At 45.0% G+C, this 144,179-nt stretch overlaps 1 protein-coding gene across 1 annotated transcript; it reads left to right on the top strand.

Moving 5' to 3' along the window:
* Positions 1 to 41,192: 41,192 nt before the first annotated feature.
* On the top strand, positions 41,193 to 135,667 carry CAVIN1 (caveolae associated protein 1). The gene is made up of 2 exons (XM_069751816.1): positions 41,193 to 41,959; positions 131,215 to 135,667. The coding sequence occupies exons 1-2, from the start codon at positions 41,534 to 41,536 to the stop codon at positions 131,881 to 131,883; spliced, it is 1,095 nt and encodes a 364-aa protein (XP_069607917.1). The 5' UTR covers positions 41,193 to 41,533; the 3' UTR covers positions 131,884 to 135,667.
* The last annotated feature ends 8,512 nt before the right edge of the window (positions 135,668 to 144,179 follow it).

Genomic DNA, 144,179 nt, shown 5'->3' with positions numbered 1-144,179 from the left:
ATTCAAAGCACGCTGTGAGTAAAAATCGGCAGCACTCAAAATGCCCGAGTGCTGTGCTATTTTTCTTGCCCCCATTGGCTTGCATTGGCCAGTCTCAGTCGAGTCTCGGTGACAATGGCAGCATGATGTGAGTTTACGCGCATGCAGAATACAGCTGAGAAAATAAATGGTGATGTGAGCTGCCCCATAGATTAACACTGAGCCGAATGCTATGCGATGTTTTCTCGCATAGCACTTGGATGTGTTCTACGGTAGTGTAACTCCGGCCTTAACGTTAATGTTGACCATTTAGTTACATTTTTTAACTAAATAAGCTCAGAATTTGATGATCTGTAGTGTCAAGGGTTCTGTTTTCCTGATAAAGAAGTCCAAATACACTGAATTGACCACGTCCTAGCTGGTCTCTACCTCTTAATCTTGACACTAGAAATTGATGGAAATGCCCACTCAGCCAATAAATGACTGAAGTAGGTGATCATTGTAGCCAGCTGACTGGCAGATAGGGCATTCTGCCGAAACAGAAGCTGAATGGATTGGGAAATTAATAAATACTTTTTTTAAAATTATTCTGATCCCTAAATTTATTTTTTTTATTCATTGACTACTCTTTTAAACAATAGAACAGTATGCAATACGCTCCAAAATTCCCTATGGCAGTGTCAGAATGGTAGGTATTATTGTACTGTATGTACTCAGGAATGCCTCTAGGAATTTCGGGGCACCATACTGGCAAATTTTTTGCACCCCATTAAGACTCCGCCCAGGCTCCACCCCAGCTCTGCCTCCACCCTTTGAACTGTCCACAGTCCCACTACCCACTCTTGGAATAGCTCCACTTCTGCACCACATCCTCACCAATGACACATTAACAGTTCCCATTACCAGATAACATACACAGCAGCTTTTGTTTTGGCCAAAAGATTTTTTTAATCCACCACCACAACAAGGTAAAGTCTGTCCCGGCCCTACTTTATTGTAACTTATTAAACATTTGCTAAAATATCCAAAACTCTTTAGATATATTTTTATTTATTTTTAAATTTTTAAAATGACCAATATTATCACATACAAGGAAAAAAAACCACCACACCATGACCGGATCACATATTACCACCACATAGCGACCGAATAATACCACCTACAGAGAACAAATACCGCCACACCTTGGCCAGACCACAAATTACCACCATAGTGACCGAATACTACAATACTGAACATTAATAGAAAAACACAATACTGATATCACTGTAAGTGACATTATACACGGAAGATCTGCACCTAGTATACACTGTCAGTGTACAGGTCATATAGTGATAACCACTGACATTATACACATGAGCTCTGTATATAGTGTACAGGTAATACCGTGATCACCACTGACATTATACACAGGAGCTATGTATATAGTATATAGTGTACAGGTAATACCGTGACCACCAGTGACATTACACAAAGGAGCTCTGTGCACAGTGTACAGGTAATACAGCGATCACTGGTGACATTATACATAGAAGCTCTGTATATAGTGTATGGTGTCAGTGTACAGGTAATGTAGTGATCACCAGTAACAATATACATAGGAGCTCTGTACATAGTGTCAGTGTACAATACAGTGATCACCAGTGATATTACACATAGGAGCTCTGTATGCAATATACAGAGTATAGCATGCGTGTACATGTAATACACTGACTCATCAGTGACGTCGCTAGGTGAAGTCCTTCATCTTTGATTTTTATCTTCATCCAGCACAGACCACCATCATTTCTTGTTAAACAACCACTGTCCCTATTATACAGCTGGCACTTCCCAACACCACGTAATTGTCCTTTTACGTGGCACATACTTGTTATGGTCTCACTGCTTGTATGCTTAGGCAACTAAGGTGTAATACACCAGATGTATGTGTGGCATTGCTCTGTACTACACTGCAATATATGCTTTCAGCGAGTTGTATTTTGTGGCATCCCACTTCTTGTTTAGGTGCTTGTGCACTATGGCACTGGATATGTTCTCCATAAATAAAGCCTTATTTTAACCATATTCTGGATCTCTTCATTGTTTCGGCTGTCTGTTATGTCAGTCCGATGGTATTGAGTACACCATCATTTCTTCCAGCCAGGACTCGTCTCTGCAGGAAATAACAGTTATCTAGAGCACCGCTCGCAGAGCACATTACTTAATCTTCTCCCAACTTCTACACTGCACCAGATGAAGAAAAAAATGTGACATATTGTCACTTTGCACAGTAACAGGACCCCCCATTGAAAACGGAATCCTTAAAACATAAAATACATCACTGCAGTAATAATATCCCTTAACTAGACCCTACAGTAATAATATTCCCCATCCTAGCCCCCTTGTGTCTCATTCCTAGCTCCAGCCCTATGTTCTCCCATCCTGGCCCCATATGTTCTCCCATCCTGCCCTCATGAATATCCATTCTGCCCCCATGTGATGTCCCATCCTGCGCCATATGCTCTCCCATCCTGCCCCATATGATCTCCCCATCCTACCCCATCTGTCTCCATTCTTTCCTATCTGTCTCCATCGTGCCCCATGATCCTGCCCCATCTGTCTCCATCCTGCCCCTATCTGTCTCCATCCTGCCCCATCTGTCCCATGATCCTGTCCCATCTATCTGCATCTTTTCCCATCTGTCTCCATTGTGCCCCATGATCCTGCACCATGTGACTCATTCCTGCCCCATCTGTCTCCATCCTGCCCCATGATCCTGCCCCATTTGTCTCCATTCTGTGCCATCTGTCTCCATTGTGCTCCATGTGTCTCCATCTTGCTGTCAAAACTTATTGGGGTTTGCCACTTTCTTTTTTTTTTCCAAACTGTTTTTATTAAACATTTTCAATTAAACATTTTCAACATTAGTATATTAACATGCAAACATAGGTACAAGGAATTACCTCCCTCTTTCCGGTATTACAGAAGCCCATTATTAAAGACGGTAACTATTTTAGCGTTCCAATTTGCAAATTAAGGCAAAGTACCTCTCAATCAAGATAAACATAAGGCTAAAAACATAGAATTCAACATGGAAATACAATATGAGTGGACTACCACTCTGTAACTAGATAACCCCAAATGATGAGAGAGGGGAAGTTATAGCTAGAGAAAAAATGAAAAACAAAAAAGAGGGGGGAGGGGTCAACAAACAGACTAGGGAAAGTCGAAGGGAGGGAAGGGGGGGGGTGGGACACACGGCTCCGCACTTCGCCCAATGTGTTATTTAGGAGACAACTCCGCTCACAAGGGTGTTCGGCCCGCTACCGCCTGTTCCAGAAACCATGTAGTTGTACAGAAGCATTGTTTGAGCCTCTGTTGTATATGCGTTGGAAGGATGGGTATAAGTGGCTGCCATAGTTCAAAAAAATTTTGGGTTTTTAGTTCCTTCTGAAGGGATGCTTCCACCCAATCCATCCTAAATAGGAAGGAGAGTTTGTCCAGGAAGAACCTCAGGGTGGGCACATTAGGTGCCAGCCAGGTTTGTAAAATCGTTTTCCGGGCCGAGGCCGAAATCATGTACAAGAATTTTCTACCATGAGTGGGGATCACAGCCCCTTCATTAGTAATGTACCCGAAAAGAGCCCAGGCTGGGGTGAGAGCTACTCTATATGGTGTATGCGTATGAGTAAATACAAGTATGCGTTGCCAAAATTGTTGGATTTGTGAGCAAGCCCATAAACAGTGGAACATGTCTGCCTCGGCCTCTCCACACCTGGAACAGATCGGACTCGGTATATTACCCATAAGAAAGTTGCGCCTTGGCGAGATATAGGATCTATGCATAATTTTCAACGCCATTTCCCAATAAGATATAAACGGTGTAAATTTAAGTGTGTTCCTCAACATTTGTAAAATCAGAGTAGGTGTCAATGACGGGTCACGGAGCTGCCACTTCATTATTCCTGTGGAATGTTCTTCCCTCTTGGTCTCAGTTCTTAGGAATGTATAGTAGTCTGACACAAGCCGTTTCGTCAGCTTGCATGTGGTAAGTTTGGTTATCAGCTTATCCTGCCAATCATTATCACTGAAGCCACAAGTAACACTCGTCACATAGCTCTGTAGTTGCATGAAGTGGAAAGGGTGTGTATTGATGAAATCAAATAAAAGTGTCGCCTGGTTGAAAGTAAGGACCTTTTTGGAATGTACATCCACTATGTCTCCCACCCTGCCCAGGCCTAGTGTTTGCCAACCATGAAAAATGTGGTGTGCCTTCCCTGCCTGAAACCTAGAATTAGTACAAAACGTCTGTGCCAGTGACACCCGTGGCGATAGCCCCAACCCACGGCGTATGACAACCCAAGACCGCCAAATTGTTGTAAACAGAGGATTGGCTCTCAGCTCCTGGGGCATCAATGTATAAGGCTCATGTAATACGGTTTGCCGCTTTCAATAAAAAAACAAAACACTTTCTCCTTACCTGGCAGCGGTCCAGCGTCGTCGTCCCCTCCAGTCATTTCAAGTGTGGACTCGCCGGCTGTTACGCTCACGCCCTGACTGGGTGGCGCGAGGGAGGGGATTGTGGCACCCTGTGCCACAATCCAGATTACCTTGGAAGGGGTGTAACTAAGCAGCTACCTGGTTGTTCACTAGAGCCTCTGAGGGTGGGGTCAGGCTTGTGAGGCAGGTAGCTGCCAGGTACCACTCCAGGGCAGTGTCTGGCTGTGGCAGCTGATCCCACTGAGGGACTGAACATGAATAACAAGTGTAGGCAAGTTCAGATGAGCACGATTGGTACTCTGGCAGGCACGGCTGACTCTCTTGGCAGGCAGGCGGGCTTGGCTGGCACTCTAGGCAGGCAGGCGTGCATGGCTGGCACTCTAGGCAGGCAGGCGGGCACGGCTGGCACTCTAGGCAGGCAGGCGGGCATGGCTATCGGGACTGGAACTGGTTCGTATGAGTGGGAAAAGGGAACAGGTAGGTACCAGTTCAAACTGGAGGGACAGGAACCGGTAGGTGCCAGTATAGACTAAAGGGCAGGATCCACAGGGAGCGGAGCAAGAGCAGACCAGAACCGCAGGATGCAGAGCAAAGCAGACTCGCTGGATGCGGGAGGGTGCAGAACCGCAGGATGCGGTGCAGAGCAGAACCGCAGGATGCGGTGATGAGCAGAACCGCAGAGTGCGGAGTGGGGAGCAGAGCAAAGCTGCAGAGTGCGGAGCAGAGGGCAGAGCAGAGCTGCAGGTTGTGCGGCAGGGAGCAGAGCAGAGCCGCAGGTTGCGGAGCAGAGAGCAGAGCAGAGCTGCAGGTTGTAGAGCAGAGAGCAGAGCAGAGCCGTAGGTTGCGGAGCAAATAGCAGAGCAATGCCGCAGGTTGTGGAGCAGAGAGCAGAGCAGAGCCGCAGGGTGCGGAACAGAGTGCAGAGCAGAGCCATAGAGTGCGGAGCAGAGCAGCAGGATGCTGAGCAAGGAGCAGAGCCGCAGGATGTGAAGAAAAGAGCAGAGCCGCAGGATGCGGAGCAAAGAGCAGATCTGCAGGATGCGGAGCAAAAAGCAGAGCCGCAGGATGTGGAACAAACAGCAGAGCCGCAGAGTGCGGAGCAGAGAGCAGAGCCGCTGAGGCTAAGAGAGAGCCGCAGGATGCGGAGCAAGGAGCAGAGCTGCAGAATGAGGAGCAAAGAGCTGAGCCGCAGGTGGAGAGACGGGAACGAACACAAGGAAACACAGCGGATAGGGAAGGCTACAGACGGATACAAACGGACACAGGTATAGGACTTAGTTCAGACAGGGTCAGGTACGGAACAAGGCACAGAAACAAGGATTCAGACCAGGGTATGCAGACCTCCTGGGAGGCAGAAACATGAGACACAGGTACAGGCCAGGGTATGAAGCCCCCTGGGTGGCAGACACGAGAGATCACATAAGACAGGACCTGGCAACTCAGCAGCAAGACACTAACTGAGAAAGTACGTTCCCCTAGGGGTGGGGAAGCCTTAAGTACCTGAGGCCTCTTGGCAATAGGTTTGGGATACCTTAGGAAGGTGCACACAGTCACTATAAGAAACAGGAAAGGCCGGGGACGCCGCCCTAAGCATACGGCCCGGAGTGGTGAGTAAGAGGGGAGATGGGAAGCCATGCAGTGATGCCAGCAGGGATATTAAGAAGATTTTCCCGGATTTGTTTTTTTCATTTTGACTCTCATTGTTGTGGTCTACCTATGATGTCAATTACAGGCCTCTCTTATCTTTTTAAGTGGGAGAACTTACACAATTGGTGGCTGACTAAATACTTTTTTCCCCCACTGTATATGCACTATTGTTTTAACTTATTTACTGACAGCAGGGTATATATTAATTTTGTTTCTGTCTTAGGGTACCGTCACACTATAACATTTCGATCGCTACGACGGTACGATTCGTGACGTTCCAGCGATATCGTTACGATATCGCTGTGTCTGACACGCAGCAGCGATCAGGGATCCTGCTGAGAATCGTACGTCGTAGCAGATCGTTTAGAACTTTCTTTCATCGCTGGATCTCCCGCTGTCATCGCTAGATCGGTGTGTGTGACACCGATCTAGCGATCTAGCGATGCGATCCAGCGATGCGTTCGCTTGTAACCAGGGTAAATATCGGGTAACTAAGCGCAGGACCGCGCTTAGTTACCCGATGTTTACCCTGGTTACAAGCGTTAAACTAAAAAAAAACAAACAGCACATACTTACATTCTGGTGTCCGTCAGGTCCCTTGCCGTCTGCTTCCCGCACTGTGACTGCCGGCCGTAAAGTGAAAGCAGAGCACAGCGGCTGTGCTTTCACTTTCACTTTACGGCCGGCAGTCACTGAGTGCAGGAACCAGACTGCAAGGGACCTGACGGACACCAGAATGTAAGTATGTGCTGTTTGTTTTTTTTTAGTTTAACGCTTGTAACCAGGGTAAACATCGGGTAACTAAGCGCGGTCCTGCGCTTAGTTACCCGATGTTTACCCTGGTTACCCAGGGACCTCGGCATCATTGGTCGCTGGAGAGCTGTCTGTGTGACAGCTCCCCAGCGACCACACTACGATTTACCTACGATCACGGCCAGGTCATATCGCTGGTCGTGATCGTAGCTAAATCGTATAGTGTGACGGTACCCTTAGGTCTTGCCTATGTGTATGAGAGTGCAGGCGGCCTGCCTAAGTCTTGAGATCCTGAGAGTATAGGCTTACAAGCAGTCTGACCACTTTTTGAGAGTATAGGCAGCTTGCCCATGTCTTGAGAGTATAGGTGTACAGCCAGCTTTCCCATGTCTTGAGAGTGTAAGCGTATAGGCAGCCTGCCAGTTTCCTAAGAGTATAGTCATACAGTCAGCTTGCCCATTTTCTGAGCGTATAGGCATACAGGTATCTGGCCTATGTCCAGAGACTATAGGTGTACAGTCAGCCTGCCCACTTCCTGAGAGTATAGCGGTACAAGCAGCCTGCCCATTTCCTGAGAGTATAAGCGTACAGGGAGCTGGCCTATGTCCTGAGAGTATAGGCATACAGGCCGCCTGCCCATTTCCTGAGAGTATAGGCATACAGGCAGACTGCCCATGTCCCGAGAGCATAAGCATACAGGCAGCCAGCCTTTGTCCAGAGAGTATAGGCATACTCTCCCCATGTCCTGAGAGTATAGGTGCACAGGCAGCTCATCTTTGTCATACTGGCAAGTTTCTTAAGTGACCAGCAAGAAGACATCTCAGATGTTTTTCTGATGTTGCGCTGTACACGTCATCTGACCATAGCAGCCAATCACAGGCCGCAATGGTCCTGCTGGTGTTAGCTTATTTTTTAGAGATCTGAGCTAATAGGAAACTATATAGATGAGACATTGGCAGTAGGCGCTTCCACTCCAGATTATTAACTTTAGCTCAGAGTATTATTTTAATACGATGCTGACGAATAACAAACCAGGTTCAGCCTCGAATAAAAAACTGGACGAATAAGAAACCAATTTCAGCATCGTCACTTTAACTAACATGTTAAAGGTGAACAAAAGTTCATGTCTATAGTACAGTTAGGGTGGAAATACCGCACACCAATCTACTCTACATAAACTTGAAGGGATTTCTGCATGGATCCCATTACTCTCAAGCCTAAGTTGAACTTATCGTTAGGTCCCAACTTGCTGTAATGTTTATATCAAATCATTGACGTTCTTCACAATTTACCTCCTGCAAAAATTCCTCTGAATCTTCATTTATCTTAGTTAATTTACTGACAAAAGCTCTGTATGAAGCCCTCCTCCAACTTCTCTGAGCTGAACTTTGGCATTGATCTGGAGGAGTGCAATTCACAGCTATGTCCGGAATGTGGCTGATCATTGGCTATCACCCATCTTGCCCTTACATAACTGGCACCTTCTTTGTCAGGTACCTGGAGAGTGTTGAGCAGGACAAGAGCGTCAGAAATTCCGTTCCCTCCCAGCATTCCAAGCAAGCTCAGTCACCATGGAAATCTCCCTAAATCTGCCTGGGAGAGGCTGCTTGGGTCAGAACACCAGGGGTTCCGCAAACTTTACACTGTCTTGTGAAGAGGAGGGAGATCAAGTACCAAGCAGCAAACCCAGATTCCTGTTACTGGGCAGGGCATATGCAGGCCTTCCAACATAGAAGCATCCAAATAGGGCAGAGAAGCAGCCTTATCTTTTGGACAACTAATAAAACTGTTGCAATGCATCCTTTAACCTCATCTTCTCTAAGACTTAATGCATATTTTCATTTATAAACAGCATTTTAAAATGCATTTATAGAACTGGAAGAGTTTTGCACTCAATGTTTATTAAGACATATCTGGACTTTATCATGCAGAGACCCACTGCAAGAGCGTGCCCCCTACATGGTTAGTCATTTAATAGACATTACTATTTATTACATACTAGATGGTTGCCCGATTCTAACGCATCGGGTATTCTAGAATATGTATGTCCACGTAGTATATTGTCCAGCCACGTAGTAGATTGCCCAGTTACCAAACCGCTGCATGACCATCTCTACCCTCACCTACTGTATTCTCACCCATCCCTTGTAGATTGTGAGCCTTCGCGGGCAGGGTCCTCATCCCTCCTGTACCAGTTATGACTTGTATTGTTTAAGATTATTGTACTTGTTTTTATTATGTATACCCCTCCTCACATGTAAAGCGCCATGGAATAAATGGCGCTATAAAAAAAAAAAAAAAAAAAATAATAATAATATTGCCCAGTGACGTAGTATATTGCCCAGTTACATTGTATATTGCCCAGTGACATAGTATACAGCAGAGCCACATAGTATATTGCCCAGTTACGTAGTATATTGCCCAGCCACGTAGAATATTGCCCAGTGACGTAGTATACAGCACAGAGCCACATAGTATTTTGCCCAGTGACGTAGTATATTGCCCAGTGATGTAGTATACAGCACAGAGCCACGTAGCATATTGCACAGCCCATGTAGTATATTGCCCAGCTATGTAGTATATTTCCCAGTCACGTATGACACAGGTTACAAAAATAAAAAATAAACATATACTCACCTTCCGCAGGCGCGTTGTAGCACTGTCGGCTGTGTGGGGTGCAGGCGGCATCTTCCGGTCCCAGGGTGTGCTGACGTCGCGGTCATGTGACCTTGTCGCGGTCACGTGACCTTGTCGCGGTCACATGACCGTGACGTCACGACAGGTCCTTGTCGTGCAGGACCTGTCATGACGTCGCGGTCACATGACCGTGTAGCGGTCACATGACCGTGACGTCACGGCAGGTCCTTTCCGCGCAGGCGTGCAGGACTTGTGATGACATCGCGGTCACATGACCATGACGTCATATATAGTTACATAGTTATTAAGGTTGAAGGAAGACTATAAGTCCATCTAGTTCAACTCATAGCCTAACCTAACATGCCCTAACATGTTGATCCAGAGGAAGGCAAAAAAAACCCATGTGGCAAAGAGTAAGCTCCACATTGGGGAAACAAATTCCTTCCCAACTCCACATACGGCAATCAGACTAGTTCCTTGGATCAACGCCCTATCAAGGAATCTAGTGTATATACCCTGTAACATTATACTTTTCCAGAAATGTATCCAGTCCTCTCTTAAATTTAAGTAATGAATCACTCATTACAACATCATACGGCAGAGAGTTCCATAGTCTCACTGCTCTAACAGTAAGAGACTTATACTCTTATTATGCTTAAACCTTTTTTCTTCCAAACATAGAGGATGCCCCCTTGTCCCGGTTTCAGGTCTATGATTAAAAAGATCATCAGAAAGGTCTTTGTACTGTGCCCTCATATATTTATACATTAAAATAAGATCACCCCTTAGTCTTCGTTTTTCCAAACTAAATAGCCCCAAGTGTAATAACCTATCTTGGTATTGCAGACCCCCCAGTCCTCTAATAACCTCGGTCGCTCTTCTCTGCACTCGCTCTAGTTCAGCTATGTCTTTCTTATACACCAGAGACCAGAACTGTGCACAGTATTCTAAGTGTGGTCGAACTAGTGACTTGTATAGAGGTAAAATTATGTCCTTCTGCCAGACCATCCGTGCGACCGGAACGTGCCAGTTGCATCGTGAGGAGCGGGAAAGGCGGCGTAGGTGAGTATATAATCATTTTTTATTTAACATTCAATGTTTTTACTATTGGCGCTGCATAGGCTGCGTCAATAGTAAAAAACTTGGTCACACAGGGTTAATAGCAGCATTAACGGACTGCATTACACCGCGGCATAACGCGGTCCGTTACCGCTGCCATTAACCCTGTGTGAGGGCAGACTGGAGGGGTGTATGGGGGCGCCGGGCAGTGAGTGCGGGGAGTAAGGAGCGGCCATTTTCTTCCGGACTGTGTGCGTCGCTGATTGGTCGCGGCAGCCATGACAGGCAGCTGCCGAGACCAATCAGCGAACGAATAACCATTACAGACAGACAGAAGGACAGACGGAAGTACCCCTTAGACAATTATATAGTAGATATTCATTTTAACACAAGCAACCTTTTACTGCAGGGGCACTATGCTGATAAAAGAAGCTTACTCAAGGGTGGCAACATTTAAAGGAGTGTTGTTGCTATTTGTCTTCAGGAGCGGACTGTTCTCATGCCCTTGTCTTCAGGAGCACACTGCTCTTATGCCCTTGTCTTCAGGAGCTCGCTGTTCCCATGCCCTTGTCTTCAGGAGTACACTACTTCCATGCCGATGTCTTCAGGACTGCACTGCTCCCACGCTGTTGTCTTCAGGACTGCGCTGCTCCCACGCTGTTGTCATCAGGACTGCGCTGCTTCCATACTGTTGTCTTCAGGAGCGCACTGCTCCCATGCCATTGTTTTCAGGAGCTCACTGCTCCCATGCCACTATCTTCAGGAGCGCACTGCTCCCACCCTTGCTGCCCAGCTTTCAGCTTAGGCTACTTTCACACATCAGGTTTTTTTGTTTCAGGCGCAATCCGTCAAGTTTTGAAAAAAACGGATCCGTTTTTTTTACGCCGGATCCGTTTTTTTCTCATAGAGTTGTATTAGCGCCAGATTGTGCCTGATGGCCAGACGTTTCATCCATTTTTTACCGGATCCGTCCAGATAGTCGTTTCCGGCGGACGGAGAAAACATCCAGAGGAACGTTTTTGTCCAGCGAAAAAAAATGCACAGTGACGGAACCGGCTAAAAACGCATCAAACGGAGATGTGAAACAATGAATCCGGCCTCCGGATCCGTTTTTCAAAGCATTTTCCATTAAAATCATTCTCCCTCTCCCTCTCTCTCTCCTTTTCCAGTAAGTCACTGTAAACTCCATGTTAAAAATAAAAAAACGGATCCGGCAGAAAAACGGATCCGTTGCATCGGATTTTTCACTATTTGCAACGGATTCGTTTTTTGAAACATTAGCCGGAGTCTGCCTGAAACAAAAAACCTGATGTGTGAAAGTAGCCTTGGGAGTGGGCATTCCTGACGCTTCACAGTTAAAACCAACCCCATGGTCAAGCCACTGGTATGAACTATTCACTCTCCCACACTGCTAGCAGAGGTAACTTTGCCTCTTTATCCTGGGAAAAGTGCTAATACACTGAAACACGCCAGATGCAGCAATCCAAATGGCTTCAGAGTGCTGCTTCCAAGCTGTATAGCAAACAGCTTTCCAACGCTTCTTGCCTAGGAGACTGGCCACTCTGAGGTAGCTGGAAACTTAAGCAATGAGCAGTAAACTGTAGAACTAAATATCCTTCTTGACAATGAAAAGGATTTTTAATAAGTCAATTGCAAAGTTGCATGTTTTTACAAGCACTTTGCAATTTGAACCATTAATGAACATTGAATTAATGAAGTGTTGTCCAGCAGTCCCTTATGATTGAAATAGGTGCAGCAGCTGAAACCTCCAATGTTCAGTTGTTATTGTTGCTAACTACTAAAGCATAACCAGGAGAGATTACAATTCGTTTGAAGCATGCACCAGTAAATGCTCCTGCTGCCATGTATGCTGATTGTATGCAAAGGATATAATGGACCACATATATGCTGAAGGGGTGTCTATGCAGGAGCCTCCCATTCTGCCTAATCAAAATCACCAATACATTTTACAGTTCAGCAGTATGCTGGAGGCCGCTTGAGCTGTTCTGCAGCTTTCATTCTGTATTTGCACCACTGTAAGGCCATGTTCACACAGTGCGTTTTTTACTGCGGAACCGAAGCGTTTTTGCCGCTGCGGGTCCGCAGCTGTTTTCCATGCAGGGTACAGTACAATGTACCCTATGGAAAACAGGAACCGCTGTGCACATGATCCTGAAATTCACAAAAAAAGCCGCGTTGAATAGCTGCGGTAAAAAAGAAGGACCATGTCACTTCTTTGTGCGGAACTGCAGCGGTTCTGCACCCATAGACCTCCATTGTGAGGTCAAACCCGCAGTAAAACCTGCAGATCAAAAATATATCTGCGGGTTTTATAGCGGTTTGTGGTGCAGAACCGCTGCAGCAGGAAGTGCGTGGGCGGAGTGTGGCTGCCCTCCCGTGCTCCAATCCCACCCCCCCATGCTCCGATGCCACCCACCCCGTGCTCCGACGCCCCCCCCCCCGTGCCCTCATCTCCCCCCTTATACTTACCGGGCCTCCCGGTGTCCGTCCGGCCGTCTTCTCCCTGGGCGCCGCCATCTTCCAAAATGGCGGGTGCATGCGCAGTGCGCCCGCCGAATCTGCCGGCCGGCAGATTCGTTCCAAAGTGCATTTTGATCACTGAGATATAATCTATCTCAGTGATCAAAATAAAAAAAATAGTAAATGACCCCCCCCCCCCTTTGTCACCCCCATAGGTAGGAACAATAAAAAAATAAAGAATTTTTTTTCCCCCCACTACAGTTAGAACTAGGGTTAGGGGTAGGGTTAGGGGTAGGGTTAGGGTTAGGGGTAGGGTTAGGGTTAGGAGAAAACTGCATAAAAAAACGCACTAAAAACCGCATAAAAAAGCGCACCAAAAAAGCACCAAAAAACGCACCTGCGTTTTCTGCCAAGAGCTGCGGTTTTTAGTGCAGAAAAAACAGCAGGGAAATCAGGAACGTGTGAACATGGCCTTAGCTGTTCTTACAAAACCATTCACTGCATTGTGACTGTCTATATGATTTGTGAGTCAAATGGCACCTGCTGTTAAAAGTCTCACTGTACTGAGTGCCAGCTATGACCAACTCACAGAAGAGATTCTTCCGCGTAACCGTCACACAGATGTTACATCTGTCAGAGGGCAAGGGTTCAAAAAGGCTTCTTTGGACAGACTTGGCACAAGCCACACCCACGTCTGGCAGATTCCAGAGAAACCCTGATCTCTACCCTTAAAAGGAGTTTTCCCATGAACAAAGTACATTTTAATTAAAAGTATTTAGAATAAAAATAAGTTCCACAATTGGATGTTAAAAAATATGTTCCTGCTGTGAGGCAGTGAGGGGGATCATATACGAGGGTCGATATGTGTCCCCCAGGATGGGGACGGAGTCATATTAAACCAGCTGGAGCGCCTTGTGCTGACAGCAGAATGCCTGTGAATCACAAGGGAAAATAAAAGGGAGTGTGGAATGGGTCCAAGTAGTTGACCCAGTCAGATTTTTTAGGAAAATGTTGTGAATTCTGTGGCAGAGTTCACTCCTGTGGTCACAAGTGGTACTTCGGCTGATTCTCTCTGGGATCTTCCGTTTGTGGAGGAAAGTGGTACTGCAGCTTCTGAGTTTCCTCCCTCAGATGATCTGGTGAGCTCGTTAGCTTCTTCTCTACTTAACTCCACCTGATGCTTTGATCCATGCTTCCTGTCAATGTTCCAGTGTAGGACTTGTTTTTTCCCTGGATCATTCCTGTGGCCTGCTGCTCTGCAAAGCTAAGTTTTGCTTATGTTTTTTTGTTGCTATTTTTCTGTCCAGCTTGCTTTATTGGTTTTTCTCGCCTGCTGGAAGCTCTGAGACGCAGAGGGACCACCTCCGTACCGTTAGTCGGTGCGGAGGGTCTTTTTGTCCCCTCTGCGTGGTTATTTATAGGTTTTTGTGCTGACCGCAAAGTTATCTTCCCTATCCTCGTTCTGTTCAGCTAGTCGGGCCTCACTTTGCTAAATCTGTTTCATCTCTATGTTTGTGTTTTCATCTTACTCACAGTCATTATATGTGGGGTGCTGCCTTTTCCTTTGGGGAATTTCTCTGAGGCAAGGTAGGCTTATTTTTCTATCTTCAGGACTAGCTAGTTTCTCAGGCTGTGACGAGGCGCCTAGGTTCTGGTCAGGAGCGCTCCACGGCTACCTTTAGTGTGGTTTGATAGGATTAGGGATTGCGGTCTGCAGAGTTCCCACGTCTCAGAGCTCGTTCTATTATTTTGGGTTATTGTCAGATCACTGTATGTGCTCTGACCTCCATGTCCATTGTGATTCTGAATTGCCTTTCATAACAGGAAAACTTGACAAGGGCTTTAGAGGGATTTGCAGGTTTGGTAGTGGGGCGAATCCCTCTCTCCACTTCAAGTTTTGGTAGTGGCCCTATGGCCACAATTCCATTTAATCTCACAGTTTGGCCTTGGGTGTGTCTGCAACCCAGGCCTGTGTGAAGCCAACACAGAGCCAGGAACTTCACAACGGCTGACGCACCCAGGAGTTACAGTGGGTTGGAACAAGAACTGTTTGTGGAAACCCGGCTGAGAACCGGAGGATATAGCTTCTATTTACACGAGTCTGAAAATAAAGACACTTTTATGTTGAACTTTCTGTAGTCGCTGCCTATCTGTCGCAGTGTATCAACTCCGCTGCACTACATATGGCTGGAGAATGTGGGCAGTGTGAACTGAGGCATATCCAAAGCAAGTTGCATGTTGGTAATTAAGCCTGCAATGCTACAGCTCAAGCCTGCTGGTAAAATAGAGGAAATACTCAAGCAGTTGACCCTCACTCAGCAGCAGCAGCTGCAGTTTCAGCGGCAACAGCAAGAGCAACATCAGCAGCACAATTTTTATCAGCAGCTGCTGTAGCAGCAGAAGACTAATCACCTCATTCTGCAACTAATTGCGGCTCTGCGAGAGGCGCCCCACCAGCGACCCCGATCCATTGTGAGGCCCGGGACAAAGTCCAGTCAGTCTTGAGGAAGATGAGTCCTGAGGACGACATGGAAGCTTTCCTCACCGTGTTTCAGCACACAACAGAGTGGGAGAGCTTGCTGTTTTCCTAGTGGGTTGAAGTAGTGGCCGCCTTCCTGATGGAAGATGCCCAGAAGGCCTACTTTGACTTCATTTTGGATGATGCCCTGGACCATGAGAAACTGAAAGGTGAGATCCTTGCCCGGCTGGGGGTTAACACGTATATATGGGCACAATGGATGTTTCAATGGTCCTTTATGGAGGCCCTACCCACCAGGTCTCAGGCATATGACTTGCTGCAGCTAGTAAAAAAATGGCCTGAGACCTTAACCCTTTCCCAGATGGTAGAGAGGGTGGTGATCAATCGGCTGGTGAGAACTCTGCCAGACTCTATTCAGTGTTGGGTGGGCCAAGGGGATCCAAGCACCCAAGACCAGGTGGTCAGCCTGATTGAGCGGTATATGGCCACCCAGGCCTTCATATGGGACTCTGCCCCACTACGGCTATCATGCCGGGCCCCACCCTGGGAGAGGGACACGACCCTCTGTTAGGGTTAGTCAGGACCAAGCCCGTACTGAGGGGGTACCCCAGAGTGAGAGTGACAGGGGACCAGTTCCCCTAAACCGGTCTTGCGGTCCAGTCATGCTGCAGCTATTAGGTGTTGGTGGTGCCAAGGGCCAGGACATGTAGCTGTCAACTGCCCCCTGACAACCAAACCCATGGACTGCGGGTTTACTCGCTGTATGTCGATGTACGCCCAGGCCATCTACATCGCGGATCAGTTCATCCCAGCGGGTGAACCACATCTGTGCAAGGTGCGCGTAAAAGATCACCAGGCCGAGGCCCTCCTAGACTCAAGGAGCCTAGTGACACTTGTGCATGGGTCATTGATCTCAGGCTTAGAACCCACTGGGAGAAAAGTGGGTGTCATTTGTATTCATGGGGAACTCTGTAAGTATCCGACAGTTAAGGTTGCATTTTTTACTTCATGCGGAGAGGTTAAACATGTGGTGGGGGTAGTGAAGACCCTTCTGTATGGGACTAACCTGGGAAAGGACTTGTCCCTGTTCTGGTCCCTGTGGAAAAAATAAAATTAAACCCCCCCCCCGTGCAAATATTTTTTCTGGCGCAGAGCCCGAAGATCCCGACACAGGGATTCCTGCTATAGGGGTCATCCCCTTAGGGAAAGAGTATGAACCTGATAGGTTTCCCCTAGAGGTGATGGCAGTAGAGGTCGCGGAAACCCCAAGAATTCCAGAGCTGGAAAGAACTTTTGGGACAGCCCAGCTACAGGATCCCACTCTGACAATGGCAACTGGGTGCGGAGACGGTGTTCCCACTAATGGCGGTCAACCATAAGTTACTTTACAGGGTTGATAAAATCTGGAACAAAGTAGTAGAACAGCTGGTAGTGTCCCAATCCTACCGTAGGGCGGTGCTCGAAATGGCTCACACCCACATGTTGGGGGGGACACTTAGGGGTTAAAAAAACACAGGAACGTATTTTACAACTTTTTTTGGTCTAGGGTCTACGCCGAGGTACAGAGGTTTTGTGAGTTGTGTCCTGAGTGTCATCTGACCTCACCCACTGCCAACTTCCGGAGTCCATTAGTACCTCTACTCATTATAGAGGTACCTTTTGATCGGATTGCTATGGATCTGGTGGGGTCAATAGTAAAATCCGCCTGTGGCCACCAACATATATTAGTGGTAGTAGAGTATGCTACTCGGTACCCGGAGGCAATACCGCTGCGTCACACCTCAGCTAAACTTATCGCCCGGGAGCTGTTTGCTATGTTCTGTCTCCTTGGGCTACCTAAGGAGATTTTTACTGATCAAGGGACTCCTTTTATATCCAGGTTGGCGAAGGAACTGTGCAAGCTTCTCCAAATAAAACATTTGCGCACGTCAGTGTAGCACCTTCAGATCGACAAGTTAGTCGAACAGTTCAACAAAACCCTCAGGCGGAGGAAGCATACCAATCTATGAAGTTGGTGTTGTGGGGACAGCCCGTCAAGAAAGACTTCATCGTGTAAATGGATGTCTATGCCGTCGACCTAGGAGCCGTGCTGTCACATGAGGTGAACGGAGAAGAACATCCAGTCACCTACCTGAGTAGGAAACTTACCCAGGCAGAGAAAAATTATAGCGTAGTGGAGAAGGAGTGCTTGGCCATTAAGTGGGCATTGGAGTCCCTACACTATTATTTGTTCAGGCGAAAGTTTCGCTTGGTGACAGATCATTCACCCTTGCTCTGGATGAGAAATGCCAAGAAAAGGAATGGTTGGGTCACCAGATGGTTCTTGTCACTGCAAAACTTTAGTTTCATGGTGGAACATCGTGCAGGGAAGGAGCAAGGAAATGTGGATGCCCTGTCATGGGCACCCTGTATGGTGAGAAGTGGTTAACCCCACAAAGGGATCAGATACAAGGGTCGAAATGTGTCCCCCAGGATGTGGATGGAGTCGTATTAAACCTGCTGGGGCACTTGGTGTTTACATCAAAACGCCTGTGAATCACAAGGCAAAATAAAAGAGAGTGTGGATTGGGTTCAAGTAGTTGATCCAGCTTATGTGAGTCTGAAAATAAAGACACTTTTATGTTTAACTTTCTGTGGTCCCTGCCTATCTGTTGCACTGTACCAACTCTGCTGCACTACATACACTGTACTGAGGTCAGGTACGGACTGGGGCTGAAATTCACAGGCCCATATTGTCCCCGTCCCCAAGAACCAGATGATATATATTATTAATATTACTCTGGATAGAGGAAAGGAAGATATTCTACAATACCAATATTTCTAATGATACCTGTGGCCTGCTGGGGTAAGTGACTTAGTCAGTGACTTTGTGCTTCATTACAACTCTTAACAGTATGGGTGTCTTGGAACACCCATTCTGTTAACAATGTAGCAGACAAAGCAGCCCATGACCACAAAGGCCATTCTGGCATTTGCCAGAATTGCCAGATGGCCAGTCCGGCCCTGGCTGAGGTAATCTGCCCCTTAATGTGTGTTGTGTAATGGCCTTCCCTGACCATGTAAGAACATGGTCTGATCATACCACATGTCCTGGACAGGGGAGGAAGGAAAATATACAGAAATTTTGTTCTTCAGTTGGTCAAGAGCAGGGCCGGACTGGCCATCGGGCAGCTCTGGCAAATGCCAGAAGTGGAAGTGCCGGTAGCAATAGTAGGCAGCTCAAGTGTGTCGCTGTCAGCACACTCCCCCCGCTGTCAGCACACTCCTCGCCCCGCCCCGTCTATGACGCCGGAACAGTTGAATGCAATGATGGAGAGAGCGTCTGCTGTCGCTCCCTCTCCCATCATTCCCCGCTCTGCCTCTGACACTGTGGGTGCGCAGACTGCAGCCGCTGAGACCGGAGCCGGGAGCAGTGCGGGGCACAAGGAGAGGTGAGGAGAGTGTTATTTTTTTTTAAATATATCAATGAGTGATAACTGGATTGTGGGGCTATTGGGGGCGGCTGTATTGCATTCTATGGGGCTGTGATGCATTACATTCTATGGGGAATGGCTGTATTACATTCTATGGGGGCTGTGCTGTATTACATTCTATGGGGGCTGGCTGCATTACATTCTATGGGTGTTGGCTGCATTACTGTTGTGAATTCTGTGGCTGAGTTCACTTCTGTGGTCACAAGTGGTATTGCAGTCTCTGGGCTTCCTCCCTCAGGTGTTTTGGTGAGCTCGTTGGCTGCCTTGCTATTTAGCTCCACCTGAGTCTGTCTTCCTTGCTCCTTGTCAATGTTCCAGTGTTGGATCTGAGCTACTGCATCTTTCCTTGGGCCTGCTGCTCTGCTACATAAGTGCTTCTAGTTTGTTTTCTGTTTTTTCTGTCCAGCTTGCTATTGTCTTTTGCTGGAAGCTCTGAGAAGCAGAGGGGTGCACCGCCGTGCTGTTAGTTCGGCACGGTGGGTCTTTTTGCCCCTTTGCGTGGTTTTCGTTTTAGGGTTTTTTGTAGACTGCATAGTTCTCTTTGCTATCCTCGCTCTGTCTAGAATATCGGGCCTCACTTTGCTGAATCTGTTTCATTCCTACGTTTGTCTTTTCATCTTGCTAACAGTCATTATATGTGGGGGGCTGCCTATTCCTTTGGGGTATTTCTCTGAGGTAAGTCAGGCTTGTATTTCTATCTTCAGGCTAGTCAGCTCCTCAGGCAGTGCCGAGTTGCATAGGTAGTTGTTAGGCGCAATCCACTGCTGCTTATAGTTGTGTGAGGATAGATTAGGTACTGCAGTCTACAGAGATTCCACGTCTCAGAGCTCGTCTTATTGTTTTTGGTTATTGCCAGATCTCTGTATGTGCGCTGATTACTGCATGCTGTGTTGCCTGATTGCCAGCCATAACACATTACATTCTATGGGGGCTGTGCTGTATTACATTCTATGGGGGCTGGCTGCATTACATTCTATGGGGCCTGTACTGTATTACATTCTATGGGGGCTGTGCTGTATTACATTCTATGGGGGCTGTGCTGTATTACATTCTATGGGGGCTGGCTGCATTACATTCTATGGGTGCTGGCTGCATTACATTCTATGGGGGCTGTGCTGTATTACAGATTCGAACTCGGCTTCAGGAAAATGGCCGCCGCGATGTCCATCTGCGCACGCGCGGCATCCCGTGGCCATTTTCCTGAAGCCCCGGGAAGCAGGAGACTCCATCTGTGCACGTGCGGCCTCAGGAAGATGGCCGCGCCCACCGAGAAACCGCTGAATAGCGGCGAGCGCGCTCTTTTTCTACAGCTGTGCAGTGCATTCGGCACTTGCGCATGCGAGAAGCACTACGCCACCAACGGGAACATAAGCAAGATGTGGGGGAGAAACAGCGCTGTGACCACGCCCATCCGACCTGACCAGCCTGATTGACAGGCGAAAAAGGCCACTTTTGTAAGGTATTTCGGCAGCATAGGTAGGGAATCAGGGGACAAAAAATACCCTATTGTAAAGCACAGCTCAGGCCCTATTTAACGGTATTTTTATCTCCTACTGAAAAAAACGGGGTGACAGGTTCCCTTTTTTTTTGTTTCAATAGTTTTTATTTAAAGAATGACATCATAATCTCCCAACATAGGAATTTTGAAACTACAAAAAAAGAACAACTGCACTTATATCAACAGAGACATGGTATAGCATATGGGGGACTTTTACGTACATTCGTTTGAGACAAGACCAAGACAAGACAGATACAAAAGGGAAAGTGTATTAGGATATGAGCACTACAAATCCACTTTGCAGTATTATTTCTCACAGTACTACGCATCAGGCCAATACCAACATAGATTAGTTTTTGGGTCATCAACTCACATGGTGTGGAGAGAAAAGAAAAAGAAAAAAAAAATTAATATCTGCCGCCATTTATACCATCTAGGAGCCACCAATTTGTACCTCACGGAGAGCGAGTTAGCGCTAGCGTCATTTGATCCCCGGGGTTCAAGTCCAGCCACTGGGTCCAGACTTGGAAAAAAGAGCTCCAGTTGTCAGTTCTTGTTGCCTGAATACGTTCGTACAGCATAATAGTGTTTATTCTTTCCTTGACTTGGGATATCGAGAGCGACGAAGTCCTCCATTTTGACGCTATGTGTATTTTAGTCGCCATTCCCAACAAGATCACCAGTCTAAATAGGTTTTTGGAGACTCCCGGCAGTTTTAGTCCGAGCAGGAATGTCAGTGGGTCTAGTGTTATCTCCCTTCCATACATCCTATCAATCAAAAGTTTCACTTCCTGCCACAGACCAGCAACCACAGGGCATGTCCACCAAATGTGTCTCATGTCTCCAGGCGCATCGCAGCCTCTAAAACATTTATCTGATATCTGAGGGTAAATGGCGTGCAGTTTCGTGGGTACCTGATATGTTCTGTGGAGAACTTTGAGGGAAGATTCAACCATAGATACCTGGTGGGAACCCTTTGATAGAGCGTCACAACAGCGCTGTCATTCCTCTAGAGAAATTTCGCACTCCAAATCCTCCTCCCATTGACGCATAAATCTAAGTTTTTCCTCCTCTCGCATTGAGGCAAAAGAAGAGTACAGCAAGGAGATCACTCCCTTTCCCAAGGGATCGCTTGAACACTTCTGCTCGAATCCCGTTAGTCTAAAGGAATCTCTACCTGGTACACATCTCCTAACAAAATCAAAGATCTGATTCATTCGAAACGCTTCTCTAACTGGGGGTTCGTGTTTTTGGATAAACTCTTGCCTAGATAAGGCGACATTAAACGGGAAGCAGAGGTGTTTTATTGTAGTTAGACCTTTCAGGATCCACCAAGAAAAGGGCTGGGGGTCAAGACCTGGAGGAAACATTGGGTTATTGAATAGCGAATTTAACGGTGTACCTTTTGGCCTGTAGCTTATTCTTGAACCTCTCCTTTCTCCATAAGAGCAGGGACTGTGCTGTGAAGGGTGCTATAATAGAGATTTGTTGTGGAAGTTTTGCCTCGGCCCATAATAGACCTGCGAGAGAGTAAGGTTTAAGTAAAAATGACTCTAATTGGACCCATCTAGGCCTATCTATTGTTGAGCAGACTCTGGTCAGCTGGGCAATCTGGGCAGATTTGAAATAGTTAATAAAGTTAGGTAAAGAAAATCCTCCTTTTTTTCTGTGCATGAACATAATTTGTTGTTTAATCCTTGGCTTTCTCCCTTGCCAAATAAATTTGGAGACCATAGAGTGTATGTCACGTAAAGCTCCAGAGGGTACTGATATGGGAAGGGAACGGAATAGGTATAGAAACCTTGGGAGAGTGACCATTTTTATAGCATTTATTCTGCCTAGCCAAGACAGTGTTAGCAACGACCATTTGGACAGGTCTCTTTGGAGATTCTTTATCAGAGGAGCATAATTCCATTTATATAGAGTCGATCTGTTAGTCGTAAGATTAATTCCTAGATAGGTTAAGTAGTGCTCCTTTTTTTCAAAGCCAAATTGTGACACTAAGTGTGACTGTACCTTCTCCGGCGTATTTAAGAATAGGGCTTCCGATTTTTCAATGTTTATTTTAAGCCCTGATATTAATTCAAAGTCATGAAGTAGTGAAAATAAATTAGGGAGGGTGGTGTGGGGATTAGTGAGGGACAAAAGCAAGTCGTCAGCAAATAAATTGACTTTGTATTGTTCTCCCAAATTGGTTGGTCCTAATATATCGGGGGCGCTTCTTATGGCTTCTGCCAGAGGCTCCATCGCTAGTGCAAATAGAGCTGGTGAAAGCGGACACCCTTGTCTAGTTCCTCTCATTATATTTATCGGAGTGGGATGTAATGATGGGAGTTTAAGGTATGCAGTTGGTTTATCGTATAATAAGGACAAGCAGTTAATTAGTTTATGGGGTAGGTCTAACACTGATAATATCTCGAAGAGATATGGCCAGGAGACTGAATCAAAGGCTTTTTCTATGTCTAAAGCTAGAAGCATAGTGGGCTGTTGGGAGTTGGTTGCTGTGTGTATTATATTTAGGTTTCGCCTTATATTATCTGGCCCCTGTCTTCTTGGTATAAAACCTACTTGGTCTCTGTGTATAAGAGAAGGGAGTACCCTATTGACTCTGTCTGTAATGATGGATGTGAATATTTTGAGGTCAACATTGAGTAACGAAATAGGTCTGTAATTTTTGGTTAACTGGTGGTCTTTTTTTGGTTTGGGGATCACTGCAATATGTGCTACATAAAACTCTGAGGGCATTTGAGACCCGTTTAATAATGCGTTACAAAATTTTGTAATGTGCGGTATAAGTATGTCTTTAAACTTTTTATAATATGGCGCTGTAAGACCATCGGGCCCAGGAGCTTTGACCTTTTTCAATTTTTGAATTATCAACCCCACTTCTTCATCTGATATCGCAGTTTGTAGTAATTGGGAGGAGGATTCAGTAACTCTAGGGAGCGAGAGATGTTGCAGGAAAGAGTGCAAAAGATGTGGTGGTGGAGAGTCCGGGGGTGAGTACAACTTTTGGTAAAAGCTATGAAACTCTTTGTAAATAGCCTCAGGATGAGCTGAGGTTCGGCCATTGCTGCCTTTGATTGAATAGATAGTATTCAAAGATTCTTTTTGACGTAATTGACGCGCGAGTAGTTTACTTGGTTTGTTCGCCTGTCAGTAAAAGGAGGCCTTTGTCCAGGCCAGAGCACGCTCTGTTTTATTAGTAAGGACGGCGTCTAACTGAAGTTTGACATTTTGTATCTGTTTAGTCAGATATCGCAAAGGGAGCTGTTGATTAGCCTGTTCTAAGTTTTGTAATTTATTTTCTAGCTTAGATTGTAGCTCCGTTCTGCTCTTTTTTTTATTAGAAGCTAATTTGATTAGGGTGCCAGTGATATATTTTTTATGTGCTTGCCAAATGTTTCCCGGGGATGATTCCTCATTTACGTTAGTTTGAAAATAGAACTTAAGATCGTTACTGACTTTAGCAACAATCTCTGGGTCTGTCAGTAGTGATTCATTCAGACGCCATCTAAATAGTCTAGATGAGTTTGTATTGAACTTAAACACTGAGAGGACCGCGTCGTGGTCCGACCAGGAGGATGGAATGTGGCGGGAGAACAATACTCCCGGCAATGTGTTGGCCGTGGTCATCTGCATATCTATTCTCGAGTACGTTTTATGCACATTAGAGAAAAAAGTGTATCCCCTCGTGGTCTCATTTATCTCTCTCCAGACATCAACTAGCCTGTGCTCGCTCATTAATCTCTGTATCTTTCGTCTGTCCCCCCTGGAAATGTCTGATCGTTTTTTTGCTGTGCAATCTAGGGCGGAGTTTAGGGTGAAGTTGAAGTCTCCGCACCAAATTAGGTGTTGATAGGGGATTACCGAGATCTTGCATAATATTGATTTAAATACAAGTCTTTGAGTTGCAGCTGGCATATAACTATTTATTATGCAAATGTTTTGCCCTTGTAGATTGCCGTAGAGAATTATAAATCTGCCATCTGGGTCTATAATGGTATTATCTATCTGTAATGCTAAACTATTTTTAAGGAGTATGGCCACTCCTCTAGTTTTACGCTCCCATGCTGACAAGTAGAAACGGGAATAGCCAGGGTTAAAATATTTAGGGCTAGAGGTCTTAGAAAAGTGAGTTTCTTGCAGGCATATGATATCTGGTTTATGTTTGCAATAGTCTATAAAAGCTTTTTTACGCTTTATGGGTGAGTTGAATCTGTGTACGTTATGAGATATAACTCTACACATAATTGTGAGTCGTATTACCGCTAAACGTCGTCAATCGACTGATAACCAAATTCACCATCCTGTCGGGTGGCCGATTCCAGCTTAGGCCGGATAGTGGAGCGTATTCATAACTGTAAAGAGACATAAGGGTAAAGACAAGACAGGGGGAGACTAATACACAAAACAAAAAACAATTAAACAGTTGGGTCAAATACCCATTCAAGGCGACACTCTGGGGTCCCATAATAATAGGAAACCCAGACATCGACCGGGTTGGGCAACATGCATTGGGTCCCAGCAACCTAGCCCTTACTAAGTGTTATCCATGTAAGACCATAAACTAAAAAACAGTGAAAGTTATCTGAAAGCATACTAAATGGGTAAATCGAATACTGTTTAGAATTGATAACTAAATTTAACAACCAGCCGCAGCAAGTTAGTTTAGCTGGTAAATTACTGCAGGTTCGCAATATAAATTTGAAGCACTAAGGTCATGCTTCAGCAGTCTGGCATAAAGAAAGAAATCCTTTTGGCGCGAGCCTGGATTGTGCTCAGGTAACCCGAGCGTTCTGGCTCCTGGTTCTGGGGGTCTGTATCCACTCTTTCTGTGGTCGTGGCCTCCGTTGCTGTTGGGGAGGCAAGGTCTCTGTGATAGGGATTCCAGCTCGCTCTAGGGCTCTTTTTCCTTCCTTCAGAGACCGGCATACAAATGACTCATTGCCGTGGGAAAATAGCAGGGCGAACGGAAAACCCCATCTGTATTTGGTGTGTTTCGCCTGAAGAGCGGTAGTGATCGGTTTTAATGATCTTCTCCTAGCGAGTGTAGCAGGAGAAAGGTCTGCGAACAATCGCACAGAGTTTGGTAATCCAGGTAGGGAGGACATTTCCCTAGTTGCTGCCAATATTAAATCTCTCCATTCTTCATAGTGCATTTTAAGCACAACATCCCTAGGGAAGTCTGCTGATTGTGATCTGCCCAAGGCTCTGTGGATCCTTGTGATGTGGAGTAGTACAGGGTCAGTCTCTGGGAGTAGTGCCTTAAACAGCGTTTCTGCTGTCTTTAAGGGTTATTACAGACTCCGGGAGGCCTCTAATGCGTATATTACTTCTGCGAGATCTATTCTCAATCTTCGCATTTGATTTCAAGATCTATTATGCGCTCAGTGTGTGCCTTAATAGTCTCTTGGTCCTCTTCAAGGGCCTCAGCCGCTGCCTCCATTTTATCCTCCAGACTGGAGGTGCGCTGTATGATCTCCTGTAGTTGTGCTGTAACGCTGTGCATAGCCGACTTTAATTCGGTACGGAATGTCTCCTGTATAGTCTTAATTAGTGCTGCCGTGGGGGTCACCGCCTCACCTGTAACTCCGGGATCCTCCGCCTCCGCTCCACTGGTTGTTGCTGTGAGTGAGGCAGAAGGAGAAGCTGCTGCAGCGGCCATCTTGCCCACGCTGCTGTTCAGGAGTAGCTCCTCTATTGTGCGGCTCGCTGTCTGTCCCGCACTTCCTTTCCTCGGCATATTCACCCCTGCAGTTCTCGGTGGTGAGTACTTGCCGCTCCGGTGGTTTTCGCTGCGGTCTCGTTGCTTTTTAGGGCTGTGACGGTTGATTGGGATGCGGAGCTCAGCCAGCCATGTCCGACTCGGCCAAGGTCCGCGCATGCGCCCCCTCGACAGGTTCCCTTTAAGGCCGGTTTCACACGTCCAGATAATTCCGGTACCGGAAAAAATCGGTACCGGAATTATCCGTGTCCGTGTGCCCCTACGTTTCTGTGGCACATCAGTGTGGCACACGGGCGGCACACGTGTGCCACCCGTGTGCCCACTGGGTACCACACGCACCGTGCTGGGTACCACACGTACCAGCATCTGGTGCTGAAGCCGCAATTCATATCTTCCCTGCAGCAGCGTTTGCTGCAGAGAAGATATGAATAATAGTGTTTAAAATAAAGATATATGTGCCCCCCGCCCGACCACCCCCTGTGCGCCCCCCCACCCCCTGTGCGCCCCCCGCTGTTCTGAAAATACTCACCAAGCTCCCTCGTTGGCTGTCGCTGCTTCCTGTTCTGGCCGCATCTTTTCCTGTATGCGGTCACATGGGGCCGCCGATTACAGTAATGAATATGCGGCTCCACCCCTATCGGAGGTGGAGCCGCATATTCATTACTGTAAATGAGAGGCCCCACGTGACCGCATACAGGAGAAGATGCGGCCAGAACAGGAAGCAGCGACAGCCAGCGAGGGAGCTGGGTGAGTATTTTCAGAACAGCGGGGGGGCGCACAGGGGGTGGGAGGGCGGGGGGCACATAGATCTTTATTTTAAACACTATTATTCATATCTTCTCTGCAGCAAACGCTGCTGCAGGGAAGATATGAATCGCAGCTTCAGCACCAGTGGGGGGGACAGCACTTAATGTAGCGCTGTCTCCTGCACGGCACACGGACAACGTCCGTGTGCGGTACGTGTTTTACACGGACCCATTGACTTTAATGGGTCCGCGTAATACGTGCGCTCCCACGAACACTGACATGTCTCCGTGTTTGGCACACGGAGACACGGTCCGCAAAAAATCAATGACATCTGCACAGATGCATTGATTTTTATGTGTCTACATGTGTCAGTGTCTCCGGGACGTGAGGAAACTGACACCTCACGTACCGGAGACACTGACGTGTGAAACAGGCCTAAAACAGAGCCCAGTGGATTGCTTCCACAGAAGGGCTGCCATCCCGATCTGGGGCAGAAAGGGTCACCAAACAGGGTCAAAGCAAGAAGTGGCATGAATGACAAAATCAGGAAACAAGCAGGCATTCCAAATTCAAGCCGGAGTCAGGTCACAGGAAACACAAATCAATGCACAGAAGCCAAGTCAGAGGATTTGTACTAGCGAAACAAACTATGGTAATAACTGGCAGTTAGAGACTCTGCCAGGGTTTATACAGAAGGGAGCCCCGTTCATGGCTCCCAGCATAGAGCTACCAGTTCACTGCAGATTTAAATCTGGACAAAATCTGCAAGTCAAAAATAAGCAAAGTGTGCATGAGACTTCAGGTAGCTCTTCAGGTTTTGTGACAAATCTGTGCAGAAAAAAAGCAACAAATCTGCAATGTGTGTGCAGGGCCTTAACACCCAGATACTGCCTGCGTCTAGCAGTAACCGTAGTGTTAGTGTGGTGTCACCTAGCCACCAGGACAGGGGTTACAGCAGTGTGTTCTGACACGGATGTGACACCAGATAAGTAACTGCATCAGCAGACTGTACCCCTGAAGCTCTGCATCTCCTGTCTTAACTGGGTATTCTCATCTTAGTGATGGCTAGGATATTCCATAGTTAATAATCACAGGTGATCTGTCTTCTGGAACCTCCCTGATCCTAAGCTTGAAATTGCATTTTTCTCGCTACTGGACTGTGTTGGTCTCATTTTGGAATCGATCCACATTGCAGCACATGGGCGTGAACTGGGCAGACTTAAAACTGAAGGTAACACAGTGATAAACCAGAACTGTCGCCCCTTAATTCTCAGGATTGTTGGGGGTCCCAAAAGTTGTACATGTGACTACAGTGCCGGGCCAAGTTATTTTGGTGCCCGAGGCAGATGAAGCCAATAGTGCCCCCACCCCAAATCAAAGGAATAAGTTAACAGCACCCCTAATGCAATTTCCCTTTCACCCACAGAAGGGTCAAGTAACAAGCTCTGGTGAGCACTTCAACTAGAAATGTTACCTTTTTCACAAAAATGTCAGCAAAAGTAAATAAAAAAGTGGTGTACTTTAGGGATGTGATTTAATAGTGAGTGCAATTTCAAAGTTAAATACAGAATCAATCATTTTTTGCAGACCATTTACACAATACAGAGGAAAAAATAGCAATATTCATCCCTGATGTCCTATATTTTAAATGTCAAACCCAAGTATAGTCATGGAAACGAATTTAGGGTAACTATAATGGGGCTGTTTCGTTTCAATTAAGGTCTCCAGCATTTAGTAGATACCCTAATGGAAAATAAATAGACCCCCATTATAAAGGGATACATCCAATGTTTTTTATGCGTCCATCATGCGACAAATACAGCTTGCACAAAACTGATGGTTGTTCTTTTCAGGAATTTATGTACTGATGGAGGTTTTGGTGACGTATTCCGTTTCTGGTGAGATATTCATGCAGTGATGGTTGTTCTGGTGCTGTATTCATGTAGTGATGATGATTTTGGTGATATAGTCATCACCAGAACCATCATCAGTGCATGAATACAAAACCAAAATCATCATCAGTACATAATTAGAGCACCAGAGCCATCAATAGTACATGAATATGGCCCAGAAACATCATCTACTATATAATTGTCTAAGGGTCACTTCCGTCTTTCTATCTGTCTGTCTGTCCTTCTGTCTTTCTGTCTGTCATGGATATTCATTGGTCGCGGCCTCTGTCTGTCATGGAATCCAAGTCGCTGATTGGTCGTGGCAAAACGCCCACGACCATTGCCACGACCAATCAGCGACAGCCACAGTCCGGCGGCAATATGGCCGCTCTTTCCTCCCCGCAGTCAGTGCCCGCTCCATACTCCCCTCCAGTCATCTAGTCAGCCCTCACACAGGGTTAATGCCAGCGTTACCGGAGCGCGGTGTAACGCACTCTGGTTACGCAGCTATTAACCCTGTGTGACCAACTTTTTACTATTGATGCTGCATATGCAGCATCAATAGTAAAAAGATCTAATGTTACAAATAGGAATAATTAAAAAAAAAGGTTATTCTCACCCTCCAATGTCGTGTCCTGTCCTCGGCAGTGCAAGCGGCAGGTTCTGGTGCTAAGGTCCGGATGCTATGCGAGAAGGACCTGCCATGACGTCACGGTCATGTGACCACGACGTCATCACAGGTCCTGCGCTCATACCAACCCTGGGACCGGAAGCTGCCGCGTGCACCGCACACAGGCGACAGGACTACAAGGGGCCCTCGGAAGGTGAGTATATGTTTATTTTTTATTTTTTAACCTGTTACATTCTTGGCTGGGCAATATACTACGTGACTGGGCAGTATACTACGTGGCTCTGTGCTGTATACTACGTCGCTGTGCAATATACTACGTGGCTGGGCAATATACTACATCACTGGGCAATATACTACGTGACTGGGCAATATACTACGTGACTGGGCAATATTGCAAAATTTAAATCAATAAATATTTTTAGAGTAGGCGTTCTTGAAAATCATAAATTACTCAAAAAAAACAAAATTTTATTAAATATATTTTTTAAAAGGCCACCAACCTGTGGCTATACCAAACACCACCAAAAAAAACACTGTGAAAAAAAGCTAGTGAGGACAACTAGGAATACCCTAATAATCATCTACGTTGTGGTCTGCCTGGCGGCGGGGGTTGGCACCCTAGGGGATAACGTTATGGCGCCCCCGCTCCACGTCGGCTCGCCCTAGGGTCCCTAGAAGGCCCTCAAAATACTTTGGGCCCCTCTACCCACACAATCGTGTACTAAAGGACCCCTACGGACTATACATAGACCAAGGACTACAAGGGGCCCTCGGAAGGTGAGTATATGTTTATTTTTTATTTTTTAATCTGTTACATTCTTGGCTGGGCAATATACTACATGACTGGCCAATATACTACGTGACTGGGCAGTATACTACGTGGCTCTGTGCTGTATACTACGTCGCTGTGCAATATACTACGTGGCTGGGCAATATACTACATCACTGGGCAATATACTACGTGACTGGGCAATATACTACGTGACTGGGCAATATACTACGTGACTGGGCAATATACTACGTGACTGGGCAATATATTACATGGCTGGGCAATATACTATGTGGCTGGGCAATATACTACATCACTGGGCAATATACTACATAGCTGGGCAATATACTATGTCACTGGGCAATATACTATGTGACTGGGCAATATACCACGTGACTGGGCAATATACTACGTGGCTGGGCAATATACTATGTCACTGGGCAATATATTACATGGCTGGGCAATATACTATGTGGCTGGGCAATATACTACGTCACTGGGCAATATACTACATAGCTGGGCAATATACTACGTGACTGGGCAATATACTACGTGACTGGGCAATATACCACGTGACTGGGTAATATACTACGTCGCTGGGCAATATACTACGTAGCTGGGCAATGTACTACGTAGCTGGGCAATATACTACGTGGTTGGGCAATATACTACGTGGCTGGCCAATATACTATGTGGGCTGTACAATATACTACGTTGACATGCATATTCTAGAATACCTGATGCATTAGAATTGGGCCACCATCTAGTCAGTAAATAATTATGTCACCAGAACAACTATCAGAACATGAACACATCACCAGAATCACTATTAGTTCATGAATGCATCACTAGAACCACCATCCGTACATGAATACATCAACAGACCCACCATCAGTTCATGACTTCGTCACCAGAACCACCATCAGTAAATGAATACGTCATCATAACCAACATCAGTACATGCATACATCACCAGAACCACCATAAGCAACTGAATACATGACCAGAACCAGTCCCCTCTGCACAGTTCCTCACTTTATACCACCCTTGCACAGCCCATCATTTTAGGTCCCCCTTCACAGCCCTTCATTTTAGGTCCCCCTGCACAGCCCCTCATTTTATGCCCCCTCCTGCAAAGCCCCTCATTTTATGGCCCCTCCTGCATAGTCCCTCATTATATGCTCCCACTGCACAGCCTCTCATTTAATGGCCCATGCACAGCCCCTCATTTAATGCCCCCTGCACAGCTCCTCATTTTATGCCCCATGCACAGCCTTTCATTTTATATGCCCTGCAAACCCCCTCATTTAATGCCCCCCCTGCACAGCCCCTCATTTTATGACCCTTCCTGCATAGTCCCTCATTATATGCTCTGCCTTGCACAGCCCCTCATGTTATGCCCCCCTGCACAGCCTCTTATATTATAGCTCTTACACAGACCCACATTTAATACCCCCTGCACAGCTCATTTTATGCCCCATGCACAGCCTTTCATTTTATATGCCCTGCAAACCCCCTCATTTTATGCCCCCCTGCACAGCCTCTCATTTTATGACCCTTCCTGCATAGTCCCTCATTATATGCTCTGCCCTGCAGACCCTCATTTTATGCCCCTCTGCATAGCCCCCTCATTATGTGCCCCATCATTATATGCCCCTCTTGCACAGCCCCTCATTTTATGCCTCCCCGTACAGCCCCTCATTTTATGCCCCCCTGCACTGACCCTCATTTTATGTTTCCTCCTGCATAGTCCCTCATTATATGCTCCCCATACAGCCCCTCATTTTATGCCCCATGCACAGCCTCTCATTTTATATCCCCTGCAAATCTCATTTTATGCCCTGCAGGAGCGCCTCATATTATGCCCCCTGCATAGCTCTCTCATTATATGCCCCTTTCTACACAGCCTCTCATTTTATGCCCTCCTGCACAGCCTCTCGCATTATGCCCCCCTCCTGCACAGCCCTTCATTTTATGCCCCCCTTGCACAGCACCTCATTTAATGGGCATCTCCTCTGTACAGCAGCAAGCGCCTGATGGAGTGATGAGGTCAATGCATCGAGTCATGCAAAGTCCTTTGCGTGCACCTTCTCCAGCAATGCAGAGACGGGAAGCAACCTGCGTCTTGCTGGAGATCCCGGCGGAGCATGGGAGATTACAGCGCCTCTGCTCTTGTTTCGGGCACCGCCGACCAATTGTATTTGTGTCTTATGGACACGTGTAGAATTGAGTGTGGGGAGGGAGTGATGGCCGGACTGCAGGCAGAGAAAGGGGTAAGCAGTGTCAGTGACTGACACTGGTCCCATGTGTGCCTGTGGCCCAGACATCTCTGTGCTGAATGCCTGCAGCCAGAGGAAGGCGCTGGGTAGCCGCAAGCATTCAACAATTTTTTTTTTCAAAGTGTGCCCCCCTCAGGTAGGCAATTAGATAGTGCCCTAGGCAGGTGCCTACCCTGCCTACCCTTTGTCCTAGCCCTGTGTGACTACATACCCTTACAATGGGAATACCCCTTTAAGAACTTGGGATCTTCCTGAATTAGTATATAAAGTAGATTGCCTGCTTTCCTAAAAGGATTCTTTGACTATAGGCTGATTAGAGTTACTGGTTAGGCTGTGAGCAATTAAGCTGAATCCCACTAATAACTTAACATTTTCAGAATTTGAAAAGGGTATAATGTACAATATCGATGCCATAACATATCTCCCTCCTACATATTTCCAGTTTAGTTTCTCATTCAACTGTATCTATATCCAATTCACTGTAAGTTATCTTGCATGTACGTTCTTGGGATCACAGTAGTTGTATCCCCATTAATTTCTCTTATATAGCAGTGTTCAGACTTTGCAACTTTTCTAGTTTTGTCTATGGTGGGCAGACTGATATCAGGACTGTTAATAATTGAGTGCAAGCAATTATTTATTAGGAACTCAACTGCTGCATAATTAAACAGAAGTCAATACACTGCAACTCCGCACGGCCCACACACTCGCAGCATATACGAGCAGCATATTCCTAAATGCACCCTTTGTTCATTAAAACCTACATGGTGCATTCTTTGGAAAAGTCGACTGATTCTTGGAGCATAATCAGCCTTGTTTCCACGGAGAGTGAAACTATTATATGGATATATTTGTTTACATAAACGGTAACTAAGACAGTGAGATAAAAAAAAATGTTATTTAATACTCCAGAAAAAAATGTTCTTGCATAGATAAGATGAGACCTTTCTTACCATTAGAAGGTTGCTATACATGGAACTTTACAATTTTTGAGCTGGGAAATGAGATTTACAGAACGATGAGATGTCAATTCTTGCACCTACTACCTAAAATTTTAATGGTGTTCCCAATCTGCACTGCAAGAGTCCAAGTAAACAAATGGCCGTGGATACCAATGGCTATAAGTCCAAGAATGCTATATTTATTACATTTTCATAGACAGTAACCAGTGCCATAGATCTATAATCCTTATGTGTGCTGTAAATATATTGTGTTTAGGTTCATGTGAACCACTTTTGGCTAGGATAAAATAATGTTTCCTTTGGGATCTATCAGAATGCTCTATACAAGATCTGGTAACGGCAGTATGAGTAGAAATAGAGTACTTTTAGCATCATCACATAATATACTAGATCACAGCCTACCTAGCTTGGGAAATGCTATGCGGTACTTGTTTTTACCAATTTACCAATATTTTTGCCATTCAGCTTGTCTTCCTTTATAAATGATTGAGCTGCTACATTTTGCATCACTGTAGTCCACTAAATTGTAAGGCTGCTTTGCTCACCCCTCTGGGATTCAGAAATACCACCATGACACCTTATTCACTGTACACAGTAGGAAATGTTTTACTGGACTGAATTTAACAGAGCTAGTGCCGGGATAATGGTCACCTCTGGGGATTTTTTTCATGTCTTATTACTATAAACAATAATTTACTTATTATAGACACAAAGCTTATAATTATGAAGGCTCCCTGTTCGCCATTGCTAAATGCTCATATATAAGCATTGATACTTTATATGATCTTTTTATTATTATTAACCCATTGCTTTAGGACCAATTTCTAAATATGGCCATGTCTAAATTCAGAATTTGAAACAGTGGTGTCATGAGCACCCTCCCTTCTAGCAGCACTGCTTATAGCGTGTCCCAAAAATTCCTCCCGATTCTCTGAATTATTCCCTCTACAGTGCCATCCCCATGGACCTATATGACATCTGTCCAGTGCTGAAGAGAACTATGACAGAGGAGAGCTGAACAGACAGCAATCAAGCCCATGAGGTTAGCACTAGTCAGTGAGTAATGGGTTTGTTGCCTTAAGGCAGAGAAGACATTTCTGGTCTGCTACATAAGTAACGTAGTGTACGATTATAATAAAGAAGAACATAGGAAAAGTCTATAGGATTATACAGGTTGTAGAATGAGATTACATTTTCCTTTTGCATTTTTACCTGTATTGAGGTTATCCAAAAGTTGCAGGTGCACCACATAAATACTTGGCTTTATGCATGGGATAGACCCCCAGCTTGTCAGAATACTTTCACCTGACCTTATTACCTGGATCATTATTTCATCTTCTGACAGATTGGAAGTGGCCCTGTGACTGCCCAGTGGAGCTTGGAATCCCCTGACAGGCACAGGGAGTGTTCCTGGAGGGAAAACATCTGACTGTTAATGATTTCAAGCACTTTTCCACTAGCAGAGTTTTCCATTCTCTTTCCACTGTAGCCCACCCATCTGCCACATAGTGATGCATAAAAGCTCATCCGCCTAGCGTCACATGTATATTTTTCTATTCATACTTCTAACTTTACATTTTTATATTGTGTTGATTACCTGGGGTCACACTAATATTGCAAACTATGAAAAGTGATATGGGGAGATTTCAAAATCAAAGGATTTAGTAGATAAGAAGAGGCAGATATATACACTGAGAAAGGTTAAATGTTATCTAAAGCTAATACAGGTGCTTCTAAGAAAACTAGTTAATTTATTTCAGTTTTTCAATACAAAAAGTGAAACTCATATATTGTATAGAGTCATTACAAACAGAGTGATCTACTTCAAGTGTTTATTTCTGTTAATGTTGATGATTATGGCTTACAGCCAATGAAAACCCAAAAGTCATTATCTCAGTAAATTAGAATAATTAACAAAAAACATCTGCAAATGCTTCCTAAGCATTTAAAAGGGTCCCTTATTCTGTTTCAGTAGGCTCCACAATCATGAGGAAGACTACTGACTTGAAAGATGTCCAGAAGGCATTGTCATTGACACACTCCACAAGGAAAGTATATTTTGCATTTCATTTGGAAATCAAGGTCCCAGAGTCTGGAGGAAGAGTGGAGAGGCACACAATCCAAGCTACATGAGGTCTAGTGTGAAGTTTCCACAATCAGTGATGGTATGGGGAGCCATGTCATCTGCTGGTGTAGGTCAACTGTGTTTTATCAAGACCAAAGTCAGTGCAGCCGTCTACCAGGAAATTTTAGAGTACTTCATGTTTCCCTCTGCCGACAAGCTTTATGGAGATGGAAATTTCATTCTCCATCAGGACTTGGCACCTGTCCACACTGCCAAAAGTACCAATACCTGGTTTAAAAACAACAGTATCACTGTGCTTGATTGGCCAGCAAACTCGCCTGACCTTAAATAGATTCTCTATGGGGTATTGTCAAGATGAAGATGAGAGACACCAGACCCATCAATGCAGACAAGCTTAAGGCTGCTATCAAAGCAACCTGGGCTTCCATAACACCTCAGCAGTGCCACCGGCTGATCGCCTCAATGCCATGCTGCATTGATGCAGTAATTGATGCCAAAGGAGCCACGACCAAGTATTGAGTGCATTTCTGAACATACATTTCAGTAGGCCAAAACTTTGGATTTAAAAATCATTTTTCAAGCTGGTGTTATAAAGTATTTTAATTTACTGAGATAGTGACTTTTGGGTTTTCATTGGCTGTAAGCCATAATCATCAACATTAACCCCTTTCTGACATGGGACGTACTATCCCGTCGAGGTGGGGTGGGCCCCCATGACCACGGACGGGATAGTACGTCCAGCGAGATCGGCGGCGCTCACGGGGGGAGCGCCGCCGATCGCGGCCGGGTGTCAGCTGTTTATCGCAGCTGACATCCGGCACTATGTGCCAGGAGCGGTCACAGACCGCCCCCGGCACATTAACCCCTGGCACACCGCGATCAAAGATGATCGCGATGTGCCGGCGGTATAGGGAAGCTTCCCGCAGGGAGGGGGCTCCCTGCGGGCTTCCCTGAGCCCCCCGCAGCAACGCGATGTGATCGCGTTGCTGCGAGTGTCTCCTCACTTCTCTCCCTGCTCGAGCCTCGGATCCAAGATGGCCGCGGATCCGGGTCCTGCAGGGAGGGAGGTGGCTTCACAGAGCCTGCTCAGAGCAGGCACTGTGAAGGCTGTAGCGCTGTATGTCAGATCAGTGATCTGACAGAGTGCTGTGCACACTGTCAGATCACTGATCTGTGATGTCCCCCCCTGGGACAATGTAAAAAAAATAAAAAAAAATTTTCAAAATGTGTAAAAAAAAAAAAAAAAAAAATATTCCTAAATAATGAAAAAATATATATATATATATATTATTCCCCTAAATACATTTCTTTATCTAAATAAAAAAAAAACAATAAAAGTACACATATTTAGTATCGCCGCGTCCGTAACGGCCCGACCTATAAAACTGGCCCACTAGTTAACCCCTTCAGTAAACACCGTAAGAAAAAAAAAAACGAGGCAAAAAACAACGCTTTATTATCATACCGCCGAACAAAAAGTGGAATAACACGCGATCAAAAAGACAGATATAAATAACCATGATACCGCTGAAAGCGTCATCTTGTCCCGCAAAAAACGAGCCGCCATACAGCATCATCAGCAAAAAAAAAAAAAGTTATAGTCCTGAGAATAAAGCGATGCAAAAATAATTATTTTTTCTATAAAATAGTTTTTATCGTATAAAAGCGCCAAAACATAAAAAAATGATATAAATGAGGTGTCGCTGTAATCGTACTGACCCGACGAATTAAACTGCTTTATCAATTTTACCAAACGCAGAAAGGTATAAACGCCTCCTCCAAAAGAAATTCATGAATAGCTGGTTTTTGGTCATTCTGCCTTGCAAAAATCGGAATAAAAAGTGATCAAAAAATGTAACGTGCCCGAAAATGTTACCAATAAAAACGTCAACTCGTCCCGCAAAAAACAAGACCTCACATGACTCTGTGAACCAAAATATGGAAAAATTATAGCTCTCAAAATGTGGTAACACAAAAAATATTTTTTGCAATAAAAAGCGTCTTTCAGTGTGTGACGGCTGCCAATCATAAAAACCCGCTAAAAAACCCGCTATAAAAGTAAATCAAACCCCCCTTCATCACCCCCTTAGTTAGGGAAAAATTAAAAAAAATGTATTTATTTCCATTTTTCCATTAGGGTTAGGGCTAGGGTTAGGGCTAGGGTTAGGGCTAGGGCGAGGGTTAGGGCTAGGGTTAGGGCTAGGGTTAGGGTTAGGGCTAGGGTTAGGGCTAGGGTTAGGGCTAGGGTTAGGGCTAGGGTTAGGGCTAGGGTTAGGGCTATGGTTGGGGCTAGGGTTAAGGCTACAGTTAGGGTTGGGGCTAAAGTTAGGGTTAGGGCTATGGTTAGGGCTAGGGTTAGGGCTACAGTTTGGGTTGGGGCTAAAGTTAGGGTTGGGGCTAGGGTTAAGGCTACAGTTAGGGTTGGGGCTAAAGTTACGGTTAGGGTTGGGGCTAAAGTTAGGGTTAGGGTTTAGATTACATTTACAGTTGGGAATAGGGTTGGGATTAGGGTTAGGTGTGTGTCAGGGTTAGAGGTGTGGTTAGGGTTACTGTTGGGATTAGGGTTAGGGGTTTGTTTGGATTAGGGTTTCAGTTATAATTGGGGGGTTTCCACTGTTTAGGCACATCAGGGGCTCTCCAAACGCGACATGGCGTCCGATCTCAATTCCAGCCAATTCTGCGTTGAAAAAGTAAAACAGTGCTCCTTCCCTTCCGAGCTCTCCCGTGTGCCCAAACAGGGGTTTACCCCAACATATAGGGTATCAGCGTACTCAGGACAAATAGGACAACAACTTTTGGGGTCCAATTTCTCCTGTTACCCTTGGGAAAATACAAAACTGGGGGCTAAAAAATAATTTTTGTGGGAAAAAAAAAGATTTTTTATTTTCATGGCTCTGCGTTATAAACTGTAGTGAAACACTTGGGGGTTCAAAGTTCTCACAACACATCTAGATTAGTTCCCTGGGGGGTCTAGTTTCCAATATGGGGTCACTTGTGGGGGATTTCTACTGTTTAGGTACATTAGGGGTTCTGCAAACGCAATGTGACGCCTGCAGACCATTCCATCTAAGTCTGCATTCCAAATGGAGCTCCTTCCCTTCCGAGCCCTCCCATGCGCCCAAACAGTGGTTCCCCCCCACATATGGGGTATCAGCGCACTCAGAACAAATTGGACAACAAATTTTGGGGTCCAATTTCTCCTGTTACCCTCGGGAAAATACAAAACTGGGGGCTAAAAAATAATTTTTGTGGGAAAAAATTTTTGTTTTATTTTTACGGCTCTCCATTATAAACTTCTGTGAAGCCCTTGGTGGGTCAAAGTGCTCACCACACATGTAGATAAGTTCCTTAGGGGGTCTACTTTCCAAAATGTTGTCACTTGTGGGGGGTTTCTACTGTTTAGGTACATTAGGGGCTCTGCAAATGCAATGTGACACCTGCAGACCATTCCATCTAAGTCTGCATTCAAATGGCACTCCTTCCCTTCCGAACCCTCCCATGCGCCCAAACAGTGGTTCCCCCCACATATGGTGTATCATCGCACTCAGGACAAATTGGGCAACAAATTTTGGGGTCCACTTTCTCCTGTTACCCTCGGGAAAATACAAAACTCAGGGTTAAAAAAATAATTTTTGTGGGAAAAATTTTTTGTTTTATTTTTACGGCTCTGCAGTATAAACTTCTGTGAAGCACTTGGTGGGTCAAAGTGCTCACCACACATCTAGATAAGTTCCTTAGGGGGTCTACTTTCCAAAATGGTGTCACTTGTGGGGGGTTTCAATCAGTGGCTCTCCAAACGCAACATGGCGTCCCATCTCAATTCCTGTCAATTTTGCATTGAAAAGTCAAACGGCGCTCCTTCCCTTCCGAGCTCTCCCATCCGCCCAAACAGTGGTTTACCCCCACATATGGGGTATCAGCGTACTCAGGACAAATTGTACAACAACTTTTGGGGTCCAATTTCTTCTCTTACCCTTGGGAAAATAAAAAATTGGGGGCGGAAATTTAATTTTTGTGAAAAAATATGATTTTTTATTTTTACGGTTCTACATTCTAAACTTCTGTGAAGCACTTGGTGGGTCAAAGTGCTTACCACACATCTAGATAAGTTCCTTAAGGGGTCTACTTTCCAAAATGGTGTCACTTGTGGGGTGTTTCAATGTTTAGGCACATCAGGGGCTCTCCAAACGCAACATGGCGTCCCATCTCAATTCCTGTCAATTTTGCATTGAAAAGTCAAACGGCGCTCCTTCCCTTCCGAGCTCTGCCATGCGCCCAAACAGTGGTTTACCCCCACATGTGGGGTATTGTCGTGCTCAGGACAAATTGTACAACAATGTTTTGGGTCTATTTTCTCCTGTTACCCTTGGTAAAATTAAACAAATTGGAGCTGAATTAAATTTTTTGTGAAAAAAAGTTGAATGTTCATTTTTATTTAAACATTCAAAAAATTCCTGTGAAGCACCAGAAGGGTTAATATACTTCTGGAATATGGTTTTGAGCACCTTGAGGGGTGTAGTTTTTAGAATGGTGTCACATTTGTGTATTTTCTATCATATAGACCCCTCAAAATGACTTCAAATGAGATGTGGTCCCTAAAATAAAATGGTGTTGTAGAAATGAGAAATTGCTGGTGAACTTTTAACCCTTATAACTCCCTAACAAAAAAAAATTTTGGTTCCAAAATTGTGCTGATGTAAAGTAGACATGTGGGAAATGTTACTTATTAAGTATTTTGTGTGACATATCTCTGTGATTTAATTGCATAAAAATTCAAAGTTGGAAAATTGCAAAATTTTCAAAATTTTCGCCATATTTCCGTTTTTTTCACAAATAAACGCAGGTAATATCAAATAAATTTTACCATTGTCATGAAGTACAATATGTCACGAGAAAACAATGTCAGAATCACTGGGATCCGTTGAAGCGTTCCAGAGTTATAACCTCACAAAGGGACAGTGGTCAGAATTGTAAAAATTGGCCCGGTCATTAACGTGCAAACCACCCTTGGGGGTAAAGGGGTTAACAGAAACACTTGGAATAGATCATTCTGTTTGTAATGACTCCATATAAAATATAAGTTTCATTTTTTTTGTATTGAAGAATGTAAATAAATTAACTTTTTGATGATATTCTAATTTTGTGAGAAGTGCTGTAAGTATGAAAATTGATCCAGTATGTTTAAAGGGAACCTGTTAGGTGATTCATGCTCCAGTGCCTTTTTGCATCGCAGTAATTGATAGTGTAGTTTGTAGGCCATGCTCTTTACTTTTACAAAGTTGCAGTATGGTAACGTTGTCTTAAAATGTTGCACAAGTAAAAGATGACAGAAGAAGATCCCTGGATTAACATACTGGAATAGAAATAGTTAACAGAGCGCCAGATTATGCTTCTGTGGACAGACTTTAATGTATGTCTTGTTAGAAGATCCAACATTATTTTGATCATTTTAACCCAATTTTTAGTGCCTTTTGTCAGTGAAAAGGTTAATGCATTAGGAATCCCCATTCTATGATAAACTCCAGTGTTCTCCCTCTCCCTCTACTGGTGCATTCCTCAGCCTGTGCTTGCATGCAAGGAGACTAGTCACCTCCCTCATAACTATTTTAATCATTTCAGAACTGGGAGAGGGAGAGGTTGGGTCTGCAGCTCCCTTCTCCAAATTACCCTGGGTGGAGTTATCCAATGACAGGGATTCATGAATATAGGCTCTCCCCCTCCTCTCAGGTCCAACCCTACCAGTACAGTTATGCAGAGCACTGCGATTCTGCATAGAAGCTCACACACACACAAACACATACACACACGCACACGTCCCATGCTAGCTATTTCTGGCCAGCATCCCGGTTACCAGCATTCTCAAAGTTTCTGGATCCCACTCTGCTTGTTTTTCCTCCTGTTTCTTACTAGCTTGAACAGGTTTATAGTTTTGCCAATTTAAGGCAGCTGCTAAAATGGAGGATACCACCTTGCAGATAGTCGAGCAGCCCTCCATCATCCCTGATACACCTCCAGGAGAAACTTCAGACAGTGAGCCCATTAAAGCAGACCAAATCAATGGAGTTTTGGTGCTGAGCCTTCTGGATAAGATTATAGGAGCCGTGGACCAGATTCAGGCTACCCAAACCCAACTGGAGGCAAGACAACAGGAGATGGAGAATGTAGTGGGCAGCATTCAAGGAGAACTGACCAAGTTGACCAAGTCCCATGCCACTACCAGCAATACAGCCAGTAAGCTTTTAGAAAAAGTGAGGAAGGTGAGCGTCAACGTCAAGACAGTGAGACAAAACCTGGAGCGGCAGCAAACGCAGATCAAGAAGTTGGAAACCAATGAATCTGAGCTGCTGAGACGTAGAAACTTCAAAGTCATGATCTACCAGGTGAGAGCAACTTCTACATATCTGTGCATATCGTCAGACTACACTCCATGACATGTCATCCACATTCATTCTTCGAGATTACACTCCATGACATGTCATCCACATTCATTCTTCGAGACTACACTGTATGATATGTCAACCACATTCATTCTTCGAGACTACACTCCATGACATGTCATCCACATTCATTCTTCTCCGAAAAAAAAAGTGACATCATCTAGTATATGTCAGATACCACATCATCATTATGATTGCAGATGTTGCTCTGCAATATAACCAATAACCGTGGATGTGGTTGCAAAGAGATAAAACTTTGGTAGGTTATTGCCAAATGGTTGGGTCAGGGTGGCGGTAAGTTGCAGCTTTCCACATTTACACTCATTAGTGGTGATGCAGTAGTGTAACATTGTGATCTTATGTAACATGATTACAAGTTATCATGGGGCCTTAGCCTCAGAGTGCTAATCCTTTATTAATTTACTGCAAATGCCCTTAATTATATTATACTGGCATATACAGGGGCGCGTACCTACAACAGGTACAGGGGTTGCAATCGCATCCGGGCCCTGGAGCCTAGGGGGCCCTAAAATTCCCTTTGGCCTATAGAAAAAGACTATTGCTATTAAAGATTTAAAATATTTGGGGGCCCCGTTGGAGCTTTCGCATCGGGGCCCATGAGTTTCAAGTTACGTCACAGGGTATATGCATTGTAAGACATCATTTATACCTCCATGCAGTTAACATTTCAGGTAATTGTTATATTTTTGTCTGAGTACACAAGTTGTGGCCTCCATTGATGTTAGCCCATTATTACAGGCATAATAGGGTTAAAGGGTGTGGATATGGGCACATGCCAAATTACTTTTTCAATATCATATTTGCTCAAAGCACTTGTGCCCATTACATTTATATGTGTTCTAATCCCACCTTGGACACCATCTGCAAGGAGTTTGTATGTTCTCCCCATGTCTGTGTGGGTTTCATCCGGGTTCTCCGGTTTCCTCCTACATTCCAAAGACATACTGATAGGGAATTTAGATTGTGAGCCCCATCGGGGACAGTGATGATAATGTGTGCAAAACTGTAAAGCGCTGCGGAATATGTTAGCGCTATATAAAAACAAAGATTATTATTATGTGTAAGGTACAATAATGTAGAAGCGTGCCACACATCACCGATCCCTCCAATATTCTGGTTAGGGTTCAGTATGTGCTTAGGTGAGTAACAGCTTCACACCATAAAAGTAAGCCTCTATTTTTCACATCATGCATGAAATGTTATTTAATATCACCGCTAAATTAAATCTGCAAGCTGCATAACTGGGTAATGTCCGTTATAAAGGATACGCTGAAGTTATTTGAAAGATCAAGTTGGTGACAGTTGTCGACTGCCCAAGTATTTGTAAAACGCAGATATTTTTGGCATGACAAGTCAGCCATCTTGCCGCATAACTCTCTTTGCCAAGTATTGAATGACAACAATGTATCGTGATATTATCCAGTAAATCTCTATTTGCCAGGTCTTATTGATTTGGGCCCACAGATCCCAGATGTTTAGCCTAAATCACGTTGAAACCTATACAACTAGAGGGACAAAAAATGGGATTGTTCAGGAATGTAAGAAATTTTCTGGGTAGTTGTTTTCCAGAAACCTGGTCATGAGTCGAGTCTGGCATTGCTGTTTAGCCCTATTCACTGGAATATGGATAACCTGGGGCAGCAGAGACAGCTGTACAATATGACGTCTCTGGAAAAAGCAGACCTTTTTTTCCCTAGTACTGAAGTCCCTTTAGTTCTGAGCTCATATAAAAATTCTCCATGGCCAATATCTAAGGAACGCCCTGCCCTGGAATGGTTATAACCATGTTCCCAAACACTTAGATATATGTTTGCTCATGAACGCTTATGTGTGGAAATCACAGCTGTGTGCTTAGGGGATGAAGTTTATATTCTATCTCAGCCATGAAAACACAAAGTCAAGTGGGCTCTAAATTATCCACTAATGTGTCCGTTGGGGTAGCCCGCTGAATGGACCTGCTTACATGGGCTAAGTTTAAAGACTGGCATCACATATCTAGATTACACGCATCAATTTGTCACATATGGTATGAGCCCACTATAAAAAAAATCATGTCTTGAAATGTGCCACCATATTTATGAACATCAATGTCACATTCTAGGACAATTCTAACAACTGCCCTGTCGATTTTATTTTTTTTTATATGGAAACACGATAAAATTTCTTTATTGCTGCCTATAATGATAGATCTTGCCATAGTCACCTAACCCATAAGTAATTCTAGGGCTACGTGCAAATTCAAAACATAAAAAATGTGGAACATTTCCAGTTGGAATGATTTTTCCTTCACGCTCCCACCCTTATCCATTGTCTTTTCTCCTGCACATTCAATATCATATATGGAAAAGTAATGCATTCTTTGTGTAAGCCAGACAGGTGTGAATATTATATATTATTGCACCTGTTTCCGAACTCCAGTTTTCACTTTAAACTTCATAGCCTGAAGACAGAAATTCTCCTTCACCATTGTCTCACTTCCCGCTACATCACAGCCATGTCTGTACGTCGTGTACTCTAATGATAAACAGACCCGGCTGAGAGAATCATTACTAACTAGAGAAGAACCGCACAAAATAGACTTTTAGCATTTTTATGTATTTTAACTCTGCATATAAACTTTGTGATAGGGCATCCTGCCAATGGGATGAGTGCACTCTTGCATTTTCCACTGACTCACAGTTGGTTGGGTGTCCTAAGGAATGGGGTGTGTGCACAGGCAGAGGAATGGGGTGGGACCGCCTAACTGTTTAGCCCTGGGATCTTTCTCTTTACAATTTATCAGCATGTTAATATAAAAGACAAAAATAAGGGTTCACCTCAATAGCTTTTATTTTTTGGAATTTCACCTCCCTTAAGTGCATGCGCCCATATGTATCTTAAAGGGCAATTTTACTGTAAACTGCTCCAGGATAAGAGTTAGGGCTCATGCACATGACTATATTTATGGTCCGAATGCTGTGCATGAAAAAAACGGACCAATGTTATTCAATGGGGCAGTGCAGATAAGTGATTTTTTGGACTGATCGAATCAGCGTGTGAAAAAAATCTCAGCATTCACTAGTTTCTTCTGTGAATCGGATGTGGCTCACCCATGCAAGTCTATGGGTGCGCAAAAAAAGTGGAATGCCATACAGAGACACAGTATCACATGTGATTTTTACGGATACATTGCAATTCTGTAAGATAGGAAACTGTAAATGATTAATAGCTGATCAGTAATACATCGCTCTATGAGCATAGACAGCCATTGTAATCTGCATCACAGGTTCTGTTCATACAGGAAGATGTGCTGCTGAGAACAATGATCTTTTGCGCAAACCAAAACAACATTTCACCTAATGATTGATCATTTTGCTGTATGGTCGGCAGCCTGTTTATACTGCGTGATTATCAGGAACGTACGCTCCTTTGTTAGTGCCATTTCCTTTTGTCTTGTGGCAGGGGCATTGCGTTATACAGTACTATGGCATTGAGTCATCAACCAATTTTCGCCAGAAAAACTGTTTGAAAATGTAACCGAAATTCTGTGCAACTTGTAGTTACACAAAAACTTTGGGACTTTTAGTACTTTTCTGCCAGTCCCGGCCTGCTCTGTGCTGAGGGTTTTTGCCTGAGCACGCCCAACAAACTCATTACAATTTAAGTCACAAAAGTGCCATCTACTATATAATTGTCTAAGGGTCACTTCCGTCTTTCTGTCTGTTTGTCCTTCTGTCTGTCACGGATATTCATTGGTCGCGGCCTCTGTCTGTCATGGAATCCAAGTCGCTGATTGGTCTCGCCAGCTGCCTGTCATGGCTGCCGTGACCAATCAGCGACGGCCACAGTCCGATTAGTCCCTCCCCTGCTGTCAGCGCCCGGCGCCCGCTCCATACTCCCCGCAGTCACCACTCACACAGGGTTCATGCCAGTGGTAACGGACCGCGTTATGCCGCAGGTAACTCACTCCGTTACCGTCAGCTATTAACCCTGTGTGACCAAGTTTTTACTATTGATGCTGCCAGCGTCAATAGTAAAAACATCTAATGTTAAAAATAATTTTAAAAAATAAAATATCATTATATACTCACCTTTCGCGACGCTTCAGTGACCGCTCCATGCAAGCGGCAGGTTCCGGTGCCTTGTATGGGAGAAGGACCTGCCATGATGTCACGGTCATGTGACCGCAACGTCATCACAGGCCCTGCGTGCGAAGGACCTGCCATGACGTCATGGTCATGTGACCGCGACGTCATCACAGGCCCTGCATGCCTGCGCGAGAAGGACCTGCCATGACGTCACGGTCATGTGACCGAACTACAAGGGGCCCTCGGAAGGTGAGTATATGTTTATTTTTTATTTTTTAACCTGTCACATACGTGGCTGGGCAATATACTACGTAGCTGGGCAATATACTACATAGCTGGGCAATATACTACGTGACTGGCCAATATACTACGTGGCTCTGTGCTGTATACTACGTCGCTGTGCAATATACTACGTGGCTCTGTGCTGTATACTACGTCACTGGGCAATATACTACGTCACTGGGCAATATACTACGTGACTGGGCAATATACTACGTCACTGGGCAATATACTACGTCACTGGGCAATATACTACGTCACTGGGCAATATACTACGTCACTGGGCAATATACTATGTGCCTGGGCAATATACTACGTGACTGGGCAATATACTACGTCACTGGGCAATATACTACGTGGTTGGGCAATATACTACATGGCTGGGCAATATACTACGTGGGTTGTGCAATATAATACATGGCTGGGCAATATACTACGTGGCTGGGCAATATACTACGTGGCTGGGCAATATACTACGTGGCTCTGTGCTGAATACTACGTCGCTGGGCAATATACTACGTGGCTGGGCAATATACTACGTAGCTGGGCAATATACTACGTGACTGGGCAATATACTACGTGACTGGGCAATATACTACGTGGGCTGTGCAATATACTACATGGCTGGGCAATATACTACGTGGCTGGGCAATATACTATGTGGGCTGTGCAATATACTACGTGGACATGCCTATTCTAGAATACCCGATGCGTTAGAATTGGGCCACCATCTAGTAAATTATAACAGGAATTGAACACAGTCTTGACTATAGAGCGTTTCTCATATTGGCAAACAGCTTAAAGATGCGCCAAATTCACGCTTCCTAATAACTTTAGAGCATCTTAGTCTAGTGCAGTGTACACTTCATCAGGACTGGTGTTCACAATGCTAGTCTTGATGAATTAGTGCCTATATGTCTGACCATTCTGCTGTCAGCCTTCTTTCCAGGCTCTCAAATAAATGCTCAGCCAAGCATTCGGCATTGATGTGTGCACTCTAGAGAGTGGAGTAAGCCGATGTCAGACACCTCTGGCAACCACTTATCTTCCTGAAGAATAAAAGAATCCAGAGTTTAAATTCAAACTGGCTTACCCCACACCCAAAAGTATATTAAAATTGTGGACAAGTACTAAAACCTGTGCCCTATTTGTTCAGTTGAGGCTTAATTCACACCACATTTTTACATACATTTGTCAGTAAATGTATGGGGCTACGAAGGCATGTGGATGAAAACTTTACTGTATTATCAGACTCCTTTGGATGGACAAATGCCACAAGCGTATGCATATACATCTGACAGGTTTGTGTCTGGTTTCCTTGGGAGAATATATTGATCTGCCTTAATAAAAAAAAGGCACATTTGCACAAAAATATTAGATATTTTTCAATTTCAACACAACTCTGCCACTTTTCTTTGAAGGGAATCTATCACCTCATTTTTTGCATATAAGCTGCGGCCACTGCCATCAGGAGCTTATCTACAGCATTCTATAATGCTGTAGATAAGACCCCGATGTAACCTGAAAGATAGAAAAACAAGTTAGATTATACTCAACCAGGGGTGGTCCCGCTGCGGTCCGGTCCGATGGGCGTCGCTGGTCCAGATCCAGCGCCTCCCATCTTTATGCGATGACGTCCTCTTCCTTGCTTCTGTCGCGGCTCCTTCGCAGGCGTACTTTGTCTGCCCTGTTGAGGGCAGCGTAAAATACTGCAGTGCGCAGGTGCCCGGAAAGGTCAGAGAGGCCCAGCGCCTGCCCACTGCAGTACTTTGCTCTGCCCTCAACAGGGCAGAATACATTCGGAATGCTGTAGATAAGCCCCTAATGTCAGTGGCCGCAGCTTATATGTGAAAAATGAGGTGACAGATTCCCTTTAATCCTCCTTCTCATGTCCGTATAAAACACGTAGTGTGTCATCTGTGTGTCCGTTTTTACCATCAGTGTATGATCCATGTGTCCATTTTTACCATCAGTGTGTCATCCGTGTATCCAGTTTTACCATCAGTGTGTCATCCGTGTGTCCATTTTTACCATCAGTGTGTCATCCGTATATCCATTTTTACCATCAGTGTGTCATCCGTGTATCCATTTTTACCATTAGTGTGTCATCCGTGTGTCTGTTTTTACCATCAGTGTGTCATCCGTGTATCCATTTTTACCATCACTGTGTCATCAGTGTATCCATTTTTACCATCAGTGTGTCATCCGTGTGTCCGTTTTTACCATCAGTGTGTCATCCGTGTATCCATTTTTACATCACTGTGTCAGCCGCACGACCTGCGTAACTAATGTTAAAGATAGGTACGCAGGCCACATGCGGGCCGCATGCAGAAGTAGGCGGAGATAGCAGCGGAGGTTCAGCTGACGGCGGGGCTTCACGGAGGAAGTCCGCAGCCCTCCGCAGATGATAAAAACGCTAGTGTGAAACTAGCCTAAATATAACAATCTAAGGTGGCAGAGCTGGGATCACTGAAACTGCACTGTTTTAGGAGGTGAATACAGTTGTGTGAAAAAGTGTTTGCTCCCTTCTGATTTCCTATTGTTTTGGATGCTTGTCACACTTAAATGTATCAGATCATAAAAACAAATTTAAATATTAGACAAAGATAACACAAGTAAATACAAAGTGAAGTTTTTACATGAAGGTCTTTATTATTAAGGGAAAGAGAAATCCAAACCCACAGGACCCACCTGTGAAAAAGTGATTACCCCCTAAACCTCATAACTGGTTGAGCCACCCTTAGCTGCAACAACTTGAATCAAGTGTTTGCGATAACTGGCAATGAGCCATTTACAACGCTCTGGAGGAATTTTGGCCCACTCATCTTTGCAGAATTGTTGTAATTGAGGCACAATGGAGGATTTCCGAGCCTGAACCGCCTTCTTAAGGTCATGCCACAGCATCTCAATCAGATTACAGTCGGGACTTTGAGTAGACTACTCCAAAGGCTTAATTTTGTTTTTCTTAAGCTGTTCAGAGGTGGACTTGCTGGTGTGTTATAGATCATTGTCCTCCTGCATAACCCAAGTGTGCTTCAACTTGCAGTCACAAACAAATGGCCAGACATTCTCCTTTAGGATTTTTAGGTAAACAGCAGAATTCATGGTTCCATTTGCCACAGTAGGTCTTCCAGGTCCTGAAGCAGCAAAACAGCTCCAGACCATCACACTGCCACCACTGAATTTTACTGTTGGTATGATGTTCCTTTTCTGAAATGCGGTGTTACTTCTATGCAAGACGTAATGGGACATACACATTCCAAAAAGTTCAACTTTTGTCTCCTCGGTTCACTGAGTATTCTCCCAAACGTCTTGTGGATCATCAAATTTTTCCGGCAAAACTGAGACGAGCCATTATGCTCTTATTACTCAGCAGTGTTTTTTGTCTTGGAACTCTGCTACGCATGACATTTTTCCCCAATCTCTTTCTTATGATGGAGTCATGACCACTGAACTTAACTGAGGCAAGTGAGGCCTGCAGTTCTTTGACTGTTGTTGTGGGATCTTTTGTGACCTCTCGGATGAGAGGGTAACTTAGGGCCACTCCTGGGAAGGTTCACCACTGTTCCATGTTTTCACCATTTGTGGATAATGGCTCTCACTGTGGTTCTCTGGAGTCCCAAAGCTTGAGAAATGGCTTTATAACCTTTTCCAGACTGATACATCTCAATTACTTTGTTTCTCATTTGTTCCAGAATTTCTTTGGATCGCACCATGATATCTAGCTTTTGAGGTTCTTTTGGTCTACCTTACTTTGTCAGGCAGGTCCTATTTAAGTGATTTCTTGATTGAGAACAGGTGTGGCAGTATTCAGACCTGAGTGTAACTAGAGAATTTAAACTTGGCTTCCAAAAGATGTGATAAACTACAGTTAATTTTTGTTTTTGGGGGGCAGGCATTCACATTTTCACACAAGGCCCTGTAGGTTTGGATTTCTTTTTCCTTAATAATAAAGACTTTTCTTTAAAAACTGCATTTTGTGTTTCCTTGTGTCATGTTTGTCTACTATTTCTATTTGTGTAGTGATCTTAAACATTTATACATGAAAAACAAAGAAAAGGAAATCAGGAAGGGGGCAAACACTTTTTCACACAAATGTATACAGTTGTTTATTTTACCTGCGGCACTGTAGTATTTAAGAAGGCGTTTTCCAGTTGTTGTACAACATTTTTAATGAGACCACCCCATTGAAGACCATTTTTACTGGAAGTTTTTCTTGTTCTTTCATAAAGGTTTCATTGTAGGTGCCTACATGTGTATGTTTCAAGATAGGTGCCCTTTAATCCTATTTATTGCATGAGGGTTAGGCATTATGCACATACCAGTGATTGGGAGTAAATAATAATGTGAACCTAGCCTACTCTTTTGCACTCGTGCACACAACTGTTGTCTCGTACTAGTGCTATCTGTGGTTTTCACGGATAGCACTCGTACCCATGATGTCCTATGTGGCTGTGCACGTCAGATTTTTTTCCTTGGACCCCGCAAAAAATCAGAGACATGTCCGATTTTGATCCAAGCATCGGATCAAAATAATCAGCAATGCAAGTCTATGGGTCCATAAAAAAAAATTGGACCGATTTTCACGGGCCAACAGAATGGAGAAGATGTCCGAAAAAACTGATGTCCCTGATCCAACTCTGATGCCAAGGCTGGTCAGACTGTTTGTCTCAGATGTGAAGAAATCAGTTGGGTGATACTGCCCTTACAGCTCTTTTTAGCTTATCATGATGCATAGGTTATTTTACAGTAGCTTGTGATTGTTATTGCAGAATCTAGACTTTTATAAATGTCTGCCTGTATAATAATTCACAGATCACAGAAGTGAATAGTGGCTGTCTGGGGCTGAGCTTTAACACTACATAAGAGTGGTAGTTTCTGAAAGGGAGCAGCCATATTTTCCAAATCTCATAAAATATAGTCTTCTAGAATTTCCAGCCACTCCCTTCTCTAGTATCAGAACTGCTGTATTGTCTCATTTCTTTTGAGACCAGGATTAGTTTATACTTGCTAACAATAAGAACCGATCCAGTAAGTTTGTTATAAATGTCTCCTTACTTTGAGCATGATTCATCTTCATGGTTTATAATAGAGTATTGTTTCTAGAACATGTCTAGGCAACAGATCCCCAGTAAGCATCACCATTTTAGACTATATGTAGGGTAGATGTTATTTATTTACAATAGAACATTTTCCAGTGTTTGTGACAGCTCCATTGTTTTATATTCCTTCCATATGGTCATTACTTGATTACAATGCACAATGGAGGGGAAGGTGTCCTCAGAAAATGACCTATTGTTTAGATCAGGTTTTGTTGAATGTATAAAAAACTAAGAAAAAAAACAGAAGCCTTGCCATTTGAACACTGGCCATGTAATCTAATATTAGATTCATATTTCCTGTTCTTTGCAACCACATGGACATAAACAGCAATAGACGGGCTCTGACCCTATAGACTTGCATACAAGTATTTTCTGCTCCTGCTCTGATGTGGCCGTAAGAGTACTTTTATAGAAGCTTAATGCTATTCGCTTATAGTGTATATTTAGGCAGATGCTCCAAAAGTATTGATTTTATCAATGTAATGCAGAAACATAAAGCTGTGTTCCTATTACATTTTACCCTCACATCAGTGGCTGGTGGGGGTTTTTGTCTAAAGCTCTGGAAAACATGATTATGGTGTATACACTGATGGGGCCTGTCAAAATATTGCAGCCTGGGAAGGTCACGCAGAACCACCTGCTGTGATCTTTGTGTCGAACAATTCTCTTTTGCCCCCTATTGCCTGGAGAATGATTTGACTGACTGACAATTAACGGAGGAGGCTGCAGGCTGCTCCCACTAATAGGCCGGTTAATGGGGAACTAACAGTGAGCATTTGGTATATAGACCTGGATGCCTGGAATATTTGTTTGTACCTCCCATATGCTCACTGCAAACTCCACAATAACCCAAGAAAGATTATTAGCTGCCACCACCAGTCGTTTTTTTAATATATATTCAGGTTGACGGGCCGCCTGGTAGGTAGCGTATGGCTTCGAGGCATGGATTACAGAACAATAGGAGCAGAACTATTACATTTTATATTTAATCCAAACGATAGGCAGTGTTTATAAAACATGTACAAAAGATTTTACAAAGAAGACAAAACAATACAGCATATACAGTTACATAAAATTAAATGGATAAAACAAAAGAAATTTACTACACCGATCACACATATGATTCGACCTAGCATAGGAGAGTGCTTTATTTGAAAAATGACAAGCGGACTGGATTCATGCATACACGATGTGTATTTCTCTACAGGAACATAGATCATAATGTGTCTTGATCTTTTTTTTTAGTACCTGAGTTACACCAACACACGGCCCCTTGATGATCTCACGTGGGCCAGGTTGTGAGTTGTTCTCAGACCCTCAGGATATTAAGAAATTCTCAACTTATGAAATAACTTTACTCCCGATGATCGCAGAAACTCGAGATCGCCGCCATATTTTTTATCTGGATTTTACCATAGCCAAGTCATTGAATATGAAACGGCTGTTGTCAGCGGTCTGGGGTTTATAGGCAGGGGTTACAGTTATGAAAAACATGCATCTTCTTCCCTGATTAGCTCTGAAGCTGAAAATGTATGTCCCATCACTATCGGACTTATACAAGCCCAAATATTCATACTTTTCTACTGGTGCCCAGGTGTCTGGCAAAGACGATTCCATGAAAAGAATGTGCACCACTGAAGAAAAATAGCTATCTCTAAAGGATGTGAGATATTCGCTTCAATCCTCTCAAAATTTAAGAGGTTTTTCCTATCTTAATTATTTGTCCAATCAGGTAAGGTACCGTTACACTAAACGACTTACCAACGATCACGACCAGCGATACGACCTGGCCGTGATCATTGGTAAGTCGTTGTGTGGTCGCTGGAGAGTTGTCACACAGACAGCTCTCTCCAGCGACCAACGATCAGGGGAAAGACGTCGGCATCGTTGAAACTGTCTTCAACGATGCCGAAGTCCCTGGGTAACCAGGGTAAATATCGGGTTACTAAGCGCAGGGACGCGCTTAGTAACCCGATATTTACCCTGGTTGCCATTGTAAAAGTAAAAAAAAAAAAACGTACATACTCACATTCCGATGTCTGTCACGTCCCCCGGTGTCAACTTCCCGCACTGACTGTGTCAGTGCCGCCATCGTTGTCTTTATCGCTGCAGCGTCGCTTAATGTGACGGTACCTTAAGAGTGTTAGCTAGATTATCAGCTCTTGTCTTGTGCTGCAGTTTTGTGTGAGGAGGGGGGTAAATGCCCCCTCTCTAGTATGGCTTAGATATTTTAATATTTTCTATGACAGAGCCATTGATTGTACTATCCCATTATGTAGTAGGTGTAATAATAATATTAACAAATACCTCCATTAGAAATGCAGTATAGTTCTTTGGATTTACTTTATCGCGTACTCCATGTGCAGGCTATTGCAGTAGCTTAGGTATCCATGGTTACGAGCGCTAACAACTAACTGTCATTATAAAGTGGTTGTATCATGGATACCTAAGCTACAGCAATGCCCTGCACAAGGGGTAAGCAACATAGGTAATCAGAAGAACTATACTACATTTCTAATTGGAGGTATTTGCTAATATTATTATTATTATTGTTATTATTGCCCCTACTACATATTGGGATAGGATCATGGAGAAGGGAAAACCCCTTTAATGGATTTAAATATTCTTATCATAATTTAATATGAAATTGCCTCTTCAGAGAATTTAGTAATTCTCTGAAAAATTAAAAAATGTAGGAACTGGTCTAGGAAAAAGGCCATTTGGAGTTGTTTTAAGGAGCATGATCACCTTTAAACATCCTATTACATTTAACATATGGAACTAACAAACAAGTAAAATTGAAGAACTCTGTAAATACGTTTGTTTATTTTTTAAATTTACTGCCTATATTTTAATCCATGGTTGCAATTTACAATTCTTCTGGCTTCAGAGCTGAAATCTTCTAGCATTACTTACTGTCTCAATGCCTGTACCTGTAGTCAGAAACTGCAGTGGAGTTTTTCCCAAAAAAATGGTTCTATATTTCAATGGTCTTGAATATTATATGTAAGAACAACATCACATTTACTTTAGTGTTTGTGCGTGAGCAGGCAGACATATAGCTCTGATATAGGATGTAAAAGAAGCAGGTTCATGCTAAATTCTTGGTTACTTTTAATAGAGGCACATTGCGTAGTGTTCTGGAGTACACTCCATTTAACAGGTGCCAATGTGATTGCAGCATAGGGAAAAGAACCAATTGAGTTGACTTTGTTCCCTGCTGTACTTCATGTTTCTATTTCAAAACCAGGATATCTGAGCTTGAGTGTCATTTATTCCTGTAGACTCACAGCTAAATACATCAACTAAATGCTGTTGAAGTATAGGCATGGAGACGAAATACCATCTTATTCTGTAAATAACATAATTAGAGTTTTTTTAGTGCAGAAGAGAGGAAACATATGGTGTATTGTGCAACAGCTGGATGGATATCCAATGCTGTTAGTAAAAAAAAATTATCTATTGAGCCAGTTTGGTTCAAGCCTGGAAGCCTTTAATGTACGGTATGTGGTTGGAAAGTAATACGGTGCTATATGTAGTCTAAAAAATATACCTTGCAGTACACAATTTTTTAAGTCCCCCGCTATATAAATAACTACAGTCTGCCGTTTTATTTTATAGAAAATGGGTGTACTGGAGTATACTTCTACACTAGAGGCCAAAAGGGCAGTCTCTTGGTTCTAATCAAGTGAATGGAGCGCTATGGATTAATCTGACATACAAGGAAGACGTTTGGAGCTTTTCCCAGTTTATACACTAAGACCTCATTAAGATATGTGTGATTTTTCTGGTGCACAAAAAGGGTCCAAGTTTCATCAGTGTTTGGTCAGTGTGTAAGTTTGTACCATCAGTGATTTTCATGTATATATAAAAAAAATTATGAACCTAAGCTTTTTCTGTAACGTGGCGCAGGGCTGTAATCGTTTCTTGTGCCACAGCACGTTACAAGAAGGTGAGGGTCCTGGCTGGGCGTATTAACTTATGATATGGTGGTGCGCTGGAGTCAAGACGCTCCTGTTGTGAATTCTGTGGCTGAATTCACTCCTGTGGTCACAAGTGGTACTGCAGCTTCTGAGCTTCCTCCCTCAGGTGTTCTGGTGAGCTCGTTAACTGCTTCATTACTTAACTCCGCCTGATGCTGCTATCCTTGCTCCTTGTCAATGTTTCAGTGTTGGATCCGAGCTTCTCCTGATTGTTCCTGTGACCTGCTGCTCTGTATAGCTAAGTGCTTTTTGCTTTTTTGTTGCTTTTTTCTGTCCAGCTTGTCTTTTGTTTTGCTGGAAGCTCTGAGACGCAAAGGGTGTACCGCCGTGCCGTTAGTTCGGCACGGTGGGTTTTTTTTGCCCCCTTTGCGTGGTTTTGCTTTAGGGTTTTTTGTAGACTGCAAAGTTTGCTTTACTGTCCTCGCTCTGTCCTAGAATATCGGGCCCCACTTTGCTGAATCTATTTCATCCCTACGTTTTGTCTTTTCATCTTACTCACAGTCATTATATGTGGGGGGCTGCCTTTTCCTTTGGGGAATTTCTCTGGGGCAAGTCAGGCCTATTTTTCTATCTTCAGGCTAGCTAGTTTCTTAGGCTGTGCCGAGTTGCCTAGGTAGTTGTTAGGCGCAATCCACAGCCGCTTTTAGTTGTGTTTAGGATAGGATCAGGTGTGCAGTCTACAGAGTTTCCACGTCTCAGAGCTCGTTCTTGTATTTTTGGGTATTTGTCAGATCACTGTGTGCGCTCTGATCTCTAAGCACACTGTGTTTCTGGATTGCCTTCATAACACCTGTCATTAGCAAACATAACAGTACAAGGAGCCAAACTAATGATTCTCAATAGAGGGAAAGAAAAAGTTCTGACATCATTTTTTTTTTTTTTTTTTCCTGCTCTGTGTTCACTTTTTTTTTTTCCCCTAGACATTTGGGTGATTCTGGACACAGGTGTGGACATGGATATTCAGGGTCTGTGCTCTTCAATGGATAATCTCGTTATAAATGTACAAAAAATTCAAGATACTATTGATCAGAAATCTATGTTAGAACCAAGAATTCCTATTCCTGATTTGTTTTTTTGGAGATAGAACTAAGTTTCTAAGTTTCAAAAATAATTGTAAGCTATTTCTGGCCTTGAAACCTCATTCTTCTGGTAATCCTATTCAACAGGTTTTGATTATTATTTCTTTTTTGCGCGGCGACCCTCAAGACTGGGCATTTTCTCTTGCGCCAGGAGACCCTGCATTGAGTAGTGTCGATGCGTTTTTCCTGGCGCTCGGATTGCTTTACGATGAGCCTAATTCAGTGGATCAGGCTGAGAAAAATTTGCTGGCTTTGTGCCAGGGTCAGGATGATATAGAAGTATATTGTCAGAAATTTAGGAAATGGTCAGTACTCACTCAGTGGAATGAATCTGCGCTGGCAGCTTTGTTCAGAAAGGGTCTCTCTGAGGCTCTTAAGGATGTCATGGTGGGATTTCCTATGCCTGCTGGTTTGAATGAGTCTTTGTCTTTGGCCATTCAGATCGGTCGACGCTTGCGCGAGCGTAAATCTGTGCACCATTTGGCGGTACTGCCTGAGGTTAAACCTGAGCCTATGCAGTGCGATAGGACTATGACTAGAGTTGAACGGCAGGAATACAGACGTCTGAATGGTCTGTGTTTCTACTGTGGTGATTCCACTCATGCTATTTCTGATTGTCCTAAGCGCACTAAGCGGTCCGCTAGGTCTGCCGTCATTGGTACTGTACAGTCCAAATTCCTTCTGTCCATTACCTTGATATGCTCTTTGTCGTCGTTTTCTGTCATGGCGTTTGTGGATTCGGGCGCTGCCCTGAATCTGATGGATTTGGATTATGCTAAACGTTGTGGGTTTTTCTTGGAGCCTTTGCGGTGTCCTATTCCATTGAGAGGAATTGATGCTACACCTTTGGCCAAGAATAAACCTCAATACTGGGCCCAGCTGACCATGTGCATGGCTCCTGCACATCAGGAAGTTATTCGCTTTCTGGTGTTGCATAATCTGCATGATGTGGTCGTGTTGGGGTTGCCATGGCTACAAACCCATAATCCAGTATTGGATTGGAATTCCATGTCGGTATCCAGCTGGGGTTGTCAGGGGGTACATGGTGATGTTCCATTTTTGTCGATTTCGTCATCCACCCCTTCTGAGGTCCCAGAGTTCTTGTCTGATTATCAGGATGTATTTGAAGAGCCCAAGTCCGACGCTCTACCTCCGCATAGGGATTGTGATTGCGCTATCAATTTGATTCCTGGTAGTAAATTCCCTAAAGGTCGATTATTTAATTTATCCGTGCCCGAACACGCCGCTATGCGCAGTTATGTGAAGGAATCCCTGGAGAAGGGACATATTCGCCCATCGTCATCACCACTGGGAGCAGGGTTCTTCTTTGTAGCCAAGAAGGATGGTTCGCTGAGATCGTGTATTGATTACCGCCTTCTTAATAAGATCACTGTTAAATTTCAGTATCCCTTGCCATTGTTATCTGACTTGTTTGCTCGGATTAAGGGGGCTAGTTGGTTCACTAAGATAGATCTTCGTGGTGCGTATAATCTGGTGAGAATCAGGCAAGGAGATGAATGGAAAACTGCATTCAATACGCCCGAGGGTCATTTTGAGTATCTAGTGATGCCGTTCGGACTTGCCAATGCTCCATCTGTGTTTCAGTCTTTTATGCATGACATCTTCCGTGAGTATCTGGATAAATTCCTGATTGTTTACTTGGATGACATTTTGATCTTCTCAGATGATTGGGAGTCTCATGTGAAGCAGGTCAGAATGGTTTTTCAGGTCCTGCGTGCTAACTCTTTGTTTGTGAAGGGATCAAAGTGTCTCTTCGGTGTGCAGAAAGTTTCATTTTTGGGGTTCATCTTTACCCCTTCTACTATCGAGATGGATCCAGTTAAGGTCCAAGCCATCCAGGATTGGATTCAGCCGACATCTCTGAAAAGTCTGCAAAAGTTCCTGGGCTTTGCTAATTTTTATCGTCGCTTCATCTGTAATTTTTCTAGCATTGCCAAACCATTGACCGATTTGACCAAGAAGGGTGCTGATTTGGTTAATTGGTCTTCTGCTGCTGTGGAAGCTTTTCAGGAGTTGAAGCGTTGTTTTTGTTCTGCCCCTGTGTTGTGTCAGCCAGATGTTTCTCTTCCGTTCCAGGTCGAGGTTGATGCTTCTGAGATTGGAGCAGGGGCGGTTTTGTCACAGAGAGGTTCTGATTGCTCAGTGATGAAACCATGTGCTTTCTTTTCCAGGAAGTTTTCGCCCGCTGAGCGTAATTATGATGTGGGCAATCGAGAGTTGCTGGCCATGAAGTGGGCATTCGAGGAGTGGCGTCATTGGCTTGAAGGAGCTAAGCATCGCGTGGTGGTATTGACTGATCATAAGAACTTGACTTATCTCGAGTCTGCCAAGTGCTTGAATCCTAGACAGGCCCGTTGGTCGTTATTTTTTGCCCGCTTCGACTTTGTGATTTCGTACCTTCCGGGCTCTAAAAATGTAAAGGCGGATGCTCTGTCTAGGAGTTTTGTGCCCGACTCTCCGGGTTTATCTGAGCCAGCGGGTATCCTCAAGGAAGGAGTCATTGTGTCTGCCATCTCCCCTGATTTGCGGCGGGTGCTGCAAAAATTTCAGGCGAATAAACCTGATCGTTGTCCAGCAGAGAAACTGTTCGTCCCTGATAGGTGGACTAATAAACTTATCTCTGAACTTCATTGTTCGGTGTTGGCTGGTCATCCTGGAATCTTTGGTACCAGAGAGTTAGTGGCTAGATCCTTCTGGTGGCCATCTCTGTCACGGGATGTACGTACTTTTGTGCAGTCCTGTGGGATTTGTGCTAGGGCTAAGCCCTGCTGTTCTCGTGCCAGTGGGTTGCTTTTGCCCTTGCCGGTCCCAAAGAGGCCTTGGACACATATTTCGATGGATTTCATTTCTGACCTTCCCGTTTCTCAAAAGATGTCAGTCATTTGGGTGGTCTGTGATCGCTTTTCTAAAATGGTCCATCTAGTGCCCTTGGCTAAATTGCCTTCCTCCTCTGATTTGGTACCTTTGTTCTTTCAGCATGTGGTTCGGTTGCATGGCATTCCTGAGAATATTGTTTCTGACAGAGGTTCCCAGTTTGTTTCAAGGTTTTGGCGAGCCTTTTGTGGTAGGATGGACATTGACCTATCATTTTCCTCGGCTTTCCATCCTCAGACTAATGGCCAGACCGAACGAACCAATCAGACCTTGGAAACATATCTGAGATGTTTTGTTTCTGCAGACCAGGATGATTGGGTGTCCTTTTTGCCGTTGGCTGAGTTCGCCCTTAATAATCGGGCCAGCTCGGCTACCTTGGTTTCTCCATTTTTTTGCAATTCTGGGTTCCATCCTCGTTTCTCTTCAGGACAGGTTGAGTCTTCGGACTGTCCTGGTGTGGATTCTGTGGTGGATAGGTTGCAGCAGATCTGGACTCAGGTAGTGGACAATTTGATCTTGTCCCAGGAGAAAGCTCAACTTTTCGCTAATCGCAGACGCCAATTGGGTCCCCGACTTCGTGTTGGGGATCTGGTTTGGTTATCTTCTCGTCATATTCCTATGAAGGTTTCCTCTCCTAAATTTAAACCTCGTTTTATTGGTCCGTATAGGATTTCTGAGGTTCTCAATCCTGTGTCTTTTCGTTTGACCCTCCCAGACTCCTTTTCCATACATAATGTATTCCATAGGTCGTTGTTGCGGAGATACGTGGCACCTATGGTTCCATCTGTTGAGCCTCCTGCCCCGGTTTTGGTGGAGGGGGAATTGGAGTATATTGTGGAGAAGATTTTGGATTCTCGTGTTTCTAGACGGAAACTCCAGTATCTGGTTAAATGGAAGGGTTATGCTCAGGAAGATAATTCCTGGGTTTTTGCCTCTGATGTTCATGCTTCCGATCTTGTTCGTGCCTTTCATGCGGCTCATCCTGGTCGGCCTGGGGGCTCTGGTGAGGGTTCGGTGACCCCTCCTCAAGGGGGGGGTACTGTTGTGAATTCTGTGGCTGAATTCACTCCTGTGGTCACAAGTGGTACTGCAGCTTCTGAGCTTCCTCCCTCAGGTGTTCTGGTGAGCTCGTTAACTGCTTCATTACTTTACTCCGCCTGATGCTGCTATCCTTGCTCCTTGTCAATGTTTCAGTGTTGGATCTGAGCTTCTCCTGATTGTTCCTGTGACCTGCTGCTCTGTATAGCTAAGTGCTTTTTGCTTTTTTGTTGCTTTTTTTCTGTCCAGCTTGTCTTTTGTTTTGCTGGAAGCTCTGAGACGCAAAGGGTGTACCGCCGTGCCGTTAGTTCGGCACGGTGGGTTTTTTTTGCCCCCTTTGCGTGGTTTTGCTTTAGGGTTTTTTGTAGACTGCAAAGTTCGCTTTACTGTCCTCGCTCTGTCCTAGAATATCGGGCCCCACTTTGCTGAATCTATTTCATCCCTACGTTTTGTCTTTTCATCTTACTCACAGTCATTATATGTGGGGGGCTGCCTTTTCCTTTGGGGAATTTCTCTGGGGCAAGTCAGGCCTATTTTTCTATCTTCAGGCTAGCTAGTTTCTTAGGCTGTGCCGAGTTGCCTAGGTAGTTGTTAGGCGCAATCCACAGCCGCTTTTAGTTGTGTTTAGGATAGGATCAGGTGTGCAGTCTACAGAGTTTCCACGTCTCAGAGCTCGTTCTTGTATTTTTGGGTATTTGTCAGATCACTGTGTGCGCTCTGATCTCTAAGCACACTGTGTTTCTGGATTGCCTTCATAACACCTGTCATTAGCAAACATAACAGCTCCTCATTCATTAAGAAGGGGCACGCCTCTTAAAGAATCCTGTGCATCTGAAAGGGGGCATGTGCTTCCCTGTGCACCTCGCCACAAATCTTACTCCAGGCGGGGAATACAATAAGGTTTGTGGCGTAAGAAATGCCATAGCTTGTTATGAATTTGACTAACGAGACTTGCCAAAAGCCTAGTCCCACCCCAGCCACTGTATGTATATATATACTTTATTAACATCCAGAAAAAACTTGGCCCCAAAAATGTTGCTACTTTTGTTTCTAAACATGTTGTGTATGAAGACATGCTGAAAGTGTGTGCTCTGGGTATGATAGCCTTAGAAGGTGGGGCGAATGAGCAACTGCCAACCCCTCCGGGCACTTCATCTCTGGTGGAAAACAGTAGGAGCCTGCCAAAAATTCCACCTGGGTCCCATCTAGTTTCCTCCTGAGCACAAATACCAAGGTGCCAAGCTGCCCTCATACACAGACTATTAGCAGTAGACCCAGCTGTAGAAGGCCACAGATATCCTATAACAACACTGGAAATGAGTGCTGCATTACAGCATGGCTATGTCTGTGCATAGGCCTAGATGCAGCCGCCTGTGTGTGGGAGGTGTGGGTGAGGACGGATGACACTTGTCTCTGTCAGCGTGGGCAGTGAATGTGAAAGATTGTGTGCTTCATGTGGGCGTGTGGAAGGAATGGTACTCATAATACCTGTCACCAATGACTATGTATAGAGAAATGGATGGTGTCAAATACTATTTTCTGTGTGGTACGGGTACAAAGTCTGCATTACAATATACCGTAATCCTTACGTCCATCCTTAGAGTGTTAATCCGGCAATTGTTTACAGAGTATTAGATTAGTGTCATGGTGGTAACTCGCATGCCTCCTTAGCAGCGCCTCCTTACTCACGGTAGTCACCGTGCGGCTTCTCCTCTTGTCAGGCTGTCTCGCTGACAGTACGTAGTCACCGTGCGGCTTCTCCTCGTGTCAGGCCGTCTCGCTGACAGTACGTAGTCACCGTGCGGCTTCTCGTGTCAGGCCGTCTCGCTGACAGTACGTAGTCACCGTGTGGCTTCTCCTCGTGTCAGGCCGTCTCGCTGACAGTACGTAGTCACCGCATGGCTTCTCCTCGTCAGGCCGTCTCGCTGACAGTACGTAGTCACCGTGCGGCTTCTCCTCGTGTCAGGCCGTCTCGCTGACAGTACGTAGTCACCGTGCGGCTTCTCCTCGTGTCAGGCCGTCTCGCTGACAGTACGTAGTCACCGCACGGCTTCTCCTCGTCAGGCCGTCTCGCTGACAGTACGTAGTCACCGTGCGGCTTCTCCTCGTGTCAGGCCGTCTCGCTGACAGTACGTAGTCACCGCACGGCTTCTCCTCGTCAGGCCGTCTCGCTGACAGTACGTAGTCACCGTGCAGCTTCTCCTCGTCAGGCCGTCTCGCTGACAGTACTGCCCTGGAGTGGTATCTGGTTTCTCCCGGTAGCCCAGCATATCCTCACCATCAGAGGCCCCAGTGAAGACCCAGTAGACACTTAGTCACGCTCCTCCAGTGTAAGCCTGGCCCGTGGCCCAGTGGGTCCACACCCATCAGCACTTCAATTGGTTATCTTGTATCATATTTTAATGTGAACCATACATTTCCATTTTTGCTTTTAATACAATAGTGTTGGCTTATTTTGCATACTTTGCATTTGAGATGTAGGTGCATGTTTTGATGTTGGTGTTCTATAGGATGACAGGTACTTATGTATTATCTGTGTATTAGGAGAAAAGGCGAACATGTCTGTGTATGAGACTGTTGTGTGACCTTCTGCCTATGTATATGAGAAGACTGGAGTATGTCTTCATGTCTATTAAAGGTTTTGTCTCACCTTGTTTTTCAGGAGCCCACTACTCTGCAGCCTCCTGACTTTTTGCCTGCTGGAGGCAGGCGCCGAAAACTGATTGGGCTCTCTCCAATGTTGCACCCTTGCTTCTGTAGCATAAGAGGAGTGCATTAGTCCTGAAGCTGACCAGGATCGGGAGCAACCAGTGTGTTATAAGAATTGTGGCCAGCTTTAGTGCAGTGCTTACAAGCTCAATAGAAACGAGCTTGTCAACACTGCACATGTTTGTTTGGTCAATAGACAGTTTCCTATGCAGTGATCTGTAAACTATGCAAAATATAAGTGTTATTATTGGGGCAATTGTGCATAATTTTAATAAGAAGTAATTTGGAAAGCTACTTGTTGCTTACAGTCACTCTCCACTCATACTTATGGAATACCACTTTACCAGATGTTGATGTGTGTGAATGAGACAAGTATATCAGGATGTTGTTATGTGGATGGCTGTGTCCTATAAGAAAAGGTGAACTCTACTGACACTTTAATAGAAGGTAATAGCTATTGGAAATCTTTTTTTTTTTTTAATCAAATATTTTTATTAAACAGTAAGAAAAATATAAGTAGATTACATTGCTGTAAACAGTACATACATATGTTCTGCATTTTCAACAAACTTTTTAATCCCAATTCTACCTTGGAGCAAGACTTGGCTTATCCGAGAGATTCCCGCTCCCTTCCAAACATGGAATCCCTCCATCTGTCTAAACTCCTGCAAAAGACAATTATTCCATATGGGCGAAAACATAGTAAGTGCCCTCACACCCCTAATTCCTTTAACTTTGTCCCAAACCTTATGGATGAGCCTAATAGTGCAGAATTTAGTACCCTTCTCTCGGAAATGCCCACCCTCCAAACCCTCAGTTAGTACCCTTGACCCAATCAATTTCCTCAGACTGCAGGGTGTCCGCTCCCAACCCAATTCCACACCCCATCCCCTAAAATGTTGACATTGTGAAGCCAAAAAGTATAACCATGGGTTAGGCAGTGCCACTCCCCCCTCCGTCTTTGGTCTTTGTAGAATTTCCTGTTTAAATCTAGGACTCTTCCCGCCCCAAATCAGCTCGCCAAACAAAGATCTAATACTCCGAAATCTATTCTGCGATATCCATATAGGGGAGTTGTGCAGCACGTAGAGAAGTTGCGGCATCACAATCAACTTTATTAGATTTATTCTACCAATGACCGATAAGTGTAACTTTTTCCACGCCTGAACCTTAATACGTATCTTCCGCAATAGTGGCGCCAAATTTAGTTCCTCAAAACTCGTCAGAGGTAACGCGATCTGAATCCCCAGATATTTAAATTTATCCACCAACCTCAACTTTGTATGAGATTCCCTCATTACACTATTCTCATAATCCCCATCTACTAACATCATATTGGACTTTTCCCAATTGATTCTCAGGCCAGAGTAGCTCCCAAATTCTTCAATAATGGCCTCCGCCCCTGTCAGGGATTCCCCCGAGTCCTCCAAGAAGAGCAAAATATCATCTGCGTATAACGCTACCTTTTCTTCCGAATCCCCGTACATAAATCCCCTCACCTCCCGGGAGCCTCTAATTTTCGCAGCAAGGGGTTCCACCGCCAGGGCAAAAAGCAGCGGGGACAAAGGACAGCCCTGTCTAGTTCCCCTAGACAAAGAGAAAGTCTCAGAGAGGGCGCCATTCACCCTTACTTTCGCCACCGGGGAAGAGTACAACAGCCGCACCCATGAGATGAATCTAGGTCCAAACCCCAAACGTTCCAACACTGACCACAGATAACTCCACTCCACACAGTCAAAGGCCTTGTGGGCGTCCAAAGATGCCACAACCCGTTTGCCAACATTATCCGAAGGGATTTGTAGATTTAAGAACAACCTTCTCAGGTTGAGTGCCGTTCATTTGTTAGGCATGAAGCCTGACTGGTCAGGGTGTACCAATTTGTCTATCACCCTACTCAACCTATTTGCCAAGGCTTTTGCCAAAATCTTAATGTCAGCAGTCAAGAGTGAAATTGGTCTATAGGATTCTGGCATCAGTGGATCTTTGTCGGCCTTAGGGATAACCACCACTATAGCCTCTCTCATCGACAAAGGCAACTCCCCTCTTTCCAGCGAGCTATTATACACCCCCACCAGCCTGGCCAACAGAGTTTCTTTCAAGGTCTTATAAACTTCAGCTGGAATGCCATCCGATCCCGGAGCCTTACCCCCCGCAACACCTGCCAAAGCCACCCCCAATTCCTCCTCCCCAATCGGTTCCTCCAATAATTCACACTCCTCTCCACTCAACCGGGGCAGATCAATTTCTTCCAAGTACCTCGCCATATCCTCGGATCCCCTCTCCACACTGGACGTATATAATTTTTCATAAAATTTCCTAAACACTTCCAGGATCTGCTCCCCCTGAGTAACCAACGTTCCCTCCTCCGTCTTAATAGAGTAGACATGTGAAGAGTCTCTTTGCGCGGACGCCACTACCGAGAGCAAGCGCCCCACCTTCTCCCCCTCCGAGTAGAAAGTCTCTCTCTGAAAGGCCCTCAACCTCTCCGCCTTTTTCAAAAATAACTGATCGACCTCCCTCTGAGCTGCCCTCATACGACTCTGAGATTCCCTAGTACGATGTTCCCCCAATGCCGCCTCTGCTGCTTTCAACTCCTCTAGAACGCCCTGATCCCGCTCTTTGGTCCTTGTCTTATGTCTTGAGACGTCCCTAAACAAAATTCCTCTTAAATACGCTTTCATGGTGTCCCACACTACATGGCATTCCGCGCTCCCTTCATTAATCTTGAAAAACTCCTCTATCTCTACCCCCACCTTTGCCATGTCCAAAATTTGTAGCCAGACTGGGTGAATTTTCCAACCCGCCCTCCTCAAACCATCCTGACCTGACAACTTTAGAGAGACCTGAACAGGGCTATGGTCTGATAAAATCCTGGGATTATATTCCACCCCGTTTAACAGTACGTTCATCTTATCGTTGCCCAAGGCGACATCAATTCTTGACATCGAGCCATATGTAGTCGAATAACAGGAGTAGGAATATGTGTTGGCATTGCGAACCCTACATAAATCAATCCAACCAATTTCTCTGAGATAGTTACCAAAGGGAGTGTCATTACCGTCCCTGCGCTGTGATGCGTGGTTACTCTTATCCCAATGGTCATTTGCTATATTGTTTACATCACCCACCACCAGAAGGGGGATCCCATCCCAACCTCTTATAGCCTCCAATATGTCCTGGATCTTCCTTCCAGAGTATGGCGGAGGTATATACAATGATACTATGCACATTAAACGGTTAAAGATTTTACACACTAGCAAAACGTATTGACCATCCGTATCAATTTTAACCTCAACTTCCTCAAATGGGGTATTAGTGTGAATTAAGACTGACACTCCCCTTGCATAACTAGAGAACGTCGAATGATACGCCTTGCGCACCCACCGTTTCTGTAACATATCAACTTTTTCCTCCACTAGGTGGGTTTCTTGCAGGCAGATCACCGAGGGCCTCTGTTTCAGTAGATACTGAAATATTGCCGCGCGTTTAGTGGCGTCCGCTAACCCCCTAACATTCCAGCTTATAATATTAACGTCCCCTCCCATTTTCTAGAGAAAAAATAATGAGTTAGAGCAGTCTCCTTCAGGTCTCCCCCGGCACCCCCCCACCCCCTCCCATCCCCCTTCCCCAACTTCCCCATCTAAACCTCAATAGAATTCAACTAGTTCAAACTTTCTTTCTCTGTATGAGAACTGAGAGCTCTTGATACAACCTAGAACTGAGCCCCTTGCAATCCATCTCTCCCCCTCCCACCGCCAACAACATGAAATATTCTTTGCGCCGCCGAGCACACTGTTTCAAACTTTTAAGTGCATTCTGTCTAAAGAAACAAAACAAGTTCAAAAATCACCATCAGGGGGTATAATCAAGTGAGTGGCGAAGTCTCAGCGTCAGTCTTATCGGCTCCGATCCACGCCAATTTTCTTAGTATTGGTATCTAGCCAGTGCATTGCCTCCTCCGGGTTCTGAAAAAAATGAACACGGTCCAGCGCCACCTGTTATGTTTGCTAATGACAGGTGTTATGAAGGCAATCCAGAAACACAGTGTGCTTAGCGATCAGAGCGCACACAGTGATCTGACAAATACCCAAAAATACAAGAACGAGCTCTGAGACGTGGAAACTCTGTAGACTGCACACCTGATCCTATCCTAAACACAACTAAAAGCGGCTGTGGATTGCGCCTAACAACTACCTAGGCAACTCGGCACAGCCTAAGAAACTAGCTAGCCTGAAGATAGAAAAATAGGCCTGACTTGCCCCAGAGAAATTCCCCAAAGGAAAAGGCAGCCCCCCACATATAATGACTGTGAGTAAGATGAAAAGACAAAACGTAGGGATGAAATAGATTCAGCAAAGTGGGGCCCGATATTCTAGGACAGAGCGAGGACAGTAAAGCGAACTTTGCAGTCTACAAAAAACCCTAAAGCAAAACCACGCAAAGGGGGCAAAAAAAACCCACCGTGCCGAACTAACGGCACGGCGGTACACCCTTTGCGTCTCAGAGCTTCCAGCAAAACAAAAGACAAGCTGGACAGAAAAAAAGCAACAAAAAAAAGCAAAAAGCACTTAGCTATACAGAGCAGCAGGTCACAGGAACAATCAGGAGAAGCTCAGATCCAACACTGAAACATTGACAAGGAGCAAGGATAGCAGCATCAGGCGGAGTTAAGTAATGAAGCAGTTAACGAGCTCACCAGAACACCTGAGGGAGGAAGCTCAGAAGCTGCAGTACCACTTGTGACCACAGGAGTGAATTCAGCCACAGAATTCACAACAGTACCCCCCCCTTGATGAGGGGTCACCGAACCCTCACCAGAGCCCCCAGGCCGACCAGGATGAGCCGCATGAAAGGCACGAACAAGATCGGAAGCATGAACATCAGAGGCAAAAACCCAGGAATTATCTTCCTGAGCATAACCCTTCCATTTAACCAGATACTGGAATTTCCGTCTAGAAACACGAGAATCCAAAATCTTCTCCACAATATACTCCAATTCCCCCTCCACCAAAACCGGGGCAGGAGGCTCAACAGATGGAACCATAGGTGCCACGTATCTCCGCAACAACGACCTATGGAATACATTATGTATGGAAAAGGAGTCTGGGAGGGTCAAACGAAAAGACACAGGATTGAGAACCTCAGAAATCCTATACGGACCAATAAAACAAGGCTTAAATGTAGGAGAGGAAACCTTCATAGGAATATGACGAGAAGATAACCAAACCAGATCCCCAACACGAAGTCGGGGACCCACACGGCGTCTGCGATTAGCGAAAAGTTGAGCTTTCTCCTGGGACAAGATCAAATTGTCCACTACCTGAGTCCAGATCTGCTGCAACCTATCCACCACAGAATCCACACCAGGACAGTCCGAAGACTCAACCTGTCCTGAAGAGAAACGAGGATGGAACCCAGAATTGCAAAAAAATGGAGAAACCAAGGTAGCCGAGCTGGCCCGATTATTAAGGGCGAACTCAGCCAACGGCAAAAAGGACACCCAATCATCCTGGTCTGCAGAAACAAAACATCTCAGATATGTTTCCAAGGTCTGATTGGTTCGTTCGGTCTGGCCATTAGTCTGAGGATGGAGAGCCGAGGAAAAGGATAGGTCAATGCCCATCCTACCACAAAAGGCTCGCCAAAACCTTGAAACAAACTGGGAACCTCTGTCAGAAACAATATTCTCAGGAATGCCATGCAACCGAACCACATGCTGAAAGAACAAAGGTACCAAATCAGAGGAGGAAGGCAATTTAGCCAAGGGCACCAGATGGACCATTTTAGAAAAGCGATCACAGACCACCCAAATGACTGACATCTTTTGAGAAACGGGAAGGTCAGAAATGAAATCCATCGAAATATGTGTCCAAGGCCTCTTTGGGACCGGCAAGGGCAAAAGCAACCCACTGGCACGAGAACAGCAGGGCTTAGCCCTAGCACAAATCCCACAGGACTGCACAAAAGTACGTACATCCCGTGACAGAGATGGCCACCAGAAGGATCTAGCCACTAACTCTCTGGTACCAAAGATTCCAGGATGACCAGCCAACACCGAACAATGAAGTTCAGAGATAAGTTTATTAGTCCACCTATCAGGGACGAACAGTTTCTCTGCTGGACAACGATCAGGTTTATTCGCCTGAAATTTTTGCAGCACCCGCCGCAAATCAGGGGAGATGGCAGACACAATGACTCCTTCCTTGAGGATACCCGCTGGCTCAGATAAACCCGGAGAGTCGGGCACAAAACTCCTAGACAGAGCATCCGCCTTCACATTTTTAGAGCCCGGAAGGTACGAAATCACAAAGTCGAAGCGGGCAAAAAATAACGACCAACGGGCCTGTCTAGGATTCAAGCGCTTGGCAGACTCGAGATAAGTCAAGTTCTTATGATCAGTCAATACCACCACGCGATGCTTAGCTCCTTCAAGCCAATGACGCCACTCCTCGAATGCCCACTTCATGGCCAGCAACTCTCGATTGCCCACATCATAATTACGCTCAGCGGGCGAAAACTTCCTGGAAAAGAAAGCACATGGTTTCATCACTGAGCAATCAGAACCTCTCTGTGACAAAACCGCCCCTGCTCCAATCGCAGAAGCATCAACCTCGACCTGGAACGGAAGAGAAACATCTGGCTGACACAACACAGGGGCAGAACAAAAACGACGCTTCAACTCCTGAAAAGCTTCCACAGCAGCAGAAGACCAATTAACCAAATCAGCACCCTTCTTGGTCAAATCGGTCAATGGTTTGGCAATGCTAAAAAAATTACAGATGAAGCGACGATAAAAATTAGCAAAGCCCAGGAACTTTTGCAGACTTTTCAGAGATGTCGGCTGAATCCAATCCTGGATGGCTTGGACCTTAACTGGATCCATCTCGATAGTAGAAGGGGTAAAGATGAACCCCAAAAATGAAACTTTCTGCACACCGAAGAGACACTTTGATCCCTTCACAAACAAAGAGTTAGCACGCAGGACCTGAAAAACCATTCTGACCTGCTTCACATGAGACTCCCAATCATCTGAGAAGATCAAAATGTCATCCAAGTAAACAATCAGGAATTTATCCAGATACTCACGGAAGATGTCATGCATAAAAGACTGAAACACAGATGGAGCATTGGCAAGTCCGAACGGCATCACTAGATACTCAAAATGACCCTCGGGCGTATTGAATGCAGTTTTCCATTCATCTCCTTGCCTGATTCTCACCAGATTATACGCACCACGAAGATCTATCTTAGTGAACCAACTAGCCCCCTTAATCCGAGCAAACAAGTCAGATAACAATGGCAAGGGATACTGAAATTTAACAGTGATCTTATTAAGAAGGCGGTAATCAATACACGGTCTCAGCGAACCATCCTTCTTGGCTACAAAGAAGAACCCTGCTCCCAGTGGTGATGACGATGGGCGAATACGTCCCTTCTCCAGGGATTCCTTCACATAACTGCGCATAGCGGCGTGTTCGGGCACGGATAAATTAAATAATCGACCTTTAGGGAATTTACTACCAGGAATCAAATTGATAGCACAATCACAATCCCTATGCGGAGGTAGAGCATCGGACTTGGGCTCTTCAAATACATCCTGATAATCAGACAAGAACTCTGGGACCTCAGAAGGGGTGGATGACGAAATCGACAAAAATGGAACATCACCATGTACCCCCTGACAACCCCAGCTGGATACCGACATGGAATTCCAATCCAATACTGGATTATGAGTTTGTAGCCATGGCAACCCCAACACGACCACATCATGCAGATTATGCAACACCAGAAAGCGAATAACTTCCTGATGTGCAGGAGCCATGCACATGGTCAGCTGGGCCCAGTATTGAGGTTTATTCTTGGCCAAAGGTGTAGCATCAATTCCTCTCAATGGAATAGGACACCGCAAAGGCTCCAAGAAAAACCCACAACGCTTAGCATAATCCAAATCCATCAGATTCAGGGCAGCGCCCGAATCCACAAACGCCATGACAGAAAACGACGACAAAGAGCATATCAAGGTAATGGACAGAAGGAATTTGGACTGTACAGTACCAATGACGGCAGACCTAGCGGACCGCTTAGTGCGCTTAGGACAATCAGAAATAGCATGAGTGGAATCACCACAGTAGAAACACAGACCATTCAGACGTCTGTATTCCTGCCGTTCAACTTTAGTCATAGTCCTATCGCACTGCATAGGCTCAGGTTTAACCTCAGGCAGTACCGCCAAATGGTGCACAGATTTACGCTCGCGCAAGCGTCGACCGATCTGAATGGCCAAAGACAAAGACTCATTCAAACCAGCAGGCATAGGAAATCCCACCATGACATCCTTAAGAGCCTCAGAGAGACCCTTTCTGAACAAAGCTGCCAGCGCAGATTCATTCCACTGAGTGAGTACTGACCATTTCCTAAATTTCTGACAATATACTTCTATATCATCCTGACCCTGGCACAAAGCCAGCAAATTTTTCTCAGCCTGATCCACTGAATTAGGCTCATCGTACAGCAATCCGAGCGCCAGGAAAAACGCATCGACACTACTCAATGCAGGGTCTCCTGGCGCAAGAGAAAATGCCCAGTCTTGAGGGTCGCCGCGCAAAAAAGAAATAATAATCAAAACCTGTTGAATAGGATTACCAGAAGAATGAGGTTTCAAGGCCAGAAATAGCTTACAATTATTTTTGAAACTTAGAAACTTAGTTCTATCTCCAAAAAACAAATCAGGAATAGGAATTCTTGGTTCTAACATAGATTTCTGATCAATAGTATCTTGAATTTTTTGTACATTTATAACGAGATTATCCATTGAAGAGCACAGACCCTGAATATCCATGTCCACACCTGTGTCCAGAATCACCCAAATGTCTAGGGGAAAAAAAAAAAGTGAACACAGAGCAGAAAAAAAAAATGATGTCAGAACTTTTTCTTTCCCTCTATTGAGAATCATTAGTTTGGCTCCTTGTACTGTTATGTTTGCTAATGACAGGTGTTATGAAGCCAATCCAGAAACACAGTGTGCTTAGCGATCAGAGCGCACACAGTGATCTGACAAATACCCAAAAATACAAGAACGAGCTCTGAGACGTGGAAACTCTGTAGACTGCACACCTGATCCTATCCTAAACACAACTAAAAGCGGCTGTGGATTGCGCCTAACAACTACCTAGGCAACTCGGCACAGCCTAAGAAACTAGCTAGCCTGAAGATAGAAAAATAGGCCTGACTTGCCCCAGAGAAATTCCCCAAAGGAAAAGGCAGCCCCCCACATATAATGACTGTGAGTAAGATGAAAAGACAAAACGTAGGGATGAAATAGATTCAGCAAAGTGGGGCCCGATATTCTAGGACAGAGCGAGGATAGTAAAGCGAACTTTGCAGTCTACAAAAAACCCTAAAGCAAAACCACGCAAAGGGGGCAAAAAAAACCCACCGTGCCGAACTAACGGCATGGCGGTACACCCTTTGCGTCTCAGAGCTTCCAGCAAAACAAAAGACAAGCTGGACAGAAAAAAAGCAACAAAAAAAAGCAAAAAGCACTTAGCTATACAGAGCAGCAGGTCACAGGAACAATCAGGAGAAGCTCAGATCCAACACTGAAACATTGACAAGGAGCAAGGATAGCAGCATCAGGCGGAGTTAAGTAATGAAGCAGTTAACGAGCTCACCAGAACACCTGAGGGAGGAAGCTCAGAAGCTGCAGTACCACTTGTGACCACAGGAGTGAATTCAGCCACAGAATTCACAACAGCCACCACCCTGAGCTTAGCCGGGTATAACATCGAATATTTTTGGTCTAGGTCTCGGAGCCGCCTCTTGACCTCACCGAACCTCATTCTCAGTTTCTGCACCGATGCCGAATAGTCCGGATAGATGGAGATCCGATTTCCGTCTATGCTCAGTCCATCACTGATCCTGGCCTTCCTTAGTAGGGTTTCCCGATCCCGATAGTCCAAAATTTTTGCCAGCAGAGCTCGAGGGGGGGATCCAGGCGGCAGGGGCCGAGTGGGGACTCGATGGGCCCTTTCCACGGAGAAGTGGTTGGTAAGGTCTGCTCCTCCCACCGAGTTTTTGAGCCATGCCTCAATGTATTCCGTAGGATTATTCCCCTCCACCTTCTCCGGCACCCCAATTATTCTTAGATTGTTCCTACGGGAACGGTTTTCCAGGTCATCTATTTTAAATTCCAGTTCTGCAATGCGCTGGATGTATCTCTTTTCTCTTTTCAACAGTTCATTTGTCTGATCTTCCACACTGCCCATTCGCTCCTCCACCACCTCCACTCTTTTCTCCACTTTACGCATAGCAGAATTAAGGGACTTCATTTCAACTGTTAAATCGTCTACCCTTAGGTTCAGCGCAGCCAGGGCAGATTTGCAGTGTATAACGACTGAGAAAATGTCCTGCAGTGTAGGTTCCCCCACGTTTGATTGCTGCGCACCCTCAGATTCCTTAGCCTGCACTGGACTGGCGGCAGGTGACATGTTAGTTGTCTCGTGCATCTCCTGCATCTTCCCTGGAGAAAGCTGCTCCTCCACCACACTGAGGGTGTCTTCCCCTCCTCTTTTCTGCCTCTGCGGGGTTTCCTCCTCATCTGGCCCCTCAGGGCCCAGCAGCAGGGCACCCCCCTCCTCCGTCCGAGCAAACCGCTCCAGCCGGGCGATTACCTCAAGCCTCCGGCGGTATGCGGTGCCGGCTCTGGCCGCCTCCTCCTCTGCCACGGCGCCATCTTGGATTTTCGCGCCACCCGCGGGCGCCGACTGTCTTCTGCGCGGCATCGCCGCTCTTCTCCTCTCACTGCCTCCGGCACTCTCCTCCGTGCCCAGGGGTCCTGCGGAGCAACTCCGCCCGGTTTTCGGCGCTCGGCGGCGCCTTCAAGGGTGAGGATTTAGGAGCGGTGCGGGGAGAGAGATCCGTCGCACGTCCGCTCACATCGCTCGCTAGGCCACGCCTAGCTATTGGAAATCTCTTGGTAAATGATCATCCACAGGACAGTGTATACGTTATATAGAACCATGTGAATTTATCAATGTATACGTCTAAACATATATTATCACCAATTTTTATTATTAAGAAACAGACTAAAGCTATCTAGAGGGGTATCCTGAGGACAGTTGATGACCAGTAAGATCAAGCTCTTGGGTTGCCACGAGCTGATGAGTCTGAGTTGTCAGTGACAGCGCTCCCATGGATGTGCCCAGCTCTCAGAGTGCAGCTAATGCCTGTTTCCCGCAGGCGGGAGGAATGCAGGGGTCCTGCATGTCTGGAGCGTGAATCACAAAGCTAAATATGGATTGCTGTTACTGCCAAGCGAACACCAATATAGTGTCTGCATACAGAACACAGCTGAAGAGAACAGGGTAAATACTTTGAAATAATTGTGTGGAAAGATCAAGACAGTCAGGAGACTCAACTTTGACCTGCTATTTGTATGTCACATTCATATTCTGGACAAAATAATTGGTATACAGTACTTGAAAAAATAAGGTACAGACATTTATATTGATCAGACATTACAGATCTGTATCAACTACATTTAAAACATTGCCTTTTAGCAAAATCTGTTTTTCCACTCGCTAAAAAGCTTTGCATATACCTTGTATAGATATTATCATACAGATTGGTTACCCTGCGAAAAAAACGTCATCACCTAATTAAAGGGGATTTCCACTACTGTTTTACTCCCTTTCACATGTTGCAACTCTTCCTAACAATCACTACACTATTTCGATGTTGATCCCGTAAGCCTTTGTTGACATGCAGGCACTACTTCCTGTCTGTCACGTCCCATCTTCCCCTCATCTTGGCACAGGATTTAGACAGAATGAGAGCTTCAGAGGCAGACGTAATAAAGGAAGTGACTGCGGCACTGATGGGGACATATGAAGCTGAAACACTGATGGAGGCACATGAGGCTGAAGCACTGTTGGGGACATATGAGGCTGAAGCACTGTTGGGGACATATGAGGCTGAAGCACTGTTGGGGACATATGAGGCTGAAGCACTGATGAGGACATATGACGCTGAAGCACTGATGGGGGCACATGAGGCTGAAGCACTGATGGGGGCACATGAGGCTGAAGCACTGTTGGGGACATATGAGGCTGAAGCACTGATGGGGACATATGAGGCTGAAGCACTGATGGGGGCACATGAGGCTGAAGCACCTATGGGGACATATGAGGCTGAAGCACCGATGGGGACATATGACGCTGAAGCACTGATGGGGACATATGACGCTGAAGCACTGATGGGGACATAAGAGGCTGAAGTGGAGTGCCCCCCGTGTAGGGCAATGGGGTACTCAGAGCCAGGCCCTTCGGTTCTCGTCAGGGATGTCACGGTGGCTAGACCCGGTCCGTGGCCCTTGGAGGGGCGTCCAATAAAAGGACAAAAGTTTATAGGACAATATTCGTGACGCCACCTGTGGTATTCGGTCAGGGTGACCGACGCTGCTTAGGGGTCCGCTGGGGTAATGTTATGGCAGCTAGATGGTGTACCTTCCCACAGGTGAAGTGTATACCCAGGGCTTCCCAGAGTGTAGATGGTTGATGGTGGATGATGTAAGGCGCAGTGAATAACGAGGACACAAGGTTGCAGTCTCTTTACCTTTACTGAAGGCTTCAGCATCCACAGTCCAGGGCAGGGACCACAGGGCAGGCAAAGTCCGGCCGGTCTGAAGGCAAATTCAGAGTCCCCTTATCCAGGTGGAATTCAATAGCCTTCCTCTAGTGCCTGAGTGTTGTAGTACCTCCCTGCTGAGCAACTTGGTAAGGTCCTCACAACTATTGCAGATGTTAAGTCTCTTTCTCTCTGTCCCCCTGACGGATAGGACAAACCCGTATGACTGGTGGCCTGAGGCTTTTTATAGGGACCCTAGAGACGCCCTGGCCTCCACAAGTTGCCACCGTGCCTCCTGGGTATATGGTCGGGCAGCCAACGTGGAATCAACTGTCCTGCCAGTCTCTGAAGTAAAGCATAGAGATCCTTACTCCCTCGGTGTTCTGGCTACCGAAACTGCGCTTCAGAAGGAGGCAGCCTGCTTCTAGCTGGTCTTCCGCTGACGTTCCTCTCCTTTTGCTATGACTTCGTTTCTCACTCACTGCAACACAATTCCGTTCAATGTCTCCTTCTTGGGATGCTGCTGCATAGGATGCAGGCGCAGCTCCGTGTACCCTCGTCTTCCGCAGGCCGCAGTCTGGAGCTGGCTGGAACCCACTCCAACCAGCCTCTGCCAAACTCGGTCGGGACTAACTTCCTAACCAACCCACCAGTTTTACCCAAGTGTGAGGAGTGCCCTAGTAGATAGAAGCATGGCTCCCCCTGGTGGACTGGAGTGTGAAGTGTGTTTTGTGATTGTGATACCTGGACAGAAGATCTCCTTCATTGCCTTCAGACGTAACATCACTCCCCCTGGTGGAAGAATAACATTACTGCAGCGACCAGGACTTTGGGGCGCTGCACAAGCACTGATGGGGGCACATGAGGCTGAAGCACTGATGGGGACATATGAGGCTGAAGCACTGATGGGGGCATACAATGGGGAAAAAAGTATTTAGTCAGCCACCAATTGTGCAACTTCTCCCACTTAAAAAGATGAGAGACCTGTAATTGACGTCATAGGTAGACTACAACTATGAGAGTCAAAATTAGAAAACAAATCCAGAAAATCACCTTGTCTGATTTTTCTGATTTAGCAAGATTTGTTTTGTAAATTATGGTTAAAAATAAGTATTTGGTCATTAACAAAAGTTCTTCTCAATATTTTGTTATACATACTTTGTTGGCAATGACAGAGGTCAAACGTTTTCTGTAAGTCTTCACACTGTTGGTGGTATGTTGGCCCATTCCTCCATGCAGATCTCCTCTAGAGCAGTGAGGTTTTGAGCCTGTCGCTGGGCAACACAGACTTTCAACTCCCTCCAAAGGTTTTCTATGGGCTTGAGATCTGGAGACTGGCTAGGCCCTCCAGGACCTTCATATGTGTCTTACGAAACCACTTCTTCTTTGACCTTTCTGATGGAAGGAGGTTTGCACACAAAATCTCACGATACAGGGCCTCATTCATTCTTTCATATTCACGGATCAGTCGTCCTGGTCCCTTTGCAGAGAAACAGCCCCAAAGCATGATGTTGCCACCCCCCATGCTTCATAGTAGGTATGGGGTTCTTTGGATGCAACTCAGCATTCTGTCTCCACCAAACACGACGAGTTTTGTTTCTACCAAACAGTTCTACTATGGTTTCATCAGACCATATGACATTGTCCCAATACTCTTCTGAATAATCCAAATGCTCTCTAGCAAACTTCAGATGGGCCCAGACATGTACTGGCTTATGCAGGGGGACTCGGCTGATACTGCAGGGTCTGAGTCCCTGGGGGCCTAGTGTGTTACTGATGGTAGCCTTTGTTACAGTGGTCCTAGCTCTATGCAGGTCATTCACTAGGTCCCCCCGTGTGGTTCTGAGATTTTTGCTCACCATTCTTGTGGTCATTTTGACCCCACGGGGAGAGATCTTGCGTGGAGCCCCAGATCGAGGGAGATTATCAGAAATCTTCCATGTTTTTAGGTGACCAAATACTTAGTTTCCACCATAATTTGCAAAACAAATCTTGCCAAATCAGACAAGGTGATTTTCTGGATTTGTTTTCTCATTTTGACTCTCATAGTTGTGATCTACGTATGATGGCAATTACAGGCCTCTGTCATCTTTTTAAGTGGGAAAACTTGCACAATTGGTGGCTAACTAAATACTTCCCACTGTATGAGGATGAAGCACTGATGGGGACATATGAGACTAAAGCACTGATCAGTGATGAGGACATATGAGGCTGAAGCACTGATGAGGACATATGAGGATAGCACTGATGGGGACATATGAGACTAAAGCACTGATGAGGACATATGAGGCTGAAGCACTGATGAGGACATATGAGGCTGAAGCACTGATGGGGACATATGAGACTAAAGCACTGATGGGGACGTATGAGGCTGAAGCACTGATGGGGACATATGAGGCTGAAGCACTGATGAGGACATATGAGGCTGAAGCACTGATGGGGACACATGAGACTGAAGCACTGTGAGGGATATATGAGATTGAGGCAGATGAGGAAGTATGAGTGTGAAGCACTGATGGAAGTGTCTGCTACATTGCTGGGGTCATCAGAGGCTCTAGTACTAATCGGGCATCTGAGGCTGAATCACTCATGGGGGCATCGGTGGACAAATTACTAGTGGGAGGACGAAGCAACTAATAAGTGGGTGCCTTTCCAACTCATATGCTAAACTTCATGAAAAAATAAATCAATGTGGGGTCTTACAGGTACTCAATAAGCAATTGAAGAATTTTTTTAATCACTGATGGTGACATGAAAAGAAATACAAAGAAACCCATATTTCTGTGGTTACAATGTAGCAATGATACCTGTCTCTTGTCCCTGGACAATGCCTCTGCTTTAAAAGGCTGTATGAGCCAAAGAAAGTTGTATAATCCTTCCTTGTCTGGTTACACTGTCCAGTGTAAGAGTTTACATTTGCACAAAGCTGTTTTTGGATATGTTATGGTAACTGTCACTGTGGAAGAAGTGGGATTATTCCAGTGAGTCACTTAGCTGCTATGGTGGTGATACACCAAATGTAGTATATTTCCCACTTCAGAGTTAGCTCTAAGAATGAAAACTCACAAGAGTGATATTTCCAATAACGATTTACAACGATATTTGATTAAAGTGAACAACTATTATACACAATACCATTTTCATGGTTCAAATGGTAATCAGAATATGTACGGTATGTCCGGTTCTGGCATCAATTTTAATAAATCTAGCGGGCTATGAATAACTACTCCCGTCCACGAAAGCATGATCCCTTTAAAAACTGCTCTAAGAGTGGCATAAAACTAAGAAAATTCTACATGGTCCCGTGGAGAATGAATGGAGAGGAGATGCGTATGCTCAACTTCTGCTCCATTCAGATAGGGCTTTTCACAGCACCATTCTCTGGATTAGCGCAGGTCTCATCTGTCGGACCTCCAGCGATCCTCTGTCTTACAGGTAAGGGATGACTTCCAAACTTAGCGATTATTTGGTGAGTATTTTCTTTAGTTAGAAAGGACCTATCATAAGTACTGTTACTGGAATTTCTCATAATATTACAGCAGCCTACACCCTGTCAGCAGACTATAGTCTGCTTTAGGAAAGCCTGGAATCTGTATCCAATTTACAATTTATGGCAGGAGTGTAAAACCTTTTTTGATCCATGGGCAAAGCATCAGATTGCACCACATCAAAAGGCTGTCATAAAATTTACTTAAAATAGAACTAGAACAGTTTTTAGTGCCAGCTCCAATGGCCCCAAAACAGTGCCAACGCTGTGTATGCCAAAATAGTGACAGCAACAGGGCTCTTCCAATATTGACATCCGTATTGCCTCAAAACCAGTGCTGACCCCAGTGTATACAGCATAGGGACAAATATTATGTTACCAAAATAGTGATAGCCACAGGGCTACTAAGACACTGGCGGCAGTAGCACCCATAAAACATTAATGGCCACATGGCCCTGACTACAGAAACAGCCACAAAACCCACATAACAGTGACAGTCCCAGTGCCCCCACAATAATGACAGCCACAGTACTGATCTTTATGATAATTCTTCTACCTTGTTTTTACTTATTGTATTGGTCATACTCCATTTCATAATTCTAATCTGTCAGCAAAGATACAGATATTCTATACATGCAGTGAGGATTTAAAGCATAATTGTAATTTTATTATTTTTATTTCATAAATCAATAGTACAAGTGAAAACAAGCATTTTTGTAAAATATCAGAAATTTTTTTTTTCTCTGCCAAAATTGATCAGTTGTTCCAGAGGCATAGCTAGGAGTTTAGCTCAGGCAGAGCGACGGGTGGGGGTGTGGCCGTACTCTAATTGTGGGCATAGGGGAACCTCAGCAGATGACCATGGTATTACGGAAAATAAATCTCTATAAAAAAAAACAACATTGTTACTACCACCATATGGTGATTATAAAGTGGTAGATACCAGTCCTGCAGAACATGTAATAGATTACAGAACAGTAACAGCTGACGTTTTCTCTGAAGGAGTCGTTCACTTTTCCCATCTTTTCCCTCTGGCCAAGACTGAATTTACAACTTCTCCAGCCATGACCCCAACGTAGTAATGCCCACCACTGTGCCCCTTACATAGTTCTAATTCCTCCTTTGTGCTCTCTAGATGGTAAAATTGCCCCCCTTAGAAAATATTAAAGGGAAAAAAAATGGTCTCCGCCAAGAGGGTGCTGGCGGCGCCTGTGCAGTAGCATCTATCGGATCGCCGATAGATACTACTGCACAGGCATGGCCAGAGCAATTTCAAGATAATTTGTTTTCTGAATACATGTATATTACCAAATAAAATAATTACATGGACATTACACATGCGATCATGCTATAGCGCCGGTGACACCGCCAGCACCTGCCTGCTGAATGTGAATTTTTTTTTTTTCAAAATATATTATATTCAGTGTGTAAAATAGGGGCAGGTCAGTGAGGGATCAGTGACCTGTCAGAAGCCATACTAATAAATGCCTAAGCAGAGCACCACATACAGACCTCCACAGGCCGCCCCAGAGCACGAGCATATCATTAACTCAAAATTGAAAATAAAGATTACACAACAATCACAAGATTGATTTTTTCAACCAAGGTATCATGTTAATCAGTATACCGGCACCGACTTGACAATGTCTGTAGGTTAATCAGCACAATCCTGCTAACATTTTATATTTAATGACCTGTGCAAGTACATTAGAAATGTGTCCACATTTAGTTCCTAGAAAGTAATAATACCCCATGTGCACCTTTGACAGTCACAATACTCTGAATGTGCCTATAACAATAAGGCTTAAGTGCCCATTTAGCATTTAATGATGTCTTTTGAGTCCCCTCATGTACATTTCCCCTATGCACAGTATGAGGGACTCAGAGCTCCAATATACACAGTATGAGAGGCCCACAGCTTCCCTATATACAGTATGATGGGTCCAAAGTAAAGGTACCGTCACATTAAGCAACTTACCAACGAGAACGACAGCGATCCGTGACGTTGCAGTATCCTGGATAGCGATCTCGTTGTGTTTGACAGGCAGCAGCGATCAGGATCCCGCTGTGACATCGCTGGTCGGAGCTAGAAGTCCAGAACTTTATTTGGTCGTCAGGTCGGCGTGATTCGTCATGTTTGACAGCAAAAGCAACGATGCCAGCAATGGTTTTTCATGGAGCTAACAACCAGCGAGAACGAAAAGTACGTCACTGGATCGCTCCTGCATCGTTCTGCTGTTACAGTGTTTGACGTCTCCTAGCGACCTAAATCGTTGTCTATATCACTGCAGCGTCGCTAAATGTGACGGTACCTTTAACCTACAGTAAACACAATATGATGGGCCTACAGCTCCCCTATTCACAGTATGATTGGCCCACTGCTTCCCCAAAACACAATATAATGACCCCCCAAAGTGGACCTCACACAGTATATAATGGCCTTACTGTATAATGGTTCTCACGGTAGCCCCATTACTATATAATGGCCCTCACAATTTAGATTAGCCTCCACACTGTATAATGGCCCTCACATTAGCTCTCACGCTGTATAATGGCCCCAGTGTAGTCCCCAAACTGTATAATGACTGCCACACTTTATATGGACTCCTCACCATATGAGGGCTCCCTACAATAGTCCCTACAATCAGGGCTGTGGAGTCGGTAAGCCAAACCTCCGACTCCAACTCCACAGCCCTGCCTCACTACTGAGCATGTACATAAGGTGCAGCACAGATTCATCTCAACTAAAAGACTAGATCCATAGATCAGGAACAGAACAGACATTTATAGAACATTTCAGAACCATCCCAAATTCTTATGAAAAAATATTCAGCACATCCTGAACTGAATTACTGTACCCAATTTATATATTTTAAGGGTACGTGTCCACGTTCAGGATGGCCAGCGGTTTGGACGGAGCTGCAAACTCGCTCCACCCAAAGCTCCGCCCCTTCTGGGGATGCGATGATGCCGAATGTGTTCATTGCACACATCCGGTATCATCGCACCCCACACATAGGGCCCTGTGTTATACCTTGTGGCGGCATGGTATCCCACCACGTCACGGTAACTCTGATAGGGACAGTCCTACACTGTCTCATATTAAAACCTTACCATGTGTCAATGTTGACCTCAGTGTGAATAAGGGCAGACAAAAAGGACTGGGCCCAACCAGTGAAACACCAGACTGCTTTTTTACTTAGTTACATCAGGGTTTTTGCTTACTTTTTTCTCTGTGGTATTGCAGGGCGATATTACCTTCCTGCACTAATGGTCTCCATTTTGTAGATCGCATGTCGCTTTAAGCCTGCAGTGTATAGAACAGCAGGGTGATTCACTGGTAGAGGCGCGGCACATGCACAAGGCTTTAGAGTCCCGGCACGTTAACGTCATTGCACGGCGTCAGGTTTCTAAAGTTTCACATCACTCAGATTGTAGACCCACCACTGACATTTTGCATGCATTTCAGTCTTTCAGTAATAACAACATTACTGCAAATGAGCAACAACAGGTATAGTATTAGGCCGGGGTCACACTTGCGTGTGCAGTGCGAGAAATTCGCATGAGTCTCTCGCATCAATACCCGGCAGTGCTGCCGGCACTCGGGTATGCGGCTACATGTATTTCTATGCAGCTGAACGCTCCGGTCCCGAGTGCCGGCGGCAGTGCCGGGTATTGATGCAAGAGACTCATGCGAGGTTCTCGCATTGCACACGCAAGTGTGACCCCGGTCTAATAATGATGCGGACACAAGTATACACATTTATACCACCCTGGTGAGCCCACACACATCTCACATATGGACCCTGGATTGACTTATAAAAGTACGGTAATTTTTTTCTGAAATGCTGCAGTGTTTCATAGTAAAACACACATAGCTGCAATAAATTAGCCAAAGTGTGATTCATGCCGCTTCTGGTTTGGGCAGCATGAATCAGCTGACAGGTTCACTGTAAGTTCTCTGTCATATGAAGTGTTAAAGTACAGTACAGAGTGATGTGAATGCCTTGTGTATCCGGCCCATGTTCACATTCATTGTTCAGTGACTGACGCCCGCCCAGTTTCCCCATTGTTATAATATATTCCTGTTAGGTGTTAATTGCAAAACCAGATTTTGTGCTCTGGTTATTACTTGGATAAGCAGCCTAGGGATTTTCAAGGAACAAACAAGCCCATCATCTATAGGTCACACACCCTGCTATTTACAGATTTTGATGAAAGCCAGTGCTAGGAACATTTCATAAATTAATATAAGCCAATTCACTTTTTTGCTTAAAAATAAAAAATCTTTTCAGCCATGCCTTAGTTTTATCTATTTTTGTGAAAGAATGACAGTCAGTCTTTATTATAACATGCATAATTACAAATTAATATAAAAACATTAAAAAAAGAGGTTCCCTCATTGTTAAGGAGTGCAGGTACATCCATAAAACTGACAACGTTTCTCAGAGCTGCGTACCCCCAGCAAAAATAAATACATGCAAATGGTCACAAATTTATGCACATATATCAGGTAGTAAGATAGTCAGTTATAACTGCTACCCACCATGGATAATAGATTTCAACATATATAGTGTTAATAGTATTATTATTTATTTATATAGCACCATTAAAGGGAATCTGTCACCCCATTTTAGGCCTATAAGCTAAGGCCACCGCCATCAGGGGCTTATCTACAGCAATGCGCAGGCGCCGGGCCTCTCTGACCTTTCCCGGCGCCTGCGCACTGCATTACTTTGCTCTGCCCTCAACAGGGCAGACAAAGTACGCCCGCACAGGAGCCGCGACAGGAAGCAAAGAGGACGTCATCGTATGAATATGGGAGGTGCCGGACCGCAACGCCCATTGGACCGGACCGCACCGAGACCTCCCCTGGGTGAGTATAATATAACTTGTTTTTCTTATCTTTCAGGTTACATCGGGGCTTATCTACAGCATTACAGAATGCTGTAGAGAAGTCCCTGATGGCCCTGATGGCGGTGGCCTTAGCTTAGAGGCCAAAAATGGGGTGACAGATACCCTTTAATTCCATGGTGCTGTACATGAGAAAGGGGTTACGTACAGAGTAATAGATATTGTTTACAGTAAACAAATTTACAGTGACAGACTGGTACAGAAGGGAGAGAACCCTGTCCTTGCGGACGTACATTCTACGGGATAGTGGGGAAGAGACAGAAAGTCGGGGGGCGGCAGCTCTGGTGTTGGTAAGGCAGCAGCTCGGGTGGTGGTGAGGCAGCAGAATGGTTACTGCAGGTTGTAGGCTTTCCCTAAGAGATGGGTTTTCAGGTTCGGTCTGAAGAATCTGAGGGTGGTGGATAATCGGACGCGTTGAGGCGTGGAATTCCAGAGGATGGGGGATATTCGGGAGAAATCTTGGAGGCAGTTGTGTGAGGCACGAATAAGTGTGGAGGAGCGTAGGAGGTCTTAGGCCGGCGTCACACTAGCAGTATTTGGTCAGTATTTTACATCAGTATTTGTAGCCAAAACCAGGAGTGGGTGATAAATGCAGAAGTGGTGCATATGTTTCTATTATACTTTTCCTCTTATTTGTTCCACTCCTGGTTTTGGCTTACAAACAGGGGCGTACCTACAACAGGTACAGGGGTTGCAATCGCACCCGGGCCCTGGAGCCTAGGGGGCCCTAAAAGTCCCTTTGGCCTTTAGAAAAAGACTATTGCTATTAAAGATTTAAAATATTTGGGGGCCCCGTTGGAGCTTTTGCATCGGGGCCCATGAGTTTCAAGTTACGCCACAGCTTACAAATACTGATGTAAAATACTGACCAAATACTTCTAGTGTGACGGCAGCCTTAGGAGGACCAGAGATTACGTGAGGGAAGATATTGGGAGATTAGTTCAGAGATATAGGGAGGGGACAGGTTGTGGATGGCTTTGTAGATCAGTGTTAATAGTTAATAAGTATTAATAATGGCAAGGCAAGCAAGGTACTAGTGATATCAATGCAAAAGTGCAATTACTATTTATTTAAATTTATTAGTTCCTATATCCACATGGATCTACCTAGATGGAATATATATATGCAATTAAGACAATAAAACCTCCATATATACAGCTTAAAATTATAAATATACAGCCAGATATGTGAATTAAGTGCTTACTGCTAGTCATAAATAGATATGTATGGGATTACACAAACTTAATAGGCATTATAGAGTAAGTTTATAGATAATGCCAACATAAAAGCGTGTCCACAACATCCCCACACCCGATGTACGTTTAGTTTCTGCTTCTTCCAAGGGACCCTTAACGTTATTATGCACTTCTGGCCTGAAATGCTTTTACATAAATATACCTAAAAGAAGTAGGTGGCAGAAACAAAGAGTACGACTACATATTTGCTTGTAGTCTGTAACCATGGAAACACATAGGTTTGCCCAGGTCTTGTGCCAAAGGCTTAAAACTTTTCACTGGCAGAGTCATAATTACTGTTGGTATTATTGTACCAAACAAAAAGGACATAAATATATCTAAAATATATTGTTTCTGTTCCTGAGTCCCTGGGTGCTTTCTCCCCGGGGATGTATATAGAAATATGGGAGTTGTACGAGTTGTTGCCAGGTTATGGATAAAAGCCAGCGTAAAGCCTGGGAATAACACAACCTTTACAGAAATAGCTCAGCCACAACCGATACTGTGGGGAAATCTGACAGCTAGTAAAACTTCTCATTCAAAAGATCCAATATTTAACTCCCAAAACTCAATCAATAAAATAATTTGGAAAATTTATGTTGAGCTTTATTCCGCCATTTTACTGGCAAAAAAAGAGTCAGACACTCTTCTGCAAGCTGGATTTACCCAAGAATTTTGCAACTCTGCTCTGCCCCTTTCACTTTTCAAAAAGGACAAAAGGACTGTATGTGACGTTTAACAGGAGGGAGTGTGTCCAACGCCGTTGTACTTCACTTTTCAGTGACGTCACCACTATTGTGACTAGTCGGCTTAAGGTACCTTCACACATAACGATATCGTTAACGATATCGTTGCTTTTTGTGACGTAGCAACGATATCGTTAAGGAAATTGTTCTGTGTGACAGCGACCAACGATCAGGCCCCTGCTGGGAGATCGTTGGTCGCTGAACAAAGTCCAGAACTTTATTTCGTCGCTGGATCTCCCGTGGACATCGCTGGATCGGCGTGTGTGACACCGATCCAGCGATGTCTTCACTGGTAACCAGGGTAAACATCGGGTAACTAAGCGCAGGGCCGCGCTTAGTAACCCGATGTTTACCCTGGTTACCAGCGTAAAAGTAAAAAAAAACAAACACTACATACTTACCTACCGCTGTCTGTCCCCGGCGCTGTGCTTCTCTGCACTCCTCCTGCACTGGCTGTGAGCGTCGGTCAGCCGGAAAGCAGAGCGGTGACGTCACCGCTCTGCTTTCCGGCCGCTGTGCTCACAGTCAGTGCAGGAGGAGTGCAGAGAAGCAGAGCGCCGGGGACAGACAGCGTTAGGTAAGTATGTAGTGTTTGTTTTTTTTTACTTTTACGCTGGTAACCAGGGTAAACATCGGGTTACTAAGCGCGGCCCTGCGCTTAGTAACCCGATGTTTACCCTGGTTACCCGGGGACTTCGGGATCGTTGGTCGCTGGAGAGCTGTCTGTGTGACAGCTCTCCAGCGACCAAACAGCGACGCTGCAGCGATCCGGATCGTTGTCGGTATCGCTGCAGCGTCGCTTAATGTGAAGGGGCCTTTACTCTGTGCTCTAGGTGTAAGCCGGCAGTCTCTTTTACAATGTTAGCCTATGAGCCTTGTTTTGATGCTCCATGAGCTTATACTATAAAAGTCACTTCTGGGTCACATAGAGCTCAGTGTGACCTGGACAGTCTGCAGACGGGTGACGTCACTGAGAAGAGGAAGAAAAGCACTGGACTCTGGATAGAGTAACATTAGGGGAGTATACTAATACACGCACACTACATTACATGCAGATACACACACATTTCATAAAAAAATTATAGGTGAGAATGTTTCTTTAAAGACATTTTTAAATGCTCTTGTTAGCAAATTCCCACCCATATTTTCCACTGAACATAGACAAAATCTAAAGACTGCCATCCACAAAAATAACTGAGAGCCAGGGGTTTCTTTAAGGGGATTGGGGTGAGCCAACTTCGTCAAAGAGCATCTCAAAAGAAATCAACTTGATTCGTCCAAATTTAGGAGGTTGTTGCCGCTTCTTGTTGGATTTGAAGATAGCATAGGGGTTGTCGTTTTCATCATATATATTTGGTACTGTCCTACTCTTGTATTAATTTGTTGTTACAGGTAGGTATCCCTGTTGCAGAAAGAACCAAGAGGAAATTTGTGGTAAAGGATGTGGGGCTATTGTTCATTGTGCTTTGATTATTCAAAGGAATCTGAGTCATATTGAGACAGTAACAGAGAAAGTAAGGAATGGCTATACCTAGTACTAAACTGGGAAAGCGACAGTAGTTCTACTGATACACTGCATCAGTATGATGTCAGGTGTGGGCAAAGGAGATCCATGTGAAGAGGAGGTTTGGGTCCATTTAGGAACTGTGTAGGTTACTATGTGAGGTGCTACTGTGAAGTGCAGTTGCTCTGAGTAGTATTTGGCCCAGGCTTAGGTCACCTAGAGTTGTAAGCTGGTCCCTCTGGAATGAAGACTGAAAAGTTGCTGTTGTGGACCTTGTGCACCGACAGTCACTTACTTAAAACTCCACTCAACCTTTTTTTTTATTGCAGCGCTGGAGTGAAGCTACTAAAGTAAGGTACCTGCGCCCAGTGTTATACTTACCTGCCGCTATCTTCATCTTTAATGTGTGCTGCTCCTGTTGGTCTCCAGCAGTTTGTGACCTGTCATATTGCTCCAGTGTTTGCTGGAGTGAGCGAGAGGTCACTTTTAAATACAAATCTATGAGAGCCTCGTTTTGGCTCTCATTGATGTTCACTGAGAGCTTGTGACCATTACTTCTGACTCACGGTCAGTCAAAAGTTGCGGTCACAAGATGGCAGGGCAAGACAGGAGTAGCGACAGGAAAAGCTCGATGGATGGTGAGTATAATGATAGGTGCAGGGACCTTATGTTAGTGGCACCACTCCAATAAAAAAACACTGGAATGTCACTTTATGTGTGAGTTGTTCTTGGAGTGAAAAGCTGCTAGGCTTTGATAAGTGAGGTCTGGTCAGTTACTTTGAGTCAATATTAAGCTAACAATTGATAGGCAGAGATCTGGGGCTGATAAAGTTTTGCCATATAGGAAGTAGGCCTGCAAGTGTTCATTGTAGGCTGCCTGGCAGTTGAGGTATCTCATCAGTTCCTGTAGTTCGTTCTGTAGAGCCTGTTGGAACTGTGGATATAGTCAGCTCAGCCCGATAACGAACTTGGACAACGAAGAGGCTGAAGTTGAGGCCTGTAGAGAGGTTTAGATAATACTTGCCAGCTAGTAGGGACTGGTTGCCCTGTAGGCATGATACGTGGACTTTCAAGTCTTGGACTATACTAAAATGTGTAGAGTAAATGGTCTAGATAGAGCACAACAATGTGTCAGGATGCAAAACTGCTACTGCCTGAAAAAGTGTCTTGTGTTGAGATTACTACTTGAACATATGCAAAACAGAGCCCTTGTAGACCAATATCAGGGCTGTGATAATTTTGCTATTTTGGATAAAAAAAACGATATGGCTGATAATATGTACATACTGTGTAGGGGTAAATATAATATTTCCTCATTAATTCATGCAATTTCTAGTTTTGCAAGAATGCAATTCAACTTTATGCTGAGTCCCCTTATCTGCAGGATTCCATAACAGCTGCCATGCCTGCCTGCTACCCTGATAATTCTGCCCATCTTCAGACCTCTACATCTATGGCAGCTGGCATGCGTGAGTCCTGTACTGTGTCAGTGTGACAGGTAGAAGCAGCTGTGTCAGAACACATATCCATAAATCTATCTTCACCAAACAGCCTAAGGTTACTATAGCAGCACAATTCACCAGACTACATAGAATAGAGACTAATAATGCAGATAGACCTGACCAATGGTCAAGAGACCTTGCTGCTAATAGATTGTCCATTGATTCTGAATAAAATTTATGAACCTTTTTTAATGGAATTTAGATTTTTAATTTCATTCTCCAATCAACCCCCAAAACTATCCAATCAAATTATTTGTATGTCTTATGTCCACCTCCCATTGCGGTGATTAAAGTGGATCCCTCTATTTCTTTGGTGATAGATGGCAGCTTTGAGGTAGGGGCATTAGCTCTTTTGCATTATCACTTGGAAGTTCATGCTTTCGTTGACTGTAAACTATTGATATTGTGCATTAGCACCGTCAGTTGGAATGGACCTTCAGAAGTTACTTTCAGATGGAATCTTGCAATGTATTGACATAGACATTCCACAACAATGAGGACAATTCTCAACTACTAATGAAGAAAAAGCATTCAATTTTCTAGTTAGTTTATACAAGGGTGTGGGTTTTAGATGAAAAGAGGGATAAATGTGTTGAAGTGGGAAAACAGGATAGATGATACCTTGTTGGCCAGTGAGGGTCTGTCTGTCTGCTGGGATGTGCACTGATTGGCATACCCATTAGAATAGATCAAAAGTGCACATGCGCCATCACCACTCCATTCATTCCCTATGGGGCTGTTGAGAGATTCACTCAACTTTTTTCCTGTAACACCATAAGAAATAGAGCAGTGATCGGACATCTGTCCTACCAACCATTCCATTTTTCACAGGAATGAGTGTGGGGCGCCCCCAGACGCAGGGCCGCGGGTTACTCGGTAACGGTCCTCTCTGTCTCAGTTCTAGGGTTGTCACGGTGGCTGGACCCGGTCCGTGACCCTGCTAAGGGGCGTCCAATGAAAGGTGATGATGAAAGTCGGCTAAGGTTTCGTGACGCCACCTGTGGTATTCGGTTAGGGTGACCGACGCTGCTTGGGGTCCACTGGGGTGGTGTTATGGCAGCTAGATGGTATACCTTCCCACAGGTGAAGTATGTCCCCAGGGCTTCCCAGTAGAGTAGGTGATGATGGTATGAGGTGCAGACAATAACGAGGACACAGGGGTGCAGTCTCTTTACTTTTTACTGAAGGCTTCAAGATCCTCAATCCAGAGCACTGTCAACAGGGCTGTCTGAGACCGGCCGGTCGGAAGGCACATCCAGAATTCCCTTTGCAGGTGGAAATCAGTGCCTACCAACTAGCGCCTGTGTGTTGTAGTTCTTCCCTGCTGAGCATTCGGGATAGTCCTCACAACTTCTGTTCTTGTTCTTTCTAGTTCTTTCTCTCTCCGTCCCCCAGGTTTGTTATGGCTAGGACACACCCGTTTGACGGGAAGGCTCAAAGCTATTCTGGAACCCTTGAGACGCCCCTCTCCACGTTTGCCCCCTATGTCTGCTTAGGTGATGTATGGTAGACAGCCAACCTATAATTAACTGTCCTGCGGTATTTGAAGTAAGGCATAGAGTCAGTTACTTCCTCGGTGTTCCGGTCACCGGCTACGCGCCTCAGTAGGATGTTGCCATTCTCGGGGCACGACTCCTACTGGCTCTCCTTTGTGCTTGATCTCATTTCTCACTGTCCACAATATCCTTCGCTTCGTGTCCTTTCTTTAGATGCCGCCGCAAGGTAGTGCAGGCGCGGCTCTGTAACGATCTGTCCTTGTCGCTAGGTACCTGCCAGGTTCCCACGCCTGACAGGGACCCACCTGAATCTTCCCCGCAACACCCCCTGCCACGGGATGTTGCCTGGACAAAACCCAGTCAGCTTCTGACTAACTTCCTATCCAACCCCCAGTTTTATCAAAGTGTGAGGAGTGGCCTAATAAATAGAACCTTTTGCTCCCCCTAGTGGCTGGAGTGTGAAGTGTACTGTGTGCTGGTTATACCTGGTCAGGTGAACTCCTTTAGTGTCATCAGACGTACCATCACTCCCCTTAGTGGCAGAGTGACATTACTGCAACGACCAGGTCTCTGGGGCGCTGCAAGTGCACCATTGGAGATAAATTCTTCCAAACGGTGCGTGTCATAGCATTCAGACTCCCACCGATCAGTAGGCATCAACTATCTTGTAGATAGGTGATAACTTCTTTAAACATACAACCCATTTAAATGGCTTGTCCACTGGTAGACTGTGTCCTGCACCTGACACATCGATCTCACATCACTCTCCAGGAACAGCGGCACCAACATCTCTGGAATGGGGCTGCTTCGGGAGGGGAGTATCCACTGTTTTTATTTTATTTGGGGTCCTGAATTGATCAATCAGAGGTTGTCCAGCAATAGAAAACCTCTTTAATTATGATTTATACAGTGAAAGTTTTACAAACCTGTATGGCCTAATACCCCACTTGTTATCCTGCATTTATTCAAACTTGTCCAAGAATGTTAGCTGACTATACAATTCACTGTACAGTTGTACAGCTGTCAGCCATTGGTATTCTCATACATGTGTGTTGATCAGTCATAAAAATCAAATCCCAATTCAACTGAATAACATTGATTATCATATGACAATTGAACTTGTCAAGGGGGGCGATGTATTAGCTAACAAGTGAGCACTTAGGGTATGTTCACACGTTCCTGATTTCCATCCTTTTTTTTTCAGGACTGTTTTTTAAAAAACTGCAGCTCTTGGCAGAAAACGCAGGTCCTTTTTTTGGTCCTTTTTTGTCCTTTTTTTATGCGTTTTTTGATCCTTTTTTTGATCCTTTTTTTTATCCTTTTTTTATGCAGTTTTCTATGCAGAGTCTGTGTGTTTTCTAGGAAGTTTTTTAGGGTTAAAATGGCTGAAAATACCCTAACCCTACCCCTAACCCTAACCCTACCCCTAACCCTAACCCTAACCCTACCCCTAACCCTACCCCTAACCCTACCCCTAACCCTAACCCTACCCCTAACCCTACCCCTAACCCTACCCCTACCCCTAACCCTAACCCTACCCCTAACCCTACCCCTAACCCTAACCCTATTCTAACCTTAGTGGAGTAAAAAAAGAAAAAAATTCTTAATTTTTTTATTGTCCCTACCTATGGGGGTGACAAAGGGGGGGGGGGTGTCATTTACTATTTTTTTATTTTGATCACTGAGATAGGTTATATCTCAGTGAACAAAATGCACTTTGGAACGAATCTGCCGGCCGGCAGATTCGGCGGGCGCACTGCGCATGCGCCCGCCATTTTGCAAGATGGCGGCGCCCAGGGAGAAGACGGCCGGACGGACACCGGGACGCCGGGTAAGTATAATGAGGGGAGATTAGGGCACGGGGGGGCATCGGAGCACTGGGGGGGGCATCGGAGCACGGGGCGGTGGGATTGGAGCACGGGGGGCGGGATCAGAGCACGGGGGGGCAGCCACACTCCGCCCACGCACTTCCGCCCACTTCCCCGCACTTCCTGCTGCAGCGGTTCTGCACCACAAACCGCAGTAAAACCCGCAGATATTTTTTTCATCTGCGGGTTTTACTGCGGGTTTGACCTCACAATGGAGGTCAATGGGTGCAGAACCGCTGCGGCTCCGAAAAAAGAAGTGACATGGTACTTCTTTTTTCACTTCTTTTTTCCCGCAGCTATTCAGCGCGGCTTTTTTATTTTTTTTCCGCATTGTGGGCACAGCAGTTCCTGTTTTCCATAGGGTACAATGTAATGTACCCTGCATGGAAAACAGCTGCGGACCCGCAGCGGGAAAATCGCGGCAATTCCGCATGAAAAAAAGGATCGTGTGAACATGGCCTTACAGTAAATATTTTGCAAGGAGGAAAAATGAGTAAACAGGGATCCCAGTTTCCTTGGCTAGGGTACAGGCAGTTTCTGACATACAAACATCCAAATTACATACTACTCAAAGTTACAAATGCAAAATAATAAAAAAAAACACTGTAATGCCTAACTGCTCACATTGCCATCCACCCTGCTGCTCGCTGCCCCTGAAGGACTTCTTTGCTCAAAGTTTATCCGTCTGTCAATATCTCTGGGCTCTTCACTATAGTCCACAGCTTCTGGCCATGTCCAGGCTCCTGAGGTCGCTGTGTGTTGCAAGGTTACAACATGACGTCAAAATCTGCGTTATGACCTTATGATGCAAACTGATCTCTGAGGCCTAGATATGGCTAGAAGTCCTGGCATATATTGAAGACACTGAAGATGCAGCTTGTAATGGTGGAAAGTAGATGATCGGACTGTGGGCAGTGAGCAACAGTGCAGTTGGAGAAGTAAGCGATGAGGTATGTATTTTTTTTACAGCCCTGTTTCAACTTACATAATAATTCGGGTTACGACAGAACCTACAGAACCTAGCTCGTAACCCTAGGACTGCTTGTATTTTCATGTTTGTTCTGACAAAAATGGTCCAAGTATGAAAAAAGGGAATCTGGCTATGGGCGGCCAAGATTCACTGCTCAGTGAGGAAAATGAAAACTAGCTGTCTGGTCCAAACTTGTAGAACATCCTATAGATACTGCTGCATATCTGCAAACTAGTCAGGGTGTCTATGCTAATCTTTGTTTACGTCTAAAAGAACCTTCACTGGGTGTCGAAGCATCAACTGGACCATGTAGCAACCATGAAGAGGGTACATTTTCTTTACATCATGTTAATGGTCATGTGCAAGTGCTTACTTGTGAGAGAAATGGCAGCAAATTGCTGAATGAAGAAAGGCAAATTAGCAGAGACCATGTGAAATTCTTAACATTTTTTACACAGATAGAGGTTAGCATTCATTTGGATGTTACTTTGATGCACAACCCTTACCACTGTTCTAAACATGCAGACCAAGTACAACTACTTATGGCAGTGGGCTCTTTCAGCACAATAATGCACACACTGCAAGAATTGTTCGGAAATGGTTTGAAGAATGCAACAACAAATTTAAGGCATTCACTTGACCTCCAAATTACCCAATTCTTAATCTTATCAAGCATCTGAGGCATGTGCTGGAAAAACAAGTCTGATCCATAGAGGCTTCACCTCACAACCTAAAAGTCTTCTGATAACCTCTTGGTACCAAATACCACAGTCTTCCTAGGAAATGAGAATGTTAGGGCCCAGGAAAAGAGCTGGATTCAGTAAGCCACAGGTCATGGTGACCACATGGACTAAAGGGGATGACACAGCATTTACTGAATGGCACATGGAACAGTGAGGCCGAAAACAATGGGGTACTCTGGAAGTCAGGCAAATGGATCAGGACACATCAGAAGACACAGAGGTGGGAGTGCAGACAAACACAGAAACTGTAGATGTACATAGTAAGTCTAGGAAATCCAGCAACATTTGAAATGTGATCAAGGCTAGGGGAGAGTTTGCTATCCTTACAGCTGACGAGTGGTTAATCAGCAAACAAATGGATAGCTTCTGACAGCCAAGATGATGAGGCCACCTTGTTTTTAGAGACATACACTGCGTGCAGATTTATTAGGCAAGTTGTATTTTAGAAGATTATTTTTATTATTAATCAACAACTATGTTCTCAATCAACCCAAAAGACTCGTAAATATCAAAGCTTAATATTTTTGGAAGTTGGAATGGGTTATTTTTAGATTTGGCTATCTTAGGAGGATATCTGTTTGTGCAGGTATCTATTACTGTGCAGAATTATTAGGCAACTTAATAAAAACCAAATATATCCCCATCTTACTTGTTTATTTTCACCAAGTAAACCAATATAACTGCACAAAATTTAGAAATAAACATTTCTAACATGCAAAAACAACCCCCCCAAAAATTAGTGACCAATATAGCCACCTTTCTTTATGATGACACTAACAGCCTTCCATCCATAGATTCTGTCAGTTGCTTGATCTGTTTACGATCAACATTGCGTGCAGCAGCAGCCACCACAGCCTCTCAGACACTGCTCCGTGAGGTGTACTGTTTTCCCTCCCTGTAGATCTCACATTTTATGAGGGACCACAGGTTCTCTATGGGGTTCAGATCAGGTGAACAAGGGGGCCATGTCATTATTTTTTCTTCTTTGAGACCTTTACTAGACAGCCACGCTGTAGAGTAGTTGGAGGCATCTGATAGAGCATTGTCCTGCATGAAAATCATGTTTTTATTGAACGATACCGACTTCTTCCTGTACCACTGCTTGAAGAAGTTGTCTTCCAGAAACTGGCAGTAGGTCTGGGAGTTGAGCTTCACTCCATCCTCAACCCGAAAAGGTCCCACAAGTACATCTTTGATGATACCAGCCCATACCAGTACCCCACCTCCACCTTGCTGGCGTCTGAGTCGGAGTGGAGCTCTCTGCCCTTTACTGATCCTGCCTCTGGCCCATCAAGAGTCACTCTCATTTCATCAGTCCATAAAACCTTTGAAAAGTCAGTCTTAAGATATTTCTTGGCCCAGTCTTGACATTTTATCTTTTGTTTCTTGTTCAAAGGTGGTTGTTTTTCAGCCTTCCTTACCTTGGCCATGTCACTGAGTATCGCACGCCTTGTGCTTTTTGGTACTCCAGTAACGTTGCAGCTCTGAAATATGGCACAACTGGTGGCAAATGGCATCTTGGCAGTTTCACGCTTGATTTTCCTCAATTCATGGGCAGTTATTTTGCGCCTTTTTTGCCCAGCACGCTTCTTGCGACCCTGTTGGCTATTTGCCATGAAACGCTTGATTTTTCGGTGATCACGCTTCAAAAGTTTGGCAATTTCAAGACTGCTGCATCCCTCTGCAAGACATCTCACAATTTTGGACTTTTCAGAGCCTGTCAAATCTCTCTTCTGACACATTTTGCCAAAGGAAAGGAAGTTGCCTAATAATTAAGCACACCTTATATAGGGTTTTGATGTCATTATTAGACAACACCCCTGCTCATTACAGAGATGCACATCACCTGATTTACTTAATTTGTAGTTGGCTCTCAAGCCAGAACAGCTTGGAGTAGGACAACATGTATAAAAAGTATCATGTGATCCAAAAAACAACTTGCCTAATAATTCTGCACGCAGTGTATACTCTGTTGCAACAAGGTTTGAAGTGTGAACAAGTCCACATAACAGTTTGTTAAGCTTACATCAGACCTTAATCAGGAGGACTAAGCAGAGAAGTAGATGCAGGTTGTAGAAATCACAGGCGTTTTCAGTGAAGATTGCCTGGTCAGATCTCCTAGCTGGCTATCTCAAAAACACAGGGTAACTGAATACCAGCTTACTCAATACTCAGACACAATCTGAAACCTGATGTGGACCACAGCAAAAGAAAGGGCCATAGAAAAAGGGAGCAGAAGTCGACTCTGAAGATGGGACAGTTGCGCAACAGTGAAGTCCATGCCTTAATGGGAACCTGTCATCAGACAAAACGTTGTTAACCTGCAGATATGGGGTTAATCTGCAGGTTAATAGCATTAGTAACCTGTCTGGCTCCGGCATTTGGCCAAATGCTACCGGGAGGAAATGAACTTTATTTCCTGTGGCAGCATTCCGGTTCCAGTCAGTGGGGCAGCACCGGCCCTGACTAACAACCGGCCCCAATGCAGAGTCGGTGTCAGTCGGTGTAGGGGGCGCGGTTACAGCCTCTGCTCTGTATACTCTGAGTGGTAACTGAACCTGCATCGGTGCCGTCCCCTTAACTGAAACCTGGAGCTTAATAAAGTTCATTTTATCCCCACAGTGTTAGCCAAAGTGCGGTAGCCGGTCAGGCTAATTAACACTACTGATCTGCATATTAACCTCATATCTGAAGGCTTATAGTGTTTTTTTCTGTTGACAGGTTCCCTTTAAAATGTAATACACTTGAGACTATGCAAATACTGTACATTACATTGTTTATCTTCCACTTGTGCTTAAAGGGAACCTGTCACCCCCAAAATCGCGGGTGAGCTAAGCCCACCAGCATCAGGGGCTTATCTACAGCATTCTGGAATGCTGTAGATAAGCCCCCGATGTATCCTAAAAGATGAGAAAAAGACGTTAGATTATACTCACCCAGGGGCGGTCCCGCTGTTGGTCCGGGTCCAGCACCTCCCATCTTCATCAGATGACGTCCTCTTCTGGCCTTCACGCTGCGGCTCCAGAGCAGGCGTACTTTGTCTGCCCTGTTGAGGGCAGAGCAAAGTACTGCAGTGCGCAGTACTTTGCTCTGCCCTCAACAGGGCAGACAGTACACATGCGCCGGAGCCGCAGCTGTTGTGAATTCTGTTGTCAAGCTCCCTCCTGTGGTCATGAATGGTACTTTGGCTGGTTCTGTCCATGGGCTTCCTCTGGTGGATGTGAGTGGGGCTGCGGCTTCTGAGTTTTCTTCCACAGGTGACGAGGTTAATTCGTTAGCTGGCTGCTCTATTTAACTCCACTTAGATCATTGCTCCATGCCACCTGTCAATGTTCCAGTATTGGTCTAGTTCTCTCCTGGATCATTCTTGTGACCTGTCTTCCCAGCAGAAGCTAAGTTCCTGCTTGTTTTTCTCTTGTTTGCTGTTTTTCTGTCCAGCTTGCTATTTTGATTTTTCTCTTGCTTGCTGGAAGCTCTGGGACGCAGAGGGAGCGCCTCCGCACCGTGAGTCGGTGCGGAGGGTCTTTTTGCGCCCCCTGCATGGTCTTTTTGTAGTTTTTGTGCTGACCGCAAAGTTACCTTTCCTATCCTCTGTCTGTTCAGTAAGTCGGGCCTCTCTTTGCTATATCTATTTCATCTCTGTGTTTATAATTTTCATCTTAACTCACAGTCATTATATGTGGGGGGCTGCCTTTTCCTTTGGGGAATTTCTCTGAGGCAAGGTAGGCTTTATTTTTCTATCTTTAGGGCTAGCTAGTTCCTTAGGCTGTGACGAGTTGCATAGGGAGCGTTAGGAGCAATCCACGGCTATTTCTAGTGTGTGTGATAGGATTAGGGATTGCGGTCAGCAGAGTTCCCACGTCCCAGAGCTTGTCCTGTATTATTAATAACTATCAGGTCATTCCGTGTGCTCTTAACCACCAGGTCCATTATTGTCCTAACCACCAGGTCATAACAGTACAGGTGGCCCAAAGTATTAATGCATCTCAATAGAGGGTTAAGAGAAGTTCTGAGACCATTTTTTTTTTCTTTGCAGTGTGTTTTGTCTCTCTTTTCCCCTTTACCTCTGGGTGGTTCAGGATACAGGTGTAGATATGGACATTCAAGGTCTGTCCTCTTGGATGGATAATCTCACTGCAAGGGTACAAAACATTCAAGATTTTGTGGTTCAGAATCCGATGTCAGAGCCTAGGATTCCAATTCCTGATTTGTTTTTTGGGGATAGATCTAAGTTTCTGAATTTCAAAAATAATTGTAAATTGTTTCTTGCTTTGAAACCTCGCTTGTTGTGAATTCTGTGGCCAAGCTCCCTCCTGTGGTCGTGAGTGGTACTTCGGCTGGTTCTGTCTATGAGCTTCCTTTGGTGGATGAGAGTGGTACTGCGGCTTCTGAGTTTCCTTCCTCAGGTAATGAGGTTAAGTCGGTAGGTGCTGCTCTATTTAACTCCACCTAGTGCTTTGATCCTGGCCTCCAGTCATTGTTCTAGTATTGGTCTTGCTTTCTCCTGGATCGTTCCTGTGACCTGTCTATCCTGCATAAGCTAAGTTTTGCTTGTGTTATTTTTTGTTTGCTATTTGTTCTGTCCAGCTTGCTATATTGGTTTTTCTTGCTTGCTGGAAGCTCTGGGACGCAGAGGGAGCACCTCCGTACCGTTAGTCGGTGCGGAGGGTCTTTTTGCCCCCTCTGCGTGGTTGTTTGTAGGGTTTTGTGTTGACCGCAAAGCAATCTTTCCTATCTTTGGTCTGTTCAGTAAGTTGGGCCTCACTTTGCTAAATCTATTTCATCTCTGCGTTTGTATTTTCATCTCAACTCACAGTCATTATATGTGGGGGGCTGCCTTTTCCTTTGGGGTATTTCTCTGAGGCAAGCTAGGCTTATTTTTCTTTCTTAGGGCTAGCTAGTTTCTCAGGCTGTGCTCGAGGCGCATAGGTCTGGTCAGGAGCGCTCCACGGCTACCTCTAGTGTGGTTGGATAGGATTAGGGATTGCGGTCAGCAGAGTTCCCACGTCTCAGAGCTCGTCCTATGTTTTTGGTAATTGTCAGGTCACTTTGTGTGCTCTGAACTTCAAGGTCCATTGTGGTTCTGAATTACCTGTTCATAACAGTACTGGAGGCCCAAAGTACTAATGCTTCTCAATAGAGGGAAAAGAGAAGTTCTGAGACCATTTTTTTTTCTTTGCTCTGTGTTCTGTCTTTCTTTTCCCCTTTACATCAGGGTGGTTCAGAACACAGGTGTGGACATGGACATTCAGGGTCTGTTCTCTTTGATGGATAATCTCGCTATAAATGTACAGAACATTCAAGATTTAGTGGTCAGAATCCTATGTTAGAACCTAAAATTCCTATTCCTGAGTTATTTTCTGGAGATAGAGCTAAGTTTTTGAATTTTAAAAATAATTGTAAACTATTTCTGGCTTTGAAACCCCGCTCCTCTGGTGACCCAGTTCAACAAGTTAAGATCATTATTTCTTTATTACGTGGCGACCCTCAAGACTGGGCATTTTCCCTTGCGCCAGGAGATCCTGCATTATGTAATATTGATGCGTTTTTTTCTGGCACTCGGATTGCTGTATGAAGAACCTAATTCAGTGGATCAGGCAGAGAAAAATTTGCTGGCTCTGTGTCAGGGTCAGGATGAGATAGAGATTTATTGTCAGAAGTTTAGAAAGTGGTCCGTGCTCACTCAATGGAATGAATGTGCGCTGGCAGCTATTTTCAGAAAGGGTCTCTCTGAAGCCCTTAAGGATGTCATGGTGGGATTTCCTATGCCTGCTGGTCTGAATGAGTCTATATCTTTGGCCATTCAGATCGGTCGACGCTTGCGTGAGCGTAAATCTGTGCACCATTTGGCGGTATTATCTGAGCATAAACCTGAGCCTATGCAGTGCGATAGGACTTTGACCAGAGCTGAAAGACAAGAACACAGACGTCAGAATGGGCTGTGTTTCTACTGTGGTGATTCCACTCATGCTATCTCCGATTGTCCTAAGCGCACTAAGCGGTTCGCTAGGTCTGCCACCATTGGTACGGTACAGTCGAAATTTCTTTTGTCCGTTACTTTGATCTGCTCTTTGTCTTCCTATTCTGTCATGGCATTTCTGGATTCAGGCGCTGCCCTGAATTTGATGGACTTGGAGTATGCTAGGCGCTGTGGGTTTGTCTTGGAGCCCTTGCAGTGTCCTATTCCATTGAGAGGAATTGATGCTACGCTTTTGGCCAAGAATAAGCCTCAGTATTGGACCCAACTGACCATGTGCATGGCTCCTGCGCACCAGGAGGATATTCGCTTTCTGGTGTTGCATAATCTGCATGATGTGGTCGTGTTGGGGTTGCCATGGCTACAAGTCCATAACCCAGTATTAGATTGGAAATCTATGTTTGTGTCCAGCTGGGGTTGTCAGGGGGTACATGGTGATGTTCCATTTCTGACTATCTCATCATCCACCCCTTCTGAGGTCCCAGAGTTCTTGTCTGATTACCGGGATGTATTCGATGAGCCCAAGTCCAATGCCCTACCTCCGCATAGGGATTGTGATTGTGCTATCGATTTGATTCCTGGTAGTAAGTTTCCTAAGGGTCGATTGTTTAATTTATCTGTACCTGAGCACGCCGCTATGCGGAGTTACGTGAAGGAGTCCATGGAGAAGGGTCATATTCGCCCGTCATCGTCGCCATTGGGAGCGGGGTTCTTTTTTGTGGCCAAGAAGGATGGTTCGCTGAGACCTTGTATTGATTACCGCCTTCTAAATAAAATTACGGTCAAATTTCAGTACCCCTTGCCGCTGCTGTCTGATTTGTTTGCTCGGATTAAGGGGGCTAGTTGGTTCACCAAGATAGATCTTCGTGGTGCATATAATCTTGTGCGTATTAAACGGGGCGATGAATGGAAAACAGCATTTAATACGCCCGAGGGCCATTTTGAGTACCTGGTTATGCCATTCGGGCTTTCCAATGCTCCATCAGTGTTTCAGTCCTTTACGCATGACATCTTCCGAGAGTACCTGGATAAATTCCTGATTGTATACTTGGATGATATTTTGGTCTTCTCGGATGATTGGGAGTCTCATGTGAAGCAGGTCAGAATGGTGTTCCAGGTCCTGCGTGCGAATTCTTTGTTTGTGAAGGGGTCAAAGTGTCTCTTTGGTGTTCAGAAGGTTTCATTTTTGGGGTTCATTTTTTCTCCTTCTACTATCGAGATGGACCCTGTTAAAGTTCAGGCCATTTATGATTGGACTCAGCCAACATCTCTGAAGAGTCTGCAGAAGTTCCTGGGCTTTGCTAATTTTTATCGTCGCTTCATCAATAATTTTTCTAGTATTGCTAAACCGTTGACTGATTTAACCAAGAAGGGTGCTGATGTGGTCAATTGGTCTTCTGCTGCTGTGGAAGCTTTTCAGGAGTTGAAGCGTCGTTTTTCTTCTGCCCCTGTGTTGTGCCAACCAGATGTTTCGCTTCCGTTCCAGGTCGAGGTTGATGCTTCTGAAATTGGAGCAGGGGCGGTTTTGTTGCAGAGAAGTTCTGATTGCTCGGTGATGAAACCATGCGCCTTCTTTTCCAGGAAGTTTTCGCCTGCTGAGCGAAATTATGATGTTGGCAATCGAGAGTTGCTAGCCATGAAATGGGCATTCGAGGAGTGGCGTCATTGGCTTGAAGGAGCTAAGCATCGCGTGGTGGTCTTGACTGATCACAAGAACTTGACTTATCTCGAGTCTGCCAAACGGTTGAATCCTAGACAGGCTCGTTGGTCGCTGTTTTTCTCCCGTTTTGACTTTGTGGTTTCGTACCTTCCGGGCTCTAAAAATGTGAAGGCGGATGCCCTGTCTAGGAGTTTTGTGCCCGATTCTCCGGGTTTGCCTGAGCCGGCGGGTATTCTCAAAGAGGGGGTAATATTGTCTGCCATCTCCCCTGATTTGCGGCGGGTGCTGCAAAAATTTCAGGCTAATAGACCTGACCGTTGCCCAGCGGAGAAACTGTTTGTCCCTGATAGGTGGACGAATAAAGTTATCTCTGAGGTTCATTGTTCGGTGTTGGCTGGTCATCCTGGAATCTTTGGTACCAGAGATTTGGTGGCTAGATCCTTTTGGTGGCCATCTCTGTCGCGGGATGTGCGTTCTTTTGTGCAGTCCTGTGGGATTTGTGCTCGGGCTAAGCCCTGCTGTTCTCGTACCAGTGGGTTGCTTTTGCCCTTGCCGGTCCCGAAGAGGCCTTGGACACATATCTCTATGGATTTTATTTCGGATCTCCCCGTCTCTCAAAGAATGTCGGTCATTTGGGTGGTTTGTGATCGCTTCTCTAAGATGGTCCATTTGGTGCCCTTGTCTAAATTGCCTTCCTCTTCTGATTTGGTGCCATTGTTTTTCCAGCATGTAGTTCGTTTACATGGCATTCCAGAGAACATCGTTTCTGACAGAGGTTCCCAGTTTGTTTCGAGGTTTTGGCGAGCCTTTTGTGCTAGGATGGGCATTGATTTGTCTTTTTCCTCGGCTTTCCATCCTCAGACAAATGGCCAGACTGAACGAACCAATCAGACTTTGGAAACATATCTGAGATGTTTTGTTTCTGCTGATCAGGATGATTGGGTGTCCTTTTTGCCTTTGGCTGAGTTCGCCCTTAATAATCGGGCCAGCTCGGCTACTTTGGTTTCGCCGTTTTTCTGCAATTCTGGGTTCCACCCTCGTTTCTCTTCAGGGCAGGTTGAGTCTTCGGACTGTCCTGGTGTGGATACTGTGGTGGATAGGTTGCAGCAGATTTGGACTCATGTAGTGGACAATTTGACTTTGTCCCAGGAGAAGGCTCAACGTTTCACTAACCGCAGGCGCTGTTTGGGTCCCCGACTTCGTGTTGGGGATTTAGTTTGGTTGTCATCTCGTTATATTCCTATGAAGGTTTCCTCTCCTAAGTTTAAGCCTCGTTTCATTGGTCCGTATAGGATTTCTGAGGTTCTTAATCCTGTGTCTTTTCGTTTGACTCTTCCTGCTTCTTTTTCCATCCATAATGTGTTCCATAAGTCATTGTTGCGGAGATACGTGGCACCTGTGGTTCCATCTATTGATCCTCCTGCTCCGGTTTTGGTTGAAGGGGAGTCGGAGTATATAGTGGAGAAGATTTTGGATTCTCGTGTTTCGAGACGGAAACTCCAGTATCTGGTTAAGTGGAAAGGTTATGGTCAGGAAGATAATTCCTGGGTCTTTGCCTCTGATGTCCATGCTGCCGATCTGGTTTGTGCCTTTCATGTGGCTCATCCTGGTCAGCCTGGGGGCTCTGGTGAGGGTTCGGTGACCCCTCCTCAAGGGGGGGGGGTACTGTTGTGAATTCTGGCCGACATCTGTGAAGAGTCTGCAAAAGTTCCTGGGCTTTGCTAATTTTTATCGTCGCTTCATCAGTAATTTTTCTAGTGTTGCTAAACCGTTGACTGATTTGACCAAGAAGGGTGCTGATGTGGTCAATTGGTCTTCTGCGGCTGTGGAAGCTTTTCAGGAGTTGAAGCGTCATTTTTCTTTTGCCCCTGTGTTGTGCCAGCCAGATGTTTCGCTCCCGTTTCAGGTCGAGGTTGATGCTTCTGAGATTGGAGCAGGGGCTGTTTTGTCGCAAAGAAGTTCTGATGGCTCGGTGATGAAACCATGTGCCTTCTTTTCTAGAAAGTTTTCGCCTGCTGAGCGCAAGTATGATCTTGGCAATCGAGAGTTGTTGGCCATGAAGTGGGCATTCGAGGAGTGGCGTCATTGGCTTGAAGGAGCCAAGCATCGCGTGGTGGTCTTGACGGATCACAAGAATTTGACTTATCTCGAGTCTGCCAAACGGTTGAATCCTAGACAGGCTCGATGGTCGCTATTTTTCTCCCGTTTTGATTTTGTGATTTCGTACCTTCCGGGCTCTAAGAATGTGAAGGCTGATGCCCTGTTAAGGAGTTTTGTGCCCGACTCTCCGGGTGTTCCTGAGCCGGCGGGTGTTCCTGAGCCGGCGGGTATTCTCAAAGAGGGGGTAATTTTGTCTGCCATCTCCCCTGATTTGCGGCGGGTGCTGCAAAAATTTCAGGCTGATAGACCTGACCGTTGCCCAGCGGAGAAACTTTTTGTCCCTGATGGATGGACTAGTAGAGTTATCTCTGAGGTTCATTGCTCGGTGTTGGCTGGTCATCCTGGAATCTTTGGTACCAGAGATTTGGTGGCTAGATCCTTTTGGTGGCCGTCTTTGTCACGGGATGTGCGTTCTTTTGTGCAGTCCTGTGGGACTTGTGCTCGGGCTAAGCCCTGCTGTTCTCGTGCCAGTGGGTTGCTTTTGCCCTTGCCGGTCCCGAAGAGGCCCTGGACGCATATTTCTATGGATTTTATTTCGGATCTCCCTGTCTCTCAAAAGATGTCGGTCATTTGGGTGGTTTGTGATCGCTTCTCTAAGATGGTCAATTTGGTACCCTTGTCTAAATTGCCTTCCTCCTCTGATTTGGTGCCATTGTTCTTCCAGCATGTGGTTCGTTTACATGGCATTCCGGAGAACATCGTTTCAGACAGAGGTTCCCAGTTTGTTTCGAGGTTTTGGCGATCCTTTTGTGCTAGGATGGGCATTGATTTGTCTTTTTCCTCGGCTTTCCATCCTCAGACAAATGGCCAAACCGAACGAACTAATCAGACTTTGGAAACATATCTGAGATGCTTTGTTTCTGCTGATCAGGATGATTGGGTGTCCTTTTTGCCTTTGGCTGAGTTCGCCCTTAATAATCGGGCCAGCTCGGCTACTTTGGTTTCGCCGTTTTTCTGCAATTCTGGTTTCCATCCTCGTTTCTCTTCAGGGCAGGTTGAGTCTTCGGACTGTCCTGGTGTAGATACTGTGGTGGATAGGTTGCAGCAGATTTGGACTCATGTGGTGGACAATTTGACATTGTCCCAGGAGAAGGCTCAACGTTTCGCTAACCGCCGGCGCTGTGTGGGTCCCCGACTTCATGTTGGGGATTTGGTTTGGTTGTCGTCTCGTTATGTTCCTATGAAGGTTTCCTCTCCTAAGTTTAAGCCTCGTTTCATTGGTCCGTATAAGATTTCTGAGGTTCTCAATCCTGTGTCATTTCGTTTGACCCTTCCAGCTTCTTTTGCCATCCATAATGTATTGCATAGGTCGTTGTTGCGGAGATACGTGGCGCCTGTGGTTCCATCCGTTGATCCTCCTGCCCCGGTGTTGGTTGAGGGGGAGTTGGAGTATGTGGTGGAGAAGATTTTGGATTCTCGTATTTCGAGACGAAAACTCCAGTACCTGGTCAACTGGAAGGGTTATGGTCAGGAAGATAATTCCTGGGTCTTTGCCTCTGATGTTCATGCTGCCGATCTGGTTCGTGCCTTTCATTTGGCTCGTCCTGGTCGGCCTGGGGGCTCTGGTGAGGGTTCGGTGACCCCTCCTCAAGGGGGGGGGGGTACTGTTGTGAATTCTGTTGTCAAGCTCCCTCCTGTGGTCATGAATGGTACTTCGGCTGGTTCTGTCCATGGGCTTCCTCTGGTGGTTGTGAGTGGGGCTGCGGCTTCTGAGTTTCCTTCCACAGGTGACGAGGTTAATTCGTTAGCTGGCTGCTCTATTTAACTCCACTTAGATCATTGCTCCATGCCACCTGTCAATGTTCCAGTATTGGTCTAGTTCTCTCCTGGATCGTTCTTGTGACCTGTCTTCCCAGGAGAAGCTAAGTTCCTGCTTGTTTTTCTCTTGTTTGCTGTTTTTCTGTCCAGCTTGCTATTTTGATTTTTGTCTTGCTTGCTGGAAGCTCTGGGACGCAGAGGGAGCGCCTCCGCACCGTGAGTCGGTGCGGAGGGTCTTTTTGCGCCCTCTGCGTGGTCTTTTTGTAGTTTTTGTGCTGACCGCAAAGTTACCTTTCCTATCCTCTGTCTGTTCAGTAAGTCGGGCCTCTCTTTGCTATATCTATTTCATCTCTGTGTTTGTAATTTTCATCTTAACTCACAGTCATTATATGTGGGGGGCTGCCTTTTCCTTTGGGGAATTTCTCTGAGGCAAGGTAGGCTTTATTTTTCTATCTTTAGGGCTAGCTAGTTCCTTAGGCTGTGACGAGTTGCATAGGGAGCGTTAGGAGCAATCCACGGCTATTTCTAGTGTGTGATAGGATTAGGGATTGCGGTCAGCAGAGTTCCCACGTCCCCGAGCTTGTCCTGTATTATTAGTAACTATCAGGTCATTCCGTGTGCTCTTAACCACCAGGTCCATTATTGTCCTAACCACCAGGTCATAACACGCAGCGTGAAGACCAGAAGAGGACGTCATCTGATTCCAGAATGCTGTAGATAAGCCCCTGATGCCGGTGGGCTAAGCTCACCCGCGATTTTGGGGGTGACAGGTTCCCTTTAAGCTGGCCTTACACTTTAGATTAAGGTTGAAAAAACCTTCAAATTTTGCAGGATCAGCTGAGCACTTCTAAGTATATGAAGGAAATGTGACATGTTGGTACATTAGTTCTACCAGGAGGAAAACCACTGCCAGAGAGTCTAGAGCCAAATAATGCTCGTGGCCACTTGAGTAACAATCTGTAACTGCCATCTGTTACCTGTAAATGCCCGTTTTATTTTTACATTTTCAACTGGTTCCTATCAAAATACAGTAAGTCAATAATCTTGTTATTAGATCAGCTGAGATACTGTATTCTTAACTTTTCCTGCACTGGATTATGAAATTTGTGGAAAGATGACATTTTCCAGACTGTGAGCCATTACGTCCCACTCTGTAGGAATGCTGCAAGATTTGGGCTTAACAATTTGCAGAATTTTGAATGCAGCTGTGGAGGAGAATAGACTACTATTCTGTGGTGTAACTCAAGGAGAGTACTAGAGAAGTCAATTATTATTTTTACAAAGGTGTTTAAAGGGGTATTCATCAAGTTGTCCCACATAATATGTTTAGAGGGATTTTTTACTATTTTGGCAACAATCCTTTTATACCTCTATAAGTGAACTGTAAATTGTGTCTTTCTGATGATTCAGCCCTAAAGGCTCTGTCCATAGCTGCTTACATTCATTCTCATAATAGTGGTCACTGTAGGGTAACCTCTCGTAAAAACAAAAGTAATATAAGAAACTCTGCTGAGTGCTTGCTTATGGAGATTATAAGAGGACGACTTGATTAACGTACCCCAACATGACATCTTTTACGTCCTACACCATATACACGCTCAGTATTCAAGTGGAATCCCAAGCCTTCCAAATGTACAAGCTATGTCAACTAGTGTTACACAAGCCATCAGTATTCCTGTAGTGGCTACACCAAAATAACTCGTCTGCTGGCTTATGATCAGTAGTCAAAGATGGAACATCTACAAGTCCATGCAAGCAATTTTAGACTACAGCCACAAGAGTGCTTCAGCCTGCGTGAGTGGTAAATTGAAAACCAGTTCAACCTCAAAGCGACGTAATTTATTTAATACTAGTATTCACTAGCATTGATGTAGGATTGCCTCTGTCTGCATATACAAGTTAGCTTAAAGGAGTATTCCCATTTCAAAGATCCTATCCCAATAAGTAGTGGATGTAATAATAATAATTAACAAATATGTCCAATTGGAAATGTAGTACAGTTCTTCTGAGTAGCTATTTCGCTCATGTGCAGGGCATTGCAGTAGCTAGCTGGATATAGGGGCAGTTAGCTGTTAGTGGTCGTAACCATGGATACATAAGCTACTGCAGTGCCCTGCACATGGGATAAGCACCGTACCAAATCAGAAGAACTATACAACATTTCTAATAGGAGGTATTTCATAATATATTATTATTATTATTACTACACCTACTGCATACTGGGATAGGATCTTGGAAATGGGAGTACCCCTTTAAGTTACATGTGTCTTGGAAGTGCCAATATTCTTCATTCCATATATCCAACCTCTGTTATAATGATTCTAAATAATAAAAAAAAACCTGAACACCATGTGACTGATGCAGACTAAACAAAGCAATGGCCGGGTTTAACTACAACCTCACTGAAATCTCACTGACTTTAGAGCTTTGTCCAACTGTAAAATTCAGAACATTCTCATTATTAGGGGTCATTGCTGACTCAATCAATGTAATGACATTTCCACTCTGTCATTGTCATCACTGTGATAACAAACCTGAACACATTGATAAAGTGACTAACTACATGTGGTAGAATGCAATTAATATAGCAATATTACATATGAGGTTCATGTGAAGTAAGTGGGATTCCTTTGCAATCAATAGAATAAACTATATAATATTGGAAATACACTAGTCGAAAAAGTCTTTCCTCCTATATTTCTTAAAAAATATCTATAGTTTATGAAACACGCACAAAAACAGACAATAAAATGATAAGACTTTTCTTATATACTGTATATGTCATTAGCAAATCAAATGATTTAATTTGGTTTTACAGTGACATGTGTTATACTTTTCTATTACCATAGTTAGCTTGAAATCTGGTGAAAGTCTCTTCTGTTGGAGATACCAACTGTTAAAGAGGGTGTGTTGATTCTATGAATCAATGACTCAAAGATTAAAGTAATTTGCCTGTGTCAATATCTTGACTTTTTTGCTGATCCATACACCATAATGGGAGTATAAATTAACCTATTTTTCTCATAAATTTGAAAAAAGTGAAATACACACGTAAACGTAAATAAATTCACCAATACATCCCAATATGAAAATCAGCAAAATGCAAAACAAGCTAAAATCTCCCTTATCTTTTTACTACATACAAAATATTGTTATTTATCATCCAGGTAATAAAGAGTATGTTACTGTGCACTGCAAAACTCAGTAAAAAAAAAAAAAAAAAGTAGAAATGCACAGCTGCTGCTAAAGCTATTTATCTGCAAGAGGACATAGCTGTCTCTAAAGGGTTTACCAGTGTGTTTCAATTCTTGCACACACAGCCTACAGCAAACACACTGAGGAGAAACTGTGACATTTTACCTCTATAGCAGTATCTTATCGTTTTATATAGCAATCCACCTTTGTGTAGTAAGACAACAGGAAAGATCTTACCTATGTTTATATGCTGCACATGAACTGCTTGCCTCTCTGTTCAGTGGTATCTCTCAGGTAAAGCGAGAAGTCTCACAGACCTGTAAAAATACTGACACAGTGGAGAGCCCAACTCCTTTCGCCTCATGAAGTGTGAACCTCTCATTAAAGTAATAAATATTGACTCCACTCCCATAGGGGTGGAGCCGCATATTCATTACTGTAATGAGCGTTACCAGTACCCGCTGAAGAGAGGAAGAAGCTGCCGGCTCCCGGAGACCATCTGTCTGGGAGAAGCTGCCAGGGACCGCGTCGGGAGCAGGTGAATATTTCATATTCACCTTTCCCGTTCCACTGCCGCTCCGTCTTCCCTGTCCTCTGCAGTGACTGTTCAGATCAGAGGGCGTGATGACGTATTAGTGTGCGCGCCGCCCTCTGCCTGAACAGTCACTGTGGAGAGACGGGACGCTGAGGAGTAGCAGGCAGCAAGAGAGGTGAGTATGTCATTTTTTTTTATTGCAGCAACATTACATGTGGCACATTTTTATATGGAGCATCTTATGGGGCCATAATGAACTGTATGGAGCATTATATGTGGCACATTTTTATATGGAGCATCTTATGGGGCCATAATGAACTGTATGGAGCATTATATGTGGCACATTTTTATATGGAGCGTCTTATGGGGCCATAATGAGCTGTATGGAGCCTTATATGTGGCACATTTTTATACGGAGCATTTTATGGGGCTCTAATGAACTGTATGGAGCATTATATGTGGCACATTCTAACACTTAACCTACTGATGTCTCAATCAATTTTACTTTTATTAGTATCTATTTCTATTTTTGAAATTTACCAGTAGCTGCTGCATTTCCTACCCTAGGCTTATACTCGAGTCAATAAGTTTTCCCAGTTTTTTCTGGCAAAATTAGGGGTCTCGGCTTATACTCGGGTCGGCTTATACTCGAGTATATACGGTATATCACAAATGAACATTTACATCCAGGTACTTTATAGAAGACATTTTTCTTATTTGTTCTCCTTTTTTTCTTCTCAATTTTGTCCAAAACCATGATGACATACCACTCCAAAAGCTCATCTCTACAGATTTATTTTTCTTCAGTCTTCAGCACTGGCCTTAAAAATAAAAAGTATCATTATACTGCCTCATGAATGAGCATATTTACCATGCTCTGCCCCTGAATAAATAATTGCCTCTCAAAGTGCATCCTGCTCAAAATATGCCCCCCCCCACACACATTGCCCATCTCTAAAATATCACCCCAAACTGCCTCTTTCCATATCTCACCCACAATACCCCCCTACATAATATTATATCACCCCAAGCTGCCCATTTCCATATCTCAACCACAATGTCTCTCTGCATAATGTCCCCACTTCCCCTCGCTATACTATACCCCATTCACAAACCTCTAATTGCCCCATAATGTGCTCCGTTGCCTCATAATGAACCCTTGCAGTAGTCCCAACATTACCTTTCCTCCCCCAGCTACCTCATCTAAAATGAAAACACATTTCCTCTTTGACTCATAGTGGAGAGGTTACCAGAGCCTGCAGCGTCCTCACCAGTTCTGCAGCCCTGGTATGTACTGATATCATCATGTCAATGCACGTTGCTGCCAGGGCTGACAGCTGCTCTGCTCTTCCCCAGGTCCCACACAACACAGTATTAAAATGTATTTGTGTCTTTGTGTCATCGACTATATGATGAAGAAATCAGCATCACTCAGACAGCTCAATGCACCGCACAACATCCCCCGGTGGACCGCATGCGTATTGGCATGCCTCCCAACTTTTGAGGAAGGAAAAGAGGGACAAAGTTAGCGGTGCGCGCAGTGCGCCGCGGTGAATTTTAGGCCACTAGTCACGCCCCAACCACACCCATTTAGCACTGCTGATCACAATGTTTCATAAACAATAATTATAAATAAAAAAAAATATGGCCACACAGTGCTCCATACTGTATAATGGCCCCACATGATGCTCCATACTGTATAATGGCCCCAAATGATGCTGCGTACAGTATACTGGCCCCACGTGATTCTCCATACAGTATAATGGGCCCACATGATGCTGCATACTGTATAATGGCCACACATGATGTGCCATACTGTATAATGGCCACACATGATGCTGCGTACTGTATAATGGCTCCACATGATGCTTTATGCTGTATAATGGCCACATTATGCTCCATACTGTATAATGGCCCCACATGATGATGCGTACAGTATACTGGCCCCACGTGATGGTCCATACAGCATAATGGCCTCACACGATGCTGGGTACAGTATAATGGCCCCACATGATGCTGGGTACAGTATAATGGCCACACATGGTTACCCCAACCCCATCATTGCCTTCTCCATCACTACACACGAACCTTTCACCGCGCTCCCTCGCAGCAGCCGGCAGCTTCCACTCCCGCGGCCCTGAATGATGTCATACAGCTGTGCCGCTAACTGCTTATGTCGCTGCAGCTGTGATACGCCACTGATAAAGACCTTTCCGTGTCCCCTGTGCCAGTCAGTGTCAGAGCGAGGAGCAATATCTGCTCTGATCCAACACTGCTAGCGTCCGCTCCGTACACCTCGTACACACACGAATCCGCTCCATACACCTTGCACAGGCGGCTCCGCACCATACACCTCGTACACACACGGCTCCGCTCCGTACACCTCATACACACACGGCTCCTCTCCATACACCTCGTACACACACGACTCCACTCCATACACCTCGTACACACACACGACTCCGCTCCATATAGCTCGTACACACATGGCTCTGCTCCGTACACCTCATACACACACGGCTCCACTCCGTACACCTAGGTACACACACATGACTCCGCTCCATACACATTGCACACTCTGCTCCACTCCGTATACCTTGTACAAACATGGCTCCGCTCCGTACACACGTGGCTCTGCTCGTACACATCGTACACATGCAACTCCGCTCCGTACCCCTCGTACACACACGACTCCGCTCCATACATCTTTCACACGCTGTTCCGATCCGTAGACCTCGTACACACGCGGCTGTGCTCCGTACACCTCATACACACGGCTCCGTACACCTCTTATACACACGACTCAGCTCCATACACCTTTCACACGCTGCTCTGATCCATACACCTCGTACACACACGGCTCTGCTACATCCACACTGTAAACACCTCCTGACCACACACGTACTCTTACCCTCATCCCGCACCATGACAGCCAGCAGAGTTCTGTACACGGTGGTCCTCCGATCATGTGACCCCTGACTCCTCCCATCCTGTGACCTCATCACAGGTCCTGTGCGCACAGAGCAGCCAATATGTGGTGTGCTGCTCTGCGGGTGCAGGGACTCAGGGAGCTGACCGGGTAATATTACACACCTCCCAACCAGTGCGGGAGAACTAATGTCCCACCCATGATCGCGGGGCTGACTGTCAAAATCGGGACAGTCCCGCTGGATCCGGGACGGTTGGGAGGTGTGGTATTGGTATGTTGTGCAGGCCTGCATTAGACTCATGCAGAGAATTTGGCATGTTGGCGCACACTTCATTTTACTCTTAAGCTCCCTCTAGTGGTGAGTGCTGGCAGCCAGAACACTATTGTATATCTCTGTTGTATTGAAAACTGTGCCATTTTTTACACTACATCCCCACGGTCAGTAACCGGCAGCGCTTTGGACACAGCACATGTCCGCTCTGTCCAAAGCATTGCGGGCTTTTGAACGCAGGTGATTCCACGTGTTCACTGAACCGTATGGAATCACCATATCCTATACATAGGAAGGTGATATTTATCTTGCGGAAACTGAGCATCTCCACAAGACAAATAGAGATGCTGTGGTCTGGAAAGACGCACCGCATGTCAATCTCTGCAAGGAAGCCGCTGGCGTCCCTGCACGCATAATGGAGATGGGATATCTTGAAATCCCATCCACTATGTTGTAACATCTGGACACTGCGGGTTGGACGCTGCAGATGTACGCAGATTCCAACCCGCAGCGTTTACTGACTGTGGGAACATACCTTTAGGGCTCTTTCAGAAGTTTGATTATCACATACTAGTGCTATCCATGTTTTTCATGCATAGCACTCATACCTGTGCTATATAGCAATTGGATACAATAAAACTAACTTTTATTTACTACTATTAAAAAAATTCTGAATATATGCGACATATATACCCAGACAACAAACAAAAATGTATACGAAGGAAAGGACCAAGGTGAGGAAGTGCCCTATACCCTAACACAGAAGGAAAAACAAACATATACACGAATATAAAAATGACAGTACTGTTGTAAACTTGAACTGGTATATGCCAGCAACCAGTAGTAGTGCAGCACTAGCTACACTATTGGCAGACAATAAGAAAATGCTCTGTGCCTCCTAATCCCTATGGAGAAAATGCAGGTATAATGTCAAAAGAAATAATGCATAATAAAGCTGTCTACCATGGGGGATGTTCTGATGTGGACTGATAACTGCTAATTCCTCTATACAGGCTAAATGTCTAGACATATGTATATCAAAGACACTCAAAGAATACCTGAGGGACGTAAATTGCCGACCACAGTGTGATATAAGGAGGCTTTTAAGGGAAAAATAAACACAACATGAATCACTAATGTGGGTCCATAACTCAGAAGTCACCACAAAGGACTCAGCCGTTATATTGTGCTTATATACATCCCATTGTAAAGCAAAAGATAACCAGTACTGTCAATCTATAGCAGCATAGCAACGGAGCTTCAAAGCCAACATTTCTAGCAAAATGCCCAGTAGTTCAAATTTTTTATAAACATGGAACCATCCTGCCCCCTATATCATTGGTGGGCGTTCCCTTATATTAGAACTGCAAATGCTAAGAAATCGCTTAAATATGTGTGCATCAGTAACATTGATCCAGATCGGTATCTAATGTGTATACTGAGTATTCCCAAATAATGGGTGGATCTCACCAAAGATGCCAAAAGAGAGTTCCTAGATGTCTGGATTTCTCCTGCATTGGTGAAGCCGAAAAATAGAAGCCCCGGCTATAGATGGCGTCTCCCGACGCGTTTCTTCTTATGGAGTCATCAGGGGAGTTGAAAGACCTATGCTTGCCGCTATCGGCACCGGCGCTATCGGCACCGGCGCCGGTATCTGGTGGAGGGAAGCGCTTGCGTTCCACCTCCCTGGGATGCTGGTGTTCCTTCATAGCTACATGTTCGGAACATACCGGAAGTACTTCTGTGAACCAGGTACGCGTCACACGCCGGGGGCGGGACCTCTGAGACGCGCTAGAAACCTGAGAGTATAAAGCGGCACAGAAGGGAGCAGACCGACGATAGCGGCAAGCATAGGTCTTTCAACTCCCCTGATGACTCCATAAGAAGAAACGCGTCGGGAGACGCCATCTATAGCCGGGGCTTCTATTTTTCGGCTTCACCAATGCAGGAGAAATCCAGACATCTAGGAACTCTCTTTTGGCATCTTTGGTGAGATCCACCCATTATTTGGGAATACTCAGTATACACATTAGATACCGATCTGGATCAATGTTACTGATGCACACATATTTAAGCGATTTCTTAGCATTTGCAGTTCTAATATAAGGGAACGCCCACCAATGATATAGGGGGCAGGATGGTTCCATGTTTATAAAAAATTTGAACTACTGGGCATTTTGCTAGAAATGTTGGCTTTGAAGCTCCGTTGCTATGCTGCTATAGATTGACAGTACTGGTTATCTTTTGCTTTACAATGGGATGTATATAAGCACAATATAACGGCTGAGTCCTTTGTGGTGACTTCTGAGTTATGGACCCACATTAGTGATTCATGTTGTGTTTATTTTTCCCTTAAAAGCCTCCTTATATCACACTGTGGTCGGCAATTTACGTCCCTCAGGTATTCTTTGAGTGTCTTTGATATACATATGTCTAGACATTTAGCCTGTATAGAGGAATTAGCAGTTATCAGTCCACATCAGAACATCCCCCATGGTAGACAGCTTTATTATGCATTATTTCTTTTGACATTATACCTGCATTTTCTCCATAGGGATTAGGAGGCACAGAGCATTTTCTTATTGTCTGCCAATAGTGTAGCTAGTGCTGCACTACTACTGGTTGCTGGCATATACCAGTTCAAGTTTACAACAGTACTGTCATTTTTATATTCGTGTATATGTTTGTTTTTCCTTCTGTGTTAGGGTATAGGGCACTTCCTCACCTTGGTCCTTTCCTTCGTATACATTTTTGTTTGTTGTCTGGGTATATATGTCGCATATATTCAGAATTTTTTTAATAGTAGTAAATAAAAGTTAGTTTTATTGTATCCAATTGCTATATAGTATAAGTCTAATTTTTTGGATTATCCACCTTGCTGATATATACACTCATACCTGTGATAGTCAATGGGGACATTCACAAATCAGTAATTTTTTGCAGACCAAGAAGTCCATGGAAAATCACCGAGACATATTAGATTTTCATCTGAGGAATAGAAGTGCAAGTCAATGGGGTCTGTGAAAAAAATCGGACCACATTTGGATGACATCCGAGTGCGGTCCGATTTTCACGAAATGGATTGTCAAAATGTAGAATGTGGAGAAACTTTTTTTTTTTTATTAATTTCTCCATGTATGAGAAAAATGGATGCCATTTGAAACACACTCTGATCAAACTCTGATGAAAGTCTGATCAGACTAACCTGTCTGTTTTATCAGAAAAATCGGATGTCTGAATGAGCCCTCACTCAATTTCCTTGAAACAATCCAAAAGTCCATATTGAAGACATCTGAATTGGTACTGTGGCACCCCTGGGGTCCAGTCGCCACAGAGTACTGCACCTCATCCAGAGATGTGGTATTTCGCTCTCAGGTAAGGATCGGGCTCGACACAGAACCCTACACCTGCATCCAACACTAGACAATTCAGTCTCATCTCAGGCTGGATAGGAAAGGATGTTGGAGGAGTGGGTGGGGTAGGTAAAGTAGGGGATGAGCTTGTTAGGGACATCAGCTTGAGGCCGGCGTCACACACAGCGTAAAACAATACGGTCAGTATATTACGGCCGTAATACGCTGAAAAGTCCCCAAAATAGTGGTCCGTAGCTCCTCTGTAGGCAGGGTGTGTCACCGTTTTTTGCGCATGGCATCCTCCGTATGTAATCCGTATGGCAGCCGTAATGCGTGTTTTTATCGCAGGCTTGCAAAACCGACATACGGCTATACAAGGGATCCATTTGTTAAAAAAAAAAAAAAACATATATACTATCTCTCTATATATATATGTCAGTAGACACATATATGTATATATATTATTACTTCATACAGCGCGAGATAGCAGAAAGCCGGTAATTCAATTGCCGGCTTTTGCTTTCTCCTTCCTAAAACCCGACATGATATGAGACATGGTTTACATACAGTAAACCATCTCATATCACCATTTTTTTTGCATATTCCACACTACTAATGTTAGTAGTGTGTATATGCAAAATTTGGCCGTTCTAGCTAGTAAAATAAGGGGTTAAATGGCGGAAAAAATTGGCGTGGGCTCCCGCACAATTTTCTCCGCCAGAGTAGTAAAGCCAGTGACTGGGGGCAGATATTAATAGCCTGGAGAGGGTCCATGGTTATTGCCCCCCCCCTGGCTAAAAACACCTGCCCCCAGCCACCCCAGAAAAGGCACATCTGGAAGATGCGCCTATTCTGGCACTTGGCCACTCTCTTCCCATTCCCGTGTAGCCGTGGGATATGGGGTAATGAAGGGTTAATGCCACCTTGCTATTGTAAGGTGACATTAAGCCAAATTAATAATGGAGAGGCGTCAATTATGACACCTATCCATTATTAATCCAATACTATTAAAGGGTTAAAAAAACACACACACACATTATTAAAAATTAATTTATTGAAAAAATCACAAAGGCTGTTGTATTAATTTATTCTACTCTCAATCCACTCACTGAAGACCCTCGATCTGTAAATAAAAAAAAATAATAAACCAACAATATACCGTACTTACCTTCCGAGGATCTGGCACGTCCAACGATGTAGATCCATCTGAAGGGGTTAAAATATTTTACAGACACGAGCTGCGCTAATGCAGGATGCTCATTCCTGCAAAACCCCGGCGAATGAAGCTAAATATAGGTCAATGATCTATATTTAGCTTCATTTGCGGTGAGGCGCCCTCTGCTGGCTGTTCCTAGATCGTGGGAACTTTCCTAGAAAGCTCCCAGGCTCGAGATCATAAGAGGGCGCCCTCTGCTGGTTGTCCTCATATGAACTCAAGCCAGGGAGCTTTCTAGGTCAGCTAGCTAACTGGAGGCTGTGGCTTTTGCAAGAAACTGGCTGCATGCTGGCCGCAATTTTGGATTGAAGTTCATTCTTGCCTTGCGCACGCGCAGTATGCTTTGCCCCTCTGCGGGCAAAGCCGAAAAGCATTAGTGCGCACTATGTCCAGGAACACAGCAAAATAGTTCCGGGACATAGTGCGCTGGCGCATGCGTACTAATGCTTTTCGGCTTTGCCCGCAGTTGGGCAAAGCATACTGCACGTGCGCAAGGCAAGATTGCCTTGCGCAGGCGTGTACTGCGGAGGACAGAGAATGAACTTCAATCCAATATTGCGGCCAGCATGCAGCCAGCGGGTAAGGAAAGGGTGAATAAAACACCCGAAGACTCCGCCCATATGACCGAAAACCGGTCCCACCAAATTCAGGTGACAGGTTCCCTTAAAGCGAACCCACAACTAAGTCTGTATCATGGCCACAAGGCAAATGACCTCAGAATCCACAAGTGTTTTGTAAGAAACAAAGATCTGTTTACTTGCACTAGGAATTAATTTGCAAGTATGTTCTAGAAATACTGTCACATTTTCACGCCTCAGGAGAGCACTTCTATCCTGCTACCAGGGATTTCAGTGAGCATGAAATGCCAAAAGCACCCCATAGTTTGTAAGCTTGTGAGCAGGGCCCTCACTCCTCCTGGTATCTGTTTTGAACTGTATTTCTGTTATGCTGTAATGTTTATTGTCTGTACAAGTCCCCTCTATAATTTGTAAAGCGCTGCGGAATATGTTGGCGCTATATAAATAAAATTATTATTATTAAAAGCAACAAATAAACTTCAGCAGCCTTTTTGTATTAGGTCTAAATGAAATGGAACCTGTTGCATCCACAAATGATATTAACCTGCAGAGATAGGGTTAATCTGAATGTTAATAGCGTTATAATGCTGGCTGTACAGCCGCCTTACTGAAAGCACGGCTACCTAGAGGAAATTAACTTTGTTCCTCCTGGGAGCCGCCTGTTATCAGTCATAAAGGTGTACCTGTAGTGCCTAAAGCCATTGCTCACAGCACTGTGAGGGGTGACTGTAGACACGCTCCAGCACTTTGATTGACAGCCGTACAAAGCAAGCTGTCAATCACAGTGTGGTGACGTGCATACAGGCGCTGCTTTTAGTGCTGTGGACGCTGAATGTTGCTGCCCCGGGCAAGTCTTTATGGCACCCAGTGATTTTTAGCAGAGGCACACACCACTGATAAGATGTGCCCAATTCATTAAGTTGACTGTGCGACTTAAATGGGTGGTCTGAAACTTATTTTATTCCTATATGTATTTCTATTTGATGTCAAAGTCTAATCTCTTTTGTAATATAGTTGAGTCCTTGAGGGGAGATATGTGTCATCGCGGCTATTAGCTGCGGTGATGTCAGCTTGGAAGCATGCTCCAGCACATATAGTGCTAAAAGAGTTATTTGGCCATTCCACGGTTGGGTTTTACGAGCGGTCACAAGATATGGGTGGGAATGACCGCTTACATATCCCAACCCCAGGAGCGTGGTTTGACAGATAAAATGGAGGCCGAGTCTCTCATTTACTGTCTGTGGCTGGAGGTGTGGAGACCTCCAGTGAGACACTGACCTGACCTGAGTGGGCGGACCCACAGTGCTATATGGACTACTTGTTTCCTGTTTGTTTTTCACTTTGTGCCAGAACAGGCTGTTCGTTTGTTTTTCTATCCAGAGCGGTTTCTACAGTTTTAATAAACTAGCTTGGACATTTCAGCAATACCGCTTCCTGTGTCTACCTCAACCGCAGTTGAGTGAGTACAGATCCCTACATACTTTATTTTTTTAACCTTTTTAATTCTTAATGATGCTTCATTTGAGAGCCCCCAGTGGATACTCAAACAAGCCATCATCAGGGGGCAGAAGCTGTTGTCACTGTCACTGTCACAGCCTCTGCCACCACACTGAAACACAGCGCCAATCACGCCTGTTTAGGGACTGGGATAGTCCTTGCGCTACTTAGCATGCGTTGCTTGTCAATTCTGATGCATGCTCAGTATGATCTTGTCACTGTGCAGTATGCACAGTGACAGTGCCCTCCCTAGCCTTCTCTGATGAGAAGTGTTGAGGCAGCAAGAGAGTGCACTGTCAGTACACACTGTAATGAAAAAACCCAGCAAGCCAAGACCAGCATCCACATAAAAGTCACTAGTCAAATTTGGAGCATTTTGTTCTAGCAAAAACACCAAGTGTTTTTATGTTGTGAAATAAAGCTGCATTATAAGTGTGTCTTCCCATTGAAATCCATAGGAAGATTATTCAATTAGGCCGGGATCACACATACGAGAGATATGGCCGAGTCTCGCAGGTGAAAACCCAGCTCTGGCACTGGCACTCCGGAGCAGAGCGTGCAGCCGCACAGCAATACATGGAGCTGCACGGCCGTATCTCGAGTATGTGTGATCCCGGCCTCATTCTGAGTGTTTGAAACACTTTTTCATGTGACTTTTGGAACAGAATTCACTAAAAATCTACATAAAAAAACTGTGTATGAACATACCCTTAGTACTGTCTGCCTCACCTGCTGTTTTAGTGGCTCTGTCCTAGTAGTTAATGTGTTAATTGATTCCCAGCTGTGTTCCTCACTCTTGTGATCAGACACCCAGTGCAGTAAGGGAGTTAAGTTACAATGAGTTAACCCCACTACTGAGCAGGAATGCATGTGTTGATATTCAAATCTGCCAGGAGAATACATTACGCCCAATATACGTTACAGCTGTTCAATGTCCAGTCAGGCCCTGGCACAGATGGTGTGTGTTGCTTAGCTACTAAACCCCTTCTTTAATGCTCAGGGTGCTCCCATTTTGGGAGGCATACAGTAATGCAGTGTTCATCTTAATGCTGTGTGCATGTACATTAAAGGCTATATTATTAAACATGAAATAATAACTAGGTGTAGTTACTGATCATGAGATTATCTTAGTTTACATCTGCCTGGGAGGTTTTGTTCCATGCAGCATGACTTTTTTGGGCAAAACGATGGACACGATAATAGAACTATGTGGACCTCCTGTAGTTTGTCGTATTACAGAGCCGCCACTTACTGTGACAGAACAGAAAATAATGATTATGCAGATGTTAAACCCACTGAAGGGACCAGTAAGAGGCTCATCAGTGATTTTTATCAAGCGCAAAAAAAAACCCATTTCATGAGTGTTTTTTTAACCCCTTCCCGCCGCTGCCCTTTTTCGTTTTTCTGTTTTCGTTTTTCACTCCCCTCCTTCCCAGAGCCATAACTTTTTATTTTTCCGTCAATATGGTCATGTGAGGGCTTATTTTTTGCGGGATGAGTTGTACTTTTGAACGACACCATTGGTTTTACCATGTCTTGTGCTAGAAAACGGGAAAAAAAATTCCAAGTGCGGTGAAATTGCAAAAAAAGTGCAATCCCACACTTGTTTTTTGATTGGCTTTTTGCCAGCTTCACTAACTGCTAAAACTGACCTGATATTATGATTCTCCAGGTCATTACGAGTTCATAGACACCTAACATGTCTAGGTTATTTTTTATCTAAGTGGTGAGAAAAAATTAAAAACTTTGCTAAAAAAAAAAAAAATGCGCCATTTTCCAATACCCATAGCGGCTCCATTTTTCGTGATCTGGGGTCGGTTGAGGGCTTATTTTTTGCGTGCCGAGCTGAGGTTTTTAATAATACCACTTTTGTGCAGATTACATTATTATGATCTCCCATTATTGCATTTTAATGTAATGTCGCTGCGACCAAAAAAACGTAATTCTGACGTTTCTAATTTTTTTCTCGCTACGCTGTTTAGCGATCAGGTTAATGCTGTTTTTTTATTGATAGATTGGGCGATTCTGAACGCGGTGATACCAAATATGTGTAAGTTTGATTTTTTTAATTGTTTTATTTTGGATGGGGCGAAAGGGGGTGATTTAAACTTTTATATATTTTTTATTTTTTTTTATATTTTTAAAAACTTTTTTTTTTACTTTTGCCATGCTTCAATAGCCTCCATGGGAGGCTAGAAGCTGGCATAGCCTGATTGGCTGCTATGTAGCTGAAATGCAGGCTTGCTATGTGCGCCGACCACAGGGTGGCGCTCACAGTAGGCCGGCATCAGTAACCATAGAGATCTCAAAGACCTCTATGGTTACCATCCTGATGCATCGCCAACCCCCGATCATGTGACGGGGGTCGGCGATGCGCTCATTTCTGGCCGCGCGGCCGGAAGCGCCGGTTAAATGCCGCTGTCAGCGTTAGACAGCGGCATTTAACAGGTCAATGGGCATGCGCGTCAGTGATATAACCTATCATTGCCAGGGATAAGGTCATATCCTGTCACCAGTATCGGTCCACTGACCAATCACCACCTCCCTATCATACCAGTGCACCCACTGCCAGCGAGCGTCACACAGGAGGTCACATGACAATCGTCACGTAACCACATACCCGATGACACGCGAGCATAGTGCGGGGACTGGACGCTGTTCTTTCTACTTGATATCTTTGTGTGGTAGATCGTCTCACTTGGCTGCACATAGAGGTAGACACAGGACCAATGTCTCTTTAAATCTTCCACTGGTTTATTAAAAGTAAGCAGTTAGTAAAAGTTAGTAAAAGTAAACCAGTGCAATTTTAGCAAAAAGAAACCTGGTCTTCCTGGCCTAACAGGGAAATAAAAACATAACGTAAAGCATAGTCCTTGTTGCTACGGGAATCCACCGGCTTCAGGAACAAACCACAAAAGGTTCAACTTTCCTTAACATGAAACCATAGCTCCAGAGCTTGCACCTCCAGGTCCACCCCACACTGAACGTTTCAAAAGGATAGGGTATTTATCTTCTGGACTCCTCCCACTCTACAGCTGTTCAATCAACTTAGCACTAAACATGACTGATTAACCCCTTTCAGCAGTTCATGTGCTGGAGCATTTTCCTAGGTTGCTATTAGAGCGCCCCCAGACACAGGGCCATGAGTTCTCGGTACCGGGCCTCTCTGATTCGGTTCTGAGGCTGTCACGGTGGCTAGACCCGGTCCGTGACCCTGCTAAGGGGCGTCCAATAAAAGGTGATAGGAGTCTGTCAAGGTTTCGTGACGCCACCTGTGGTGTTCGGTCAGGGTGACCGACGCTGCTGTGGGGTCCGCTGGGGTGATGGAATGGCAGCTGGATGGTATACCTTCCCACAGGTGAAGTATGTCCCCAGGGCTTCCCAGTAAAGTGGATAGTGATGGTGTGAGGTGCAGTCAATAACGAGGACACAAGGTTGCAGTCTCTTTACCTCTTTACTGAAGACTTCAGGATCCTCAATCCAGAGCACGCTTAACAGGGCTATCTGAGACCGGCCGGTCCGATGGGCACTTCCAGAGTTCCCTTTGCAGGTGGAAATCAGTGCCTACCACTAGCGCCTGTGTGTTGTAGTGCTACCCTGCTGAGCATTCGGAATAGTCCTCACAACTTCTGTTCTCCTTCGTTCGTTCTTTCTAATTCTCTCTCGCTTGTTCCAGATGTTACTAGTTTCTCGTCCCCCAGTATGTTATGGCTAGGACGCACTCGTATGACGGGAAGGCTCTGAGCTCTTCCGGGACCCTAGAGACGCCCCTCTCCACGCGTTGCCCCCTATGTCTTCGTAGGAAATTTAAGGTAGACAGCCAACCTATAATTAACTGTCCTGTGGAGTTTGAAGTAAGGCCTAGAGTCAGTTACTTCTGCGGTGTTCCGGCCACCGGCTACGCGCCTCAGTAGGATGTTGCCTCGGTCTCACGGCACGACTCCACAATATCCTTCCTTTCGTGTCTCTTTCTTAGGATACCGCCGCGGGGTGTGCAGGCGCGGTTCCGGAACGTTCTGCTCTGTTCGCTAGGCACCTGCCAGGTTCCCACGCCTGACAGGGACCCCCCTGTGTCTTCTCCCTGCAACACCCCCTGCCACGGGATGTTGCCTGAATCCAACCCAGTCAGCTTCTGACTAACTTCCTATCCAACCCCTAGTTTTACCAGTGTGAGGAGTGGCCCAATAAATAAAGCCTTTTGCTCCCCTTAGTGGCCGGAGTGTGAAGTGTAATGTGTGCTGGTGATACCTGGTCAGTAGAATTCCTTTAGTGCCATCAGACATACCATCACTCCCCTTAGTGGCAGAGTGTCATACTGCAACGACCAGATCTCTGGGGCGCTGCACTCCCCCCCCCTTTCCCCCCCTGTTAAATCCAGTACTCCTGGACTGGGAAGACGAACTACAATACATTTCAGCAAAAGACATACAAAATTTTTGAAATGCTTAAAACAAGTAAATAGAACAATGCTTCCCTTTATGGGAGGTGAGGTCACTTGAACGTTACAAACAAAAACAGGATTAAATATTTTTAAATAACATTATGACTATAAATAACTCTTTTCACCCAACCGGGTATTCTACTCAGTGCAAATTCTGAACAATAAGTTAACTTTTCCTTTAAGGGCGTATAACCTGAACCCACTAAAGGCCTACTACAAAATACTATAAAATAACTCAACTTGTCTTTCCTTTCTAGCTTCACCAATGCAGGACCGCCTAGCTCCTGGGCCGGGCCTACTGTCATTGTCTCTCTTTCAGCAACCAACTGTCGTTCTACGGTTCTCAGGAGGACTCTCTCTCTAACCCCTACGGGTTCACTTTCAATCTTTCCTGCCCTCAATCTCTATCAACATTATCAAACGATTCTAAATTTCAACATTATCAACATTTCAACCTTTCCTAAGGCAACATGTAAACATTCCCTTTAAGAGGGAGCCGAGTCTCTTGGAGGTAGTGCAGATTCTCTCTGTCTGCAAGTCCAATGAAAGCAAGACCTTCTGCGCCATGTCCAGAAGCATTATCTTCGCAAAGTCTTCTTTCTTTTGTAAAACCAGTAGGGAGCACCTTTAAGAAGGTGCAAACTATATACAAAGCAGTTTTGGAATCATTCACTGTTCATGATCCGGCAGTCTTTTAAACAATGATGAACTTGTGCAAAAATAGAAATAGAAATGAAAACAATAGGGATCCCGGGTCAACAAAGGGATCCCTTTAAGAAATAACCCTGGACGGGTTTAAAGCAGCAACAGCAGGAAACAGTTAAATAACTATGTACATACTCGGTTCTTCGAGGTTTATTGCTGCGACGGTTGCGGCCTTACCTCGCAGATCTCCTCTCGGCCGAGAACGGGTGGGACCCCCAATGACACTCGGGGCCTGGTCTGTCTGGTGGTCCGCAGCAGGGGCTTCACCCTCTGGAGCCTCAGTTGCAACCTGAAGGACTGCGCATCTCTGGACACCCCTGGCCACCCAGCCGGTCTCCCTCTGCCACTGGGTGTAGGTCACAGCATCCCCAGGTCTCAAGTCACGATCCTCATCGACCGTTCCATAACAGGGCTCCACCTCGCTCCGGTTGACACGGACCTGCAAGGGCTCTCCAATCTCCTGGATGACCCCCCTCTCCTCCTTGGGGTTATAGAAGACCACCACCCCCCACTGTGATGGTGGGACCTTCTCCTCTTCTGTGAGGTCGATCATGGTCACAGATCGAGGCTGTTTCCTCCATGCCGCCACTAGGCGTCGCTGGTGTTCCGTCACCGGCAGGATCCTCAGGTCCAGCTCCTGCGGAGCGCGAGTCCCTAGTCGGGTGCGGGGATCTGACGTGGCCAGAGTGGGTAGAGGAGGGGACACGGGGGAGAGACGGATCTCCGTCGGGTGGCCCAACCGGGAACTCACCCGAGCGCGGGCCTCCAAGCAGCGCGCCAGCCACCGAGCCTCAGCGGCGGCCACCCAGCCATCAGGCAGCCGTCCACCGGGTTTTCCCTCAGGCAGCTCCACAGCGGCCGATCTCTGCAGCGGCGGTGACTCCGGAGTCGCCGCGGGTGATGCAGGCCTGCGCCTGGCCGGGTCGTCTCCATGCGGTGGCCTGGAAGTCGCCATCTTTGTCCCCTCCTCTGGATCTTCTTCCCGGGCTCTTTTTCGGGGGCGACTCCGTCCCCACTGTGCCCACCCTCCATAGAGGGTGAGAAGGCGGACCTCAGCGGCTGACAGGCCCGCCCTCAGGATACAACAATACTTAGACTGGGAGGCCATTATCTTTCGCACTCTTCAATTCTTTCACACCCACTTCCACGCCCCTCTTCTTCTCCTGCGCTCCTCGTGGCGCGGTAATGGCGGCGGTTTTGGCGGGAATCCTGCGACAATCAGCAATACACAGTCCTTGCAATAAATCACGGTTCATGCACAATTCAATCACAAGTTCCAAGGCACACATGACCTGCTTCTCAGGCTTCAGTACGATCCTGTTCGTGACGCCAAGTTAGAGCGCCCCCAGACACAGGGCCACGAGTTCTCGGTACCAGGCCTCTCTGATTCGGTTCTGAGGCTGTCACGGTGGCTAGACCCGGTCCGTGACCCTGCTAAGAGGCGTCCAATAAAAGGTGATAGGAGTCTGTCAAGGTTTCGTGACGCCACCTGTGGTGTTCGGTCAGGGTGACCGACGCTGCTGTGGGGTCCGCTGGGGTGATGGAATGGCAGCTGGATGGTATACCTTCCCACAGGTGAAGTATGTCCCCAGGGCTTCCCAGTAAAGTGGATAGTGATGGTGTGAGGTGCAGTCAATAACGAGGACACAAGGTTGCAGTCTCTTTACCTCTTTACTGAAGACTTCAGGATCCTCAATCCAGAGCACGCTTAACAGGGCTATCTGAGACCGGCGGGTCCGATGGGCACTTCCAGAGTTCCCTTTGCAGGTGGAAATCAGTGCCTACCACTAGCGCCTGTGTGTTGTAGTGCTACCCTGCTGAGCATTCGGAATAGTCCTCACAACTTCTGTTCTCCTTCGTTCGTTCTTTCTAATTCTCTCTCGCTTGTTCCAGATGTTACTAGTTTCTCGTCCCCCAGTATGTTATGGCTAGGACGCACCCATATGACGGGAAGGCTCGGAGCTCTTCCGGGACCCTAGAGACGCCCCTTTTCACGCGTTGTCCCCTATGTCTTCGTAGGAAATTTAAGGTAGACAGCCAACCTATAATTAACTGTCCTACGGAGTTTGAAGTAAGGCCTAGAGTCAGTTACTTCCGCGGTGTTCCGGCCACCGGCTAAGCGCCTCAGTAGGATGTTGCCTCGGTCTCACGGCACGACTCCTACTGGTTCTCCTTTGTGCTTGATCTCGTTTCTCACTGTTCCACAATATCCTTCCTTTCGTGTCTCTTTCTTAGGATACCTCCGCGGGGTGTGTGTCCCCTTAGTGGCAGAGTGTCATACTGCAACAACCAAATCTCTGGGGCGCTGCACTATCACTGAAGCTAACACCCTTAGTGAAACATACCTCTCGTCCAGTACTGTACCGGTGACTTTGTCACACTTGGAACAAAAAATCAGTCAGATCTCTGTGTTTGACCACGTTCACACCATCAGTATTTCTAAAACAAAATCAGGAGTGGAAAAATCAGGGTTAAAGTATAATAGAATTACGTCACCACTTCTGTATTTATTACCCACTCCTTGTTTTGGCTTATAAATACTGAGGTAAAATACTGACCAAATACTTCACGTGTGAATATGGCCTAGTAGCAGTAGTCACACGACAGCAGATAGTCTGATTTTCTACAACCTTTATGCATTGTACATGATCAATAATACTGTAGTTATTCCCCCACTACAGAATTGGTGATACATAATTATTACTATTATGAACATTAAAGAAGCACTCCCATCAACATTTTCATTCTCTTAATATATTGCAGTCATTATATTATACAGCACTGTGTACTTACAGTTGCTCATTTTGCCTTTCTACCCAGCTAAGTCTTCTGTTTTCCATTCGGTCTATGACATCATGTGATTAATAACTGACTAGCTGAATCCTTCCAACCTCTATGTAGAAACAGGAGGTCAATTTTCCCTGCAGGAGTCATCATTGAAAAAGTCCCTTGCAAGGGGTCAGGAGTGGAGCAACTAGATCAGGAGTTGAAGAGGGGAATGATAAATGCAGGGACAAGAGACTTCCTGTTTCTACATAAATCAGAGAAAAGAGAAGAATTAGCTGGGTAGAAAGGCAAAATGAGCAATTGTAAGCACACAGTGTTGTATGATAATGATGACTGCAATGTATTAAGAGGATAAAAACTTTGATGGGAGGAGGAGTGCTTCTTTAAAAAAAAAGTCATTTGCTAGAAGTTTTTTTTTTAACTTTGTCTAAATGCCTCTGTTCTCTTGAATCTGGGGAGGTTTTACAAAGTCTCACGGTTCCTAAAAAATGGCCATCTCTCAAATTGGAGAGAAAAAGGAAGAAAGGTGACAGGCAAACTATCATGGAGAACATAGGCTTGTACATGCTGTGGCACAGAGATCCCGTCTGTTAGATTAGTGACTACAGTATAAAATAACAACACAATGTGCTAGAACTGCGGGGACCACTAATATAATATGATGACACCCACCTATACCGGTCTACAGCATCACGGCCCCAAACCAGGACGAACATACTCTTGTCCTGACATTCCAGGGCCTAGTTATCAGGTTCTCTACCACCTCTATCTTAACAACAGAAGCTTCTTCTCGGACACGTTCTGTTGGTGAAAACAATCAATAGTTTGTAAGATATATACCGTATATACATATATATCCTACAGATCTTGTCACTATAAAGATCGGGCTGAGCCATGAGACCCTCCTTATAAAGCAGCTCCAGGGCTTTGTGTAGGACAAAGCTACATTTTGGGTCTACAGAGGTTTCTGGCATGGGACTGGAGTGGAAAATAATACGGTATGCCCATGGAAAAAAAAAAAAAGAAAATGTTTCCCCAGCGGCCAGTTACTCACTGCAGAAAATTGTGAAAAGTCGGCTGCAATTTGAACTAATGAACAAACTGAATGTGTGTCAGACACCAAGCCTCCATGACATCTGGTACTTGGTGAGCAGGATGAGGGCTTCTGTTAACCCATTACGTACTGTACATTCTCCTTACTACAACTTGTGATCTGTGTTGTAAAGGTTTAGAAAGTCAACGTTATGTGACACATTGATTGCTCATGAAGGAAATATTATGTAAAGACAGGTCTACATTTTCTAGTTGTGTAGGAAGGATACCATGAAGCTCCCCAGTGGGAGAACTGATCATCTGCTCTAATTTAAGGGGGAACAGCATATAGCTAACTTCCCAGCCTTGCCACTAAGTTAAAGGAAAGGTGCTGCAATGGTTAATTTTGTAATAATAACTATTGATCATATAATCAATTATTTTTAATTCAAAATGAAATGTCCAACTTTAATTATTTTTTTTTATTCATTTTTATTTCTGCTACTGGGGGCTGCCATTTGTATTTGGGGGTGTGTAACCTCAAATATGGCAGCCCCTGAACACAAGAGACTGCGGTCCGACCACATCTCAGCACCGAGGCTGCTCCTCCTGCCTCTAGCTGTGACCTGGGCACACCCCTGGGCTGTGTATTATTATTATTATTTTTTGTTCATTCCTATTTTAGCAGATGATTTTTGGGATTCCTTGGACCACATGGGATGATGCAATAATAATGGACTTATGCTAACAACATGTACATTGTAATCCTATTGATTAATGTCCTATAAGTATGGCTTGCACTCATACTCTATAGTAGTCAGGCTGATGATCTCCTAGGCCACATAGGATGTTTTTACTGTTATCCAGTAGTTATTTTATGATATTCACAGAGTGATGGACTCTTTGATTGCGATATTCTGTGATAATATATTGATTCCTTGTTACACACGCACCCCCTTTTCAATATATGTATTTTATCTGTTCCCCTGTTCCCATATACTTTCAATAAAGGTTTCTAATTTATTCTTACTTGGGATATTGATAGTTTCTTTCCTTTTTTCTTCTGTGTTCTGCTGGCCATTTAGTGATCCATCCCCTCTAATAAGTCCTATATTGTGCATGTTACATTATACACTGGTTACTATTACATCATGTATTAAATATGCACTTTCTTACTATGAATTATTTTTACTGTGTCTATATGCAGCATATTGCTAGAAATGACTTTTTGACTCAAACACAAACACTTTTTCCAGTGTTTTATGAAATCAGATGTGTTTTTATTATATTTTTTAATTAAATCAGATTTAATTTGGATATATATTTTTCGGACTATAAGATGCACTTTTTTCCTCCCAAACTGTGGAGGAAAATGGGGGGTGCGTCTTATTGTCCAGATATATTGGCTCTGGCTGTGGTGGGGAGGTGGGGGAACCGTATCGGAGAAGCAGCGGGTCACAGAGGCAGGAGCCGGCTACTCCAGCTAACTCCTGTGCCCGCTGCTAAAGAGAAATGAATATGCACTGCATTCCACACCCACGGGCGTGGAGGGCAATGAATATTAATTTCTTCCTGGCATCCTGGTATGATTGATTGGCCTCATCAGAAAATATTTTAAAAAAAAAACCTTTACTTTTACCTTCCTCAGCTCTCCCCCGCAGTCGCAGCGTCCCGCTCCGGTGCCAGCAGCTACTTAATGCTAGTGAGCAGCGCGTGGCAGGGACATCATGCGCTGCTCACAAACAGAGAACAGCTGCCGGAATACTCACCGGGTGTTCATCAGAGATCGCGGAGAGTATCCATTCCTCTTCAGTAGCGCGCATTGTCAGCCGCCTGCTTCCTGCTGCGGTCACGTGTGCCGATACTTAAGAGACATGAATATTCAGAATATTCATTTTTCTTAAGTATCGGCACACGTGACTGTTGGCAGCAGCAGGAAGCAGGCGGCTGACAGTGCGCGCTACTGAAAAGAGGAATTTTTTTTAAAATCTTTTCTGATGGGGCCATGGATACCAGGACTGGGATGGGGCCAATCATACCAGCAAGGGGATGGGGCGAATCAATCATACCAGGAAGTGGGTGGGGCCAATCAATCATACCAGGAACTGGATGGGTCCTATCAATCATACCAGGAAGTGGGTGGGGCCAATCAATGATACCAGGAACTGGATGGGGCCAATCAATCATACCAGGAAATGGATGGGGCCAGTCAATCATACGAGGAAATGGATGGGGCCAGTCAATCATACCAGGAACTGGATAGGTCCTATCAATCATACCAGGAACTGGATGGAGCCAATCAATCATACCAAGAAGTGGGTGGGGCCAATCAATCATACCAGGAACTGGATGGGTCCTATCAATCATACCAGGAAGTCGGTGGGGCCAATCAATTATACCAGGAAATGGATGGAGCCAATCAATCATACCAGGATGGGGACGAGGGGACCAAATTCACCAGAATAGGTGATCTTAAGTACAGAATGGACCACATTTTTTGCTTCAGTTTTTTTCCTAATTTCCTCCTCTAAAACCTAGGTGCATCTTATGGTCCGGGGCAACTTATAGTCCGAAACATACGGTGTGTGTATATATATATATATATGTATACATATATATATATATATATATCTTGGGATTTGTTACTGTACTTTACTTTACAAAACAATGCTAGAGAATAGAAACTTAATAAGCTTGGTCATGAGGATTTTTACTTTACCATAGAAGTCCACTACTTTATAAGCATGTGCTACTTTACTGTTCTGATTATACATGACTAATGAAACATCATATATTTTTCCTCAAAATAAACCCAAAATAATATTTTTTTCTTTCTTTCTAGGATGAGGTGAAGATGCCATCCAAACTTAGCATCAGCAAATCTCTAAAGGACACTGAAAAACAGGAGGTTGAAGACGATGGTCAAGAGAAGGAGAACAAAGAAGACGAACCAGAACAAATTCAGCTGTCTTCTGATGAGGAAGTAGAAGTAGAGGAAACCATTGAAGAGTCTAGAGCTGAGAAGATCAAGAGAAGTGGAATGAGAAAAGTTGATGACATAAAGAAAGCTTTCTCGAAGGAAAAGATGGAAAAGACCAAGGTTAGAACCAAAGAGAATTTGGAAAAGACCAGACAAAACCTGGAGAAAACCAGACACAACATTGAGAAGAAAATGACCAAGCTTGGAACCAAGATTGTGACAAATGAAAGGCGAGAGAAGATGAAGACCTCCAAGGACAAGTTCAAAAAGTCCTTTACTCCTGACCACCCTGTCTATGCCCGTTCCAAAACCGCCGTATACAAGGTTCCACCTTTCACTTTCTATGTCAAGAAGATCAGAGAAGGAGAAGTCGAAGTACAGGCCACAGAAATGGTGGAAGTCGGAGGAGATTGTGAAGAGATAGAAGAGGGAACAGAGTTGCTGAGAGGAGAGAGCCCTGACCCCAATGCACTTCTTCAGATCACAGAGGACAGTGACGCAGTCTTGGCTGAGAGAAGCGACAGTGATTAGGAAGGGTTCAGAGATTTATGCCCCTTCCATTTGGACAGATCAATTTATAACCTTCACATTTCAGATACATTTTATTTCTTTTCTTTTTTTTCATATTCACAAATATCTTTCTTTAACCTTTTTTTGCAGCTCTTTACACAAATATATGTAATCACCTTTATATTAAGCAGGCCACAATTTCAGTAAAAGGTTACTGGAACTGATTGTGTCTTTGCTATACAAATATATATAAATATATGTATAAATGCAGCACAGCCGTCTCTTATAATATCTCATTCTACTAGCACACTAGTCTCATTTACTTTAATGAGATAAAGACAGGGCGATTGTCCATTATGTGTTTATTAAAAAAATGCAGTTATGACGCAGTGTCTGGAAGCATATCATTCTCTCTTAAAGGGACATTAAACATTTGTCACCTTTAAGAGCTTCTTCAAATTTTTGAGACAAAGTCTAGGATGTGACGTTTAGCTATAAAGGTAGCACTTAGCTTACCAAGCCTATATTGCATGCAGAGTAAATGGGAAAGATTTCATTTTGGGGGCAAAATGCCTTGCAGTAAGATATATAGCATTTTAGGCCTCATCTCTTACATGGTGTTGTAGGATAAAGTAGAACTGAAGAGATGAACTAGGTGCTAGAAACAGAATATATAACTGCTGGGACACAGTTTTTTTTTATTTAGAGTCCCTTTAAGAATATATTAACAAATAATAGTAACAATAAGGCTATGTTCACACTATGCGGTTTTTACCGCGGAACCGCCGCGATTTTGCCGCTGCGGGTCCGCAGCAGTTTTCCATGCAGGGTACAGTACAATGTTACCCTATGGAAAACAAAAACCGCTGTGCCCACATTGCGGAAAATCACGGAAAAAACCGCGCGGAATTGCTGCGGAAAAAAAGAAGGAGCATGTCACTTCTTTGTGCAGAATCGCAGCGATTCTGCACCCATAGAAATGCATTGATCCGCTTACTTCCCGCATGGGGCTGTGCACACCATGCGGGAAGTAAGCGGATAATGTGCGGGTTATACCCGGGGTGGAGGAGAGGAGACTCTCCTCCAGGCCCCGGGAACCATATTTGAGTAAAAAAAAAAAGAATTAAAATAAAAAATAATGTTATACTCACCTCTGAAGTCTCAGCGCTGCACGCGACCGTCCGGTCTCAGGTTTGCTATGCGACCAGGACCTGCGGTGACGTCGCGGTCACATGACCGTGATGTCACGAAGGTCCTGGTCGCACAGCATCTTTGGAACCGGGCCGCCGCCTGCAGCGCCGAGGAGATCAGGACGTCAGAGGGTGAGTATATCAAGATTTTATTATTTTTAACATTACTATTGATGCTGCATATGCAGCATCAATAGTAGGGGTAAAATCCCGCAGCGGAACCCGCAGGACAAACCGCGATAAATCTGCAGGGATAACCGCAGCGGGTTTGCCCTGCAGATTTATCAAATCCTCTGCGGGAGAACCCGCAGGACAGGACGCAACGTGTGAATGTGGCCTAACATTGAGAAATGTTTTCAGATGGGTTTATGAATGACCAAGACTGTAGTAGTTACAAAACAAAGTCTAGGAGGTGAGGTTTAGCTAAAAAGGTAGCACCTAGATCACCTACCTATTCTACACTCAGAGTGAGTGGGGAAGAGTCCTCCTTCAGCAGAATGCCTTGCAGTAAGATATATAGTACCTTAGACCCCCAACACATAAACTTGCTGTTTCTCATGAACTAGCTTTGGAGACGGTATAGGTGGGCACAGAATATATATGACAGTTTAGACACATATATTTTCAAGTCTTCTGTTACATTAAACATTATACTGATTGGGCTGAGCTTTTTAATATTTAGTGTCCCTTTAAGAAGATATGAGCACATCAATAGTAATAACAATATTGAGAAATGTTTGCAGACTGATTATGACTGTGTTAGCAGTTATCATTTCAGAAAATACTTTTGGCGCTAAGTTAGAGCTAGGTTTTCCTTCCAGATCCTATAATTGACTCCAGAATCTGCCAGTTTATACTATATTAAAGGGAATCTGTCAGCAGGTTTTTTGCTATTTATAATAATAATCTTTATTTTTATATAGTGCTAACATATTCCGCAGCGCTTTACAGTTTGCACACTTTATCATCACTGTCCCCGATGGGGCTCACAATCTAAATTCCCTATCAGTATGTCTTTGGAGTGTGGGAGGAAACCGGAGTACCCGGAGGAAACCCACGCAAACATGGGGAGAACATACAAACTCCTTGCAGATGTTGTCCAAGGTGGGATTAGAACCCAGGACCTCAGCGCTGCAAGGCTGCAGTGCTATCCACTGAGCCACCGTGCTGCTATTTAATCTGAGAGCAGCATAATATAGAGTAAGTGACCCTGATTTCATGCATGTGTCACTTATTAGGCTATGTTATAGTGTCATTACAATCTGTGTTTTATCAGCAGAAGAATATCACTGTCTGACTAGGTCTCACGTGCAGGCCAGTCAGGGTAATCTGTGTAATCCCGCCCCCACCACTGATTGGCAGCATGCTGACACTGTACAGTGTACATTGCCAATTACTTGTGTGGGCGGGGTAATACACCGCTCAGCATTCTGACCACTGCTACATTTACAACAGAAAAAACAGGGATTCTAGCAAAACTGCACCCCACAGTCTGGTAAGTGATACATCCCTAGAAACAGGGTTTCTGACTCGACATCATGCTGATCTCAGATTACATAGAAAAAAACCTGCTGATTGACTCCCTTTAAGATATGATAGGTTGGTCAATAGGTGAGGTCTCAGTGAAATTTGTTATTGTAGGTCAGGTATGTTAGAGTTGAGGGATGTAAGTCTCAGCAATTGTATGGAAGATACATATAAGTTACCATCGATAACACAAGGGTTGCTCATTCAGCATAGTCAAATGAGAAGTTCAGAAGGAGAACTGGGTTGTGTTCATGCTCCGAAGATAATTGGTACTAAGTTCCTGGGATTATGATGAAGATATGAGCCTTTCCATGATATAAAATCTCTATATTATAGAAGATGAGAACCTGCGTGTACAGATAATAGTTTTAATAAATCTTTTGTTCACATCTTGGAGCTTGGGCCCTTGAGTGACAGGGTCATAGTAGGACTCCTGTGTACCCCACCCGAAAATAAAAGATGTAGAACATGTTTACCAAAATTGCCATAGGTTCCTCCATTAAGCTCAGTAAGTCTTGAGCTCTGTCCAGGATTGCCTGGTGCTGGCACCAGCCCCGACTTTGGTTAGCGATATGATAACTGTTTGATGAGATCAAAGACCACCTAGTTGTAGTGAGCAAAGTACCGTCTGATATAACAGATAGGGAACACTCAGAACTCCCTGACACTTCCACAGCATGCGTGGAACTGTAGTTTTGCACCAGCCGGAGAGCCACAGGATGGGGATCCCTCCGCGAGTATATTATCTGTAAATGGGTCTTAAAGTAGTTTACTCTATAGGCTTTGTGTGATCTTATACGAAAGAACTTGCTTCATGACTTGTGTAAATATTTTACCCTTTTTCTACCATGGGGTTCAGTGTGGCACTGTGCATTTCACTGCTTTTGATAAATACTTGTCTTGAAATGGACTGTATGTGACAAATAAATTGCCTGATGCTTTAGGAAGAATAACATAGAATGTCAAAGAGGAATCTGGAGGGATGCGTATTTATCACTATGATAAGGATGGACAAGAAAGACAAAGCTGTTACCCAACTTGTTGAGAATATAATACAGTTCATCCAATAAAACCTCCTTTAACATGAATGTCACTGTCTATAGATTTTGTTTTTGCAGTAAAGGCTAAATGCAATTCACTAGACAAAAACAAGTTACAAAATTACAAGATTAGAAGTGTGGGCACATCCTGTTCTGCATGGTAGGCATGTAACTACTGGCATGGCTGTGATTGGCTGTGATTGGCTGCGGAAATGATTTCATGATGCACTATAAAAGTCGCCACCGCCATTTTGGGTTCACTCTGCTGTGAATTCAGTTAGGGACAGGACGCTGTGTTCTGACTGAGGGCCAGTTTTGAGATAGCGATTTGCTTCATTGTGCTTTACACAGGCTAATTTAGCAACCGCTGTGTGAGAACCTTGTTTTTGCCTTGCAGCGCTGTTCACAGCTGTCTGCAAGGTCTCTGTGTGAGTGCAGCTCAAGCTGTTGTCTGTTCTACAGCCACCGGTGGTTGTAGTCAGCTCAGCGTGCGTCACTGCCTCATACTGTTCAATTGTCCTTTTTTGCATTAGTGCTGCCTGCAGCACATTTTCCCTGTTTTTCTCCTATTAGTGGGTTTCCATCCGTATCCTGCTAGATTGTGGAAAACACTATATAGGATTATATAGAGGAGCTTTTTTTGGCCTTGCAGCGCCGTTCACGGCTTTCTGCACGGTCTGTGAGTGTAGCTCACTCTGTAGTCTGTTCTGCCCCCACAGCCGGTTGTAGTCAGCTCAGGGTGCGTCACTACCTCATACTGTCCCATTGTCCTTTTTTCAATTAGTGCTGCCTGCTGCACGTTTTTTCAAATTTAGCCTATTAGTGGGTTTCCATCCATATCCTGCTAGATTGTGGAAAAACACTATAGGAGTACATAGAGGAGCTTTTTTTGGCCTTGCAGCACCGTTCATGGCTGTCTGCACGGTCTGTGTGTGAGTGCAGCTCACTCTGTAGTCTGTTCTGCGAAAAAAAACAAAAAGTTAATAAACTTCACCAAACACTCCACTTTACAGTTGTGTAGGCCACATTAGCTCATATTAAAGTCTAGTCCACACTTTAGAAAATTAGTGTTTCTTATACCCAGGGGCGGACACAGACAGCTTGGGGCCCCTGTGCAGGAAATGTGTCTGGGCCCCCCCTTCTTTAAAGGCGACAAAGCTACATTTTATATATATATATATATATATATATATATATATATGTATATATATATATATATATATACAGTGGGGCAAAAAAGTATTTAGTCAGTCAGCAATAGTGCAAGTTCCACCACTTAAAAAGATGAGAGGCGTCTGTAATTTACTTCATAGGTAGACCTCAACTATGGGAGACAAACTGAGAAAAAAAAATCCAGAAAATCACATTGTCTGTTTTTTTTAACATTTTATTTGCATATTATGGTGGAAAATAAGTATTTGGTCAGAAACAAAATTTCATCTCAATACTTTGTAATATATCCTTTGTTGGCAATGACAGAGGTCAAACGTTTTCTGTAAGTCTTCACAAGGTTGCCACACACTGTTGTTCGTATGTTGGCCCATTCCTCCATGCAGATCTCCTCTAGAGCAGTGATGTTTTTGGCTTTTCGCTTGGCAACAAGGACTTTCAACTCCCTCCAAAGGTTTTCTATAGGGTTGAGATCTGGAGATTGGCTAGGCCACTCCAGGACCTTGAAATGCTTCTTACGAAGCCACTCCTTCGTTGCCCTGGCGGTGTGCTTTGGATCATTGTCATGTTGAAAGACCCAGCCACGTTTCATCTTCAATGCCCTTGCTGATGGAAGGAGGTTTGCACTCAAAATCTCACGATACATGGCCCCATTCATTCTTTCATGTACTCGGATCAGTCGTCCTGGCCCCTTTGCAGAGAAACAGCCCCAAAGCATGATGTTTCCACCACCATGCTTTACAGTAGGTATGGTGTTTGATGGATGCAACTCAGTATTCTTTTTCCTCCAAACACGACAAGTTGTGTTTCTACCAAACAGTTCCAGTTTGGTTTCATCAGACCATAGGACATTCTCCCAAAACTCCTCTGGATCATCCAAATGCTCTCTAGTAAACTTCAGACGGGCCCGGACATGTACTGGCTTAAGCAGTGGCACACGTCTGGCACTGCAGGATCTGAGTCCATGGTGGCGTAGTGTGTTACTTATGGTAGGCCTTGTTACATTGGTCCCAGCTCTCTGCAGTTCATTCACTAGGTCCCCCCGCGTGTTTCTGGGATTTTTGCTCACCGTTCTTGTGATCATTCTGACCCCACGGGGTGGGATTTTGCGTGGAGCCCCAGATCGAGGGAGATTATCAGTGGTCTTGTATGTCTTCCATTTTCTAATTATTGCTCCCACTGTTGATTTCTTCACTCCAAGCTGGTTGGCTATTGCAGATTCAGTCTTCCCAGCCTGGTGCAGGGCTACAATTTTGTTTCTGGTGTCCTTTGACAGCTCTTTGGTCTTCACCATAGTGGAGTTTGGAGTCAGACTGTTTGAGGGTGTGCACAGGTGTCTTTTTATACTGATAACAAGTTTAAACAGGTGCCATTACTACAGGTAATGAGTGGAGGAAAGAGGAGACTCTTAAAGAAGAAGTTACAGGTCTGTGAGAGCCAGAAATCTTGATTGTTTGTTTCTGACCAAATACTTATTTTCCACCATAATATGCAAAAAAAATGTAAAAAAAACAGACAATGTGATTTTCTGGATTTTTTTTTCTCAGTTTGTCTCCCATAGTTGAGGTCTACCTATGATGTAAATTACAGACACCTCTCATCTTTTTAAGTGGTGGAACTTGCACTATTGCTGACTGACTAAGTACTTTTTTGCCCCACTGTATATATATATATATATATATATATATACACTGTAGAATATGCCCATGTATAATAAACACCTGTGTCTACTGCATATCTGACATAGTATACATTAATGTATAAGGGCATGGTTCCACGGTCAGGAATCGGCAGCGCTTTGGATGCAGCACATGTCCGCTCGGTCCAAAGCGCTGCCGGCTTTTGTATGAGTGATGCTTCCGCATGTGTTCATTGAACACATGCGGAATCACCGCATCCTATACATTGGACTGTGATATTTATCTTGTGGAGACTGAGCGTCTCCGCAAGATAAATAGACATGCTACGGTCTAGAAAGATGTGCCGCATGTCCGTCTCTGCAGGGAAGCTGCGGGTGCCGCTGCATACATAGTGGACGTTGGATTCCTTGAAATCTCATGCACTATGCTGTAACATCAGGACGCTGCGGACTGGATGCTGTGGATGTACACAGCGTCCAATCCTCAGAGTTTACTGACAGTGGAAACATACCCTTATATGTGTCTATGTATTGTACCTGTGTGTTTATTCACATATACTGTATCTGTTGCATCAAAGTCTTCACTGGGGGATGGGCTCAGGGGTCAGTCCCAGCCTGGATCTGATACTGCAGTGATGACTGGAGTCCCGTCAGAGAATAGACCCAGTGATTTAGTGACTGTGTTCCTGAGCTCTGAGCTCTCTGGTCCCTGCTGTGTGTGGATGAAAATCCTGCACTGACCAGAGAACACAAAGCTCCGGGGGTCACAGTCAGTAAATCACTGCTTCTAGTCTCTGACTGCAGCCCCTGCCTCCCCTCTGTACTCTGCAAACAATCTGTCACATTCAGACCATTCTTTACCTCCTGTTCAGGGGGTGATTGAAGTCCTGCACACAGCTGCAGCTTCCTTCCAGGCATGAGTGTGCAGACGCCGTTCTGCACAGGCTGGAAGTTTGTGCAGGGAGAAGGTGCCAGACAGGACGAGCCGGGAGGAGCAGCTGTGAAGAAGACAGGAGATGTCTCGCCTCTGCGCACGGATCCTATCCTGAAGCTGCACGCCGGCAGCTCCCTGTCTCGCACAGCCTCAGCGCGGAATGATGACGTCATTCAGCTGAGCCACTGCTGTCTGTGTGAGAAAGGAAGCAGGAAGCATCCATTCCCTGCAGATTCGTTGCCATTTCCTCTTGCAGGCAGCGGAGCTGCAGGGATTGCTCCATGCCTGCCGCACATGAGGGCAATCTGGCCAGGGGGCCCCCGGAGCCTCGGGGCCGGATAGACTGGCCAGATTGCCCCCTATATTAGCCGCCCTGCAGGGGCCCCCTAGAGCTTCAGGGCCCCGGTGCAGCTGCACCGGTTGAACCGGCGGTATGTCCGCCCATGGTTATACCTATTAGGAGATGTTCAGGAATAAGCACACTAAGCCCTTAGTACTTTTCTGCCTATCTTTATCAGTCTACCAAGATGAGGAAGGCAGGGAGTAAGGCACGTGGTTGTGGGCGTGGATGCTGCATTTGGACGAGGTGGCTCTTTTAGTTATTCTCCTTGCACACGCTGAACTAAACACTTATAAAATGTGCCCCCTCATACCGTGAAAGTCCTGGAGGCGGGACTTTCCTTCCTAATCAGACGCGGCACAGCCGTCATTCATACCCCCTTGGCGCCGTGCACCGCCTCCTGACCGTGGTTTGTTTCTGTCCCGGAGCCTGCGCTATGTTATCCCTTGGCCATGCGCAGTTAGTGCTGCCCGTCTTCTGTCAGGCTGACTGCGCCTGTGCGGCCGCGCTGCCCGTGATCACAACCCGCAGTGTCTTCTGATTTATGCACACTGCGGGGCTGGGATTCATGGGCATGCGCAGTGCATATCTTCGCCTCTCACTCATCTCCTTCCGCCTTCTTCAGACTGTGCGGCGTCACGGCCGTGGCATGTAATTAGGGATCAGCTGACGCCGCACAGTCTGAAGAAGGCGGAAGGAGATGAGTGAGATGCGAAGATATGCACTGCGCATGCCCATGAATCCCGGCCCCGCAGTGTGAATAAATCAGAAGACACTGCGGGGCAGGATCTCAGGCAGCATGACCGCACAGGCGCAGTCAGCCTGACATGAAATGATGTCAGAAGACGGGCAGCGCTAACTGCGCATGGCCACGGGATAACATAACAGCGCAGGCTCCGGGACAGAAACAAACCACGCTCAGGAGGCTGCGCCCGGCACCAAGGGGGTATGAATGACGGCTGTGCTGCGTCTCATTAAGAAGGAAAGTCCCGCCTCTGTGACGGTTTCACGGTATGAGGGGCCACATTTTATAAGTGTTAACTTCAGCGTGTGCAAGGAGCATAATTAAAAGAGCCACCTTTTCCTTGTGCAGCATTAGTGCTGCACATGGTGGCTCTTTCAGTTGCAAACGCCTGGGGGGGTTAAAGGTTCCCTTTCAACTTGCTCAAATTAGGCCTCAGCCTACACTCTGTTTGTCATATCATGCCTGGGCTCCAACACCGCCAGTTGCTGCTCAGAAGTGTCTTTGGCACGGGTACTCCCTCCTGCCCAGCCTGGTTCCAGCACGCCAGCTGTTTCCGGGTAGTGTCAAGGTCACTTTACCTCCAATACCTTGTCCTGTCGTGTTGTGGTCGGGTTAGCCGACTCTATGGTGCCTGCAGTTTAGGTGCCTCCTATGTGGGCTGCGGGAACTGGCAATCAAGGCTGGTTCCGTAGTGCCAATAGGACAAGCTCCCCCTGTAGTACTGTGGGTTTTCGGTAACTACGGCCGGCTCGCGGCCTAGCAAAAAATGTTTTCCTGTGGACCTTCTGCTGCCTATCTGAGTTCCAGCACCATTAGCTGGTTCTTAAGAAGACAATCTTTAATAGGTCCCCCTGGTTCCAATACCATCAGCTGGTTCCAGCAAGAGCCTTTGGCTTAGGTACCTCCTTCTGGGTATCCGAGTTCCACCAACGTCAGGTGGTCCTTGGTAGTGCTTTCTGTCAAGGGTATCTCCTGCTTAGTAACCGGGTTCCAGTACTGTCAGCTGGTCCTCGTTAGTTCCATTGGCTCTTGTACCTTCGGCTACCCATCCGAGTTCCAGTACCGTCAGCAGGTTATCGGTAGTGTCTTTTACTGTTGTACCTTCTGCTCCCCATCCTGCTTCCAGTACTGTCAGCTGGTTCCGGGAAGAGCCTTTGGCTTAGGTGCCTCCTTCTGGGTATCCGAGTTCCACCAACGTCAGGTGGTCCTTGGTAGTGCTTTCTGGCACGGGTACCTCCTGCTTATAAACAGGGTTCCAGTACCATCAGCTGGTCCATGGTAGTTCCATTGGCTCTTGTACCTTCGGCTACCCATCCGGGTTTCAGTACCGTTAGCTGGTTCTCGGCAGTGCCTTTTGCTCTTGTACCTTCTGCTCCCCATCCTGCTTCCAGTACTGTCAGCTGGTTCCGGGAAGAGCCTTTGGCTTAGGTGCCTCCTTCTGGGTATCCGAGTTTCACCAATGTCAGGTGGTCCTTGGTAGTGCTTTCTGGCACGGGTACCTCCTGCTTAGTAACCGGGTTCCAGTACCATCAGCTGGTCCATGGTAGTTCCATTGGCTCTTGTACCTTCGGCTACCCATCCGGGTTCCAGTACCGTCAGCAGGTTCTTGGCAGTGTCTTTTGCTCTTGTACCTTCTGCTCCTAATCCTGCTTCCAGTACTGTCAGCTGGTTCCGGGAAGAGCCTTTGGCTTAGGTGCCTCCTTCTGGGTATCCGAGTTCCACCAATGTCAGGTGGTCCTTGGTAGTGCTTTCTGGCACGGGTACCTCCTGCTTAGTAACCAGGTTCCAGTACCGTCAGCTGGTCCTCGGTAGTTCCATTGGCTCTTGGACCTTCGGCTACCCATCCGGGTTCCAGTACTGTCAGCTGGTTCTCAGCAGTTCCTCAGCCTTCTTGTACCTTCTGCTACATTTCCAAGTTCAAGACCCTAAAGATGACGACCTGAAGACCACCCCGAAGAAGACGACGACTCCAGAGACGATGACCCCGGAGACGACGACCCTGAAGACCGAGAAGCAGAAGATCAAGAAGCTGCAGAACAAAGAGCAGAAGAACATTAAGCATGAGACTAAAAATCAGAGCAAAATATATTATCTAAATTATAAGCAGAAGAAGACTAAGCAGTGTATGGGGGTGAGTCCGTTTCTCCTCGTGGTGCCCCTGGAAAAAGCCTGCTGCTGCAGGCCAAACTGAACACTGACAAATCCTGTTGTAAGTTTTGTGACAGGCAGAACGGAAGGTGTAATCTTCAAACTTTTATAAATTACTACAGAAATGCCTGTCACAAATAAGAATATGATGAAGAAGAATATGAAGAAGATGAAGAAGTAGAATATGACGAAGAATAATAGTTGAATAAAAAGAATATGAAGAATGTAAAAAAAAAGAATAATAGGAAGAAGGTGAAGAAGAAGATGAATAAGGTGAAGAAGAAGTTGATGAAAAAGATGCTGCTGCTGCTGAGGATGATGAAGAAGAAAGTGTGGGAGAAGTAAAAAAGAAGGTGAAGAGCATGGAATTAGTGAAACATAAATATCTGAGAAAATATAAAATATCTTAACATAGTCAATATCTTTGTAACTCCGAACGTCTTAAAAAAAATTAATTAATTCCTGCTATTCCATTTGATTGGGCTAAACCTATATGCCTTTAATAGCCAATACAAAAGGAACAGCCAGACAGCACCACTGCCAGGAAGAACAAAGTGGGAACCGCCTTTAATGTCTCCTCCACCTCCCCCAATACATCCTACGTTATTCTTAGTTGTTTTCCTTCATGTAGAATTAACCTACAAGGAAAGAAAGGGTTTATTTTAATTTCAATATTTTTGTCCCATTGACTTGCATTGGTATCGGGTATCGATATCGGCGATATCCGATATTTTTTTAATATCGGCCGATCCAATCCGATACCGATATTTCCGAATATCGGAAGGTATTGCTCAACACTAGTGTTCACTAATAAACTATGGGGATTTTAGATATCAATTCATAAGCACCCTAGACCATGAAAGATAATGGATATTAATAGAAACTATTTTTATTATCCAAAACATTATTCTTGCAAACAGTCCTGGATTTACCAAGACAATTTCTTGAACTGGATCAGAAAAGGCTGTAAGTTCACACCCAACAATAAGCATTTTAGTGTTTTTCTTGGGGAATGAACAACAACATAGATGTATCCTGTATTTTGCAGACTATAAGATGCACTGGACCATAAGACGCCCCTCACGTTTTGGTGAGGAAAATAGAAAAAACATGTTTTTAATAACGTGGTGTCTTATAGTCTACTTTTATGGTAACTTACCGTGTGAAGGCAGCTGTGGTGGGGTCCCAGGAGGCAGAGTTGCTGCTGCAGGAAGCTGGTGGCAGAAGTAGGGCAATGCTGCGGGCTCCAGGCTGGGAGGAGGGGGTGTTCGGCGGTGCAGGGCTGCGGATGACTTCTGGCTTTCAGAAAATGTTGCCAGAATCACGGCACCTCACATCATTTTCACTGCAGTAGACTTCTGGAGAATGTCCACCGGAGGTGGCGCATGCGCAGACTGAGATCTCGATTAACCCCTGTATTCCCATCAAAGTTGGGGGAAAAAAGTGTGTCTTATAATCCGAAAATTACAGTGTCTGCAGAGGTTAGAGATTCTCTTTAAATCGTTGGTTGTAAAATTCAGAATTCTGGACTTAGCATTACTAAAGTTAACCACTGCAAGTAACCAATTCACTAAACCAACAGGA

The sequence above is a fragment of the Ranitomeya imitator genome, chromosome 2, assembly GCF_032444005.1.
Source record: "Ranitomeya imitator isolate aRanImi1 chromosome 2, aRanImi1.pri, whole genome shotgun sequence".
Taxonomy (NCBI): Eukaryota; Metazoa; Chordata; class Amphibia; order Anura; family Dendrobatidae; genus Ranitomeya; species Ranitomeya imitator.
The sequence above is the reverse complement of the archived record's forward strand: the minus strand, read 5'-3'. Positions and strand labels throughout refer to the sequence as shown.

What these genes read in the sequence shown, in the direction of transcription:
- CAVIN1 (XM_069751816.1), top strand. Translation starts at nt 41,534, where the DNA reads ATGGAGGATACCACCTTGCAGATAGTCGAGCAGCCCTCCATCATCCCT. An exon ending in TCAAAGTCATGATCTACCAG is followed by an intron (nt 41,960 to 131,214) that starts GTGAGAGCAACT and finishes CTTTCTTTCTAG; the next exon opens with GATGAGGTGAAGATGCCATC.